Raw genomic sequence first — 144,179 nt, 5'->3', positions numbered from 1 at the left:
AGTGACAGTAAATTAGGGCCATTCCAATCACCAGTGTTGACCATCCTCTACCATAGTCCCCAGCATGCTTCCTATGCCTCTAGCCTTAGTCCCCTGAACTAGTAGTGTAATATTTTTCTCCCCTTCCAGTATTCATATTTGTCATAGCTTATTTATTTTATCTTTGTTCATTAAGTATGTACTTTCTTCCAATGTTTTGTCTCTCATTTCTATATTGACCTCTTTTGTTGGCTTGTATTTTGTCTTCAAGTTCATCCATGCGATTCTTTATGTGTGTAATTCTGCTATTATGGCTTGATTGCATGTTTTTTAGTTCTTTTAGTTACATTTATATGGATTCCCACATCTTTTGATAGAGTTCTTCTTTGAGTTTGTTGGTTGAATTGTTTGTTTACAGATTCCTTAATTTCTTTGGCTAGTGATTCTTTGAATTCCAATGCTAAGACATTAAACACTGATTTCGGGTCCTCATCTATAGGGTTTTTTGTGCTTTGGAGGACTTGGAAATTTGCTAGGATTCCTCTCTATATCCCAGATGCTGGTGTTTTCCTTAGTTTCCCCATTGTTATTTGTATTGGTTGGGTTGGAATGCTGAAGTTTCAGGGTGTTTTAAATAAAGTTGTCTATTTAAATGTATAAGAGATGGTTGGAGGTATATTGCCCTTTTTTTCCTGAGCAGGCATGGGTCATGGTGATGGCAACTGGGAGGTTCAAGTGTGGAAACATGGCAGAGGGGCTGTTTTGTGCATGCCCAAATTAACAGGTGATACAGGAGTCCTTGTGCCCCCACCCCCACCAAGCTAGGGTCTATGAGGATGGGGAGGGGATTGGGCTGTTCTCACCAGTCTTTCTTTCCTGAGCAGGTGTGAGGCTGTTGTGATGGCAGCTGTGAGGTGCTAAGGTAAAAGGATGGGGCCATCAAGTGGTTCTAATCAAAGCTACTTGGCTCTGATCAAAGAATGAGCATGTTGTGTCCTACTAGATTTCAGAATTTTTATGAATCAGAGAATACTATGTTTTCTTTCTGATTTCCAGAGCAGTTATACACTCTTACACCAGAATTGCATGTTTGGGGGAGACATAACTGGAGAGTAGAATTTGTTACAACTCACAATAATTTCTATTAAGAGGCACAATACTGAAGGATCTGAAGCTGTGGAACTTGGCATTCAGCAGAAGGAATAAAACTGTGAAAATCTTGGAATAGGAATACATGCATTTTGCATGTGAGAGTGATATAAAATATTATGGACAAAGGATAGACCATGGAAGATTTTTTGTAGATAAGAATCATCACAATAGTGCCACACAAACTCAAATATCTTGGAATCAACTTGACTAAATATGTGAAGGACCTATACAAAGAAAACTATAAAACTCTGCTCCAAGAAATAAGAGAGGACACACGGAAATGGAAACGCATACCCTGCTCATGGATTGGCAGGATTAACATCATCAAAATGTCAATAATCCCCAAGGCATTATACAGATTTAATGCCATCCCTCTAAAGATACCCATGACATTCTTCAAAGAAGTGGATCAGACACTTTTGAAATTCATTTGGAACAATAAACACCCTTGAATAGCTAAAGCAATCATTGGGAAAAAGAATATGGGAGGAATTACTTTTCCCAACTTTAAACTGTACTACAAAGCAACAGTTATCAAAACAGCATGGTATTGGAATAAGGATAGGTCCTCAGATCAGTGGAATAGGCTTGAATACTCAGAAAATGTTCCCCAGAGATACAACCATCTAATTTTTGATAAAGGAGCAGGAAATCCTAAATGGAGCAGGGAAAGCCTCTTCAACAAGTGGTGTTGGCACAATTGGATAGCCACTTGCAAAAAATTAAACTTAGACCCCCAGCTAACATCATGTACAAAGGTAAAATCCAAATGGATTAAAGACCTCGATATCAGCCCCAAAACCATAAGATATATAGAACAGCACATAGGCAAAACACTCCAGGACATTACAGGCATCTTCAAGGAGGAAACTGCACTCTCCAAGCAAGTGAAAGCAGAGATTAACAGATGGGAATATATTAAGCTGAGAAGCTTCTGCACCTCAAAGGAAATAGTGCCCAGGATACAAGAGCCACCCACTGAATGGGAGAAACTATTCACCCAATACCCATCAGATAAGGGGCTAATCTCCAAAATATACAAGGCACTGACAGAACTCTACAAGAAAAAAACATCTAACCCCATCAAAAAATGGGGAGAAGAAATGAACAGACACTTTGACAAAGAAGAAATACACATGGCCAAAAGACACATGAAAAAATGTTCCACATCACTAATCATCAGGGAGATGCAAATCAAAACAACGATGAGATACCACCTCACACCCCAGAGAATGGCACACATCACAAAGAATGAGAATAAACAGTGTTGGCGGGGATGTGGAGAGAAAGGAACTCTTATCCACTGCTGGTGGGAATGCTGTCTAGTTCAACCTTTATGGAAAGCGATATGGAGATTCCTCCAAAAACTGGAAATCGAGCTCCCATACGATCCAGCTATACCACTCCTAGGAATATACCCTAGGAACACAAAAATACAATACAAAAACCCCTTCCTTACACCTATATTCATTGCAGCTCTATTTACCATAGCAAGACTCTGGAAACAACCAAGATGCCCTTCAACAGATGAATGGCTAAAGAAACTGTGGTACATATACACAATGGAATATTATGCAGCTGTCAGGAGAGATGAAGTCATGAAATTTTCCTATACATGGATGTACATGGAATCTATTATGCTGAGTGAAATAAGTCAGAGAGAGAGAGAAAAACGCAGAATGGTCTCACTCATCTATGGGTTTTAAGAAAAATGAAAGACACCCTTGAAATAATAATTTTCAGACACAAAAGAGAAAAGAGTTGGAAGTTCCAGCTCACCTCAGGAAGCTCACCACAAAGAGTGATGAGTTTAGTTAGAGAAATAACTACATTTTGAACTGTCCTAATATTGAGAATGTACGAGGGAAATGTAGAGCCTGTTTAGGGTACAGGCAGGGGTTGGGTGGGGAGGAGGGAGATTTGGGACTTGGGTGATGGGAATGTTGCACTGGTGATGGGTGGTGTTCCTTTTATGACTGAAACCCAAACACAATCATGTATGTAATCAAGGTGTTTAAATAAAAAAAATATGCAAAAAAAAAAAAAAAGAATCATCAGTATCTCTAATCCCACAGGCCTTCTTATATAGTCTTGTTTTACTTCTTGAGTGTCTTCTTGCATCTCTCCCCTAAGTGTGCAAGTAATTATTTTAACCCATCAAATATGTAACTGACACTATGATTCATAACTAGTTAATAAATAATGTGTTAAGAGAAGTGATGATCTCTCTGTTGGTCACAGAAAAATGGAAAAGAAATTTGATATAATTCCTTCAGCAATGCCTGAAGAAAATGGACACAAAAATCTGACAAACACATTTTTAAACTCAATGCAATGTGGAACCTGTTTTGGACCAGGAAGGGTTCCTAGAGCTTCAGCATATATTAATAAAACCATCTCTCAAAACATTCTATTTCTCTTTCTATAATTTGTTTGTATCAAATAACATTCCATTATCACTTCAACAACCACAGACTTTGCCACGGGAGAGAAATTAACTTGGGTAAAGAATATCCTGGCTGCTAGAAACAAAAATTTCGTATCAATTAATGATGTATTAATTATTAAAACATTGAGTTAATATGAACTAGTCTTTTTGCTCAATGAAGTATAATTACATCAGACATTTAATTTCTAAAGATAAGGAAATATCCCCTGAATAATATAGGGGATGGTAATGAAGGACACATTTGGTAAAAATCAGCCAAAAGGATTACTGTTGCCTTTCCATCTTTCACTGGACATTATTTATTTTTTTAGCTAATGAAATGAATTTATAAGACAAAATTTTTATAGATCAGGTTAAATTGAGATGGCAAGCATGTATTAGAAATAGATCAATTAGTTGATGTCTATGATATCAGAGGATTTACCAGTGTTTAAATATTTTCTAATAAAATTAAGAATGAAATATGAAATTTGATTAATATTAATTTCCCAAAACAGATAATCACTTCAGTCTCCTTTAGGTTAAGTGAAAATTTGAGAAAATTTTGAGAGATAATTGTGTTTGGACATGCTTAAAATAATAATTTCTGTCATATGCTATAAAATCACTAAACAACTTTTTTTATTAGTGTTTGGGCCACACACAGTGACACTCTGTTACTCCTGGCTGTGCTCTCAGAAATTGCTCCTGGCTCGGGGAATCAAATGGGATGCTGAGGATTGAACCCAAGACCTTCCTGGGTCCGTCGTGTACAAGGCAAATGCCCTACTGCTGAGTTATCACTCAGGCCCAAAATCACTGAAGATTTTTTTGTTTTGTTTTGTTTTGGGTCACACCCAGAAGCATTCAGGGGTTCCTCCTGGCTCTGTGCTCAGAAATCACTCCTGGCAGACTCTGGGGGACCATATGGAATGCTGGGATTTGAATCACCATCTTTCTGCATGCAACGCAAACGCTCTACCTCTATGCTATATTTCAGGCCCCCATCACTGAAGATTTTTAAGATACAAATTCATACCTAGACCTAGTCAATATATTTCTGTAAACTTTTCTTACATTTTAAGACACTTCCTTTTCTCTTTGTCTTGCCATCCCTCTTTACATTTTTCACATGGTCATGCCTTAGGAATGACACTAAATAACTATAAAACTTTTGAAATTAGGACCCCCAAATATATCTGCAGTAAGCAAGCTGTTTGTCCAAACTATACACAAAAATTACACATTTAAATATCAGTCTATTGATCTGCAAATCTAAAATTAGAATGATTTCTTGTAGGCTATATTATTCAGGATAAGGTGTTTAGAATATTCATAATATGTTATTATCGATTATTAGTTATTATTTCCTTCTGTCTTCTGCAGACTGGAAGTTCATTGAACATAGGTTCATGTCTTATTCCCTGACTTCACTTATTCTGAAAGAAATTTAAAACTATAAAGTATTTTACTACAGGACAGAAATAAATAGAAGAGAAAACATGAATATAGAAACAAATGGAAATTATTATATGCTATATCTTATAGTGTCACCAAATACAATCCATGCTGGTTGGTAATTACTTAGTTCTAGAGAAAATATATAAAGTTACAATAGCCAGACTCTGGAAACAACCTAGATGCCCTTCAACAGATGAATGGCTAAAGAAACTGGTACATATACACAATAGAATATTATGCAGCCGTCAGGAGAGATGAAGTCATGAAATTTTCCTATACATGGATGTACATGGAATCTATTTTGTTGAGTGAAATAAGTCAGAGGGAGATAGATAGACACAGAATAGTATCACTCATCTATGGGGTTTAAGAAAAATAAGACATTTTTGCAACAATCCTTAGAGACAAAGATAGGAAGGCTGGAAGGACCAGTGTATGATATGAAGCTCTTCACAAAGAGTGGTGAGTGCAGTTAGAGAAATAACTACACTGAGAACTATCATAAACGTGAATAAATGAGGGAAGTGGAAAGCCTGTCTAGAGTACAGGTGGGGTGGGGTGGGGTGGAGAGAGATTCGGGACATTGGTGGTGGGAATGTTGCACCCATGAAAGAGGTGTTCTTTACATGGCTGAAACCCAACTACAATCATATTTGTAATCAAGGTGTTTAAATAAAGATATTATAAATAAAAAGATTATATTTTCAATATAGCAAAAAAAGAGAAAATATATAAAATCAAATAGAATTTGAGACTACCCTAGAGAAAAGGCCAACTTGAATATATAATGATTTCTAGGTCATTCAGCACTGTTGCTTTAGTCTGAGTTTTTTTTTTTTTCAGTTAATTTTCAATCTGGAGTACTTCCTCTGCCAATTTTGAACACCTGCCATGAAAAATTTCCAAAGAAATTTGGATTTAAGCTAGAACCTTAAGTTGAAAATAATTGAGTTAATTCATTTAATAAATAATAACCATGGGCCAGACATATAGTACAGAAAGTAGGACACTTGTCTTGCATGTGACTGACTTAGGTTCAATTCATAGCAGAGCGTGTGATCCCCTGATACCCCTGATGACCTTGGAGCATTGAGCCAAGAGTTCACCTGGAGTTGTTCTGAGTATGACCCCAAATGTCTCTGCCAAAGAATAATAATAATAATTATTATGCACTTACAATGGGAGGAACACTTTGGAATATTTATTTTTATTATTAATACTTTGGAAGAAATAATACAGAAAAAGAGTGAATTAGTTCCAGGTCTTTCCTGTTCTATTCTGTTTTTAATTCAAGCCATGCCAAAATAAACCTGTACTTAAAATGATAATAAGTCATGCATGTTTCTCATCAAATATGATTTCTTCACACTGTTTATAAGAAAGCAAAAAATTCCTCAGATTATCATATCCCACTATAAAAACAACACCTGCTAGTTCACAAAAGCCTTCATAAGATTATATTTATCCTTGGGTAACTACAAATACATAAAGTTTAATCCATTTATTTTCCAACCATTCATTTGGTACAAAATTTTTTGTGTCCTTGTTTGTGAGTTTAAAGAAATGGAAAGCAGATTTACCACCACCACAACAAAATGATATCATAGGAATACTTCTGTGAGACTGCCATGAGCCATTATATACCAAGAAATTAAAACCTATGAGCATATAAATTATTTCAAACATAAAACTAATCAAAACAAAGTCATGAAGAAACAGAAATCAGAACAGAGCAGGTAAGGAGATTGAAGCAACAATGATAAATCTCCCAACAAATAAAAAGACAAGACTAGAGGGCTTCTTAGTATATAGTACCAAAAATTAGTGAATTAACTAACTTTTCTCAAAGATTTTTTTCAAAAGTTTCAATGGAGAAAACAAAGTATAGTGACTATAATTAATACTATATTTTATACACTTACTGACTCCAGACTTAGTGCCTCAAACAAAGGAAACAAACCATCTCTACAAATGGATCTGTGGTTTTAAAATTGATTAAATATGTAGTAATCATCATAGATAAAGTTAATTCCAAATAAGAGAATATCTAAGCAGAACAATCTCCAAAAAATTCAAGATAACGTAAGCAATAAATAACACTTGTGGGACAATACTGCATTATTACTTTAAAAACATGTTCTGCACTATATTGACCATTTTATTATTGTTCATAACATATAAAGGGTAACTTTAGTATTATTTTTATTTATATGGGGGCTTTGGACCACATCAGGCTACGTTCAGGGTTTAATCCTCGTTCTATGCTCAGAGATCACTATGGTGATACATGGGGAAATAAACAGGATGCCAGGATTAAAGCAGGCTAGCTGCATGCAAAGAAGACACCCTACTGAGGGTACTATTGCTCTGTCCCCCAACTATTAGTATCATCTTTATGTGAAAACTGAGAAGAATGAAGTTTATAGGAATTCAGTATTTTTGTCTAATCCCAGATGTTAGCAATCATACACCCTTGATCACTTTACTTCAATTTATAATTACACAGGACATATTTAATTTAATATATCTCTATGCCAGCTAGCTTTGATGCTACTTTCAGAAAGCACACATACTTATACTCTATGTTACGAATTTTGCTCTTATATCTGCACAAATCCCATCAAGTTGAGCCATGTGGATGGAGTAGCCTCCAGCTCCTCCCAGTGGTAAAAGTGGCAACTAACATTTCCAAAAGGGTTTAAGAATTGTGGATCAATACAGACCAGAAAATGCCACCAGCATGTGGGGCCAGGCTTGGTGGGCAGTAAATACCTACAATCAAACCCATTCTGAACCATGGATGTCTCATTAGATGGCTGGCATCTGGTATAGACCAGGTTACTGTAGCAACTGGAGTAGACCACCATGCTGATGAAAATGATAAAATTACACCCCAATTACTTCGGCAGATGTGAAGTGGAGACACCAGGAGTTTTGTTTTTCAGTTTCTTCTTTGCATTCCACTACAATAAATATCCATGCTTGTTATCCCAGCTAATTACATAGCTCTCCAGCACCAAGGAAACTCTATTTTCCTTTCATTTCTGACACTCAGTGTTCAGATGCATTCCCTCTAATGGCCTGCTTCCTTCTCTTCTAAGAGCAGAATGCTACAGCCATCCCACTAGTAATTCAAAATGGAAAGCTACTCCATCCTACAGCTGTTATTCTGTGATTCTTTTAGGATTAATTTCTAAGGCATACCCTAATTACAGGCATTTAGATTCATTAAAAAGTGGCTATTTTCAGACCTGTTTACAAGTCCACAATCTGAAACAGTCAAAAACAGCTTGAACTGATTGCATCCTTCACCGGAACAGAACATCTAGCAGCAGAACATCCATTTGTAACTGCTCCATCTGCCCTGTAATTACAATTGCGCTGCATCTCTGCTCCAAACTTATTTCTGCCGGAGAATAGCTGAGATGCTTGAGATAAGAAATCAAAATATGGGGCCTGAGCGGTGGTGCAGCAGTAGGACATTTGCCTTGCACATGGCTGACCTAGGACAGACTGTGGTTCAATCCCCTGGAGTTTCATATGGTCCCCCAAGCCAGGAGCGATTTCTGAGTACATGGTCAGGAGTAATCCCTGAGCATCACTGGGTGTGGCCCAAAAACCAAAGCAACAACAACAATGAAGTCAAAATATGTGCTCCAGGAATCACATCCAATTGGTTGTTTAACATGATCAAAGCCAATTAAATACTGAATGTTAATCAGCAGAAATACTGGTGATATGAAAACATAAACCTATTTCTATGGTTTTATACTTTTCTAAGGTCAAATAATGGCTGTCTAAATCTCCCAGGTGCTGCTTCAAAATTCTCTTAATAAAACCTTTTAAAAACTCACTGAAGGAAACAGATTGTTGCTAAATTGAAAGGAAAAAAAAAAGCTTGTCATATTCATCTTATGCATGCACTTAAAAGCTATGGAAATAAGCCTTTCCAATTATAGTAAATACTAACTACAGATTCATTTTTGTGCCATTACTCTCATGGAAGCATACTATAAAATGCATATTAAAAACAAGCAAGGACCAAGTGAATCATGCCTGGATAAAAATTGTGTGGCTGAAAGGATTAAAGTTTCCCTCTGATTATTGGAAGCATATTTAGAAATAACTATTTTTTTCCTAAAGCAAGGTCTATGAAGTCCAAATGATCAAATGCTTTTAAAAGGCCTATATATTTATATTATGAGAACCATATATTGCTTATGCACTTGGTATGCCTTTACTTATTTTTTTTGCTACCTAACATGCTTAGGCCAGTTATAGTAGGGCAGGTGGAGCATTTACTTAGCATGCAGCTGACCTGGGTTCTCTACCCTGCCCTCTTTCCTCTCATTCCTTCAGGAGTGATTCTTGAGGGTAGAGCCAGCAGTAACCACTGAGTACAGCCAAACAAGTGTAGCCCAAAGACAAAACAAACAAATAAAACCTGGTTAATAGAATGTCTTTTAAAACAAATAATGTAAAATCTGTGATAAATCTTTGCTGAGAATCTACTGTCAAAAAAGCACTGTCTTGCTCTAAAAATTTTAATCCTATTGAAAATTGGATACTACAACTCTTTCTATTGTTGACTTTTTAGAAAATTCTTTACCTCAATGTGTGGTGTTTTCACTTTTCCCTGGCATCACTGAGCCTTACATTTTTGAGACTCAGGGGCTATTATTGATGGAATATAATTCTGCCGGAGAAGCAGGTAAAAACAAACGGTTTCTGTCCTAGAATGGGGAAGCACATCATGTGCACATAGACCGAAGATTTCCTTTTGAGATTTTTATTGGTTATTTGTTTCTTTGTTTTGGGACCACATCTGGTGGTTCCTGGCAGGCTGAAAGGATCAGATGGGAAACTGGGTGTAGAAACTGGGTCAGCTGCATGAAAGGCAAGTGCCCTGAGCACTGTACTCTGAGCCTTGAGACTCCATATTTGAAGATACCTTCTGAACACTAACACAGGCTCTTTGGTATATTCAGTCTAATTATCCTTTTTATTCAGCTTCTTCTCCAGAAGTATACTTGAATCTTGCCCCATCCAAATGCTTTGTTTTCTCCCCAATTCAGAACTGTCAATGAGCATCCATTCAAGTCAATAGAGACATCCATAATTTATGAGGGAGATGTTTAAATCATGCATTTCCAAACACAGTTGTTAAGGTCACAGCAAGTAATAAAAATGCAGAGAGCATCTTGCAATAGAAACAGGTACTGGGAACTCCCTACTGGCAGAACCAGAGGAAAATAACCCTCCCCACCCCTTGTTCACTAAGAAACAGCTGTGGATCCAGATTACAAATTCTTCCCAAGGCAGTATGAATATGAAGCTGAAATATTCATCTTTCTTCCTTTTACAAATTTGCTGATGCATTGCTGTCTCAATATTTCTACAAACTGAAGTATCCCACCCTCAGAGCAGAACAAGTTGAATTTTAAATGCTCGGGACGAAAGTAAATGAAGTTTAAGAAAGCACATATAATGAATTTTATTCTCAGAATCTCAAAATCAGTTGGCTGTTAGTGGCAATACTTAAAAATATGTAAATCAAACATTCTATCATTACTAATGTAAGTTATTTAATTTAAAGAAGTAAATATTTATGAGATGATTTGGAGAGTTATCTCCAGCAAAACAAAGATATATCATTACTTGATTTAGAAAAATATCTTACATTTAGTTTTGTAAATATTATCACACATTGAGTCCTTAATTCAAACTAAGTTATATAAAATCCAAGTTCTCAATGACTAAAAAATTGCCTAATGCATATAGAAATTAAATTTGAAATATTATCTCTATTTATATCACAATACAGTAAAATATAATTGAAATATATAGTGGACTCCCTTGATATTTATTTCATTCTAGTTCTCAATACTGGGCAAATGCTTATTACCTGATGTACTTAGTGTCAGAAACAAAAGAATATCAGGCATATTTCTTCCCTCAGAAAGTACATTCTGTTTTGTTTGGGGCCACAGCTGTATGTGTTCAAGACTTTTTCCTGACTCTGTCCTAGTAGGGTTTGTAGAGCAATTATGAGATGCCTGGGACCAAAATATGGTAGTCTGCAAAGCAAGACAAATATCCTGCCCACTGTACTATCTCTTTTTTTTATGATGAGCATTTTTTGATGTGTCTGTTGGTCTTCCTGAGAAAAGTCTGTCTGTTTCTTCCCATTTTTGAAGGGATTTTTAGCTTTTGTGGAGTAGATAGCAAGACTTTATCTGATGTGTTGAGTACAAATATGTTTTCCCATTTTATTCTTTTGCCATACAGAAACTTTTTAGTTTGATGTAGTTCCATTTATTTATGTTTGATGCTATAGCTCTTGCCATTGGCATCCTATCATCAAAGACCTCTTTGAGGTTTAAGTTTTCGAGTGTTCTGCCTATGTTTTCCTCAATGAACTTTATGGCATTGGGTCTAATCTCATAGTATTTAATCCGCTTTGCATTGACTTTCTTGTAAGGTGTGAAATATGGATCAATCTTTAATTACTTAAATGTGATTATCCAATTTTTTCAACACCATTTTTTGAAGAGACTGTCTTTATTTTATTTCAAATTTTGGCTCCTTTGTCAAAGATTGGGGGTTTGTCACTGGATATTATGTTCTCACACATTGGTCTGGAAATTTGTCTTTTTTCCAATATCATGCTATTTTGATCACTATTGCTTTGAAGTAGAACTTCAAATTAGTTAATGAGATGGTTCCCATTTTATTGCTTCTTCAATATTGATTTGGCTATCCTAGATCTTTTGTGGTTCCACACAAACGTTCTAATTGTTCTAAGTCCTATTTATTTTTTATTTTTATATATAAAAAACTGGTGAAGGTTTTTTTATTATCTCTTTAGCCCTGATAATTTATTTTAGAAAGTACATAGTCTAAATTGATAAATATATACATATATTCATGTAAATATAAATATTATAAATATATTATATATTAATGTATATATACATTTATATGAGTCTACTTTGGCCTTAACAAAGCAATCTGCCTATAATCAGAACTTTTAGGCTATAGGTAAAGTATAATAAGCACATTCCAAATTTTTCTTATTACAATATTATCATCCTAGTTTCTATTTAATTGAAAAAAAAACTTCAACACTTTATACATGAGCTTTTATATATACCCTTCACAACAGGGCTATCAAAAAGCAAGTGATAAAAAAATTAAACATTAATATATTTCATATTTAAAAGCCATGGAAAGAACTTTCTAATTCATCTGTGACTAAAAATAAACATGATGTTATATCTCGAAGCAGTTGGGCATTTCTCAACTGTTAGTCAAACCTAATTGTAAAGTATTCTAAACTTGATTGGAAATATCTGTCAGGGTACAAAAGGGCAGAAAGCATTAGAGGAATAGTTTTTGTTCTATCATCTCTTCTTATTCCACTTATAACTGTTCTTAAAATTGTATTGTTCTTAGTAGGCCACCAAAACATCAACAGAAACTCAGCTTTTTGTGCTGACCCTCCTGCTACAGTTAACTTTCTGGATGACTTGCTGAGGGCCTTCAGGTATCACAAAACAGTTTCCTAGGAGTGATTGTATAGCAAACAAGGTCCTTGCCCTGCATGTGTCTAGCCCTGGTTTAATTTCCAGTACACCATACAGTTTCTAAGCCCTGATAAGAATGGACTCCCAGTACAGAGCCAGGAGTAAATCCTGAGCACTGCCAGATGTGGCTCAAATACTAAAACAAAAGAGAGGCAAGGAAAAAAGAGAGATTCCATTCTTTTTAGATCCCTCCACTAACTTCTCAGCAACCAACCTCTACATCTCTTTAATTCTGAAGTTGCGAAGGCTGTCTGAGACAACTCATCATGCCTCATGCTATTTACAGTTGTGTTTCCTACCACTGGGTGAAGAAAAGAAAGGAAAGGAAAGAATAACATATAACCTAATTCCTCAGAGTCATAAAGGCACTAACTGCAAGATTAAATGTTTTCTAATTTAAATTTGAACCTACCACTTTAAAAAGAAACAATATATATAAAATGGCACAGTCTATATTGTATCTGGAGCCCTGCCTGGAATGGTCTCTGAGCATAAAGAGAGAAGTAAGTCTAAGATACTCTGGGTGGGGCCTAAAAACTTAAATAAATAAATAATTATTGAATACATAAAATCAATGTTTACTAAAGAACTTATCTTTTATAGCAAGAAAAGCCAGAATACAATTTTATATATATAGCACATAAATATGATTTTTGTAGAAAATATAATGAATCATACTAAACATAATAGTATAATTATGCACTTTATTTCTTAGAAAGTGTTTTGTAGTTTTCTTTGTATAAGTCTTTCACCTCTCTAGTTAAGTTGACTCCACATATCTGAGTTTCTGTGGCACTGTTGTGAACTGGATTTTTAAAAAAATAAAATTTAAATTTTAAATAACATCTTTATTTAAACACCATGATTACAAACATAATGATAGCTTGATTTCACTCATATAAAACACCCCCATTCACCCGTGCTGCATTCCCATCACCAATGCCCCCATCTTTCTTCTCCCCACCCTGCTAGTATTCAAGACAAGGTTTCTATTTCTTTCACTCCTTGACATTCTTATGATAATTCTCAGTGTAGTTAAATGTCTGGGTTTTTTTCTCTATCATTATTTGTATATAAAAAGGCCATGGTTTTTGCCTTTTAATTTTGTAGCCTGCCACTTTGCTCTACAAATCCATCGTTTCTAGAAGCTTTTTGGTAGAGTCTTTAGGGTTTTTTAAATATAGTATTGTCATCTGCAAACAGTGAGAGTTTGACTTTGAGTTTGACTATCTGGATTCTCTTGATATCTTTTTCTTGTATGATTGCTATGGCAAATACTTCCAGTACTGTGTTGAATAGGATGGCCAGATAATATCTATCTTGTGCCAAATTTTAGAGGAAAGGCTTTCAGATTTTCTCTGTTAAGTATAAATTTTGCCATTGGCCTGGAGTAAATGGATTAAAGACCTTGATATCAAACCTGAAACTATAAGGTATAGAGAAAGAAATGTAGGGCCCGGAAAGATAGCACAGTGGCGTTTGCCTTGCAAGCAGCCGATCCAGGACCAAAGATGGTTGGTTCGAATCCCGGTGTCCCATATGGTCCCCCGTGCCTGCCAGGAGCTATTACTGAGCAGACAGCCAGGAGTCACCCCTGAGCACCACCGGGTGTGGCCCAAAAACCAAAAAAAAAAAAAAGAGAGTAAGAAATGTTGGCAAAACACTCCATAACCTTAAGACTAAAGGCATCTTCAAGGAGGAAACATGACTGTCCAGAAAAGAAACAAATATAAACAAATGGGACTACATTAAACTGAGAAGCTTCTGCTTCTGTACTTCAAAGGAAACAGTGACTAGGATACAAAGGCTACCTAAAAAGCTATTACACGGAATGGGAGTAACTATTTAACTATTCAATATCCAAGTGCTAAGTGGCTAATATCTAAAATGATCTAAAATGACAAGTTATGATAGAACTCACCAAAAAAAAAAATCTAACCCAATCAAAAAAATATGGGGATGAGAAATGAACAGAAATTTTCTCAAAGAAGAAGTACAGATGGACAAAGTGCACATAAAAACAATGCTCCATATCACTGATCATTTGGGAGATGCAAATCAAAATAACAATGATATATTATATCACACCACCAGGATTGGCACAATCACAAAGAACAAGAATGACCAGAACTTGGTAGATGCAAGGAAAAAGGAACTCTCACTCACTGCTGGTGAGAATGCCATTTAGTCTCTAATCCAGCCTTTCTGGAAAACAATAAGGATACTCCTCAAAAAATTGAAAATTGAGCACCCAGGATTCATCAATACCACTCCTAGGGATATAACCTAGGAACACAAAAACACAATACAAAGATGGTCTCTGCACATCTGAAAACAATGCAGGTCCCCAACAACAGATGGGCAAAGAACACAAACTAAACAAATGGTGGTACATTTACACAATACAATACTATGAGTCATTGAGAAGAATGAAGTCATGGAATTTGTCTATACATGGATAGATATGGAGGATATCATGCTGAGTAAAATGACTCAAAGGAGAAGGATAAAGAATAGTTTTACTCATGTGTGGTATATAAGAAAAATAAAAGACAGTATGTAATAATATCAGGAGACAATAGAGAGGAGGGCTAGGAAGACCAGCCTATGATATGAAGCTTACCACAAAGACCTCTGAGTACATTTAGAGAACTTAACTGCACTGACAACTACCATGACAATGATAGTGAGAGTGAGGCAAAATGCTTGTCCCAGAGACTAGCAGGGAGTGAAGATAGGGGAGGGAAATGCAGAAATTGGTTGCAGAAACGTTGCACTGGTGCACATTCTATGACTGAAACCCAACTACAAACATTTTTATAATCATAAATAAATAAAGAATAAATTATTTTTTTAAAAAGCTTTCCTACAAAAGTATTAAACTTCCCACATTTCTAGATAATCTCTTTGGTAAGTAACACAAATTAAATCAGAATTTATTAGATTTTATCCACTTAAAACACCTTTATATATGGGAAAATATTACCCCTGGCCATATGAAATAATAACCATACAAATTAAGTGTTTTCTTTAATAAATCATAAATTTATTTTAAGTAAATAGTTCACTAATTTTACTTTCACTTATATGATCCCAGAAGGAATCACAATACACAATTTAAGACACTAGGGATTAAGTAATTCTAATGCTTAAGACTTAGATGTACAATAAAATATCTATTGGTAAGTTAGTACTGAGTGACTTTTCTGAGTGACTCTAATTGAGACCAAAAAGAACCATATGTCTAGTGACAGATAAAACACTTTGAATAGAAACATCTTAAATAGGGTTCTCTGAATAATCAAAATATTTCTATCTTAAATTATTTAGTCAATATTTTGTACTGCAGAATAAAATTATAATTTTAAGGACAAATAATAAGTAATTATTAGTTCTGCTGCTGGGGAACCAAGCAGTTTAAAATAGTACACCCTTAGTTTGAATATTAGTAAGATGGTGAGTGATGGAAAAAACCCTGCATTCCTATCTGTACTTATTTTTTAAACTCCATTACTTATAGATATAAACTAATACAGAAAACACCGAACAAATTAAAAGAACATAGTTTTATGAATTTTAGCATATGTATATACATGAAACCATTAACACAATCAAGGTAGTAAACATTTTCACTACTACCAAGGATATGTTTATATTTTTAATAAGATCTCTCTTATCTCTTCTCATTGAATTCACATACCCTGTTCAAAGATTAGCCTATCATTATAAATGTTAATTTATTTTACACCAAAGATTGATTTATATTTCCACAAACTTTATATGTGGAATTATTATCATTAGAGGGAGTCTCAAAACAGTATTCTAGGGGCAAGGAAGAGCTCCTAGCAATATTCAGACAACAAGGTCAATTTAAGGGCATGAAGATGATGAGCTATTTTAGTCCTGCAATATTGGTGATTACCTGGGCCACACTAGCAATGTATACTAGAAGGCCTCTAGGTTGCACCATAATTGCTCAGGGGACTGTGTTACAGGTGACTAAATCAGGGTCAGCTGCATGCAAGGCATGTTATCAAATGCCTGCATTATCTCTCAGCCCTTACATGGAATTATTTTGAGTATTCTATTTTTGCTTCTTTTATTCATCAGTATAATAAATAGCATGAATATTAATTTATTTTACTAATTGCACCATTCCTTCGGTAGTTTTCTCATACCAAAATACTAATCAAAATCAGAAGAAAAGAGGTTTAGATCTCTGGAATTCTCTTTTCAAGTATTTCTTCATCTATAGCATTTTATGGAATGATACTCTACCAGGGGTCCTCAAACTTTTTAAACAGGGGGCCAGTTCACTGTCCCTCAGACCATTGGAGGGTCTGACTATAGTAAAAACAAAACTTATGAATGAATTCTTATGCACACTGCATATATCTTATTTTGCAATGAAGAAACAAAACAGATACAAATACAATATGTGGCCCGCGGGCCATAGTTTGAGGATCACTGCATCTTTTTGTTCTCAGACATTCAGGTCTGTCTATTCAAATCAGGAAGTTGGTCTGGCTCTCTCCTTGGATTCTACTTTCATTTTGAGGGGGTGTCTGGAGCTTTCTAAAGGCAGTTAGCTAAGAAAATCAAAGGGTATACATAATTTCTCTCCATTTTTGAGGAACTGATGTCTTATAAAATTTGGTGCTGTTACTAACTTTTTATAGTCTTGATATTTTTTAACTTCATTGGTAATTGTATTTTCAGTTATTTCATCTTAGTGAATAATTCTAGTGCATTTATCTGGTCCTCAATAGTAATATTCTGAGTATTGAGTAAGCAACAATATTCATACAATCACAGAATTAGAAAAATATTTTGTGAAATAATTCATACAAAATGAATTGACCAAATTGTTTTTAAGGGTCAGTGCTTTCAATAAACATGTCGCTTTTCTTTTAAAAAATCATTGTTAAAATTGCTGTTTTGCATATATGCATGCTGCACTTTGTTTTAAAAAATGCTAAAATTGCAATTTTTCATAATGCTCTTAAATAATTACAGATGTTAAAATATAACATGTTCATTTTTCATTGCCAACTTAATGTTCTTAATGCTTATAAAAACAAATCTACACTTTATTTGTTTCAATATAGAGACTGTGGTAGAAGGTCCTGGGTGTTTCTTGGGGGTAAAGTATAGTACCTTTAGTATCAATATCAATATCAATATCATAAACATTCATATAGCTATTTTTTTGACTAAGATAGAATTATAGTATCATTCTATCCAATACCTGTTCCTTATTTTTCCATTCATATAGCTATTACCATATTACCTAAACTATAAAAAAAACCTGAAAACAACCCAAGGGTCCGAGAATAGATGACTGAGTAAAGAAACTATGGTGCATATATGCAATGGAATAATATAAGACAAACAAATCATGCTACTTACTGTTACATGGCTAGATCAGGAGAGTATCATGATAAGTGAAGTTATTGAGAAGGAGAGGGACAGACATAGAATGATATCTCATATTTGGGATAAAAAATGTTAAGGAAGACTCCACATGCCAGGACTTCTGGGTGTCTTGTACTGTTATGTTGGGGGCTCTGGGCAGGACAGCTATCCATAGGCCCTCTGGGCTGACCACTTAGTCCAGGGGACTGAGATCCCCCCATGCCAGACTGGTCTTCAGGGCCAAATCTGGTAAATCGGGCTCTGGAGGGAGGGTAGGGGAGATAAATCCCTCCCCTATGCATGCACAAACTACAGAGGCAGGGGCTGCACTCAGAAGACTCCATATGCCAGGACTTCTGGGTGTCTTCTACTGGTATGTCGGGGGCTCTGAGCAGGACAGCTAGCCATAGGCCCCCTGAGCTGACCACTTAGTCCAGGTGACTGAGATCCCCCCACGCCAGATTGGTCTTCAGGGCCAGGTCTGGTAAATCGGGCCCTAGAGGGAGGGTGGGGGGGAGAAATCCCTCCCCTATGCATACACAAACTACAGAGACAGGGGCTGCACTCAGAAGACTCCACATGCCAGGACTTCTGGGTGTCTTCTACTGGTATGTTGGAGGCTCTGGGCAGGTCAGCTAGTCATAGGCCCCCTGGGGTGACCACTTAGTCCAGGGGACTGAGATCCCCCCAAGCCAGACTGGTCTTCAGGGCCAGGTCTGGTAAATCGGGCCCTGGGGGGAGTGTGGGGGAGAGAAACTCCTGTCGTATGCATAAGACCATTCAGGGTCTTTTCTTACTATTAATCATTTTCAAATATATACTTTTTAACTTCACCCAAAAATGTTCTTAATTCTTGATTATTTCCAGGGGAAAAAATGGAATGCCCTAGATTGGAGGATAACATTTAAATAGGTCTCTAAAATCAGTGTATATGTAGACGTGACTTCCTATACAATGGTCCTCTTTGACTGCCAAGCCTAATTCATAAACAATTCATCTATACAATGTATATAGCCCCTTTGATATATTGCCCCTCCCTCACACCAGAGCCTCTTCTACTCCCTCATCTCCCAATCCGGATTTATCTTTCCCTTAATTAACCCTCTTTACCCTCAGTTCTTAACTTGTTAGGCACCAAGACTAATCTCCTGCACCAACAGATTCTGCCCTTTTGCACACCCCTTCAAAGCTCATTATTACTCCTTAAGTCTCTCACTCCCAACCATCAGTACCCCAAATTTACTCTTTTTAACTTCAGTGCTGCACAGTCCTAATCACAGACCAAAGTCCTGCATTGGATTTAACAACCTCCAACTATTTCAAGACATAAAATGAACACATATGTCTTTTGAATATTTTAAGTGTATTTTCTTTGACAGCTATAACTCTTACTAAGTATTCTTTTACAGTGACGATTCTACCCACTTTTTATCTTTTCTTCTCTTTGCGAGCTGTTCAATAAGGAATTTTGGTGAAAGAGTCTTTCAGTTTAAAGCTTATGATTGAACCATGTCATGAGGATTGTTGGACTTGTTCTTACAGCCCCCATATGCACTGATAATGCCACGTGGCATTGTTCCTTGTTTGCATAGGCACATTAAAATGGGAAAATACTATACATACAAATTAGTTCTTATCTAATAGAAATTGGAACACACAAATCTTGTAATGCAATGAGACCTTGCACCCTGAACATTGATATAATGACCTAGCACAAGCCTCAAAAGAATGGGCATCCTCCATTCACCCCTGAACCAGGGAAGCTGTCTACGAAACATCCAAGGTTTTTTATAACAACACCTGGATGCAATCCTTTACCAAGGAAGACCCTACCACTGCTCTAACATTGACCTGCTCAAAAGAGACTTCCCTCAACACTAAGAAGACTTGACAACAACAACGACCTGCTTACAGGACAGGGTTCACTGCATTGACCTTTAATTGTGCAGTAAAACGAGAGGATGCTCCGCACCACCCTAACTGCAATGTAGGATATGCAGATTTCAGGATCTTCAATACAGTAACATGATAACAACAACAGAGACTGTGTGAAAAATAAAAGTGTAATGGCACTACAGAAAATGACTTGGATTGGACAAACTAGTTTGCCTAAAGTTGGTCTTATGCCAGGATACTTCAGGGTTAGGGTCTTCTTGTATATAGGCTGAGGCTTTTCCTTTCCATGTCCCTCATATTTTGGTGGGCCTATGCAAACAATAATTTCCACTATAACACCGTTTTTACTGTGCTCCTTTGACCCTAATCCTTAAGAAAAACAACCCACTTAAACTTTTGAGGTTAACTTAAAGTAATATGCATGTGCATGGAAATGTAAAAAAGTACTTTGCTCTCAATGTTTAAGGAGTTACATAAGTTTTATGGCATTAGATTTCTTTGTGTGCTGCTAAGTAATATTATGTATTACAATCTGGGGACTTGATGGACAAAGTAATTGTACATGGGTTCTATTTTATTTTTCTTAATGTTCTTTGGCTGAAAGTTCAAAGTTCAGATATCAGCAAGAGGCTTTCTGAGAATTCTGTTTATTGGTGATTGTCCTTCCACTGTAACTTTACCTTGTCCTCTTTCTTTGCATCTTTGTTCTCATAATTAAAAATAAAAAATCAAAAATCAAACAATGGAATAACAATTTGCAAAAGGCAATAGAAAATGAAAACTAGTTTTCAGTATAAAGTTTTAATAGAAATCAATTAGCAATTAGAAAATTAATATGGGGGGTTGCACTAGAACAGTGGGGGAGGGAATTAGACTTTCTTGGTGAATTGTATTAAATCCTGCCATTAAAAGTATATAAAGCATGGGGCCTAGAATTGTAGCAAAATAAAATAAATGGAAGTTGACAGCTTCACTTCATTTTTCTATCTTTTTCTAGCTTCATATAAGAACAAAAGGATACATACAGGACAATTGAAATGAATTTTAGAAAAAATCACATAGTTTAAAAGATGAGAACTGAGAAGAGGTAAAACACAATAAGTATGATGCCTCATAGAGTCACATAATTTTAAAGTTGGAATAGAATCAGTGGTAGGGATGAGTCTTACTGATAAAGCTCAAGTTTGGTACTCAAGATATCCAGTTTGATGGACACAGGTGAGAGAGAGAGAGAGAGAGAGAGAGAGAGAGAGAGAGAGAGAGAGAGAGAGAGAGAGAGATCGGTAAGCTCAAAGACACAGAAAATGCAGAGGAAGTATATTTTCTTAGCTAGCTATGGGTCCAAGACTTCCACCTTCCAGGCTTCCAGTCAAGGACCCTGAGACACTATTCCACTCAGGTTACATAGATGTACAGCATCAATCTAGAGCCACCCGGTTACTTTCCTATTGGCACCTGCCACTTTTCAAAGAATACATTTTCTATTTCATTGGGTCCTGTTAAATGCAAAAATTCAGACAGCCTGATTGCATGGTAACAATCATTGAGGTAAAGGACCCTTTTATCTATGTCTCCCATCCTACACTCACAGGGGACATCCCCGTCATCTGGTTCCAACTGGTGGTCTTCCTTCATCTCCAACTTTTATCTGAAGGTCACATTCTTATAGAAATACAAGTTGACAAAGGAAGTACAGAAGCTAATAAGGGAGTACAGAAGCTACTAAGCAGTTTAGCAAAAAAGCAAAACTTTCATGGAAAAAGCAGAATTCTCAAGGTCCCACAGGTTCAATTCCGGGCACTTCAAAACGAAACAAACACAAAAAAAGAATAGAGGAGCTAATGCATTTACTAATTGTGCAGATATTCACAGAAGTAAAGTGAATTCAAGAGAGTTAGAAATAGTATAAAAGTTGACCTATACATGTTTTGGACTAATTTTCAAAATCTTTGGATATCACCAAATTGGTTTACATTAATATCTTCTCTCATATCTACCACTCACCTGGGTTTTTAACTAGTTGAAAAATGGAATGTGGTTTTCAGACCAGCCTTTTACTCCCACTAGTGTATGGTTTACACTTTTTTTCCTTTACCAAAGTAGCTGCTGAAATAAATTGCTCCTAAAAACTGTAAATTTAAGGCATTGGAAATATGCAGAATTGCATCTATTTACCAAAACACATAAAAATCTAAAGTTCTGGGGCCAGAGCAGTGGCGCAAGTAGTAAGGTTCGATCCCCTGATGTCCCATATGGTCCCCCAAGCCAGGAGTTATTTCTGAGCGCATAGCCAGGAGTAACCATGAGTGTCACCGGGTGTGACCCAAAAAACAAACAAACAAAAAAATCTAACGTTTTGACATGAATGAAGGCAGATGAAGAGCACATACTTGGGTGTGGGTCATTCTGTTCATTATCTGACATTATTATAAGCTATTTCATTTATCTAAACTTATCTGAAAAAATTATCATTGTTCATATAAGACTCTATATCATATATCAGATAAGTATATATATATCATATGAGTGTCATATATCATATATATCTTATAAATATCATATAAGATACTATATGAACACTGCATCTCAACATGCATCTAAACTTTATTCTTATTAGGAAATTGCAACTAAAATACACAATGAGATAATGCTTCATATCTTTTAGAATGCTCTATATAAAAAAAAAGGACAAAACAGGGGAAATAGCATGGAGGTAAGGCATTTGCCTTTATGCAAAAGGATGGTGGTTCTAATCCAGGCATCCCATATGATCCCCAGTGCCTGCCAGGAGCAATTTCTGAGCATGGAGCCAGGAGTGACCCATGAGTGCTGCTGGGTGTGACCCAAACCCCGCTTCCCCCCCAAAAAAAAGGACAAAACAAAAATTGGCAAGGGCATAAAGAAAAAGTGTGGCATAATGTTAAAAATATAAATCTAGGCACAATGTTCCCTGTGCTCATGAATGTAATACTTGCAAGTACATGTCACCTATATCTCTTCTCTTGAGATGTGTATTTCCACGTTTTCATACTTTAACTCTGGGATGTGTACTAGAACTCTCTTCACCATTGTAGAAGGTGCACACGTGTGCTCTTTGGGCCCATTGTATTGGTGCTATGCACAAATATGTTGCCGGTTCATGCACATGTTTCCTGCATTTCCCCTCTTGAAATGTGTATTTTCATACTTTAACTCTGGGATGCATATACCAGCATTTTCTCTGCCTTTGGAGAATCCTGAATTCTTTCTTGAATACATTCCTCTCTTTCTCTCCTTCACCTTCTTCCTGAATAAAAGGTGTTTATTACTTTTAAAAAATTCCATGTTGCCTCCATAGAAAACGACATAGAGATTAAAAATAGAAACATATGACTAAATAATTCACACTGCTAAGTATTTAAAAGAATATGAAAACATTAATTAAGAGAAAACACTCCCTATATTGATGGCACCAATATTCAGAAAAGTCAAGGGGATGAAAAAAAAAGCTAAATGTTGGTTGATTAATGACTGTATAAAGAGGTCATGACATTTATACTCTCAATAACATGCTATTTTACTATTAAAAAAGACAAAACATTATCAACTCAGATAAAATGGATAAATTTGAGTTGATATTATTAAGTGACATGTCAGAAATATAGTACCCTTACATTTAGAATGCAGGTCATCTTAGCAAATAAAACAGAGGGAAACAATAACTTTAAGATAGAAAAAAAATTGGTGGTTATCAGAAAGGTTCAAGGATAAGGGGCTAGAGAATGGGATGAAAGGTTAATTTGATAGAGTGAGTAGCACTGAAAATTTGGTGGTGTTATGATGTTAGCTCTGGACTCAAGATCTGACCCACAAAGACTGCTAGAAGATATATCAATAATACAAACGCATGATAGTTTATTACCAGTATGCTGGGTCTGCACCCTACATGGGATTTGCAAGCCCTTTTATAGGGCTACTGGGGCTTCAATCTAGGAGCAAAACTATAGAGGTTCTAGTACAAGTTGTGTCAACCACGTTTAAACTAGTTGGCTGAAGTAGTAGAGGAAGGGCTTGGGTGTCCACTGGGCACCCACAACCTTGGCATGCAGTTATATAAGATTGATTGCCTCAAGGTCCCCTGGTCTTGCTAGTTTATGTCACCCTGGTTTTGACATAGGATTTGTGCAAAAACAAGGATATCTAACTACAGAAACCTGACCAAAACAATTGTGACTGTGAAGCGCCTTTTACTGGGACCACAGAGAAAGACTTCGGGATTAGACAACTTAGTATGCCTGGAGCCTGTATTTGGTCTTATGCCGAGATGCTTCATGAGCAATGTCTCTCTATTTTTAGGCTAAAGGTTTTTCTTTTCTATTTTTTTCTATATTTTGATTTAGTATTTGCAAAAACATACAAACAAATCTGCCAGGCACACACCTTTTTATTATTTATTGTATTATTTAATGTCTTATCTTTTAAATTGAAGTTCCTGTGTTTTTCATAGAACCTTTGGATAGGAATTACTTTATTTTACCACATATTCCCTCATTTTTTTTATAAAACTAAGAGGAGAGGAATTAAGAAAGAATGGGAGTCATGGGCCAAGTGGTCCTAGATGCATTGGTGGGAAAATAAATAAGGACAGAACTAAATATGCAAGCCTAAGTCAATGATAATTGAATGAAGGGACCTAAACTTTAACATTCTAAACTTAAATGGATTCACTATAATGGCAGGCCAGGGGCAAGTTTGGGGGTATAGGATGTACTCTGGTTCCATTGATGGAGAGAGGTTGACACTGGTGATGGGAAGGGCCTTGACTCATTGCATATCTGAAATTCAACTATGAAGGACTCTGTAGATCACAATTGTTTCAATAAAGTAAAATTTATTAAAAAAGACTAATAATATGTAAAATATTTGAATGATACATGTAATGTAAAAAGATACTGTCATATTATTATCATATACTCAAATACAATCCTCCATTCCATTGTTTCTTTTCTCAGGAATAAAATTGTGGTTTAGAGCCCTTTATCTAACTCAAGATAAACGATGGTGAGAAAAGGATATTTTTATACATTACAAATTTTATGAGGCAACCAAAGAGAGTATTCTCATGTGTTAGATGTAAAGAAATAAAAACTCTTTATGTCAGAATCAATAACATATTGTTGCTCAAGTACTATTTCAAATTTAGCTGTGGATTTGGTCTTTGGATTGGAAATATAGCAGCAATAGAGTGTCATGGCAGTAACACATAAATATTACAAATGATTTTATCTACTGCATCAAGCCTCCTCATATCTTACTTTCCTACTGTGAAGCTGTACTCAAAGGACTGAGAGTCATGTGCCCACTTGATAAAAGCTTCTGAAAATCTTGGTGTAACAGTTAAATCAGGGAAAATGAGGTGGTAATAGATAAAAGTTTTAAACTTGTTGAGTCATCTCAAAGTTAAGTAACACTTGGGGTGGTGAGATAGTATAGCATATAAGTCACCTTTCTTGCAAGTGGTGAACCCAGGTTTGATGATTAATGTCCCAAATGGTCCCAAGAGCCATAAGAAACTCCTGAGTACTGCCAGGTATGGCCTAAAACAAACAAAAAAACAACACTAACCTCCTATCCTAGGACTGGAGAAATATTTCTGCATCGAAATAGCCTCATTAATTTTGAAAGCTATTTTAATGAATGAAATTCATCAAATTTCTGAAATTAACACGTGAAGGTGAGTAGGATTGAATGAATGCAATTTTCTCTATAAAATTTGTTTGGACATGCTGCAAAAAGAGTGACTTTCAGGCTTCAGAAGAATGTTTCCCCAGCAAAAAGAGTGCCTCTCTTTTACTGCTGTGCCACTTGTGACACAAAACACAATTAGCTTTTCAGTTGGGCTTTGCATTTTTCTGATCTTCTAACAATTGGTTGTCAGATATCTCAGTGTATAACTACCCACTCACAACAAGATTATATATTAGATGCTTCGTTATCTACTTTTATGAAAAGTTTTTGAAAACTAAAAGGAAACAATTAACTCTGCAAAATCTGTGATAAAATTTATTTCTTTTGCTATTAATAGTATTTTCACAACTGTACAGTTAATATTTATCAAGGACAAGACCAATGGAAACTTACATAACATGCACTGAATTCTTGGGATTCTAGAGCTATGATCTAGATAAAACACAATGCTAGTGCATATGATTAAGATGTTAAATAATAATTAAAATGAGTTTTTCTTTTACTTCTCTATATTTTAGGGGCATAAAAAGCAGCATTTAGGGGTTATTCCAGGATATCTGTTGGGGGGTCACTTTAAGTAGTTCATCGGGGACCATGTAGTGTTGGGGACCAAACCTGGGTCCCTTGCTTGCAAAGGGCTCTCAGCGCATTGGGCTATTTTCCTAGTCCATTGAGCTATCTTCCTGGCCCTAAAGTTAGTGTTTTCTAAATGTTCTATGAACATAAATTAAGAATGAAAATCAAATACAGACATTTTCTTTAAAGTTTTCATGTTTTAATAATAACCACAAGTAATTTTTTTCTAAGTGGTACTTGTTAACATTTTTGTGCAGGTACTTTGTAGAAATGTATGGAAAAGTGAGTCTGTGTGAGCAAAGATGTCTACCTTTTCTACCATCATCTTTGTCACAATAGAGTGACAAGCATAAATAGGAACCCACAATATGCTTATTAAATATAAGCACATAAGCCAGAAATATAATACTGTAACAGGGGCCAGAATGATAGCACAGAGTGTAGAATATTTGTCCTGCACACAGCTAACTCAGTTCAATCCCTTGGACCCCATAGGTTCTCTGAGCCCTACAAGTTGTGATCCCTGAGCATGAAGCCAAATAAGTCAGAGGGAGACAGATGGATGCAGAATAGTTTCACTCATCTATGGGTTTTAAGAAAAATAAAAGACGTTTTTGCAAAAATTCTCAGAGACAAAACAGAGGAGAGCTGGAAAGTCTAGCTCACGACATGAAGCTCACTACAAAGAGTGATGAGTGCAGTTAGAGAAATAATTACATTAAGAACTATTATACCAATGTGAATGAATGAGGGAAGTAGAAAGTCTGTTTTGAGTACAGGCAGGGGTGGGGTGAGAAGGAGGGAGATTTGGGATATTGGTGATGGGAATGTTGCTCTGATGAAGGGGAGTGTTCTTTACATGACTGAAACCCAACTATAATCATATTTGTAATCGAGGTGTTTAAATAAAGATACTAATTAAAAAAGAAAACATCATCTTACTGCTGCAAAATAAATATTAAATAATGTAAAATCCCTCATGTGAAGAAATAAATGTGCCTTCATTCATCAGGATATAAACCTATGTAATGACCTTTACCTTGGTACCAAATCCTCACTGAACATAGAATGGGAAAGAGAAGTTGTACTTTATATACAATTCTCAGTAACTGTGACCCATATCCTCTCCTACTGATCAGGTATTATCCTGTAGAGGACATAGAGTAAGTATCTCAACACTTCTGTAGAAAATAATGGTACTAGGTCAAGACATTCTCAAGTGCATTCTTGTATCTTATATGTTCTGTCATAAATATCTCATTCAATAATTTTTGAATAAATAATTGTCAACTTAGTCAAATAAACTTTTTAAAATGAAAAAAAAAATTAGCCTAGAGTAGCCGGCTGAATTTGGCCCTAAAATAAACAAATAGAAAAAGAACACTGTAATCAAGATATAATTACAATATTTGGTATGATATTCATGTGCCAAGCTGATTCTATATTTCATACCTTTGAAAAACATAAAAAACATGATGGCTAAGAGACTAAGCACTTTAAAAACTTCTCTAATTTAAAATTTTTTAATTAAAAATTATTGCATAAAGGTTGGAAAATACAAATACATTAGCCCTGTGCTATCGCTCCATCCCAGCATTTGTCTATTTTTTTATCCCATAAAATTTCATTAGACTCAAGAAAGAAGACTGTTTTATTTACTATTGTACCCCTAGTGCAACAAAAATGAACGGCATGTGCTAACTTTCAAAAAGCAGTTTTATGAGTCTTAAATAAATTACTCCCTTTGCATATTAAAATGTGTTTGCATTTTAAAGAAGTTATTTTGTTTTTATTTCAGAATTAAAAGTGCAACTCCTATATGATTTTGCTTTAATTTGGCCTTTCTGAAACATTTGAGAATACTTTTTACAAAAAGTGAATTCTCCCAGTGACATTAGTACTATGAAATTGCCTAGAAAAGTGGTGTCTTAAGTTTATTATGTTAATATGATGCCTTAGTTTATTTTATTAATATAACTTGATATTAAGTCTATTATATTAATACAGAACAAGAATACTGAGATATGGAGATCCCTAAGTTTACCTTGTAAATTTCATAGATTAGCTAAATTTAAAGAAGTTATTGGCAAAAGAAAACAAAGCTAATGGTCATATTCCTACTGTCATTGATAGGCATTATCTTAGTATTTGACATAAACTAATTTACTTAATCCTCATTTTAGAAGAACTCTCAGAGCTTTTATTATACTGCTCTATTGCCTTAAAAATTATTGTGATTGGTCTTTCCGGGCCGGAGTTGTGGACAAGACAGACTCTGCTGGGCCCCTTAAGCTTGGCAGACATTTTGGGGCTTCCCCTGGCTTGCTTAAACCTGGGAACATTGATCTTCTCTGGCATTCAACCCCTGACGGCTTGCCTTGGCTGTGGTGTCTTTCTGGACCAGATTTGTGGATAAAGCTGACTGATGGCCCCCTTAAGCCCACCTATAAGGGGTCAAAGCAGAGGAGCGGCTGCTCCACTTAGCTTCATGGCCGCACACTCCACCTAGCCAATGAATACCACCACAACACGTAGAAAAATCCACAGCATAAGCATGACAATGGGGAAAATACACAGACCAACATCAGCCATAGAGAATGAAGATGGAAACTCTGATGACCCAACAATGGCCAACCACCTAAACAGTCTTTCAGAAATGGAGTTTAGAGAAGAAATATGGAGGATGCTCACAGAACTCAAAGAAAGTATAGATCAGAACACTAATAAAAATCAAGAGAATATGAATATAGAAATCAGAAAACTCCAAACTGAAATATCAGGTCAAATAACAGGTCTGAAAAACTCAGTAGATGAATTGAAGAACATAATGAATAAGCTTTCCAGCAGGTTAAAAGCACCTGAGGATAGAATTAGTGCGCTGGAAGATGTGATGCATAACAACTTTACACAGCAGAAGAAATTGGAAAAAAGCCTTAAATCAAAGGATCAGGCAATGGAAAAATAACTCAAAGAATACGAGCAGATGAAAATAGAAGTCTTTGATTAGCTCAACAGACACAACTTTAGAACAACTCATTGGAGTCCCAGACCCAATAAGAAAATCTCCAGAAAGAATCAACAGTCAAGAACATCATCACAGAGAAACTACCAGAGCTAAAGAAAACATGTGACCAAATCCTGCATGCCCAAAGAATATCAGCTAAAAAAAGACCCCAGGAGAAACACCCCAAAACACATCCTAGTCACAATGATGAATCCCACAGATAGAGAGAGAATACTACAAGCAGCAAGATCAAAAAGGGAAATTACATTCCAGGGAGCATCCTTGAAATTTACAGCAGACCTGTCACCAGAAACATTCAAGGCCAGAAGGCAGTGGTGGGATATAGTGACAAAACTCAATGAAATAAATGCTTCACCAAGAATACTGCACCCAGCAAAATTCACTTTCAGGTTTGAAGGAAGTATACATGGCTTCACAGATAAACAACAGCTCAAAAACTTTACAGACTCAAAACCAGCCTTAAAAGAAAAACTTAAAGATCTATTCTAAAGACATGACAGAACAAAAAACACACCAAACTTCTACATAAAGATGGCAATAAATCCCATGACAATTATTTCTCTCAATGTCAATGGACTAGATGCACCCGTTAAGAGGCACAGAGTGGTAAAATGGATAAAAAAACTGAAGCCAACCTTCTGCTGCCTACAAGAAACACACCTGAAGAGTCAGAATAAACATAGACTCAAAATCAAATGCTGGAGGAAAATCATTCAAGGAAACGACACCCTTAAAAAAGCGAGGGTGGCCATACTAATATCAGATGACACAAACTTTATACTTAGAAAAGTTGTAAGGGACAAAAATGAATATTATGTACTAATCAAGGGATATGTACAGCAGGAAGAAATCACTCTCCTAAACATATATGCACCCAATGAGGGACCAGCAAAGTATTTAACACAATTGTTGAGAAATCTGAAAAAGGATATCAATAATAACACAATAATTGTGGGAGACCTCAACACAGGCTTGTCAACACTTGATAGGACAACCAAATTGAAACACAACGAAAATATACTAGACCTAAAAAGAGAAATGGAAGAAAGAGGCCTAGTAGATATATATAGGACACTCCATCCTCAGAAACCAGGATACACATTCTTTTCCAATGTACACGGGTCATTCTCCAGGATAGACCACATGCTGGCACATAAAACATACCTCCATAAAATCAAGAAGATAGAAATTTTGCAGGCTACCTTTGCTGACCACAAGACTCTGAAGTTAGATGTGAAATACAAAGGGACACAGAAGAAAAAATTTAACACCTGGAAATTAAACAGCCTACTACTGAACAACCAGTGGGTCTCAGATGAAATCAAAGAAGAAATGTTTATTTGTTTTTGAAGGGGAGGTATGGTTTTGGGGCATACCTAGTGGTGCTCAGGGTGTGTTCCTGACTCTGTCAGAAGTCATTCCTGTGGCACTTGGGGGACCATATGCGGCACTAGGGATTTGTAGAGCTAGAAAGCAATCATCTTTCCCTTATGAACTAACTTTCCAGCCCTACAACTGTTGTTTTTGTAGAGCTAGAAAGCAATCATCTTTCCCTTCTGAACTAACTTTCCAGCCCTACAACTGTTGTTTTTATTTTTCTAAGTTAGACATCAGTAAGGTTTCTACATCAATATAATACTTGTGATATTACTGGTGCCTAATACTTGTATGCTTTAATTCTATAATATAGCTCACTTGTCACATGGCATAAGATGGATCTCTCCTTTAATCCTTTTTTTTTTTTTTTTTTTGATTTTTAGGCCACACACCGTGATGCTCAGGGGTAACTCCTGGCTATGTGCTCAGAAATCGCTCCTGGCTTGGGAGACCATATAGGGTGCCGGGGGATCTAACCGCTGTCCGTACTAGGCTAGTTTGGGCAAGGCAGATGCCTTACCTCTTGCGCCACTGCTCTGGCTCCTTTAATTCTATTTTTATGTGTATTATTTGTCATTACATTTTACAAACCTGAACATACTATATGCATAATTTTTGATCTGGCATTCACAAAGCATAATTCCCTCTATGCACATATATATTATTACTAGTGGCAGGATTTCATGTATTTTAAAAAGTGTATATGTATGTATGTATGTATATTTATCTATGCACATATATCAATTTATATAATATTTATAATAGGTACCTAGGTTATTTCCAGCTCTTTATTACTGTAATAGTGCTCCAAATAAACATGACAATGCTTATTTCTCTTTGAATTAGTAATTTTGTATTTTTCATTATTTCAGTATTGGAAATAACTAAACATATCTCTTCAGTTTTATTACTCGTTTGTTTTTAGGGTACCATACCAGGAGCTGCTCAGAATTTACTCCAGGCAGTTTTGAGGGACAATATATGATGTCAGGGATGGAACCCAGTTGCATACAAGATAAATACCCTACCTGCTGTGCTATCTCTCCAATCCAACTCTCAGTTTTGTTTTCTTTTTTTTTTTGTTTTTTTTTTTGTTTTTGTTTTTGGGTTATACCTTGCGGTGCTCAGGTGTCACTCCTGGCTCTGAGCTCAGAAATCACTCCTGGCAGGCTGGGGTGACCATATAAGATGCCGTAATTCAAACCCCATCCATCCTGGATAAGCAAGACAAATGTGCAAGACAAATGCCCTACTACTGCGTTATCTCTCCAGCCATCTCTCTTAAGTTTTATAGGGGCCACATAGTGTGCTACTTGAGGGTGTCTGGTAGCTATTACTAGTTACACTCAGCCAAGTAGTATGTTCTTGTCTATTTGTTCAATGCTAAGGCTAGAGTTGCAATGCTCAGGTCCTGGCAGTACCATCAGGGCCATCTCAGTGATACTGGGGGACATTTATTTCCACCCCCAGTGGTGCTCAGGGTCCCATAGGTATCAGGATAAAATTCAAAGCCTCACATGTGCCAAGCATGTGTTGTACTCTCTGAAGTCACATTCCCATGTTTATCACTTCTTAATTTTAGGGGAATGCAATCGAAATAATAGTGAGTTATTAAGTGATTCTTGCCAAAAGAATGGCTAGTATTCATTCAAAAGGAAAGAAAAAAGTGTTAGAGAAATGTTTTTAAGTTAGACATTATTAAGTTAGACATTATAAACTTTGTGTATAGAACAGAAGTGAAACCAGAAAACCATTATTGACTGTTGGTGGGAAAATACTTTGGTGCATCCATTAAAGAAAATATGATGACTTCATAGTAAAATCTGCTGTACTGGTTTGCCTTGCTAATAAAGAAAAGAAACCACAGCCACTCGGTGCATATGAAATTTCTTATTAAAACCGGGTCTTTACAATATATTTAAAATGACGTTCCACAGATAAAATATTAAAAAAAATTTCTAGATGCAATTATTGGCACAAAAATTTAAAAGCATAAGTAAAACTAAACTAGGTTTAGTTTATTTGTAGATATATATGCCAATAATCTGGAATACCTGAGTTTCAAGATACTGGTTTTCCAGATAGTTGTAAATATTTCATCCATTTAATCAAGGACACAGTTCATCCAAAAAGAATTAACTTTGGTTAACAGATGCTTTTCTCCAAAGAAGAACAGTAATCCTTAATGAGATTTTGATTTATCTTCAGAAGTTTCTTCCAGGTGGAGGTTGTTCTGTGATGAAAGAAAGGATTCCCATGTCGCAAGGCACTGAATAAAAGAAATACAGCATGAGATCAGTAAGAGTTCACTTCTAGTGTTAAAATTTTAATACAGTATTACATATCTGTACTTTGATCAATCTGCCCTTGCCCTCTCTCCTACCAGTTTGTTGGAGTCCTTGTCATGTTCTACATATTTTCAATCTTAATGACAAATATAACTGCTAAAAGGGAAACACAAAGGATTCAAAGATGAGTATTGATCAGTATCCATTGTGATGCAGAAGATTTTTAAGAAGACAGCTCAAAGGTAGAAAGAAAAAAACATTTGTATCTAAGAATACTGAGATCAGATGTCAGGCATCTTTTTTTTTTTTTTTTTTTTTTTTTGTGGTTTTTGGGTCACACCCGGCAGTGCTCAGGGGTTACTCCTGGCTCCATGCTCAGAAATTGCTCCTGGCAGGCACGGGGGACCATATGGGACGCTGGGATTCGAACCGATGACCTCTTGCATGAAAGGCAAATGCCTTACCTCCATGCTATCTCTCCAGCCCCAGATGTCAGGCATCTTAATAGAGGAGTTATGAAACAAGGATACCTCATTCATGTCTTTCACAAAGCATTGTGAAAACCAAGTTTACATAATAAATGCAAATCATCATGCAAAATACCTGGCCACAAAGTAAGACTACATATATATGTGATTTTTAAAATAGCAGTAAATAACCATAGTATCTAAAAGAAAAAGAGAGAAGGGGAGAGAAAAAAAGAAAATGTCCTAAAGACAGACAGAGAGGAGAGCAGAAGGGAAAGTGATGACATTGGTGGTGAGAAATAGCGACTGGTGAAGAGATGGGTGTCGAATACTATATGATTGCAACTCAATCACAAACAACTTTGCACAATGATTCAATTAAAGAATTTATTTAACTAAAAATAGCATTCCAGTTCACACCTTGCCTGAATGAGGCCTGGCTTTGATCTCTGGCAACACACACACACACACACACACACACACACACACACACACACACACACACACAAATTAGCAATTATTGAACTATGGTGATCTGTTATATTGAGGTAAAGAGACTTCATTATGAATTTAAGACTGGGAATCACAAGGAATTGGTAGTGGTGGAGGCACATATGCAAAAATGTAACCTATATTATAATCTTCTTTAGAAATAAACCTCTTAACAATTGAGTATTAATTATATGTATAAAATATAACTAACAGATGATAATAGTTTATGTGCTATTGCAGAAAAGAAAGACAGAGATGATAAAATATGTCATTTTAAATGATGTGTAGAAGAGGACAGAGCAACATATTTTTTTGGTGGTAAAAGAATATGATACTTGGTAAGAACATGGGTATATGTATGTTTTTCTAATATTTTAAATTATATAAGATAAAACTGGATACTTACTAAGATGCTCTTGTGGATTTTATGCACATAAAGGTAATTTTGTGTATACATTGCTAACATATAAAGCAAAAATTATATAAGGGCAATAAGGAATGGAAAAATTTTAAGTTCTTAAATGATAAGTATGACTGTGTTACTTGAAGATAGACTATAAGAAAATATACATAAACCACTAAAAATGACCAAAATACATATGAAACAAAGTTATACAAAGATTAATCATGATATAAAAAAATTATCCTCCAAAAGATGGCAACAGGAAAAAATGGGAGCACAAAACAAATGGACAAATTAAAAATATACAGCAAGCTAATAGACTCAAATCTAAGAATATCAACTATTAATATAAATGTTATAATAAACATTGTTCAAGAAAAGATAAATTTAATGAAAGATTCCTTTCATGTTCAATTTTTTAAAAATTATACTTTAAATATCAAGAACAATGGTAGATTAAAAAAAGCATAAGAACATATAGAAATATATGCATTTGAAAAAAAAGCTAGAAAAGAATCTTAATATCAAAGGATACTTCAGAGAAGGCTATTATCAGAGATAAAAGTCATTTCATAATAATGAGGAGGCCAATAATCTTGAGGATATAATTTACAATGTTATTACATTTACTGTTTCAAAATACATGAAACAATTTAAGTTTAAGAAGAAAGTAAAAATCTATTGTTATAATTAATTTCAATACACCTCTAAAAAAAGACAACATTTGGACAGAAAATCTTCAGAGACATTTCTTAATAATCAAGGAATATGTACAGTAGGAAGAAGTCACACTCCTAAACATATGCACTCAATGAGAAACCAGCAAAATATTTAAAACAACTGCTGACAAATTTGAAGGAAGACATCAATAGCAACACAATAATAGTGGAGATTTCAACACTGCCACATCACCCCTTGTAAGTCATTATGCTGGCCCATAAAGCATATCTCGAGAGGTCAGAGAGATAGTACAGTGGCAGGGCATTTGCCTTGTGTTTAGGCAACCCAGGAGGGATCCAGTTTGATTCCCAGCATCCCATAAGGTCCCCCTGCCTACCAGGGGCGATTTCTGAGTGCAGAGCCAGGAGTAACCCCTGAGCACCGCTGGGTGTGGCCCAACCAACCAACCAACCAACCAACCAACCAACCAACCAACCAATCAATAAAGCTTAAAAAATAAAACATATCTCCATAAAATAAAGAGGATAGAAATTGTACAAACTACTTTCTCAGAATGCACTAAATTTAGAAGTGAATAACAACAGACACTAGAGGAAAAACATTAACACCTGAAAACTAAACCGTTCACTACTGAACAACCAGTGGGTCAGAAATAAAATTGAAGAGGAATCAAAGATTCCTGGAAACGAGAACAAAGACACAAATTATCAGAATTTGCTACATACATCTAATATAGTACTTGTTGTGTTAAATAAATAACGATGGGGCTGGATGGTGGAGGATGCCATCCAGCCCACGTGGCTCTGCAACCTCCATGCAGCCGGCGAGTTCCAGGCCCAGGTGAAATCACTCACACGCAGGCTTCAGGAAGAATCACTTTTATTTATGCCCTAGCCACCACAGGTGTGTGGCCTATGTCAACCTTTTAAGCATTCAGCTATATTTTGCTAGCCCTGCATCTTATCTCCTGTTAGCCATCTTCCCTTTGGGCTCCATGCGGCCCAAAGATCCAAAAGCCAGGAAGCCAAGCCGGGCCAAGAGAGAAACGGCAAAAGGGGCCGAATCCCCTGGCTCAGAGGTTTATCTATCCTTTTCCAGACCCCTCCCAGAAATGGGAGGTCTTGCAGGTAGTTACACCTATTATCCGGTTCCCAAGACCCCTCCCAGATATGGGTGGGTCTTAGGGTACACCACATTTCCCCCTTTTTTAAATATTTTCATGCGCCAACGTAATAAAGTGAAAATTAATATACCAGCCCTTTTCAAAAACATATCAATTGTAAAATATACTTTACACCTGTAACCTAAAATTCTATTAATGCTTTTTTACCAAGCACTATTTCGGAACTTTCATGTTCCTATATTTTTAAACTATATTGGGGGAACTTCACTGTTCCTATATTTTTTCTATACACAAGTACTTCAGCATACATGCATAACATACATTTTAAAAACAGGCTAAGTACATTAAAATACACAGTAAAACACTTTGCAATTGAAAATATTAACTTTGAAAGACAACAAAACACATTTAAATTATAAAGAAAATGACTTAAGACAAAGATGCAGGTGGTTAGAAATTAGATGTTTAAATGAGCTAAACTGAATTACTTCCCTTTTATTTTTATTTTTTAACCACTAACTAATTAAAACTTATCCCATTACCAACTATGAGTAAAATATTACTACCCACTAATTTTCTACACCTAAGACCATAGTTCAGATGATTAATTTGTTCCACGCTGATCTCACCACGTGGCTTCTTTAAACTTTTAAAGTTCAGATGTTGGTTTGTTCCACGCTGATCTTACCACGTGGCTTTCTTTCGTAGTTCCAGGCTCCGCTGCCGGTTTGTGATTTGGAGCGAGGATTCCAGGTTTTTCGCTTTTCCAGGCAAAGCTGAGCCCAGCCAAGCCGATCCCAGCCGAGATTCCAGCCGAGCCGAGCCAAGCCGCTTGGAGCTTTTTGCCGCAGGGGCTTCACCGCTGCCTTTTTTCCCCTCTGGGAGCACTTTGGATGTTCAGAGTTCCAAGTGATTTAAACTAAAAGTTCAGTTCGAAATTTCCAAAGTCGAAATTCAAATTCAAGCCAAAGGTCATTTTTAGAAAATCAGTCCACTTTAAATACAGTCTTTTTTCTCCTCCGTTTCCAATTTAGACTTTTAATAAGTTTTTGAAGAGGCCCAGGTTTTTGGTTTTTGTAACAAAGTTTTAGTTCTGGGCCTGGGCTGGAGGTGATGCAAGCTTCCACCTCTTTTGTTTTAATTGCCCTTGTTTCCCTAAAAGGGGTCACGGCCATGTTTGAACATGGCTCCACGTGGCCCAGTGTTTTGGGCTCAGTGCACCCGAAAAGAGCCAAAATGAAACAAAAGAGCAGAAATCTCACCATTTTTGCTGTTTTGTTGGGTTCAGGATTCAGGTCAAAGTTCGGAGCGCCAGATGTTGTGTTAAATAAATAACGATGGGGCTGGATGGTGGAGGATGCCATCCAGCCCACGTGGCTCTGCAACCTCCATGCAGCCGGCGAGTTCCAGGCCCAGGTGAAATCACTCACACGCAGGCTTCAGGAAGAATCATTTTTATTTATGCCCTAGCCACCACAGGTGTGTGGCCTATGTCAACCTTTTAAGCATTCAGCTATATTTTGCTAGCCCTGCATCTTATCTCCTGTTAGCCATCTTCCCTTTGGGCTCCATGCGGCCCAAAGATCCAAAAGCCAGGAAGCCAAGCCGGGCCAAGAGAGAAACGGCAAAAGGGGCCGAATCCCCTGGCTCAGAGGTTTATCTATCCTTTTACAGACCCCTCCCAGAAATGGGAGGTCTTGCAGGTAGTTACACCTATTATCCAGTTCCCAAGACCCCTCCCAGATATGGGTGGGTCTTAGGGTACACCACAGTACTAAGAGAGATATTTATAGTTTTGAAAGTACTAATTGAGAAGAAGAAAGGGCCTACTAAATAACTTAATAGCACAATTTATAAAATTTGAAAATTATCAACTAAATGAACCCAAAATAGGCAGACCGGAGGAAATAATAAAGTGGAGAGCAGAAATTAATGAATTGGGGGCCGGCAAGGTGGCGCTAGAGGTAAGGTATCTGCCTTGCAAGTGCTAGCCAAGGAAGGACCACGGTTCGATCCCCTAGCATCCCATATGGTCCCCCCAAGCCAGGGGTAATTTCTGAGTGCTTAGCCAGGAGTAACCCCTGAGTATCAAACGGGTGTGGCTGAAAAACCAAAAAAAAAAAAAAAAAAAGAAATTGATGAATTGGAAATCCATAAAACAATATGGAAGATTAATGAAAGCAACAGTTGGTTCTTTTAAAATATAAACATGATTTATCAACCACTAGTAACACTCACAAAGAGAGAAAATTAATAAACCAAATTGGAAATGAAAAGAGGGAGATTACTACAGATACTACAAAAATTCAATGAGTAATCAGTAATTACACTGAGAAACTCTATGCTACAAAAGAAGAGAAACTGGAAGAAATGGATAACTTCTTGGACTCTTATTACCTCCCAAGATTGAACCAAGATGATCTAGAATATTTGAACAAAAACATCACTGTTGAGGAAATTAAAATGGTAGTCAAAAGTCTTCCCCAAAATGAAAGCCCAGGCCCAGATGGATTCTCTAATGAATTCTTTCAAACCTTTCAAGAGAAAATACTGCCAATCCTTTACAAGCTCTTCCAGGAAATTGAAAAAATTAGAAACACTTACAAATAGATTTTATGAAGCTATCATCACCCTGATACCAAAATTAGAGATGCCATATAATAAAGAGAACTACAGACCAATATCCTTGATGAATACAGAATCAAAGATATTCAGCAATATACTAGCAAATAGGATCAAACACCTCATCAAGAAGGTCATACACCATGAATAAGTAGGATTCATTCCAGAGAGGCAAAGATGGTTTAACAAATGCAAGTCAATACATGTAATATACTATATTATAAAAAAATAAAAACCATATGATCATATCAATAGATGCAGAAAAAGCATTTGATAAGATCCAACACCCACTCATTATAAAAACTCTCAACATTTTTGTGAATGGAAGAATCTTTTCTCAATATAGTCAAGGCTATTTTCCACAAGCCTATGGCAAATATTCTACTCAACGGAGAAAAGCTGAGAACCTTTCCTCTAAAATCTGTCACAAGCCTTGGTTGCTCCTTCTGACCACTCCAATTCAACAGAATACTGGAAGCACTTGCCATAGCAATTTGATGAGTAAAAGATATCAAGGGTATCCAGATAGAAAAGAAAGCAGTCAAACTCTCACTGTTTGCATATGACATGATACTACATTAAGAACATTATAAAGACTATAAAAAAAGCTCCTAGAAACAATAAATTAATATATCAAAGTGGCAGGCTACAAAATTAACACATAAAAATCAATGATCTTCTTATACACAAATAATGATAGAAAAGAAATAGACATTAAAAACAATCTCATTCACAACAGCACCACAGAAATTCAAATAATTGGGAGTCAACTTAACTGAAGAGGTGAAGGACCTATACAAAGAAAACTACAAAACACTGCTTCCAAAAATAAAAGAGAACACAAGGAAATGGAGATACATACCCAGTTCATGGATTGGGAGGATTAACAACATGAAAATGACAGTACTACCCAAAGCATTATACAGATTTAATGTAATTCCTCTAAGGATACCCATGACATTCTTCAAATAAGTGGACTCCTAAAATTCATTTTGAAGAACAAAAGCCCATCAATAGCTAAAGCAAACCCTTAGAATATTGATTTCTGAGACCACTTGGCTCCTTGCCCCATTATTTAATATTTGTGTTTATCCATTTCCAGTCAATTTCTTTTCTCCCTCTTGTTATATTCTGGGCAACCTTTTCTATTTTCTAACTCTGAGCTTTAACATCTTCACTAATCAATATTTTTATTCTTGAAAATGTTGAAGAATCTGGAACCCTGATCAAACATAGAGACCTGCTATCACGCTTCTGCATAACAATTATAAAACCCTAAAACCTGAGAGGCACAGCACTTAAGGCACACTTAAGTAACTTGCCTTGCAGGAGGCAGTCCAGGGCTTTATGTGGTACCTTATATGGTTACTAGTGATTCTTGAGAGAAGAGAAAGAAATAATCCCAAACAGCACCAGGTTTGGCCTCAAAACAAACAAACAAAATACAAATAAAAAAAGAACATATAGGTTTGATGGTTAATCTGTGTCAAAGGTATGCCTTGATGAGTCTCAGCTCCCCAGTGGAGGTCAGCAGGGTTGTTGGTAGCAGTGGGCATGCTGAAGGTTTATAGAAGGGCTGCCAGGCAGAGTATCATCCCGCATTCCCCTTAGGCAGAGTCAGTCAGAAACAGGTCCGGCAGGAATGGTGGGCTAGCAGGAGGGGTGACAGGCTGTTTTGAAGTGAATGAGGACAGGACTGCGGGAAGCTGCAGGAAGTCTGTAAGAAAACAGCTTGGTAGGAGGTAAAATGGTTTCCACCTCGAACCTCATCCTGCAGATGGTCAACGCCTCCACCATTACTGACCCTGCCTATCTGCTATTCATCTCAACCACCCTTCTGCTTTGGCGACCCCCTGCCTGTCTCTGACCCCTTCGCTCTGCAATCCAGCCCCAAGCCTCACTTCGGCATCACCTTGGAACAGGTGGTGGAACTTGAACTTTGCCTTTTGGTACCCAATATGATTCCCCCTAAAATTGTAATCAAATTCTTGTCGTTGATTTCTCCTTTCAGTTCATGATTGCCCCCAATTTAACGTTTTTTGCCTGTTTCACTAGTTTATCTCCCCCATTGTTTTACATTTGTTTCTTTAGTCCTAGTACCACTGTGTTTTGGTTGTTTTAATGCCTAAATTGACTGTTAGATCAAAAATTGTCTTATTACCTCTTAAATATAATCTTGTGTCTCTCCCCTGCTGCAGTACAAAAATCAAACACTGCCATCACCCTAGCCTTATTAAAAGGCCTAGGTGTTATTGGTGTAAGCACAAATATTTATTCATTGGTTCATACCCTAGAATCTGTTAATGCCTTATAACTGTTGCTAAAAATGTTTACAAACTTAAAGAAGTTTACACTACTGTTGATTTCCTATCAAAGAGTGCAGAATAACCACTGTGGTTCAAAATTAACATTTTTTTGAGGGAGGGGGGAATTTGTGTCATCCTTAGAGTAAAATGTTGCTTTTTAAAATAAATTCGGCTTAGCTAAAGATAGCATTCAACACATAGAGGATAATTTATTAAATAGACAAAAAGATATAGAGCAGAGTGAGAGCTGGTACAAAAATTGGTTTTCTACCACTCCATGGATAACAACAGTGCTCCCAGCCTTTTTGGGGCCCTTCATTGGCTTTATGTTGCTAGTTTCCTTTGGTCCTTGGGCTTTTCACAAACTCACCACCTTCGTAAAGAATCAAGTGGATGAAGCAACCAGAAAGGACTCAAAGTTTTTGTACCAACAACTATGCACCTCAGAAGACCAGCTGACACCTGACATCTCCCCTCCTGCCAACTCTCCGCCACTTAAGTTTGAAGTTATCGAGGAGCTGGCGCATAGACCTCAATCTGTGCGCTCGCGCCTTGCCAAGCTTTGGAAACGACTGAATCAAGGGTAGCAGATGCGGTGACTGGAAGCCCCACACCTCTTCACCCAGTGTGGCCAGTCCACCGAGGCACGTCTGTCCCTTCCATATTGTATACTAAACAGGGGGAAGATGTGGGAGATCGAGCACCCCACATATCAAAGGAACTCTGAATGAATTTTCCACCGCCTGCCTGATTCAAGCCACAAAAGTTTGCATAGCCCCGAACCAACAGAAAACTCTGCAAATAAATTTAGCTCAGCACAAAGAATCTGGCTTAACCAGATGCCTTAACCTTTCCATGGAACCTGTTTTTGTAACTGCTCTTAAGCATGTAGTTATAGATATGCTTTTGTAAAGTTTAAATTATGATCCTTATTGCTTGCACAAAAGATAGATCTAAATGGAAAATAGGCTAAACAAATAATTGTATTTGCGTAAATATCAATTAGCTATTTAAGAATTTGCTTCCCCTCCCCCCATCCTGCCAGGTTCCTCTTTATCCTTCCCGCCATCAAAATGTGTTTATGCTCCCATTGGTTAAAATTGTTGTACTTGTACAAATCTGATTGGTTTATGTTTCAATAAAAATTAAAAAAAATTTTAAAAAAAGAACATATAAATCAATTGTTATGAATGAATCATTCCAGATTCCACTGAGATTGGAAGCAACAGAAAAGTTATGCAAAACTATATACATATGTATTTAACAATTTAAAAAAAAACAATTTTGAACACATGCACTTGCAAAACTCACTCCAGAATAAATAACTCAAATAAATTTGATTGTGAATTACATATCATTCTACAAAAGAAAATCCAGGCTCAACTGTCTTCACTGGAAAATTCTGCAAATACTTAAAGAACAAATCTTAATTCTGCAGTCTTTGAGATAACTAAAGATATAAACATATTTACAAACTGGACAAAAAAAGCAGATACTACAAAAGGAGGAAACTGTAAACAATATTCCTCATAAATATAGATGCGAAATTTTAAACAAATTTTTAGTAAATCGAAACCTGTAATCTAAACAACATGATGGAATAGGTTTACTTCAGGAATAAGATTGGGTTAACATTAGAATATCAATATAAATTACTAAATTAAATGTAATGTCTGATTCAAAATATCACAAAATACAGAAAGAAGGATTTTCAAATTATAATACAGATATCTGATTTCAAGTACTACCATCCAATCTGGAAAGAAAGAGAACCTCTCTAACTTGAGAAACATTATTTATGAAATACCTATAGTTGATACAATTTATTGATGTCCAAATTATTAGTTGATATTAGTATTTTCTTTCATTACTAATAAAAATAAATTATAAAATGTTTCTAAATTAAAATCTTTTGTCAAATAGTGATATGAAAATAAAATATAAAAATCAACTTATAAAACACAAAACTGAGATTGAAAGGCTGATACTAAGGGAGGAGAACAAATCAGTACAAAATCTACTCTCTGGTGACCCTGAAGGGCAGCCCAGAGCAATTATTGACTACAGGAGATAGCCTATCTTTTCTACAACAATGTCAAACTATAACTTAAATAAACTTCTGAACATCCTCAAGGTAAAATTCAAATTGAAATTCTGAGCAGTCTACCCTACTTAGCACTCCTGTCACATAAGCAATCTAAATTACACCTAAGATGGCATGAACTCCTCAAGTGAATAAACTTCCATGGTTTTCAAATTTCTGCTTCTATTTTCTGGCTTAATAAGTATTTGAGGAAGATATTAAGTAGCCATCCCCAATGATTAGTGTTATGAAATAACATTTTCATTTCTGAAATGAAATTTTCATTCTAAAAATCAACAATAGTTTAACTAGCACAAGAGGAAATTATCTGAGCATCTAGCAAATTAGCAGCAGATAAATGTTTTGAATTAGAACAACAGAACATTAGCATAAAATGACTGAAATAACAAGACAACTGACTGATAAAAATATTTGTATAAGAGATTTTTTTTAACTAAAGGTCACACCTAATAGTACAGTTTAGAGAGGGGTACTTGGAGACACCTCAGTAGAATGCAAACCAATGGAGGAAGTGCTCAGGGATCACCTGAGCAAACCAAATTGTAGTAGGGTGGAGAAGATTTGAGGCCCTACAACGGCTTTCAATTTTGACTGCTCGAGAACAAGATCAGAAACATCTGTGCACACTACAATAGTGCTTGGCAGCTATTCCTGGCCATAGGCAAGGGGTTACTCACCATGCTTGGGGAACCAAGTGTTGCTGGAGATTTCAGCCATCTTGCATGCAAAGCCTGCACTCAGCCCACTGAGCTAGTTCCCCAATGGATGAATTGGGTTCTGTTCTGTGACAAGTGGTTTCCCAGGTCACCCATGAGCTGGCAAGGGGAAACCTAGATGTTCTCTTTCTCTTTCTTTCTACTTTATAATTACCGAAGAAAGTTAGTATCTATTGTTGGGACCTGAATTCTGAAAAAGGAAGGACGCCATTTGTAAAGGCCACATGGCAGGCTTCTTCTCAGGTTCTAAGCAGGGAGAGACGCCATTTTGTAAGAACCACATGATGTAAGTAAGCCACATGCTAAGTCTTCACAAGCCTATTTCCAAAGACCCTGCCTCAAGCTACCTGGCCATACAAGGTAGCTTATCAGGGAAGGACAAAGGAGCAGTAGAAAGGTACCCCTAGACAATAGCCAATCATTTTATGGATCATCAGAAAGCTGCAACTTCCCTATATAATCTTCCTCATGACCTTGGGCAAGACTCGTCTCCTTTGGGGGAAGGCCCTGGCTGGCCAGTGTGGGAGGCTTGTTGGCCGATGGATTAAAGAATTAAACTTTATTCCAGTTGTGTGTTCTTGTCCTTCTACTCCAGAGCCTAACACTGTTAGAATTAAAGTAACAACAAAAACTACCCAGCATCACAACTGGAGTGACATTTAAAGTATCTGTTCCTAATTCATCTTAAATTTTAGACTTTAACATGAGAAAATCAACAGGGACTCTAATTTGTCCCCTATATTTATTCATATTATTTGACAGGGTGATAACATCAGGTGTGCATATATAGGAAACTGGTTCACAGAGTCCAGTACTACTTTCTCACGTAATTTCTGCTTTTTACTACAGTATAAAAAATATCCCTTAAATATGCTGGGCATGCTCTAAGGCAGGATGCTGTGTGACTGGAAAACAAGCATATCAATAAACCTTTCATTAAGAATTCAGAGCATGTTTTCCCAGATAGTTCTAGTTTGCAGTCCAAAGCTTCAAAAAAAACTGTAGCTTCTCTTTGAAGGGCGACTGGGAAACAAAGATTTTTTTGGGATAAGAAAGATAAGCAACTCAGCTATAAGGAAAGAATCATGCAATTTGCCACTGTGTAGATAGAACTTGGTATCTTGGTGAAGCTAGCCAGAAGTAGAGGAATAGATATCCAGGTTATATATTGTATAACCTAAACACAGCTAAACACACAGAGCCTAACAAAATACAGATCCTGTTTTCTTTTCCCTAGACAAGGCATACCTACTGTTCCATCCTTAAACAGAGCCCTTGTCTTGTTTGTTTTTTTTTTTCTTTACAGAGCAACTAATCTGTTTTTCTCCTTTTCCTATTTTCCTCCTAACCTGATTGGCTGAAACACATTATAAAACTCCCATCCCCACCTAAAAGGGTTTTTAGAGTTAATCCCTCAACCCCCATGGTTTTTGAATCTGTAAGCTGTCTACTTTCCTGGGGTTGGACTTCACCAGCCTCACTTATAATGTATAAAGTAACAACAAATGTTCCAAGGCAACAGAACTGGAGAATTGATTTATGGAACTAAGCTAACCTTGGGGACAAAAATATCTGAGGGGTGGGGTCCAGACAATGATGAGAGGAAGTGGGCACTCCGATGGTGGGAATGATGTTGGGCCTATCATTAACAGTAACTGTAAATCATGGTGCCACAGTACAGATGGGAGAGGGATTTCAATATTTAAAGTACTGAAAAAAATTTTTTTTATTCTAAGAATTAAAACGGTGGGGCCTAAGTATGCACCCTGCAATGGGTAGGATGTTTGCCTTGCATAGTGCCGACCCATGTTCAATCCCTTGCATCCCTATGATCCCTTGCATCCCACCAAGAGTAATTCTTGAGTGCAAAACCAGAAGTAACCTCTGGGGAGATACCCCTCCCCCCCAAAAAATAAAGGTGCAGAAGAGCTTTGGCAAGCAGACCCAAAGGTAAACAAAATCTCCTTTATCTCTAAACACACAATTAAATCTTTCTCAAATACAAAAAGAATGAACACTTGGCAATTTAAATTTCAGTTCTAACATTTTATTAAAGAAATCCTTGTGAGCAGAGGTGATGTGACACTTTGCCATTAAAAACAACAAGCTTGGGCCTGGAGTTATAGCATAGTGTAGGGCATTTGCCTTGCATGTGGCTGACCCATAAGGAACCTGGTTCTATCCTGGTGTCCCATATGGTCCCTTAAGCGAGGAGCGATTTCTGAGCATATAGCCAGGGGTAACCCCTGAGCATCACACAGTGTGAACCAAAAACAACGAAATAGAAAAGAAATGACAAACTTATTCAGTTTTTATAAGTGGTTAGTTATCCCATAAACAGATGTGAATAAGTGTCATAGAAATGAATGGTATGATGACAGAGTAATTTTTTTTTTTTTTTTTTTTTTTGGTTTTTGGGTCACACCTGGCAGTGCTCAGGGGTTATTCCTGGCTCCAGGCTCAGAAATTGCTCCTGGCAGGCACAGGGGACCATATGGGGCGCCGGGATTCGAACCGATGACCTCCTGCATGAAAGGCAAACGCCTTACCTCCATAGAGTAATATTTTTATAGATATGACATAATCCCCAATGTAAATTACAATATGGAAGAATCACAATTTGTGAGGCCAGAGAGATAGCATGGAGGTAAGACATTTGCTTGGCATGCATAAGGATGATGGTTCAAATCCCGGCATCCCATATGGTCCCCCAAGCCTGCTAGGAGCAATTTCTGAGCATAGAGCCAGGAGTGACCCCTGAGCGCTGCTAGGTGTAATCCCCTCCCCTCAAAAAAAAAAAAAAAAAAAAAAAAGGAATTACAATGTGTTTCAATCTGGTGGGACAAAAAGGTTGAATCTTGCTGTGTGACTTATGGAAAATTTTCTGGACCTCGTCCCCAAGCAGAATAAGGGAGCAAAATGTGTATGTACATCAGGTTTCATCCTAGATCTAACAATTAGAATTTCCAGGAACTAACTGTAACCACAAAAAAATTAACAAGTGAAATTTTATAAGAAGTACATTATTTTTAAATATGATTAGCTAAAAGGTCAAGAAACAATAAAATGCAGTATTTTAAAATTTGCTTTTGTTCAGCATGGCTCAATACAGGGTAAAATTAAGCAAACCTAACATTTTTATTTCTCCCCTCAATATTTGATACTTAAAATATAATTATCAATATACAGAACATTTGATATTTATAAGACAACTACAATTTCCAAAAATAAAATTCATAAGCTAATGATTATTTTCAATCATTATTATTTTTACTACTTAGTCAATTTTTATGAAAACCTTATTATGATCTAGAATACTAAATAACTTTACACAGATTTTATTTACCTGTCCATAATTATCTATTGACCAATCTTGAATTATATTTTCTAAATAGGCCATTTCAGGCTCAAATATAATAAGAAGATCTGCAGTGTAATGGCCTATGGTATAAGCTAATTGAGATTCATGGAAAAATAATTTAAGCATAAAAGTTTCAAAATAACAGAAGTGTATTGGCTTATTAGAATTATTAAATATTCCTTCCAGAAGTTTTATTTCATTACATATATACATATGTAAATATACATTTTAGCTTTAAAATAAAATCTATAAAGATATTATATCATAGATTTAGTACTTTCTTTATAAATAAGGAAACTGAGATTCATTAAAATAAATACATATTTTCAAGTTCCTTCAGTGCCAAGCCACACTACATGTGTAATATGCCAACATCATGCCCAGTATTTACATAGGTATTGTTACTACCCTTAGTTTCATCCCAATTATAATAGTCAAATTAATTAGATATTACTTAACAGGCTCAATGAAAATTAAGTAAATCAATATAAATTTGACTAAAAAAAGAAACAATGATACCTATTATTATAAAATGTGACTAAATAATATTTATCATATTTCCCTTAGACTTGTTTTGTTTTGGACCCACATTCAATGGAGCTCAGGGTTTACTACTGGCTCTAATCTCAGGGATCACATGTGGTTTGGGAATGTGCAAGGGAAATGCCCTACCTGCTATATTATGGCTCTGGCTCTCCTATTTCCTTTAAAAGCAGAATTTCTCATATTGAGTCAAAGGTTCATTAGTTTTCCCTACTAAGCAAAAAGGATATTTCACAAAATACCATGACAGGGGCCAGAGTGATAGTATAGTGGTTAGAATGCTTGTATTGCATGTGACTGACTCAAGTTCCATCCCAAATGGTCCCATGAGCACTACCAAGAACAGAGACAGGGGTAACCCCTGAGTCATCAAATATGGCTCAAAAACAAACAAACAAACAAACAAAAACCAAAAAAATAAAGTACTATAACATGTCCATCTCTTTTAGCAAATCAAAATTGAAAAATAAATGAGTAGGGGGTTCTCTAAATATTATGAGGATGCCTTAAGTGATGCTGGTGACAATTATAACCTGTATTTGAGGTAATTTGCTGAAATGAGGGTAATAGGGGCAAAAGGGTGAGGTACATTTTATGAACTATTTATCAGCTAATCCTAAATAGAAAGCAACAGTGAAAAATTCCAGGAGATATATATTTAAAAATTCTGAAATGTAATCAATTCAAAAAGAAATTAGAAATATAGCTGCTAGTAGTTAAAAGTTACTTTTAAAAAGGTTGGAATTTGGGTTGCAGGAAGGGAACGGGGTTAAAGGGAAGACAAATTTGGTGATAGGTATTTCCCTGATTCACTGTTAATATATACCAAAAATACTACTGTGAAAGATATGTAAGCCAATATGGTCAAAATAAAATTAAAAAAATTCATTTGTTTAAAGTTTAGATTCATCATTAAAAAATAATTGCCCAATTTTAATGCCAGACATATTAATAACATAATAATTTTAATGCCAGATATATTAATAACAAAAATTGATATTGAAGTTTTACATACCTCTTAAGAATATTTGTATGAAGTTTTCATTTTTTCATTTATAAATACTGAAAATACTTGACTATGAGAGTTTATACAAAAGGACTCATTAGCCACAAACGCCATCTTGTGGTCCATTTTTAAATTTTGTGGTACTAACCTGGAAATCTCTATCTTGAGATCTTTTAAGGCTAAGGGGCCAGATATCTTTTACTTCAATTTTTCCTTTTAACACAATGCAAAATTGGGGCTCTTAAAAGGTCTAATACATTTTAAATCTTAATTTTAATTATATGTAATCCAAAATTTGAACTCTCATCTTTTTTTTTGGGGGGGGGTGGTCACACCGGCAGCACTCGGGTTACTTCTAGCTCTATGCTCAGAAATCGCTCCTGGCAGAATTGGGGAACTATATGGGATGCCAGGATTCGAACCACCGTCCTTCTGCATGCAAGGCAAACACCCTTCCTCCATGCTATCTCTCCGGCCCAAACTCTCATCTTTTTAACTCCAGATTTTTCCAAACTGTATCACCCTTATGTTTGACTTATAACAGGCTAATAATATAAATTTTGCCCAGCCTAGTACTAGACAACATCAAGTTTATCTGTGTTTATTTGACTTTATCTTGAAAGTACATAAAAGAGGCCAGAGAGAGAGAGAGAGAGAGAGAGAGAGAGAGAGAGAGAGAGAGAGAGAGAGAGAGAGAATGTATGCTCAAGAGGTTGCAAGCATGCTTTGCATGCAGGAAGCTGGATGTGATATATGAAACCGCGTGCTTCGGTAGTACAATCTGAACACAGAGCCGGGAGGAGTTCTCTGAGCACCCAAAGTGTGGGCCAAAAATCAGAAAAAGAACAGTAAAGATACACATAAATTACACATAAAGATCACTTTACTGATGATTAACATTTTAAAATTTAAGGAAGAAAAAAGTAAAAAAAAAAAAAAGGTAAAAAGCACATGCCTGGCATATATGTGGTTTCAATTCAACTCCTTGGCATGATAGGACCCGACTCCAAGTACCACCAAGTAATAAATTATCAGGTAAGCAACACAAAGTAGAGTATCCCCAGGAATGGCCTTACCCAGCATTAATGCATATAGTTACACATAAAAACAAACAAGCACATGAACACAATCACACACAATTAACTAGAAAAAAATCTATACTCATTAAATTAAAAAATAATAATAATTCAAGATGCAATGCCTAACTCTTTCCTGCAGGTAAAACAATCAAACAAAAACCCTGCTATTAATGATGGAATAACATGCTCCTTTATTGATTACTTAAATATCTAGAGAAGACATGGCCTTATGTTGGGGATTTTTCTGCTCTTTAAGCCTCTGTTCCTTTTCTTACATTGTTTTCTAAAATTTACTAAGTAAAAAAGAAAGAGAAAATAGAAGTCAGATAGAAGGGGCCGGAGAGGTGGCACTAGAGGTAAGGTGTCTGCCTTGCAAGTGCTAGCCGGTTCGATCCCCTGGCATCCCATATGGTCCCCCCAAGCCAGGAGCAATTTCTGAGCGCTTAGCCAGGAGTAACCCCTGAGCATCAGGGATTTTTTTGATGTTTTTTGGGTGTGGCCCAAAACAAACAAACAAACAAACAAAAAAGAAGTCAGAAGAATCATTTGAAGCATTATTAAGTACTTCTTAAAAGTTCAAATCAGATAAGGGGCTAATATCCAAAATATACAGGGCACTGACAGAACTTTATAAGAAAAAAACATCTAATCCCATAAAAAATTGGGGAGAAAAAAATGAAGAGACACTTTGATAAAAAAGAAATATAAATGGCCAAAAGGTACCTGAAAAAATGCTCCTCATCACTAATCATCAGGGAGATGCAAATCAAAACAACTATGAGATACTATCTCACACCACAGAGATTGGCACACATCACAAAGAATGAGAACAATCAGTGCTGAGGGGATGTGGAGAGAAAGGAACTCTTATCCACTGCTGGTGGGAATGCCATCTAGTCCAACCTCTATGGAAAGTGATATGGAGATTCCTCCAAAAATTGGAAACTGAGCTTCCATTCGACCCAGCTATTCCACTCCTAGGGATATACCCTAGGAACACAAGAATACAATACAAAAATCCCTTCCTCATACCCATATTGATTGCAGCACTATTCACAATAGCCAGGCTCTGGAAACAACCAAGATGCCCTTCAACTGATGAATGGCTAAAGAAACTGTGGTACATATACACAATGGAATATTATGCAGCCATCAGGAGAGATGAAGTCATGAAATCTTCCTATATATGGATGTACATGGAATCTATCATGCTAGGTGAAATAAGTCAGAGGGAGAGAGATAGACGCAGAATAGTCTCACTCATCTATGGGTTTTAAGAAAAATAACAGTCACTTTTGCAACAATCCTCAGAGACAATGAGAGGAGGGCTGGAACTTCCAGCTCACTTCAAGAAGGTCATAAAGAGTGGTGAGTGCAGTTACAGAAATAACTACACTGAGAACTACCATAACCACGTGAATGAATGAGGGAACTGGAAAGACTGTCTGGAGTACAGGTGGGGGTGGGGTGGGATGGAGGGAGACTTGGGACACTGGCGGTGGGAATGTTGCACTGGTGAAGGGGGGTGTTCTTTACATGACTGAAACCTAATCACAATCATATTTGTAATCAAGATGTTTAAATAAAGATATTAAAAAAGAAAAAATGTTCAAATCCTGGGTGGAAAATAAAGAAAAATAAAATTTGTCATAATTTTCCCACATGAAGCTCAGATCAAATTAGGCATTTACAGAATCCATAAGAAAAAATGATCCCCCTCATCTATATAATTATGAACATGTGTTTTAGTGGACTAAGTTTAGAATTATTCTGTTAAATAACAACTAGTTTGACACTAAACACTAATGATGATTTTAAATAAGACACTTGGCTCCTTAATAGACCTTTACACAGTATGGCAGAAAGAAAAAGAAAAGAAAACTTCTTAAAAATAATGTTCTTAAAAATAAATAGCTTACGTTTACCTGTTCATAATAATGAATATTCTCCTCAGCCATGTCTGTAAATGCCGACTTGATATCATTTTGCATATTTTGTTTCCATCTTTCCCAATCTGCCTTCAGAGCATTATTAGCACATTCCACTTTATCTTCAAGTTTTCCAATTTCTTCTGTTAGCTGAATTAAATCACAAAGAGAAATAAATTCATTTATGGACTCTTGCCACTAGTTGAGCTTGCAGTATCTAAGCCACACACAGTACTAAAATGTTAAGGAAAAACCTTTATTTAGGGAAAGCTCAACAGTATTTATTATGCTACTAAGTAGTAAAACTTAAAGTATTAAATTCAGTCAAGAGTCCAAGGAAGGTCTGTAATCAATTTGCACTTGACTAATTTTTCAAAGCCTGGGCTTCAGAGTCACTGTTTCTTAAAAGGAAGGAAAGAAAGGAAGGAAAGAAAGAAGGAAGAAAGAAACAAATGAAGGAAGAAAGAAAAAAGAAAGAAAGGAAGGAAGAAAGAAATAGAATGAGAAAGAAATAAAAAGCAAAGAAGTCAAAACACAAATTAATTATTTTTAAAATTCCTTTGTACTAATACTCCATAACCACTACTTTTTGTGATTTTATATTATATTAAAGAATATGGTTATGGTGCTGGAGCTATAGCATGGTGGTAGCCGCCTTGCATGCGGCTGACCCAGGGCAGACCCAGGGCAGACATGGGTTCAATCCCTGGTGTCCCATATGGTCTCCTGAGCCAGGAGCAATTCTGAACACAGAGCCAGGAATAAACCCTGATCATCACCACGTATGGCACAAAACAAATAAAACAAAACAAAAAAACAAAAAATATGGTTAGGTGACGCTGCTTTTACAAAATGCTCAGCTCACTAACATGTTATAACACCATCTATGATTCCAAGGAGTTAACTTGCAAGATTTCTCAAAGCGGGGCTGGGAAGGAGGCGCTAGAGGTAAGGTGTCTGCCTTGCAAGCACTAGCGTAAAATGGACCCCATATGGTCCCCCCTAGCAAGGAGCAATTTCTGAGTTCATAGCCAGGAGTAACCCCTGAGCGTCAAACGGTGTGGCCCAAAAAAAAAAAAGCAAGATTTCTCAAGCATGTGAGACGTAGTCCAATACTTCACATAAGAGATTTAGTGTGACATACTGTATAAAACCCAGTTGAGCTTATATTTTGCCTGCTCAAATAAATATTTATAGTTATATAAATCTTATACTATAAACTGCCTTCTCTGATGCTGTAATTATTTCAAAATTTAGAGATAAGTAAAGAAAACATAAAAATACGTAAAGACAGCAGACAAAAATTTCTGCTTTTATTAGGACTTATAACAAGACAACTCAAATACAAAATATTTATGGGGAAAAATATAAAAGAAAAATGAAGAAAAAATAAATAGGGATGTTAAGAAGGCTGCAATTTCAGGCAATTACTAGACAGAACCTAAAATAATGTCATTTGAGTAAATATTTGAGGTGGTCAAGACATTCAGTCATGGTATTTTTCATAAGAAAAATATTACTGGGATAAGGACTCTAGGTGGAATAACACCTGATGGTCAAAGAATAATAAGGAGACCATATTAGCTATAGCATAGAGATTATTTAAAAGGTTCTGGGAGGGGCCGGGGCAATAGCACAGCAATAGGGCATTTTCCTTGCATGCGGCCAACACAGACGGACCCGGGTTCGGTCTCCAGAATCCCATATGGTCCCTGGAGTCTGCCAGGAGCGATTTCTGAGCACAGAGTCAGGAGAAATCTGAGCACCTCAGGGTGTGGCCCAAAAACCAAAATATAAAATAAAATAAAAGGAAGGTGGGAAATTGAAGGCAAGATGCTTGCCTTGTACACTGCCAACCTGGATTAGATCTTCAACATCTCCATTTATTCCCCTGAGTTCTGCCATGAAAATAACCTGAGCATACAGAACTAGAAGTAAACCCACACCATGGTAGGTGTGACCCCCAATACCAAGAAGATAAATATATATATATATATATATATATATATATATATATATATATAAATTAAAAAATATAATACCATAAGTTATATAGAACAACACGTAGGTAAAACACCCCATAACAAGGAGGAAATTGCACTCTCCAAACTAGTGAAAACAGAGATTAACAGATGGAAATATATTAAGCTGAGAAGCTTCTGCACCACGAAGGAAATAGTGCCCAGAATACAAGAGCCACCCACTGAGTGGGAGAAACTATTCACCCAATACCCATCAGATAAGGAGCTAATCTCCAAAATATACAAGGCACTGACAGAACTTTACAAGAAAAAAAATCTAATCCCATCAAAAAATGGAGAGAAGAAATGGACAGACACTTTGATAAAGAAGAAATACAAATGGCCAAAAGGCACATGAAAAAATGCTCCACATCACTAATCATCAGGGAGATGCAAATCAAAACAACTATGAGGTACCACCTCACACCACAGAGATTGGTACACAGCACAAAGAATGAGAACAAGCAGTTTTGGTGGGGATGTGGAGAGAAAGGAACTCTTATCCACTGCTGGTGGGAATGCCAACTAGTTCAACCTTTCTGGAGATTCCTTTGGAGATTCCTGCAAAAACTGGAAATTGAGCTCCCATACGATCCAGCTATATCACTTTTAGGAATATACCCAAGAAACACAAAAATACAATACAAAAATCCCTTCCTTACACCTATATTTATTGCAGCACTATTTACCACAGCAAGACTCTGGAAACAACCAAGATACCCTTCAACAGATGAATGGCCTTTACATATACACAATGTGTACATATACACAATGGAATATTATGCAGCTTTCAAAAGAGATGAAGTCATGAAATTTTCCTACACATGGATGTACATGGAATCTATTATGCTGAGTGAAATAGTCAGAGAGAGAGACACACAGAATGGTCTCACTCATCTATGGATTTTAAGAAAAATGTAAGACATTCTTGCAATAATTTTCAGAGACAAAAGAGAGGAGGGCTGGAACTTCCAGCCCACTTCCTGAACCTCACCACAAAGAGTGATGAGTTTAGTTAGAGAAATGTCTACATTGCAAACTAGCCTAACAATGAGAATGTTTGAGGGAACTAGAAAGCCTGTCTAGAGTACAGGTGGGGGCGGGTTGGGGAGGAGGGATATTTGGGACATTGGTGGTGGGAATGTTGCACTGGTGATGGGGGGTTGTCCTCTTATATGACTGAAACACAACCACAATCATGTTTGTAACCAAGGTGTTTAAATAAAAAATATTATTAAAATTAAAATAATTAAAAATATAAATTAAAATAGGATGTAGAGGGTGTTGAAATAATACAGGGGTAAGGCACTTACTTGCCTTGCAAACATCCTAGATTGAATCCCTGGCACCAATTATGTCCCCTGAAACTCATCAAAAGTGATTACTGAGCACAGAGTCAGAAGTAAACTATAATAAATTTAAAAGAGAGGGGGGGGAAGGAGGAAGCAAAGAAAGTCTCAGGAAAAATTATTATCTTAGGTTATAGGTTAACCAGGCTATAGGTTAACCACATCTGACTGAATAATGTATTCTATGGCACGGTTCATGAATTTTATTAATGAGATTCTGTGAATGGAAACAATATTAGAAAGAACTAAATAAATAATGGCTATAGAGTCAGTTATTTGCTATGGTTGCTTGCCCTCTCTAGGTTTAAAAAAGTCTATTTATTCCTGATTTTCTAAGAGATTTTATACTTTTTCAAAAATAAGTTAACATTTCATTTCTACTGGATGTTCTGTGTCTTTTCAGGTGATTTATTAAATATCTATCAAAATTGTTATCATAATCTCTTACTTATTAATAGGAGATATATGCATTATCTATGATACAGAATTTTCTAACAATCAATTTTTATTTTTTAGAATAATAAAAACAACTAAAATTATTAAAAAAAAATAACAGTTGGGGTTATTATGCCAGAATGTTAGCTCAAAAAGGACTGGAATGCATGCTTTGAATGTCAGAATTCCTATTTCAATCTCAGGCATTCAGAAAACAACCTTTCATGTTCAAGTACTGAACATGAAATAGTAGACCCTTAGCAACTCTAAGAAATGGCCTGTAATCAAATAATAATATGAATATACAAATATAATTTAAAAGAATCAAATATGTTTTTTGGGGGGGAGTAAATAATACTTGTACCTCCCTCAGCCTTCTGGGTAAGAATTTAAATAGATGATCTTGATAGTTGGCTCAGAGACCACAGCTCAGAAAGAGAACAAAATGGAAACATTAAGTAGAAATGCCTGCTATATCTTTGTGCCCAGTACAAGGTCATTGTGCCCCTGACGAAGAAAGTCCTGGTGTGGTTAAGGGCACAGAACCAGTACAGTTATGGGAACAGAATCACCCTGCCACTCTTGTTTCACTAGATTCACTGATTCAACCAGCTCTCCCACTTCTGCTCTGCCAACCAATCTTGCTTACTGATATCAGAGAAAACAATGTTAAATCCATGTCTGTAACAGTAGGCCTTTGAGTGCTTTCTTTACAACTGGTAATCATTATGCTTATGTTCTCAAAGACCAAAGAGCCATTATGTATCACCACTATTGTGTGACTGAAAAATATATGAATGAGACTGTTATTTCAGAAGTATCCTAATTTGCGATGCCAAAATGCGAAAATCTGTGTCTCGGCTTCAGCTTGCTATCCTTCCTAGAGTTGTTTGAATTATTTTCCTCCACCCTCTTATTTTCACCCTCCCTATTCTTGTTTCATGAGCCATATTTGCTTTGGATTGTTCAATAAAAACTATTCAGCACTATACAATTTTTGTATTTCCAATGGGAAATTTATTTCAGTTGTAACATTAACTTTCTTGCTTTGATTATTTATGTCTTGGTGTTTTATGTTCATATTTTATTTTCAAACTGTTGTAGGGAGAAAGAATTGTGACTTTGGGGGTGGTGGGAAGTGCTGTAATGCATACAGAGAGACAAAATACTACTGTTTAGAAATTAAAACAGCACAATGACATGAGGACCTTGAAACTCAACCCATCAGAGAAGTCACGAAAACCACTAAGATGCAGAAATCAAGGTCAAAAGCATGGCTGGACCCCTGGGAGAAGAAACTCCACCAGAGGAACAAATGATACTCAATAAATAGTAAAGAACATAAGCAGTCCCTTTGGCAAACACCCTTGCAAAAGTCTTTTTTTTTGGAGGGGGCAATTTGGCAAAACTATATATATATATATATATATATATAAACTTGGGAGGGGAATGGTTGTGTAACTCCCTTTGAGATGTGCACTTTCTTACTTTTAGAATAATTTCCACTTTCTAGGAAATTGGCCTGTTTCCGTGAATCTCATGTCTTTTTTTAATATTTTTATTTAAACACCTTGATTACAAATATGATTGTAGTTGGGTTTCAATCATGTAAAGAACACCCGCCTTCACTAGTGCAACATTCCCATCACCACTTTATGACATGTGTTCTCAATCTTGGATATTTGCAGCAGGTTACCTTGTGTTTTCCACTCTGGAAAAGTCTATGTCTCTCTTGAGTACTTTATTTTCTAGCTCTTTCCCTCTCTCATTTCTCAAATAAACTGATTATTCTTTACTATTTATCATTTGGAATTATTTCTCTTAAGGAGGCCAATAAACCTGAAAAGCCTGGGTAGGATATAAGACTGATTTTCCTTTTCTGCAATGACTAAATCCTTAATCTAGCTGAGTTCCATGCAAAAAATCAAGTACAGGGATCATATTTCATCACAGGTAGAACAAGTGGCACCCAGACGCTATTTGATAACTGTCTTGTAGGGCTGGTGAGACGTAATATCTGCAAAAAAATAGTGGCTCATTTGCACTCTCATTGGTCCTAGGTAGGTACTTCTCTGGATGACTGAGGTGAGCAGAAAGAGAAGGAGTAGACAGACATCCTTCCTGAGGCTGCCTCTTCTCTCTTCCCCACTTAACACAGGACCTCTAATCTTCAGCAACAAATGAGCTCAGGTCATTTATTACATTATAATATGTGTACCGTTTCAAGATAAAGATTTTGCAAAACCTCTAAAAATGTGCCTGATATGGTGTTACTTAAACAAATCATCCCAGGCTGGGCTGGGGATGCTGGGAACTATCCAAGAGTAAGAAAGCTTCATAAGCAAATTCAGGCACAATCTGGGCTACTAGAAAAATATCAGGGGCAGAGTGGTGACACAAGTGGTAGGGCTTTTGCCTTGAACATGCTAACCTAGGACTGACAGTGGTTTGATCCCCTGGCATCCCATATCATCCCACAAGCCAGGAGCGATTTCTGAGCACATAGCCAGGAATAACTCCTGAGCATCACAGGTATGGCCCCAAAACAAAAACAAAAAAATCAGGGATTGTTACAAAAGCTCACTGCTTTGGATGGTTAGATGAAAACCATTTTAGATTTTCACAAACAGATGGAGATTTCAAACAAAATGCTTCTCTTAGTTCTAGGATTGAGAGCGAGACAACTTCACTGAATTAACTACACTGTGACTGTCCTTAGAATCTAGGATCTAAAGTTGCTACGTGTTAGAATAGAATCACTAGCTACGATTTCTACTGAAATGGGCTTTAGAAAACTTATGTAAAACAAGTAGTCTTTCATTCTCCCTCTTTCTTCAGATGAAGTTTAGAGTGTGTTACTGCCATTTTGAGTTAACATTAAGTGTTTTCCCCTTGTGAATTTGTAACTCTCCTCATAAATATCTTGGGTGCGGAAAGGATTGGGAACCTATTGGCTAACTTCTGCTCTGACCAAAAGATACTGGATTCCTAGTAAAGAATTTAACTCACTTTGAAATCCCAAAAAATCCATCACTTTACTACCAAAACACATGGACTGGCCATTGGCACCAGGTCACTGACAAAGGCCAGACTGACTTTAGTTCAATGAAATAGACTTGAATAGTCAGAGAATGTTCCCTGGACATATAATCAATATATTTTTGATAAAGGGACAAGAAATGCAAAATGGAGTAAGGAAAGCCCCTTCAACAAGTGGTGTTAAGGCCACATACAAAATATGAACAAGGACCTCCATCTAACACCATGCACAAAGGTCAAATCCAAATGGATTAGAGACATTGATATCAGACTTGGAACCATAAGGTATATAGAATAACACGTTGGTAAAACACTCCATGACATTGAGACTAAAGGCATCTTTAAGGAGGAAACAGCACTCTTTAAACAAGTGGAAGCAGAGATAAACAAATGGGACTCTGTTAAACTGAGAAACAAAGAAAATAATGACTAGAATACTGAGGCTACCCACAAAATTGCAGAAACTATTCACCCGCTACCCATCAGATAATGGTGGTAAAATAAAGATATTATAAAAATAAATAAATAAATACAATTTCAAATTCATGGTGTTGAAATAAAAGTTAACTGGGGATGAACAATGTTAGAAATCAGGCAAGTCCCTTTCCAGCTTCAGTCCACTTCTCAAAGAAAAGATTTAAATGACTAAAAAATAGTAAGTTTTATTCATAGTCTCTAGTACACAACAACAAGAAAAAGACTTCAGTTTAAAAAAGCACATAAGCTTAAAAATTCCTCGCACAAATGCTAGAAGCAATTTGGCCCACTGTTGATAGGAAAAACTGAGAAAGTAAGCAGAACTTTTGCCAGAAACCTGTTGTAATATGAGAATAAGTGTTAGGACCTGAGTTCTGAAAAAGGAGGAACATTATTTGGTAAAGGCCACATGCAGGATTCTCAGATTCTGAGCAGGGAGAGACAGCATTTTGTAAGAGCCGCATGGTGGAAGTCTGCACAAACCTATTTCCATAGACTCCGCCCCAAGCTACCTGGTCATACCAGGTAGCTTATCAGGAAGAACAAGAAAACCGTAAGAAGTTACCCCTAGACAACAGCCAAACATTTTAAGGAAAATCAGAAAGCTGGAACCTCTCTATATCATTTCCCTATATAATCTTCCTCAAGACCCAAGGCAGGGTTGATCTCCTTTGGGAGATAAAATAATATAAAATAAATAATATTTAAAATAAAATAATATTTAACAGTAAAGCGATATATTAAGCTAGAAATTATTCATGCAATTAAATAATAAAAACTATTAATATAAGGAATCAGACAAACAAAACAATATGAGTATTTATATGAGTGATATATGAATATTTATATGAGTTACTGCTACAGTGCCTGTAAAAGCAATAATAGAAAGACAATTTACTGTGTTTAGGTTATGGTCCATAGCCCGAAGCTATTTTCTTTACATATACTGTTGTACCTAATCTACACAATAATATTGCAAATTCAATATTCCTATCCTTCATTTACAAGATGAGAAACTGGGAGAAAGAAAAAAAGTGACACCTTGCAAGCAGCCGATCCAGGAAGTAGGTAAGGTCCTGGTTGGTTCAATCCCAGTGTCCCATATGATCCCCTGTGCCTGCCAGGGGCTATTTCTGAGCAGATAGCCAGGAGTAACCCCTGAGCGCTGCCGGGTGTGCCCCCCCCCAAAAAAAAAAAGAGAGGAGAAAGAAGAAAAAAGTCACATAGCTATTTGCAGTATGGCATAAATGAGAATTAAATCAAGGTCATTTTGAGTGAAACACATGTATTTTTCTGTACTGCCTGAATAGCAGGGAACTAGCCTGTGTCTGTCAAGGTTGCACTGATTCAGGTCTCATTTTTAGGAGTTTAGAAGCCATTTAGAGTACAGATATGCAAATACTCAGCCAAAACAAAGGGCAATAGCACAAAGCAAAATATGATATATTTTCCAAAGTGCGGGGAGAAATTAGAAAGGCATAGATCATAATGCATACAGAACACAGAATGAATTCTACTAAATGGGGAGATATTTGACTTCGAATTCACCAAGGAAGAAAAACTTGGATACTATGTCACAAACAAAATCACAGAGAATCATATACTGTGTAGTGTGATAAGAGAAAAGATCAGAGATTGGTTGGGCAATGCTGGGTGGGCAGGGGAGAATGAGGAAAATGCAGTGGGAGGTCTGGAGATTGACCACTAGATAGACTGACTACTAGAGGACTAAATGAAACAGTGAAGTAGTTCCTACAGGAAGAGGGAAGTTACAGATTGTTGATTTGGTAAGGGATAGGGGAGTGGCAGTGTTTGGCCAGGTAATGCTGTGCTTTTTAACATAGATTACTGAGTCATAAACACAGAGAGAAAGTTAATAGAGAAAGGAGGAACCCAATTAGTTTTCCTGGAACTAAGGAGGCAGCAGTGAAAAACCTGATGAGGACTGGTTTCATTCCCATTCACACATCTAGTGGAAATTAACTTGGCATTCATCTATGTCAGAGGTTTCTAAAATTTGTGGTCTTCCAATCCTTGCAGAAAAATAAAAAAATTACTCAGTCCCTAGAAGTTGGCCTTCTTTAAGCAAACAGAGAAATGTTTCCCTTCCTGTACTCCTTTTTTCCTTCTCTACACACACACACACACACACGCATACACACAAACACACACATACACACACACACACATACACACACAGAAAAAAAAACAACCATACACACTTTTAGACAAGGCACTAACAGAACATGAGACATAGTGATCTAGTCTGTGTTTGAAACTGAGTAAAGAAAGAAATCAACTTTGCCCTCAAGGGTTCATCACTAAGGGAAGCATTCAAATATATATATATATATATATAATAAAAATAATAAATTATTTATAATATATATACATATATATATATATATATATATATATATATATATATATATATATATTACTTCTGGCTTTATGCTCAGAAATCACTCCTGGCTTGGGGGACCATATGGGACGACAAGGGATTGAACCTGGGTCCATCCTAGGTCAACCACATGCAAGGCAAATGCCCTACCATTGTTCCACTGTTCTGGGTCCTGCATTCAAATATTTTTAAAGGTGACTAGATGATCAAAATGTCAAGAGCATTTCAGGCTAAGCAAATCACAGCTATCTGGTTGTAGAAGCTTATTGACAGACACTAATATTTCTGACACAGTGCATCTTTAGGGATGGTACTTTGACTATAAGTTGGGAGTTCAGCAGAGGATGAGGAGAGGCACGTAGCTGCTAGGTCAAAAAGAGAATTTCCATAAAGTTATAAATGTAAAAAGGAGAAAAATAGAACCATGTTGAAAAAGGCTTAGTGGCACATATAACAATGGAATATTATGCAGCTGTTAGGAGAGATGAAGTCATGAAATTTTCCTATATGTGGATGGACATGGAATCTATTATGCTGAGTGAAATAAGTCAGAGGAAGAGAGATAGATACAGAGTAGTCATACTTATCTATGAGTTTTAAGAAAAAATAAGGACATTATTGTAATAATGCCCAGAGACAATGGAGATGAGGTTTGGAAGGACCTGCTCATAATATGAAGCTCACCACAAATAGTGGTGAGTGCAGTTAGGGAAATAACTACACTAACAACTATCATGACAATCTTAATGAGTGAGAGAAGTATAATGCCTGTCTTGGATACAGGCAGGGGTGGGGGAGGTTGAAGGTAGGGCATTGGTGGTGGGAATGTTGCGCTGGTGAAGGGTGGATGTTATGTTTATGACTGAAATCCAACTATAATCAAGTTTGTAATCATGGTGCTTAAATAAAGATTTTATACAAAAAAAAAGAAAGAGGAAAAGGAAGTAGTGACATTTGGATTCTAATACCAGGCCATTCTTAAAAATACTAATTTTTAGAAGGCTGAGTGAAATAAGTCAGAGAAAGAGAGATAGACACAGAATAGTCTCACTCATCTATGGGTTTTAAGAAAAATAAAAGACATTTTTGCAATAACTCACAAAAACAAAAGAGAGGAGGGCTGGAAGGTCAGCTCAGGACATGAAGCTCACCACAAAGAATGATGAGTACAGTTAGAGAAATAACTACATTGAGAACTATCATAACAATGTGAATGAATGAGGGAAGTAGAAAGCCTGTCTTGAGTACAGGCGAGGGTGTGGGGGAGAGGAGAGAGATTTGGAACATTGGAGACGGGAATGTTGCACTGGTGAAGGGGGGTGTTCTTTACATGACTGAAACCCAACCACAATCATATTTTTAATCAAGGTATTTAAATAAAGATATTAATAAAAATAAATTTTAGAAGGCAAAAAAAGGAAATACCAGAGTGTAGGATACAGGAAATGAAGGCAAGAATAATAGTATACAAATCACAATTGTCCCACACAATTTTGATTGAGGGGATGTATATAAATATTCAGTCATTCAAGTGCATACAAAATCTTAAACACTTCTAGAGATTCAAGTCCCCAAAGTGTTAAAACTTCTAGAATTAAATGTTCTGATTTAAAAATTAGAGCCAACTGTCTTAGAAAGTAAAACAAAACTTCTAATAAAGATGTCCTGGGAAGTCTTGGTTTCTCAAGGCAGTTCTGAGACTTGGGAGGACTCTCTTATTTATAATATATTTTAATTTGCTGCTGTGTAGTATGCTGAAAGTGTGAAAATGAAAGTGGAATGTCTGAGGAGGAACTGACATGGAGAGTTTCCTCCTGGCTGACTCAACATGATGTTATCAGTGGGGTGGCATGCCAGGGGAGATCAGGACTAATTAAAGTCTGCCCCAAACGCCAAATGGCATGGACATTCAGGTTATGCTAGACAGTGTAAGGCAGCTGGCAGGTTACACCAGGGACTTTACTCAGCATAAAGCAGAAATTTATCCCAGATTTTAGGAGAAACAATTTCTCAGGATGACATGAAGTTAAGCTCTGTCCAGTCTTTTTTCTTTTGTTGCAGAAAGAAATTTGTAGGCAATAAAAGGAAAAGTGATGTAAAAGAAATTTTTTGAGGGAAGTTACAAGTTCAAAGAACTTGGTTTCTCCAAAGAAAGAAAGAGTGCTGCAAAGTAAAAGAGAGAGACTACACACCCAAAGATAAGTGCTGACATTCTCTAAAATGAAGTATTCCAACTTGCTTCAGGAAGTTGATCACACAGGGTCTTTCCCAAGCTGCATTGAGCTTGGAATCACTGTGAAAGTAGGAGCTACTGCTATAGCACTAACAAGGAAAAAGCATTTAAACTTAGATGGCCTCTTGATCTCTTTCGTCCTTCGGTATTAATTATCTCTAGATACTGTCTGACCTAATAGTTGATGGCAGAATGACTTCCCACATATCTTTGTCTTTCCAAAAATAAATAAATAAATAAATAAGCCCTCCTTCCCTCCCTCCCTCCCTCCCTCCCTCCCTCCCTCCCTCCCTCCCTCCCTCCCTCCTTCCTTCCTTCCTTCCTTCCTTCCTTCCTTCCTTCCTTCCTTCCTTCCTTCCTTCCTTCCTTCCTTCCTTCCTTCCTTCCTTCCTTCTCTTACTACTACCCCTCTCTTGGCCCTCCCTTCCTTCCTTTTCTCCTTTTCTTTCTTAGGCTCTAACCTTCCCCCTTCCCTATTTCTTGGACACACACCTCACTACTAGCCCTGTGCTCAGAGATCACTGCTGATACTTCTTGGAGGGCCTGAGGTTGAACCAAAGCTTCAGTAGCAATTGAAGTTCAATTGCAATGCAATCAATTGCAAACCAAAGTTTTGATTGCGGCAAAATCTGTCTACTTCTCCAGCCTTTCCAAAGTTTCTTAATTATATGACTTGCTGAAATTTATTGCCAAAGGGCTTCATGGTTGATCACCTACCCCACTTTAATAGTTTAGTAATACCTGTCTTGGAGTTTCTAGGGGAAAACTAATAATGTGGCTCATTTGAAAGCTTGTTTCTATAAATGAGTATATAATCTAACTCACTAAAATAAATAAGTATATAAATATAATTATATTCATTGCCTGTGACCTCTTTAGTTAAAAATCACTTGCACTGTTTTTGTAGTTCTCTGAAAACTCTGAAACATTTTTCTAAATCTGAGTAATTCAAATGCCATTCAAATTTAATTAAATAGAACCATTTTAGGTGTGCTTTGTATCAAAGCAAAGTAAGAAATGCAAACATGTTCAAAAAACTTTATATGTGCAATGACTTATGCGTAATGGATTATAAGAAAATTCGATAGGAAAACTAACATTTTTCCATGAGAAACTCAAAGAATAGGACATCAATATTAAATAATTCCGAATCAGTCTATACTTATCAAGCTAACCTTATCACCTTCGAGTGTTACTTTATAAAAACATGACAGACTTCATCCACTTGGTTAATAAGAAGTTACCTAATGCCTACCATTAGCAAGGCACAGTGTACATATTTTTATGAGATTCAAAGCATCCCAAGAGTATGTAATTTCTTAAGGTGCTTCAGGCTAAGTTAATTAAACAGTAAGTCAATCTTCATTTCAGAGTTTTTCTTTGCTTTAGAAAGAAGTTAGAATATATTTGTAACCATGCTCAAACTCAAGTCAACCATCTCAAGTGTTTTGACATCTATATTATCTTTCTAGCCTTACAGAGGCAAATCTTTAACATTGGAAAATAATCCTACTAACTCTGATAAACTTTCATGAGTGTAATGCTTCAGTGTATTTTTTAAACTGCAATTCTTGGGGTCAGAGCCGTAGTATTGCCTGTAGAGTGTTTGCTTTGCACATGGCTGATCAAGCTTTAATCTCTAGCAGCACATATGTTCCCCTGAGAACCACCAAACGTAATCCCCAAGAGCAGACCCAGGAGTCAGCCCCGAACACCACCAGGCTCTCTGGCTCTCTTTCTCTACACGAGATTCTAATACCCAATGTTAGCCTAGAAGACCGCCAAAGTCATGAATAAATATGGCATAATCTTGTTATACATACTATATGAAGATCAGAGAAAAAAAAATATAATGTAGGCTTTGTAGTCATACCCAGTAGTATTCTGGAGCTATTAACTCTGTTCCAATAAATGACTATTGGTGGTGGTACTCAAGGAACAATAACTTGTACCAGGAAAAGAAGCAGGGTTGGGCATACACAAAACCTTAACCACTGATCTATCTCTCAAGTCCAGAGTAGGGAAAATTAACACAAACATGAATGCATTATGAAGTAGAGCGTTTCATATGCAACTTTGAAACTGAAGAACTTAAAAAATCTTGAACTTAGCCACTGAAAGTTTCCCAAAGACTGATGTGTTTGTTCTGACTGTTCTTTTTCAAAGACAGTTAAACAATCTGAAAGAAATGTTTGAATTAAACACTACATTAAAATATGCATTGGAAACAAATCTACTTGATTGCTGAACTACATATTTAATAAATAATTAATACACTTTGGCATGATAATTCTAGGGAGTTAATTGCAGTGATTACCAACAGTTTTGTCAAACTATCATTTATAAAATTAAGAATCAAGAATATCAGCTTCTCATAATCCAACTCTCCAGAGTGAGAGGAAAACAAACTTTTCAAGCACTATGATCACCACTAAATAGTGGTATTTTAGGTCTGTTTCCTTTTTTCCTAATTTTTAATTATAGCACTGTGATTTACCAAGTTCATAAACAGTCATTTCAGGCATTAAATGTTCAAACATCTATCCCACCACAGCCTGATGATCTTTTCATCAGTATCCCCAGTCACCCACCTACCACCACAGCCCACCTTCATGCATGCCTAAACTAATTTATTTCATATTATTTATTACAACACAAAGGCAACTGGAATTATCAGATCTTAGATCAACACAGGTCAGTCAGAAATGATTTCTATTTCTCTCCATGGCATTACTAAAGACAGTATCTAAGGATATACTGGGCAGTGGTTTGGTGCTACTAGAACTTTCTTTGCTACTGAGGTTGGTTGAAGCCTCATCCCCTCCATTCTTCCTAGGTAACTTGACCTTACCTGCAAGACCCCGCCCATTTCATGGGAGGGGTCTTGGAAAAGGTAGATAAAGCTTTAACCAGAGAGGATTACGCGCTTTTTTGGTCTTTTGCCAGCATGGAGGTCAAAGGGAAGATGGCTGAAAGGCGTTAAGATGCAGGGCTAGCTAAGAATGGCTGAATGCTTAAAAGGTTATGATATAAGCCACACATGTGGTGGATAGGGCATGAATAAAGTTGATGCTTCCTGAAGCCTGCCTGTGAGTGAGTTCAATACCCGTCGCTTTCCTGGACCCCAGACCCACTGGTTGATGGGGAATGAAGCCACGTGGCCATGGCCTAAGAATAAAGCCTCCATCCTTCACCATCCACCACCATCACTAATTATTTAATCCTACAGTTGGTAAAATAATATGTAACTTTATCAACAGACTTATTGTGATACAATTGGGCTGACACCACAAATATTGAGGTGTCCACATTTCTACATCTAAAATAGGTAACTTGAAAGTTTGATAAGGTTAAGTATCGGTGACCATTATTTTCCTCCACAATATGGTGGCAGAGAAATGCTTTTTTTTTTTTTTTCTGGCCAACCATATGGTGGCAGTGGGCAAGAGCTGCCTGGATTTCCAGAGTGTGGGTCAAGAGGGCTCAACTTCACCCCATTTCTGAAGAAAATGCCTAGAGATTTCATCCCTGTAGTCCAATCACACCTGAGAAAACTTAGCTTCTCATATATGTTGCAGTTTCAGAGCTGGGCCCTTTCTGTCAAAGGGTATAAGGGGTGGCATTGGGCTACTGTAGTTCATGCAGGAAAGGGAATTTGCCCCATTTCTTTCTGAGAGGGTCACAGAGAATCAGACTACCTGAGAAGTAGAGGCTGTCTTTTATTTACTTATTTATTTTGGCACCTTAGCTTTAACTAAAATACTTGCAACCACATTAATAGTACAATGGTAGCATGCTCGTCTTGTTAATATCTGTCTGGGGTTCAACCCTGGTATCCTAAATGGTTCCCTGAACCCCTCCAGGAATAATCATTGAGTGCAAAGACATGAGTACAGTTGAATATGAGCCAGAATCCAAATACTTAAAAAACAAAAATTAAAATGAAGCCTCTTTGCTGACTATTTACTCTTCCATCATTACCACTTATCCCTGATACTATTAACTGGATCTCAGGGTAAGAACTCAGCTCCATCTATACAACTGTCTACTGACAAGCACAGCAACAATATCCTATAGGAAGCACATTTAAAACTCAGTCGTTCAAAATCTTATATGAACCTCTATAAAATGTGAGAGTTTATAAGTGTCTGCTTTAAAACATTACTCAAATTTGTTCTCTTTAATAACAGATAATGGGCCGGAGCAGTGGCGCAAGCAGTAGGGTGTTTGTCTTGCATGTGGCAAATCCAGGATGGACCACAGTTGGATCCCCCCAGTGTTCCATATGGTCCCCCAAGCCAGGAGTGATTTCCAAGTGCATAGCCAGAAGTAATCCCTGAGCATCACTGGGTATGGCCCAAGAAAAACAAAAAAAAAAAAAAAAAAAAAAAAACAAACGAAAACAAAAAAACAAATAAAAGTATTCTAACAAATTAATCTTCTATATAGATATTTATAAAACTAGTATGACCTTGATACAAACACTAATATTTCTGGTATATTGCAAAGATAATTTAAATCATTCAATTTTACTCTCTCCCACCCCAGTTTACTGATGAAAAATTGATAAATAATATTATGTATAAAATATACAGCATAATAAAAATATTATTCAGAAATAGATATAACTATCCTAAAAAATTGAGAAAGTCAAATTTAGCAATGGCCATGCTGAGTCTACCCCAGGGATAAAAGAATTGATAAAATGAGAAAAAACTTAAATATAAATTTTAACATGCAATGAATAAAGGGGGGAAAATTATGAGTATAAACAGAAAACTATTCAATAAAATTCAGCACCCACTTACAAATCAATCTCATCACATCAAGTAGATAAAAATTGCCTTAAATTGATTAAAAATTTATAGAAATAAAAAGCCTGTAGCAAATACCATTACAATGGAAATTTTTAAAAGCTTTTGCTTTAAAAGCAGGAATACAAGGATCCCCTGCCATTAATAACATAATAATGCAATTTTTAGCCAACCCAATAAAAAATAAAAAATTAACATAAGGTATAATAGTTAAAATAAAATTATTACCCCTAAATATTTGTCTATAGAAAGATACAGAGACTACAAAATATTAAAGAATATTGTGGAGAATGATGGATATAAGATTAATATGCAGAAGTGAATTACTTTTATAGTCTGGCCAAAAAACTAAAATAATAAGATACTCTATAATAAATTAATCAAAAATATAAAAGACCTTTAAAGAAAAGACTAGAAGAATAGTTTTGAACTTTGAAAGATACCAAAAGGAAAAATAAATGGGGGGATGTTTCTAAAAGATTATTCTATTCTTAACCTATGGCTTCTATTCTCCTTTCCTGTAATTCTGAACCAAATACTACTTCCTGGGCCTTTTGGTAAAGGAAAGAACTGGAATTTTAATGGTGGAAGTGGAGAAATAGGCAAATAGAGGAGTGAAACCCAAGGTATTTTAGTACTATGACAATAAGATATGTTAAGACAATGAAAAAATAATTTTAATGAATAAATTCAGTAATTCCTACTCATTTTATTACTATCCTAGTCCACTATTTCTTTGACACTCATAATCCTAAAAATAAATTTATTTTCCTGTAAAATTAGAATGTAAGTCTACTATTAGGTGTCATGTACCTGTCTATCTTCCAACCATTACATCTCTATATTCATGCTGTGTGGAAAATCAATCAGTATTGTAAAATGAATAAATGTTTTTAGAAAAGTAAATGACTAGTGATGAATCTAGGCTTCTCTCTCCTGCTATTCCAAGGGTTATTTCATTATACTTTTAAACATTACAGAAAAAACTTAACTGTATCTAACCAAAATTCTATTGCCAAAGTTTTTGAGCAAAACAGTATGAGGACAATAGCTATTCTTACTTAAAAATATCTTCTTTGTTTTCTTCTTAATATGGCTTCTCTACTATTTCCTTTTATGGAAAAAAATCAGTCATCCAATCTATTTATTCAAATGCTAAAAATTTCTTTTCATAATCAGAAAAGCTGGGAAATTATCATTTTGCAAAGTTCTTGAAAATAATATACCTAAATAAAAAAGATCTAGATTGCCACTCCATCAAAACACAATAGAAAATTCAAAAATTCAATTCTAATCTGACAGCTACCTCTTCTTAACAAGTATTAATTAAATTGCTGGGAGAGATAAGAGGGCTTTTAACAATAAAATTATATTATTTTCTGATTTGTGAAAGAGGCAAAATGTGTCTGAAGAAATTAGATGCTTGATTATACAATGCTGCTCAGGCATATGTGTGATTACTAAAAAGTACCTTTTTATATACTTTACAATACACACTTTTCTTAAAAAGTAGAAACTCACTCCCTGAAACTGATTGCCAATTTTGTTATCCAAATGTAACTTGTTCGTTCAAGTAAAACACAATCCAGTTGCTAAAAATGAAAAATTGAGTCACAGAACACCCACAAATGAGGTTGATGCATCACCTTTCAAGTCAGCACTTTTAGTACCATTAACATCCCTCAAGTAAAGAAAGAATAATTATAATTTCCTGTGACACTGGAAGCAATAAAAAGTCAACAATTTAAATGGTCCATTTTAAAAAAATGTGATTTTTTTAATACATCAAAGGCAGAATATATATAGTGAAATGAAAATGATGCCTTGATTTTAGGTAGGTCCAATTCATTGGAGCCATCTAAAAAATGATGTGGTTCTTTAAAATTAAAATTTTAAAAATTCAAGCTTTAAAAAAAACTCTTTTAGAGTGCAAATTTTATTTTTCAATAAACAATATGTTATTGAAGAATAAAAAACTTAGAAAAGCAATGTGCTATATTATCATTAATATTTATTAAGATTAAAAATTGTTTCAGGGTTGGAAAAATACCAGAGGATTTATTAAAGCTTAAATGTGGCCAAACCTTCCTCTGCATGCCAAGGTTCCCCAAATACTGCCAGGAGAGCCAACCAAATGTCTAGTGTAGCCCCAAGCACAGCTGGGTGTGGTTCAAACCTAACCCACTGGCCTCAATAATTACTTCAAAGCAAATTCTAAACTTTGGTTATTTTTCTGATTTCTCAGGTGACACAATTTTATATCATAAAATATTTCATAGGATTTTCTGCTTAAACAATATCTCAGGTTGTACTGTCTCCGATGAATGCTCATTATAAAAATATTTATTCTACTTTTCCTATTCAAGGAAAAAAAAAAGGCTTATTACTAAAATTTAAGTGACCTTTTTTAAATAACTTTCTTCGTAGCCCAATTTTCACACAACCATAGTACAAAAGTCCATGGCGTACACAAACTTCAGAATAATAATAATAATAATAATAATAATAATAATATCTCACAGGTTGCACAAAAAATTTTCCACTTTATGTCCAACTGAATACTGAAATCAAAACATTCTTAACTTCTATGCACCAATTATAATACAGATAAAATATGAGCATTAAGAGTATGAGTATACTATGTCTAAATTAAAAAAACACCAATAGGTGATATAGTATACTTATCTTGCATCTAGATGGATTCCTAACACCAATGGAAATCTAAGCATTATCAGGTATTATTATCTAAGCCTTAGCAGTCTCCAAGCACTTCTAAATATGGCCCAGTAGGGCTCAAACAGCACATTTTGTGGTCCTTATACCCAACCACCACACTAAATGGCTGAGCATTGCTAGGTGGGTCTCCTAGTCTTTTTGGAGATTCCTCCTCAACCCAGTATGTGAATATATTGGGACTGAGATAGGTCAAATGACAGAACACAGGTCTAGCATACAACCAGGCCCTGAATTTAATCCACAACAAAATATGGCTTCACAAGAATACCCCCTAACCATCACTCCCCACCAAGCACCTCCATGCCCAAATAGTGAACTGACAAACAGGCATTGAACCCTCAGACCTCATTGCTTGGCTGAGCAATGCCAGGAGTTTTTGTTTTTTGAAGAAAGAATTAAAAAATTACTGAGTTTTAAACAAAACTCTTTTTTTGTAAAGAGAGAAAACACATACATTAAGCATTGTGTTAAACCACATAACTTGAACCAACTTGTTCTCCCTCAAAAATTGAGGGGGAAATAATGGAGAGCACCAAAACCAAACAGTTGTATGAATATTGAGTAGAAATAAAAAATGATCAGACTTAAACACCAAATCCAAAGCCAACTACAACAGAATCGATACACAATCTACAACAAGCTAGACACAGAGGGGACCATTTATACTAGCAGCCTGGGGGTGGGGAGGAGGGATAATATGGAATGCATGCTGGGAACAGGGATGGAGAGAGGACAACATTGGTGGTGAGAATGGCCTTGATTCAATGTCACTATGTACCTAAAATACTACTGTGAATAATTTGTAATCCTCTTTGGTCAAAATAAAAATTATTAATAAAAAATAAAGAAAAAACATGTAGCTGGTAAAGTATCAATAAATATGTCTGGCTATACCACATTATTTTTCTCAAGTACTATGTACACTGTACTTTTTATATGTTCAATCAAATGGATTCTCTTAATAATTCTTTATATATTCACCTTTTTCCAATTGAATCCCTGGTAAAGCAAAAATTCTTTACTAATCAAGACTGTTTTTGATTCAATGGATCCTACCACAATATATAAATGCAGCTCTTAAACATAACAACATATTGAAAATTGAGTCAGTCAACATAATTATAGTAGCATTTGCTATACTTGACACTGAGGAATTAAATTTTTTATCTTTTTTATATTAATTCTAATTTAAATGGAAACAGCCCATGTGACTATAAATGCCACATTGAAAAGCATAGTTCTGAGGCAAGAGCGACAGTACAGAGGGTAGAACTTTTGCCTGGCACACAGCCATCTGGGTTCTGTCCCTGGCATCCCAGATGGTCCCCGAGCTTGCCAGGAATGATCCTGAACATAGATCCAGGAGTAACCCCCCCTGAGCACCACTGAGAATGGCCCAAAAACAAAAGCAAAAACAATTAAAAAAGAGAACAGAGCTTTATTATAAAGTTAAGGTCAAAAGAACTAGACTAACCATGTTCAGTATTCAATATGAATTATGGATGACCCTCCATATCAGGAAAAAACAATTCTTAAAACAGAAGCTGCTTCTGTTTTTCTAGAAAACACTAAAACATTTTAAATATTCTCCTAAATCCCTTGATTTTGAAAACAAAGCTTTTAGGAAAAAATTACTATAAAATATAGTTAACTGTTTTTTGTAATTCTTTGAATACATTTTAAAAGGTAGATAGCATTTATACAGTAATATATAATTTTCTTTTAAGTTATAAACAATTGAAAAAATTTTAAAGTACTGAAATTAAAACAAGAGCAATAAATAGGAATAGACAAATCTACCACATACAAAATTTATTTTAAAATCTTATTAAACATGATTAATCTAAGGGCAGATAAAGGGATCTACCTTATAGAAGGTATTAAAATAATAGCAACAAAAATTAAAATTAAGTATATTTGAAAGACACTGGTTAACTGGGATAATATTTATATATAGCTAAATCTAGTCATATTTATAACAGGCTGGAGAGCTAATACAAAGGGTTGACTGCATTCAATGCCTGCTAGAAACTTAGGTTTGATCCCCAGAATTGCATAGTTCCCAGAGCATAGAGCTGGGAATGACACCAGCACAAAGCACTTGAACATCTGAAGCATATTAGGTGTGGCCTTAATTCCAAAAACAGGCGTTCATAACTAAAACTCATTTCAAGTGACTCAATTAGTATAGAGGAGTCAGAGTTCACAGAATAAACATGAAACAATTCTGTTATCACTTTTTTTTTTTTTTTTGGTTTTTGGGCCACACCCGTTTGAAACTCAGGGGTTACTCCTGGCTATGCGCTCAGAAATCGCCCCTGGGTTGGGAGGACCATATGAGACACCGGGGAATCAAACTGTGGTCCTTCCTTGGCTAGCGCTTGCAAGACAGACACCTTACCTTTAGTGCCACCTTCCCAGCCCCCTGTTATCACTCTTAAGTGGGGGAAGTCTGTATATGGTCCCCCCACATTGCCTGGAATGATTCCTGAACAAAAAGCCAGGAGTAACTCCTAAGTAACCTTACAAATAAGTAAAATAAAAACCACTAAGGGGAAATAGACAAAAATGGTTTTATTAAAAATATAAATTTCTGCAAAGCAAATTAATAAAATAAAATGATAAATCAAAGACTAATTTCCTTAATAACACAAATAAAAATCAGAAAAACCCAAGAGTAGGGGGAAAATAATCATTATAAAATAAATACAAACTTTAATAAACATATTAAAAACATTAAATCCCACTATGGAAGTCAAAAGCAAATTAAGATATCATTAAGATATCACTGTTCACTTATCAGAAGACAATACATTTCTTGGTTTGTGAAAATGAGAAAGATTGAGGTGAAAAGAACAAAAGTATAATAAATGAGGAACTTGAGCAATAACACAGTGGTAGGTCATTTGCCTTAACTGAGGCCAACCAGGTTCCATCCCGGCATCCCACATGGTCTCCTGATCCTACCAGTAGGGGTGTTTTCTGAGTGCAGAGGCAGGAGTGAACCCTGAACGCCACCAGTGTAGCCAAAAAAAAAAAAAAGTACAACAAAAGCAAGCAAAAAATAACAACATAAAGCCTTCTAGAAAGAATAAAATAGCTTTCCCAATAGAAAGCCATTTGTTGGGGCGAGAGTCATGGTGCAGCAGTGGGACATTGGCCTTGCATGTGGCTGCCCAGGATAGACCTGGATTCAATCCCCGTGTCCCATATAGTCCCTCAAGCCAGGAGCGATTTCTGAGTGCATAGCCAGGAGTAACCCCTGAGCATCACAGGGTGTGGCCCAAAAAACAAAAAATAAATAAATAAAAGAATAAAAACTATTTGTTGGTCATAAATGATAACAGCTAATTTTTTATATATTCGACAAGACAATTAGCTACTATTATTTCCTCTGTTTTACAAAATAAGAAACTACAGTTAGAATTTACAATTTGCCCACAATGACACATGTAGTAATAAGTGTTAACTGTGCTTCAGAATTTTTACTTCTAGGTATTAATTCTAAAGATATGGTACATTTACCAAATAATACATGTACAATATTATCAATGAAGGCTGTTTAAAGGAACAGAAAATTAGAAGCACATTCGCCAGTAAGAGATTAAGTAAACTTTGGAACATCCAAACAATGTAATGCTGTTGAAATAACTGCTAACAATGTAGTTATTAAAAGTCAATAAATACAATAAATGTGCTCTAAGTAATGTTATTATAACAATAAAGCAGAGTATAAAAATCTTTATTCTTTATTTATTTGAAAGTATCAATGTCTACTTGCTTTTTGTTCATTTTGTTTTGTTTAGGGGCCACACCCAGCAGCTCTTAGAAGTTACTCTTGGCTCTGAGCTTAAAATTCACTCTTGGCAGGCTTCGATGATCATTAGGGATGCTGGAGATTGAACCTAGGTGGGCCGGTGCAAGGCAAATGACCTCCTTGCTATGCTATTGTTTCTGCCCCATGAAATTCTACTTTTATTTGTTGTACATATAAGAAGAAAGGTTTTAAAAGTGAGTGACAACTGTGTGTTGGATGTTTGGATGTTGGTGATAAAAATTGATAGCATAGGATATAGGGATGGGAGGAATTTTTAAACTGTTTCTGAATTTATGAATTTTGACCCATTACTTTAATGTATGTATGTGTGTGTGTGTACAGACCATTGTTGGTCATCAAGTATAGAAAGGTTAAAAATCAAAAAAAAAATCAAAAAAAAAAAAAAATAAAGAAGGGGCCGGGCGGTGGCACAAGAGGTAAGGTGCCTGCCTTGCCTGCGCTAGCCTTGGACGGACCGCGGTTCGATCCCCCGGTGTCCCATATGGTCCCCCCAAGCCAGGAGCGACTTCTGAGCGCATAGCCAGGAGTAACCCCTGAGCAGCAAACGGGTGTGGCCCAAAAACAAAAAAAAAAAAAAAAAAAAAAAAAAAAAAAAAAAAAGAAAGGTTAAAAATCACTTGTCTACTGCTTTGGTTACAACTGCTAGATGATGGAGCAGTTTGAGAAGGTTGAAGAACATAGTTTTAAAACTTCCTATTAGCTGCAGTGATACCATAGCATGTAGGGTGCTCTGGACATGTACTAAGACCTGAGGATTGGCAGCAATATGGAACAAAAAAACAAACATACAATAATATCAATACGTTAATTACCTATGTCAGAAATCAAACATCCTTTATTTTGAGGGGAGAACAAATACAATATTGAACAACTTCTACTATGTAAATATATAACCTAATCCAATAAGAAGAGATGGCCAAAGTAGCACAGACAGCTTAATAGGCTGTTTGTGTACAGGAGGACTGAATTCAATTCCTGGCACTGCATGGACCCCAAGCACTGAGTAAAATCAGACCTTGAGATCTATGTGGTGTGGCCCAAATTGAAAATCTATTAAAAAACAATATTTTAAAGGCTTTGCATTTTTAAAAATAATAAAATTTAAAAACACCTAGAAAAAATTGTATTCTAAAGAAAATTAAGCCCTTGTTAAAAAGACATAATTATAACAAAAATTATTGTTTGATATATATAAGACTTACTAAAAAATATGGATTTATGTCAGATTCACTGTCAATCAACAAGTCTTCACCAAAATAAATATGAATAAAAATTTATCTTAAAAAAAGATGTTTTAGTTAAAAAGGGAAGTAGTATTAAAATCAAATGCTAGAATGGAAAAGGTGATGTTCTTTATCAATAGTATATATACTTATAAAAGAATAATTTGCGTGCATATAAAATCTAATATGTGCCATGATTAGAGATGATATACATATTACATGTAAAAATTTGACATCAAAAAAAAGCTTATGCTCTAGTCCAGGATGCTTTTTGAACAATGGGGTCAGAGAAACTTTATATTTGCATTTCTATATGTAACAATGATGATCACATCTAACCTATATGCATACTCCAATGTATTCTTGATTATGAAGTAAACATGATGCCAGGCTCTATCATAGTGGCTTTTAATAAATTCAAGTGTTATTATAAATTATTTCTTCATCTTCTTTCATGCTCATTTTAAATAAAATAATTCTTGAGCTGAATATCTCAATAATAGCAGATGATGCCTCTTGAGAGATCTTCTGGATATTTGCAATTTTTAATGTATATACTATTGCTGAATTTAATTTTCTTTCTTCTCCAACTATAATGCTTTTTAAAATCTATTGACATGTACTAAGTAAGAAATTCCTTTCATAACTCATATCACACTTTTTTCATTGGCTGATAAGACAGGTCAATTTACTCTATTTAACACAGGAAAAATTGACAGGGCATCTTATTAAAGTATTTTAAATAAGCAATAATGTTCTACAGCAGGGCTGGTAAATAGAATTAATCACATTGGTAGGGGCTGGAGAGATAGCATGGAGGTAAGGCATTTGCCTTGCATGTAGAAAGATGGTGGTTCGAATCCCAGCATCCCATATGGCCCCCCGAGCCTGCCAGGAACGATTTCTGAGCATAGAACCAGGAGTAACCCCTGAGTGCTGCTGGGTGTGACCCAAAAACAAACAAAAAAATCACATTGGTAAACTTTAATTGACTTGTACTGATTATTAAAAGTATGGTAATAAGTTTATTCTTCTGTTGCCTTGAAATATAGTTAAAAACATAATTTCTAGAATTCTGTTTCTACTAAGTTTTACCATATAAAGTTAGTCACCCCCTGTTTCGCAAATTTTATATTTTTTAGTGAGGAAAAAAATAGTAAATATCACACTTTATTATCTGAGATCCAAATAAAGTAATACATAAGCTGAATTCTTATTGCTATCCTCATCTTACATTAGTTTTTGCATGACTAACCTGGGTAAAATAATATATTTTTTATAATTCCTTTAAAGAAGGGGAAAAAAACTCTACTGAAAAGTCATCAGAACTCTGCATACTTCAAGAATTTTCAAGTTGAAATCTCCAACATTTTACGAATGCAATTTATTTCATAATTCATTGTGAATTTCAATATTTAGATATATATGTATATGTATATATATATGGATATATCATTGAGAAATTCTGCTGGTATTGGAGTAATATAGATATGATAATCAAACCCTGGTTAGCCCTTTGCAAGTCACAAATGCTACCCACTGTACTATCACTCTGGACCCTCTGTAATATATTTTTGAAAGGAATAAAGGAAGATGAACTAAACCTTAAAAATATATACATTTATTTCTATTTTAGTAGATGACTGCTTTTTATCTCCAAAGTTTCTTGCACTTCTAGACTCCAGTGGGGAGCAAAGAAAGAATATAATTGTTTTGTATCCTCCTGTCCAAATGCATACCACTGTTAATCAAATGTTTTAGCTCTGGCTTATCCAAGAGCCACTCTAATGGTGGATAAATCATTTAAAATTTTTATTTTTTTGCCACTATCTTCACTATCACCAGCTCTGTTTGTGCCATTATGATCCCCTTCCTAATGATAAAGTTTCAGCAAGTCTTTTTTGTTTGTTTATTTTTGGGTAACAGCAGCAGCGCTCAGGGGTTACTCCTAGCTCTATGCTCAGAAATTGCTCCTGGCAGGCTCCGGGGACCACATGGGATGCCACGATTTGAACCACCGTCCTTTTGCATGCAAGGAAAATACCTTACCTCCATGCTATCTCTCCAGCCCGTCAGCGAGTCTTTTTATTTATCTTGCAGAATAAGATTTTGCAAGCACCCATCTTCCTGTTTCATTTTTATCTTCCTACACAACTCAGATTATTTGGTAGAGTAGAGCAGGGCTGGAGTTTATGTTGGTGAAGTAAGGGAGGCAAAGTCATAGAGGACCAAGTAGAATGTCAGTATTTCAGCAGGATGACAAGATTATACCTGCAAATAGTGTTCTGGAATGAGGAGACATCGCTTAACCTGGTGAGGAAGGTGCCATATATTTTGTAGTAGAGGTGGCTGGTTATAGACTACTCTGAAAAATAAAGCACATGAATGATACAGAAAATCTTGCTAAATGGCCCACAGTGGGCTCTGATAGGCCACATAGAATAAAAGTAAAGCAAGATTGGCTATATATATGGAACCTGGTGAAATAAGCAGCTACATGAAAGATAATGGTGCCTATTATTCAGGATCAGTAAACAATCTATAAATAATAGAAAATCAGAAAGTTATCATGAACTCTAATAAGAATTTGAAATGGAATTTCTGAATTTGAAATGGAAGCACTAGTCTGAAAAACTCTTTTACAAACTGTCTTACCTATTCTACAGGTACAAATGTGTGTAGGAGGGTGTTATACATCCCTTAATTCTGTCAAATGCAGTCTATATAATGATACTACCATAGTTATGCAGTACCTAGAACCATTACTATATACTGTATTCAAAACACATTCTTTCACACTAAAAATTAGCTAGTGTCCATGTGAAATGGTTTATCACAGAACAGGGTTAAGCAAAGTACAAGAGCAGCCTAGAGTTACAGATCAGAGAAAATAACTATAAGAACATGTCAAAAGATAAAATCCCTAGCTTAAAGATGTTCTTACTAGCCCAACTGAGGGTCATCCATATATCGAAATATAGAGTGAAACTCAGAGATATGTCTTACAGCACTGAAATACATACCTGGTTTGCATAGGACTGGGGTTTTATCCCTGGCACTACATGGACATCTTAGAGCCCACCAAACCCTAGGCTCTGGAGGCTTCTAGCACTACTGGAGATACCACTCCCCACAAAACCAAAAAATATACAATGATTAGTAATGGACTAAAACATATTGACTAAAATAGAAAACCTCCACTGCTGGTGGGAATGCCGTCTAGTTCAACCTTTATGGAAAGCGATATAGAGATTCCTCCAAAAACTGGAAATCAAAGCTCCCATACAATCCAGCTATACCACTCCTAGGATATACACTAGGAACATAAAAATACAATACAAAAAAAAATCCCTTCTTTACACCTATATTCATTGCAGCACTATTTACCATAGCAAGATACCCTTCAACAGATGAGTGGCTAAAGAAACTGTGGTACATAACACAATGGAATATTATGTAGCTGTCAGGAGAGATGAAGTCATGAAATTTTCCTATACATGGATGTACATGGAATCTATTATGCTGAGTGAAATAAGTCAGAGAGAGAGAAAAACACAGAATGGTCTCACTCATCTATGGGTTTCAAGAAAAATGAAAGACATTCTTGCAATAATACTTTTCAGACACAAAAGGGAGAAGGACTGGAAGATACAGCTCACCTCATGAAGCTCACCTCAAACAGGGATGTGTTTAGTTAGGGAAATAACTACATTTTGAACTTTCCTAATAATGAGAATGTATGAGGGAAATAGAAAGCCTGTCTAGAGTACAGGCGGGGGTTGGGTGGGGAGGAGGGAGATTTGGGGCACTGGTGATGGGAATGTTGCTCTGGAGATGGGTGGTGACTGAATCCCAAACACAATCATGTATGTAATCAAGGTGTTTAGATGAAATATATATATATATAAATATAATATATATATATATATATAAAACCAGGGTCAGCATATTAGTAAAGAGTATAAGAAGCTTGCCCTACAAATGGCTGACCCAGTTTTTGATTCTTTGGCATCACAGATGGTCCCCAGAGCACCAGTAGGGCTAATCTCTGATCATAGAGCAGAAAGAAATCCTAAGTATTGATAGATGAGAATTAGTTAACTAACAGGAAATCAGAAGAACACACACAACATACATTGTACTCATGAATAAAAGGAAAGTTTAAAAATGATAAGGATTGGCGTTGGATCCATAGTACAGTGGATAGAGTATTTGCCATGCATGTAGCAGACCCGCTTTCAATCCCCAGCTCACAATATGTTTCCTGAGTACTGTCAGGAGTATAATTCCTGAGAGCAGAGTCAAGAGTAAGCCCTCAACATCACCAGGTGTGGCCCAAAATTGATACATGTGTATATGTGTAGATATATGCATGTACATATGTGTGTATATTTATACATATGTGTATGTATATATATGTAATAATGAGATATAGTTTCAAAATAGCTCCCCACAAAATGAGTATCAATTACAAATAAAACATAATGATTTTAAAATGGAGAGTTGGGAAGACATCACCACCAGTGCTTATACCTAAAGAGAGCTAACAAGAATACTAGCAGACTAACTCCTAGACTTCAACTTTACTCCCATGCCATATTTAGAATTACACAGTGAATAATCTATGAAAATGTCTAGTACAGAGCTGGTATGCAACATGTACTGAGATTAAATATTAAAATTTAAAATTAAAACATTATTATTATTATTATTATTATTATTATTATCATTATTATTATTTAGTTTTTCGGCCATACCCAGTGACGCTCAAGGGTTACTCCTGGCTTTGCACTCAGAAATCTCTCCTGGCTACAAGAGCCACCCACTGAGTGGGAGAAACTATTCACCCAATACCCATCAGATAAGGGGCTAATCTCCAAAATATACAAGGCACTGACAGAACTTTACAAGAAAAAAACATCTAACCCCATCAAAAAATGGGGAGAAGAAATGAACAGACACTTTGACAAAGAAGAAATACACACGGCCAAAAGACACATGAAAAAATGTTCCACATCACTAATCATCAGGGAGATGCAAATCAAAACAACGATGAGATACCACCTCACACCACAGAGAATGGCACACATCACAAAGAATGAGAATAAACAGTGTTGGCGGGGATGTGGAGAGAAAGGAACTCTTATCCACTGCTGGTGGGAATGCTGTCTAGTTCAACCTTTATGGAAAGCGATATGGAGATTCCTCCAAAAACTGGAAATCGAGCTCCCATACGATCCAGCTATACCACTCCTAGGAATATACCCTAAGAACACAAAAATACAATACAAAAACCCCTTCCTTACACCTATATTCATTGCAGCACTATTTACCATAGCAAGACTCTGGAAACAACCAAGATGCCCTTCAACAGACGAATGGCTAAAGAAACTGTGGTACATATACACAATGGAATATTATGCAGCTGTCAGGAGAGATGAAGTCATGAAATTTTCCTATACATGGATGTACACGGAATCTATTATGCTGAGTGAAATAAGTCAGAGGGAGAGAGAAAAACGCAGAATGGTCTCACTCATCTATGGGTTTTAAGAAAAATGAAAGACACCCTTGTAATAATAATTTTCAGACACAAAAGAGAAAAGAGTTGGAAGTTCCAGCTCACCTCAGGAAGCTCACCACAAAGAGTGATGAGTTTAGTTAGGGAAATAACTACATTTTGAACTGTCCTAATATTGAGAATGTATGAGGAAAATGGAGAGCCTGTCTAGAGTACAGGCGGGGGTCGGGTGGGGCGAAGGGAGACTTGGGACATTGGTGATGGGAATGTTGCACTGGTGATGGGTGGTGTTCTTTACATGACTGAAACCCAAACACAATCATGTATGTAATTAAGGTGTTTAAATAAATTAAAAAAAAAAGAAATCTCTCCTGGCTTGGGGGACCATATGGGCCACCAGGGATTGAAACATGGTTCATTCTAGGCTAGTGCCAGCAGGGCAGATGCCTTATGGCTTCCGCCACAGCTCTGGCCCGGAAAACATTCAGTTTAGGTATAGAACATCTTTAGAAGTTCAATAGGGTTTTAATTTGAGACAATTTCTTCCTAACATTTTTTCCTTTCCTCCCCTCCTTACTATAAAGAAATATTTTTTAACTTGATGTGAGCTCAGGGATTACTTTTGATTCTGTGCTCAGGGATCATTTTCTTGGAGCTTGGGGCATAATCTATAGTCAAGGATCAAATCCAGGTTAGGTATGTATAAGCTATACTATTCTCCAGCAGAGAATTATTTCTTTTTTGACTAAGATGCAATGGAGAGGAGAAACCTTATGTCTCTAAAACCTAGAAAACTAATAAATAAAAATAAACTTAATTTAACAACATCGTGCAGTAACAACTATGAAATTACTAATACAAATTTTATGCAAAGGATTTTATTTTTATTTCATAAGAACTAAAATTTAAAATAATAATTTATGATACTTTTTGTATATATTCTACTACATTACCTGTGCCTTCTGTTGTAATACTAAAATCTTTATTAACACAAGCTTTGGATTTATAAAATTATTTCATCTTCAAATTTAGCAATATTTTTACATGTTCATGAATAAAAAATAAGAATGTGTGATTAAGGTCACAAGATAAGTATAAGTAAATCAAAGTCTTCTCTGGTCTTCAGACTCCTAGTGTGCTATTGCTCTAAGCATAATCAAATATTTATTGAGTTCCCAGGCAGTACTGGGAGTGAAAAAAGATAGGTCAGAAAGACCCTTAGGACATATGCCTTATTAACAAAAACTGTCAATTAAAATAAAATTAAATCTATTTTGAATTTCGAGATAGGACATCTGCTTAAACTATTATGTCTAAGGTGGGCAGAATGCCATAAAGCAACCTGTTTCCACAAGGACACAGTTAAGTAGAATGTCTTAAATACTGAGAAGAAATGACTGGAATTTTAAAACTATCCCATTCACTTTACCCATCTGTTATGTCTTCTGTTACAGTTAAAAACCAAAAGGGAAAATATTTTTAGAGAAAGACAGCATACAGTCTCTTTCAGAAAATCATCATAAACAGCATTATATTGAGCCTAGATTTTTAGTCTTCCATTGTCTGTCCCCACCTTATACCCTAACCAACCACCAACATAAACAGAACTAATTCATCAAGACTGTGTTTATGAGTCTTCCCTCACTGCCATTCCAATCAGTAAACACTAACATACAATGATTTCCCTCAGTATATATTTGAAAATTGAGTTATTGTGTTAATCTCACCCACGTATTTTCTAATTTCCTGTATGATATTAGCATTAGTCAGTGTCAAGGTGTGTTCATAAGACATGTGGATGGTTGTTGAATCCAAAAGAAATCCAAAAGAATAAAATTAAAATAACTTTTTTTCACAAATATTGACCAAAAATTGTTGATCTTTGAGATGATTTTCAAAATTCACCTCCAATTATTATGTACTATTTATTTCATATAGTGGCTTTCAAAGTTCTACTCTACAAGTAGTTGAATGCTATTAAATAGAAAAACACAAAGAGAAAATAAAGAAGGGGAAAAGAAGGTACTATTTATGGATAAGACTGACACACGAAACACAAGCCAGATAAAGTGGATCCAAATTTGGATCTTAATATTCTATTAACTAGTTGAAAGCATAGAATAAAAAGATGTCATAGATCAGATATAAAATTCAAGGTGAGTTCAGAGTAAAATAATTAAATAAATCAACTCTTCAAGAGGAATTAAATCCCATTTCTGTAGATAAGATATAAATGAAAATTATCCTCAAGAGTTTTAATATAAAAATTATAAAATTTATTAAAGACTGACTCAGTGCTGTTGATGCTTATCATAAAGTTTTATTATTATTATTATGTTAATTTTTATAAATCAGTGATACAATACTAAATGTACCTTAAACTGTTCTATAACATTTAAAATATAATATTTTATAATACACATAAATTGGATAAAATTTAAAGTTTTCAATTGACTATAATGAATACTAGGTAAAGTAAGTGGTTTGCATATTTGAGCTAAGTGCTACCTAAATCTTTTTAATGTGAAAGTCTAACAAGAAGGACTAGTCATTATTTTAAAAACTTTATGAGAATAAAATGCCAATATCTATGTCAAAATTCTTCTGATATTATCAATAGAAATGTTGATTTTCTACAATGGGAAGGCACTAGATGTTTAAAAACTTTGCCCTATGATAATGAAATGCCCAACATTTATGAAAAAAGACCCTCTAATACTGTCCAATAAAATGTTGGGTTTCTATAACTACTAACCACTAAGAGTTTCTACAATGGTAGGGGCTAAGAGTTTTCACATGCCAATATAATTATACACTAAGAAAGATTAATACCCACATCTTTTAATATAAATAACTAGGCCCCAAACTATCAACACACATAAAACTGTAGAAGTTGCACACAATTCTGCAATTAAGTTTAAGACCTTACAGGAAATAATATTAGAGATTACTATAGATTGGAATGTCAGGGACATAAAAATAAATGAAAGGAGAAAAAAATTACATGGTAAAATATCAAAGAGAAATTTGAGAATCCACAGAAACCCCAAGTGGTATATTTGCCCTTCTAATCAATGATTAACTTTAGCCTTTAAAATATTATATAGATTAATGTAAGATTTAAAATTATATATTATAACATATTATATATTATATATTATATAATATATAGTTATCTATCATGTTTATAATTTATATATGATTATGTAAGATTTAAAATCTAATATAAATAAGAGCATATAGATTTTCCCCCTCCCACATAAACCAATGTTGCCCTGAATGAGAATCTGACAGACAAAGCAATATAGGCAAGAATTAATATTCTGAGAAAGAAAGGCTGCTGAGCATTCTTGAATGATAGCATAATGCATTCTTCCATCCACCATTCTTCCACAGCTATATATAAAACAAGTCTGTAATTTATCCAGAACTCTACTTCTGATCACCAAAAGTTCCCCAATTTTTCAGTATCTGTGATAAGTCATATGGTGGCAAGTCTATGTCAGTTCTGATGAGTTCACTCTGTATTATTATTTAATCATAGATTTTCCACCAATTATGACAAATGAGATGTGAGTAAAAATCTGGAATAAACCAGTAAAAGAAAATACAAGAAAATAATTCCCTCACCACCCTGTGGATAGGCATATACTCTCTGTGAATCTAAAAGCATACACAGGTAGATGCAAATAAAAAAAGGAGAGGGAAATTAACATCTTAGGTGGTCAGACAAAAAGACTAAATAAGAAGGTAAATAATAACCAGGAAAAGGGATTAGTCAGCAAATATCTGAGAAAAGCAAGAAGAAATTCTGTTCCCAACACATACCCCTAAAATGCTATTTCCATATGCTCATTTACTCTAAACTAGGAGAAAACACAATCTTGTTTTGTACAGCATTTAGTGCATTACAAAGAACATTTGAAGAGTAATAACCACTATTTAAGGGTGAAAGAAAAACACTGGTTCAAAAATAGCAAATCATACAGAGCAAAGACCAGCTTGAATAAATTTGGTGTCTGTTTACATCTACTGAAAATGGCTGTATGCAAATCAACACTATAATGATCCTATGAAAATGCATTTTTCTCACATAAATATACTGCTAAGGAGCAATGGCATTGTAACTTGATTCAGCTCTCAGATTCTGTGCACATATTGCCAAGTGTCAAATATATTCATGTGCATTTATATTTGAGTGTTGCTTTGAGTGGAAAATTATAAAACATCCATTCAAAAATAAAAATAAAATGGATTTATAGAATTATTTAGCACCATAGATGAATGTTATTTATCTTACAGTTAATAAGCATTTTCAAAAGGAAGTTCTGACTGAAAACTTAAAATTAAATCACACCCACAGGTTCCTCCAAAAATGAATATTCCTCATAACCTCAACTATTGTTAGACTTTTATTTCCAGTCAAAAATAACTGAATAATATATATTTTACTGAATTGTCTTCTTTTTTGGAGCAATTCAGTAGTTCAATTTCTCATTCAAGTATTAACTGAACTTATTTCAATTATTCTATATAAAAATGTTCTTGCAAATGCCTCATTAATGAAGAAGTAGTTTAGAAAGTTGAAAAGCTCTCTAAACATCGATTAATTCATCTTATAGGTTTAACAGTCCAGCAACCATCTTTTTCTCATGCTTAATGGCCTCAACCAATCTCCAACTTTATACGCTATTCAAAGGTTAACAACTGTAAATATTTTTCCACTTGGATTTTTATGCTTAACTCTGCAGAGCACTTCTAATTAGATATCTCTTAGATATAAAATATTACATGTTAAGATGTGAATTCATTATATCCCCCATTAATCCCCCCATGTCTTTTCAATTTCACTTAAAACCTACACTCATCTTCCAAATGCTTAGAAAATTTTAGTCACCATGATTCCCCCTTTTCCTCTCACAGTTCATAGTCCACCAAATAGCAATTGACGCTCCCTTCAAAATATACTGAATAGCGATGGTGGTACAGTGGTGATCATAGCTGCCTTCCAAAATATACTGAATATGTTAACACTGCACAGTATTCTTACTCTACCTCAAGCATTTGTTGCCCTATACAGATGAGAAAACTTCTCCCAGTTCTGATATTCTCCCATACCATGCACAAAAAATATATACAGTTATCTTTTCCCTTTGCCACAAAACTATTTCAAAACCATGGGGCTGGAGCAATGGTGCAGTGGTAGGTATTTGCCTTACACACAGCTGACCCAGGATGGACCGTGGTTCAATCCCCCAGAATCCCATATAGTTCCCCTAAGCCAGGAGAGATTTCTGAGCACAGCCAGAAGTAACCCCTGAGCATCACCAAATGTGCCACTCCCCCCTCAAAAAAAAAAAAACTATTTCATAAACAAAATCTGATTATGTTAATTATACTTTCAATCCTTCTCTGCTCATTTTTACCAAAATTAAACTTCCTAATCTGGATATTTTACTAATCCTGTTTACCAATACTAAATTTCTTAAACTGGATAACTATTCCCATTTATCACAATTGTACTGTCACTTATTCCATCTCGGAAACACTAGCCTCCTTGCATTTCCTCGTTTGTTTGGGTTTTTATCCATTTTGCATTTACTGTCCCCTTAAATGGTTTTCTCCCAACTATTTTTTGGGGGGGCCACACCCGGCAGTGCTCAGGGGTTACTCCTGACTGTCTGCTCAGAAATAGCTCCTGGCAGGCACGGGGGACCATATGGGACACCAGGATTTGAACCAGCCACCTTTGGTCCTGGATCGGCTGCTTGCAAGGCAAACACCACTGTGCTATCTCATTGGGCCCTTCTCCCAACTATTTTTATAGTTTAAGACCTCACCTTCATATTTTTACTTAATAATTTCCTGACCCATAATATCAAATTGTGCTCTTCTCTAATATTCCCTTTCTTCCACTCTTACTGTTATGTGATAATAAACTATAAATTATAACTATTCCTTATATGAAACAGTCAAAATGACTGTTTTCTTCATGGTTTCCTTCACAGTAAATCAAGTCATAACTCTCAGATAGTGGGTGCACAGTAACTTGTCCAATACCTCTACTTATTTTCTTACCAAGACACAAATTTGCATATCTCTGATTTCCTTCTTTCTTTTATATGTATAACTCAGTTTATAGACCCACTATCTGCCCTTCTTATGGATAAGACATATTAAGTGTCACTGACATGTTTGAAGAGTGGCTGTGTGAGAATGTGGTTTTAATAAAAAATATGTATATTTTATATTATATATTTATATATTTTATATATATTAATATTTTATATATATAAATGTAATGATGTTCTAGTGTTGGGTGAGGCCTTTTTTGGCAAGGCACAGCCCAGCATGGCCTAGCACCTCTAGCCCCTTTAGTGAAGCGGTCTGAAGATTACAGGGTAAAGGCGGAGAGATTAATTCACAAATATCAGTTAAAGATTCATTAGAGCTAGCTTGGTTTATTCTATGGTCCTATCCGCCATGTGCATTTCCTCACATGGCTTCTATGCTCAGCTTATTCCAAGTAGCTTCTCCTAAACTGCTTCTCCTCTGGTTCTCTGCCTCTTTCTCTCAGGAGCTCTCCATGCTTCCTTGCTCTCCTCTTCCTTCTCCCAGCCAGCATCTTTTTTCTTTATTCCAAATTGCAGAAGCCTCCCAGGTTTGGGTGGACCTGACCATCCAGGTGAGATTAACAAAGGGCAAAGGGAGAAAGGTAGCTCACATGATAGGTTCTATTGTTTCCCTGTATTCTCTCTCAAATGTTTCCCTGTATTATCTCTCAAAGGTATTCTCCTTTGCAACTCTAATGGGATTCAGACTTCCAAAAGAAAGTATACCTTGCTCAACCTCAAAAAATTTCTTCAATCTGTTGGAAGCTGCTTTGATGAATACATGCCCTCATTTTTTCATCTCCCCTGTGCTCAATGCACAAACTTCTCTTCCTCTGCTCTCTCCTGCGTTTTCATTATTTTTTTAATATCCTCTGTACATGAGAACATTCTCTCTCTCCTTGCCAATGTACAGTTTCTTAGTGATTTCACATGAGTTATTTACCTCAAACATTACTTGTAAAAAGTCATTACAAATAAAAGCAGCTAAGAACTATCAGTGCTTAATTTGATACAAAGCTACTATGGTGTATCAATTAATCATTAAATGAACTTATTAGAATAGTACTACTTGGTTCCCCAAATCACACATGCTAAAATATTATCAGGAGACATAGTATAAATGATTTATTAAATAAGCAAATGAACTAGAATTTGATCCTTGTTCTATCAAACTGCTACAGGAGCAGCAAAAATGGCCTTCAAACAAGTACTATGAATGTCTTTTTATCAAGTTTAGGCTGTTTTAAAACCATTATTTCTATTTCTATGAGATAAACTCTACAAATTGCAAAAAAAAAAAAACTGTAAGAAGTATCTACTTCATAGCTCCAAGGTAATAAATCAAAGAATTCCCTCTAAAGTATTATGTAATGTGTAGAAAAACACATTGATTTAATGAGTATTTATGTATTAGGATCAACAGTCACAATATTACAATTATTGCTTTCAATTTGCATACATATACAAAGCTAAGGGCAAAGTAAAAAGACTGATATTTGCAAGCCATGAAGGCCAGATGAAGGTCAATGATCTCTGGAACGGTAAATCACTGCCATATTCCAATCCACCAATTACAATCAATCCCCCTAGTCTCTGCCTACTTGACAGAGCTTCATTTTTAAATACCTTTTCACCCCAAGTTGCTTTGCTGGGTTCACATATAAACATCCCACCCAAAGGTGAGTTTGAAGGAGTTTCTGAAAGCCACCTCAGTCAGTCACCTTTGAAATGGCCCTAGATTTGTCTCCACAGTGGCTCTGTGCTAGGTTGCTATGGTAAACAACCAGGCCAGATTGCTGTATTCAATTCTTTGCCAGGGTCGTCATAGTGACTGCAAAGGACAGCTTCTTAGAAGGACCTCACAAGGGCATGTTTCCATGGTGACCCTATCTTGCATTTTTCCAAAGAACTTCCCTGCAGTTGTTCAGTGACCAAACACCATATTCATTTTGAGAATAACTCTGGAAGGTATTTCCCAATGATTCCATCACAATGTATAAGGAATCAAAAGAGGTAGATAAATGAGCACACTGAATACCTAAATGATAGAAACTAGTCCCTAATCACTTCAAAAAGAACTTGCTTTGGAGAATAATGAAAAATATTTGCAAAATGTTTGTTAGAGGTGTCTGTAATGAATTTTTATCAATTAAAAGGTCTGAAAAATAAGTCTGGTGAAAGGTAATTCAAATTATTAAAAGTTCAGATTTCTTAAATTTTATGACATAATAGCTAACTAGGCAGAAATACTCTATAATGAGCATCAGACAAAAATATAAATATAAATGGATCATTCAGTTACAATGAGTTATGAAGAACCCTTTATATAGCAAAATACAAAATAGTTTTAAGTCAAAGTTTCAAAATGTATTTTAATTAAGTGAGAACATTCCAACTTCTTTTCAATTTTAAATATGAATATAGATCATTTTTGAACAGATGCATGGTTTTATGTCAATTTACTAGTCTCCTTGTAAAAAATAATTTGTAATTCATTAATTACTGTGCACTTTTTAGCATTCAATCAAGAGCAAAACCATCTAATTACTAATTTATATCAAAATTCATTTAATAACTATTCAATTTTGAAGTTCAAATGCTATAATTGTATTTTTGTACAAGTGCCCTCCTTTTATGTTCACTCTAATTGATTACAAAATAAATAAGTATTTACAGGACATTTACTATATGGAAGAGGTCAATCCAAATTCCAACCAAAAACATAAATGTGAAATTATACATATTTATACAAAAAAGAAGTGTAATTCATATTTAGTGTACAATAAAGTTTTGTGTAAATTCATACTTTTTTCAATGGTCCAGCATTTTATACTAAATTTACCTCCACTTCATAGTGTTTAGAGTTTTCTGCTCAGAGGCTTCTATATATTTTTATGAATCAAAGAACTCCTTGAAATTTTTATTCACTATGTACGTATTAGCTACCATGCAGAAAACACTGATCTAAGGTCAAAGAACAAACAAAAACATTCTACTTTAAGCTGCTTAGCTTATAGACTATGAAAGAGAAAAATCACACAAAGTAATGGCAGGGTAATTAATTATATATCTGTAAAAAGAGATTAAAGGAAAGGAGAAAATGAAGCAGAGAGGAGAGGAGTCCCAAACAATAGTTCATCTAATGACTATGGATGAATAGGGAGTATTAGAATCCCCCACTATATGACATAGTATGTTAAATATTATATTCAATATTAACTAAAATTGTCACAAGACAATTAAGAAAAATCTTCCACAGAGCACTGGAACAGAGAATAATCAAAATAATTGTCAATGTCCCCATTTTGATACTTTACGAAAGACAGCATGCTCAGAGAAAATTGATACCATCAGATCTAATCCTATTTTATTTCAAGAGCAATATAAACATAGGCAAGTTATACTTGTTTTCAAACTTCCTCTCAACTTTAAAATGAAAATAGTGGTGCAGATCTCTAAATTAAACAACTGAGGAAAATCATCTCAATACTGAAATATCATGGATGATAATATAATGTCTGGCATTTGCTTTAGAATTCATTAGAGTAAAAAATAAGGAGAATGATGAAAAATGAACGAAATGCTGGAAATTAAATAAAGATAGCAAGGTAAGTTAAGAGTTATAATTGAATTTTTGTATGATTTGAAATTTTCTGTAATGAAGTACTTAATAAAAGAATTATGCTAGTAACAGAATTTCCTTTGTCTGGACTTTTTCAAAAACACAAACAGAAAAGAGTGTATAAGAGAACAATGCAATTTATACAACTAGCCTATAATACTAATGAAAACTAATAAAAAACTAATAAAAAATCAGTGAATAAATTCACTGATTACATATATTCTGAAAAGTGTAAGCACTTTACATAACTTTCTAATACAAGTTTTCATAATTAATTCATACTCAATGCTAAAAAATCTTGTCAGAAAGCTTGGAGTGAGGGATATGACTCACTAGAATCACACAAGTCTCATTTGCATGAAACCTGGACTCAATATTCAGCACTAAAAAGTAAATTAATTAAACAATAACACTGGAGGAAAAAATAAGGCAGAAACCTTATCACTGTTACATTTTGCAAAATAACCAGGCACTCAATAATGTAAAGACTTTTGGGAAAAATTGCTAGTTGGTTTTTACTTTGTGGCCATGCCCAGCGATGCTCAGGATTTAAGGTTCACTCATGGCAGCACTCAGGATTCCAAATGGGATGCCAGGGATGGAACCCGAATCATATGCATGCAAGGCAAGAGCTTTCAGTGCTATCTCTCTGAGCCCCAGGAATGTAAAATTTTAGACTCACTTGATGATGTGAAAATATTTTTATAAGAGAGCTTAATATTTTCAACAAAAATTCTCAACAATAATTTATATATATAAATACAAATTATATAAAAATATAATAATACTTACCAGATCAGTATCTGCCTTTTTATAGACCAATGCTTCAATTTTGGAATCTAGTTCTCCTTGTATTTGGTCTCTTCTTTTCATGACACCCTTTATTTAAACACAAAGATAAAATAAGCTGAACTGCAATGATGTTTTCCAGATAACAATTTCAATAATAGGATCTATCATTTTGATATAATATCTTATAAAAATGCTTTATTTGGGGGCCGAAGTGATGGCACAAGGGGTAAGGTGTCTGCCTTTCCCGAGCAAGCCTAGGACAGACCTCGGTTTGATCCCTCAGCGTCCCATTTGGCCTCCCAAGCCGGGGACAATTTCTGAGCTCATAGTCAGCCTGAAAGTCACCAGGTGTGGCCCAAAAACAAACAGAAAAAAACCCAAAATGTTTTATTATAAAGTATCATTAATAATTAGGAAGATAGTTTCCATAAACCTTTTACCAGTTTTCATAATTCACTTCTTACTGATTAAACCATTTTATGTGCAACTTTCAACAAAGCACTCTAGGCATATAGGATTCTTTCTAACTCGCAAAGAACAAAATAGTCAGCAACAATAACAAATTAGTGAGAGCACTTGAAATGCATGATAAAATGTGCCTCTGCATTTGGAAGGCCACTTAGTGACTCACCTACAAATATCTACCATAAGGATCAGTCATTTTATCTGAATCCAAAGGGAGGATGGTTCAGCAAAAAGTAAACAGTGGTGATTAAGATAACTAAAGTGAAGTATGCGTCAACATATTTAGCATTTTACTTAGCTTTTTTCCTTTTGTTTTGTTTTGTTTTATTTGTTGGGGGGCCACACCCGGTGATGCTCAGGAGTTACTCCTGGCTCCATAGCCCAGAAATTGCTCCTGGCTTGGGGGACCATATAGTACATCGGGGAATCAAACTGCGGTCTATCCTATGTCATTGCATGCAGGGCAAACACCCTACTTCTTGTGCTACTGCTCCGACCCCATTGTATTTAAAACATAAATATTAATCAGTCAAGCTTCTAATGAGAAAGTATGGGAACATGGGAGTTCTATCTTATTTTCCTGAATAACACTGATTTCATGTTTCAGTACCTTTAATTTAAAACACAGTTGAAAAGCAAGTTAAGTATAAAAATACATCTACATCTTTTATAATGTCTTTCCCTCTGCAACTCATTTTAGAAGACATTCTTCTTAGGCTTTACAGACATAAAGATGCTTTGTTTTTGTACTCCTCTTCTACTTAGCTTCACTATATGTAATAGGATTTAGGGAATTGTAATAATGAACACAAGAGGTCTGAAGAGGTTGAAGTAAAAAACAAAACCAACTCTCAGTAAGCAACTAATTCAACAAGGGAGAGTGGAAGGAAAGACACACAGAAAATGGATAAAGAGGTAGAGGAAGGTACAGATCTGGGAAGAAACTAGATACAAATCCATTACCTGGAGGTCAGAAAACAAGCTCTAGAGTATTTGAGTGAGACTAAAAGAAAAATGGCAAAAGTAAAGGTTAAAAAGAATCCTAAAAACCACCCAGTCTAGGCTGTGCCACAAGGCAACTGCCTTAAAATCGTGAAAGACAGTTACTATTTCTCTTATTTTCAAGAATGGCATTACAAATTTCAAGTTATTATTATAAAATCTTTTATGCTTACTTCAATGTGTGTTATAACACTAGTAACTCTTTTTTCTAAACCCAAGTGAGTACTACTTCTTTACTTAAGTACTTTATTAAATATGAAACAATGTACTTCATATAGGTAGAAATATATAAAGAGGTTGCTCCAATAAGATAAGTAGTAAAAGCCATTTTGTGAAGTCATATTTTGTTTCACATTGAAGAAAACAATCTATCATAAAACAAAATCAAAACTGCAATATAAATACTGCTTATAAAAACCCGAGTCTATATAATATAATAATCAAATTAAAATATGTAATTTTTCTGACTGCTATTATAAACTTTCCACATCTTTAGTGTTACATAACTTTAACTGCTTCATTTTCATCTTGACATAAAAAAGAGAAAAACACATTAATTCATAGAAAAAATATACTATTTCTAATGAAATCAGAAATCAGATCCTATTGGGGAGATTAAAAAAAAAAGGAAAAGATCAATAATGAAAAAAAAAAAACAACAACAGTAACATCTAGCCAAGGAAACTGATGAAGACAAAGAAGTGACAGTTCAACAGTAAAAAATATTGGAGGCATATGGGAAGCATGAAAGGCTTATGGTAGAACCCCAATAAAGTGAAGAAAAAAACAATAGGATTCTGAAATGGCACAAAATACATAATGCCACTGTCAAAGGAAAATCTAAACAAGAGACAGATCTCATACAAAAGACTAAGCATGAGCATCTCACCAAGACAAAGACAAAAGTTTGTGTAAGTCAATAAAAATGTAGACTACATAAAAATAGAAGCCAGACATGGCTCCAATTACAAATGCAGAAGAAACAAGCTACAACTGAACATAAACCAACCAAAAAGATAATAAATCACTGGAAATCTTAGAGGTTCAATTTATGCAAGATATTATGATTAGAAGATAGTGCTAAATAGATAACATTCAATTTTGCAGAAAGGATCACTAACTTAAAACTATCTGGTGTTTATTATAAAGTAGGGAAGTTAAATGCAAAATTCTGACATAAAAAAATGTAAGTGGGGCTGGAGCAATAGCACAGTGGGTAGGGCATTTGCCTTGAACACGGCTGACTAAAGGTTGATCCCCAGCATTGCATATGGTCCCCCTAGTCTGTCAGGAGCAATTTCTGAGCACTGAGTCAGGAGAAACCCCTGAGCACCACCAGGTGTAGTCCAAAAAACAAAAATTAATGATAAAAATAAAAATAAAAGCTTTTTCAAATAATAAAGGAAAATATTTTCTTTAAAGGATTTCTTTTAAGACATAATCAAACCCCGGCATCCCATATGGTCCCATATGGTCCCCCCAAGCCAGGGGCAATTTCTGAGCCCTTAGCCAGGAGTAACCCCTGAGCATCAAATGGGTGTGGCCAAAAAATAAAAAAGAAAGAAAGATAATGATGAAAGCATGAAACTGCCTTTCTAAAGGTTATAGGTAAGAGATGATGGTGAAGATATAATTAGGTATTCTTACCATTAACATTTCACTAAAAAGCACATACTCATGTACTACAGGAAGCAGAGCCTCTGATAGTCCAGACATTCGCTTTTCAGTGGCCTTACAGCATTGGTCAAGAGAACTGGCAATACCTTTTAGAATATCAACCAGATCTTCTTCTGATGCTGACCACAGAATATGAATTGGTCCATACTCTCTCATTTCATCAAAATATTCTGTAAAAATATATATTTATATCAGTTTCTCAATTTACAGTTCTCCAAATCTCTAAATTACAGAACCTAAAAATAAAAAAGAAGTAACTTATTTCTATCTTTTACACATATTCTTGAATATAAATATTATCCTTTACAAGACAATCTTCATATGTTCAAGTCAATCTGTGATATTTATTGTCTAGGTAATAGCCTTCCCTTTCCACCTAAAGAAATAAACAGTTTGATGGCCTTTAAAATACTTCTAAACTGTACCCATATAATCTAGATTTATTTAAAGAATTTCCATACTACTTTAATATTTCCATAAAAGAATGGCTCCCTTTATGCTTATTCTCAAAATGCATGTTCCTATTGTGTATCATTTGACCTACAACCTATTTTTATAAAAATCATCTTAAAAATCTAAAATGCAGTTCAAATTCTATTTATATTTAAATAATAACATGCTAACTTATTTATTAATATGTTTATTAATGTAGACTATGAGTTCAAGGGCAGATACCTTCTTATTTCTTTTTGAATCTGTAGCACAGAAAAGCAGATAACATGCATTCAATTTAAAAAAAATTCTGCCAAATAAAATACAAACTTAAATTGAAGCAACAATTGAAATGAAAGAAACCACTAGTTATTATTATAGATTATTCATGAACTGAACATGAATCAATCATCTTATATATTTAACTTAAATTCCCAAACAACAAAAGAAAATAGTTAATTCTTTTATTTGTTTGAGGGTTTTTTTGTTTGGTTTGGTTTTTGGGCCACACCAGTGGCACTCAAGGATTACTCCTGGCTCTGCCCTCAGAAATTGCCCCTGGCTCAGGAAACCATATGGAATGCCGAGTATGGAACCCATGTCCGTCCTGGGTCAGCCACATGCAAGGCAACTGTACTACCACTGTGCTACCACTCTGGCCTGGAGATGATTACTTAATGGAAAAATTGCTGAAGTCTCAATGTGAACAGTTCAAAGATTCTAGTCCCAGGGGAATAAAAAAAAATAAAACTTGAAAATTTGATTCATAGGGAGTCCCCATAATATTGTAAAATAAATTTACCCCAGGACCTTGATCTAGATTTGCACAATAATTATCAAGAGGGAAATGCCACTCTTCTCTAATAGGGTGGGAATAATCAGTTGTGAAACAGGCAGAGTATTCTATCTTCTTAGCATGATCTGACTTCTTGACTTTAGGAGAAAAAATTTTCCAGTAGTTAACCTGCTAGTTAGGAAAAGGGCAATCCCAGTGCCTAAAAGACATGGCTGAATTGGGTGAGTGGGGTAGAGGCGGTAACACTAAACTCCAGTTTCCTCAAGCAATTTAGTCTTACCTAAAGGAACAGGAAAAATCAGATCTAGCAAAATTCACAGCAGAAAAGTCTATACTCACCAAAAGATAGAGGACAGTCTAGGACTAAAGAACTCTCACCTCCTTCACAACTGATAACATTAATAATGCTATATTATGGAAATCAGTTTTATCCAGTACATCATATCTGGCTATCAAGGAAAAAATACAAGGCATGCTAAAAGACAAAACCCAAAAATCCAACAACAAAACATTATTTTAAGAGCCAAAGCAAGCGTCTGAAGCAAACGTGATAAAGATGTTAAAATGATTGGGTCAGAAATTTAAAACCATCATGATTGTGTTAGGAGCTCTCTCTAAAGAATAATCAGCAAGAACAAAACAATGGTCACTGTAAATAAAAAGGCAGAAATCCTGAGAAAAAGAAAAAATGAAGTGTTAACTTAATATTGCCCTTTAACACTGACACATGTGAAGATGCACTTCAAAACAATCACTTAGAAATTCACCAACTTTGAAATCACGTCTTAGTGGCTTATGTACCTCTTTCTTCTTTATAAATTCTCTGAGATATCTTATCTAGCAAATTTATTTTCTGGCTAAATACTTCAATAAAATTATTCATTTCCATGAACTCCTCTGGGCGGCCTTTAACTCCTTTCATTGATGATGCGACAGCTCTGACTGTCTGCCCCATTCTGCTCAGGAATCCAGGCCCTTGTTTCTTATGAGAAGAGAGTTCCTAGAGGAAAAAGAAAAGAATAAAATTAATATGCTGAGAAAAAATGTTCATATATGCCTTATTTTGTTAATTTTGATGATTGGCAATTAGGGCATTGTGCTTCTTCTAAGTTTAGTCTTCTTAATAATATTCTTTTCCAAGTATTTGTATGACGGTGGAAGTGATAATAGAAGAAGCAAGGTTCATGCCTTGTATGTGGCTAATAGGTACAAATCCCCATCACCATATATGTGGCCTGATTTGAATCTCTGAACACCACCTGAAGTGATATCTGAGCACAAAACCGGAAGTAATCCCTGAACCACACTGGAACGTTCCAAAAATCAAATAAATAGTATGAAAAGGTAGACATGCTTCCTCAGAGCAAGCATAAAAAATGTTCTTTAAAAGAAAAAGGATCAACAGGGACTCATACTTAAGTACACATTACAGAAGGTAAAATAGAAACAAAATACCATAAAAGGATTTACTACACAAAAGTATGGTGTGGTATAAAACAATAGCAAAAAGAAGACTGGATTCATTTATGATAAGAGCACATGTTGAAACAAAATCTATAAATGATACTAAAACCACAAGTTAAAATATTTATTACACATTATTTACCAAACTTTAAGGTCCTCTTTTTCCAGTTTTTCTAATTGTCTTGCAGAAAATTCTATATGAGGTAATTTTTTTTATTTCCAAGTTGGCAAGATTTCTGTGTACAAATAACAAATGCCAACTTTGACTGGGCAATGCTGTGACTGGAAGTGCTACTACAGCATTTAATAGTGTAAACATTAGCAGAGAAAACACAAGTCACAACATACAAGCTGTTACAACAACTGAGGACTATAGGAAATATTTCCCATAGCTTCTAGGATCCTGGAGTCAAGCCACAAAGCATTTCCTAATGTCACAAAGGACTTTTTGACATCGAGAGTATCTGGCAAGATTGAGACAAATCACTTAGAGCTTCTACCACTTTGGCAATAAAACTAACATTGGTCAGTAAATTTTAGTAGACTATTTGTCTCACTCATTGTCTTTCTTGGAGACTTACATACTCGTTTGTAAAAAATGGGGAAAACAAGACAATGTTATGACTTCTATAACTGAAATTAGATTGTCCTCTTCATTGGGCAATTGAAGAACAAGTCAGGGTATTTTAGAACCTATCCATTCCTTCACTAGTATCTTAAATATCCCCAATTATTACACAAAACTGTGCAAGAGAATTATATTGAGCATGCCCAATACTTAATATATCATCGAGAAGCAGTTTGATATTAAAAACATTACACCTAAAATACATCTGTGTGAGGAAGACACAATACTTACACAATGTTTGTTTCCAATTTGGAATGGGATTCTTTCTGAAATAACTCTCTCCATAGCTTTAAAAAATTATTTTGATTTAATTCAAGGACACAACTGGCTTATTTATAAAATACACAAAAAGTAGCATATAAACTTGTTTGTACACAAACAGAGATATTAAACAATTATACTGAGTAATGATGAGAATTCTTTACCCATGCTTGTGCAGTAAGAAAAATTTTGAAGTCTTCATTAAATGTTAAAGTTGGGTGATCAGCAATTCGGTTCAAAAATTTATGTAATGCCTTCCTGCGTGTCTCAATGAAGTCATCATTAAAACGTTCCACCATTCCTTTGACTATAAACTTCTCAGGCAATGGCTGAGGCAAGAAAAAAAATATTTATTTAAGTCACTGAGCATTATATAGCAAAAGATTATAAAAACCTTCTTAAACACATAAGCACTTTTTTAATAAAACTTGTTTTTTTAATTCACAATGCTAAAATCATTAACATCTTGGAAAAAATCAAAGAGGTCTTATATAAATTAGGAGAATTTTAAACAAGCATTTATATGATTATAACTTATTCTGCATTAAAATATCTGAAACTAGGCTCCTGGAATTCTGATGTTTCCCAGTCCAAAGGGCTGCTATTCTACTGGGAGAGAAAAAGGTAAAAAAAAAAAAAAAAAAAAAGGATGAGGAGGGAAGTATAACCTTACTGGAATAATAAGAGTAGGATGTGCTTCTTCAAGTTTTCCTTTCAACCAAATAAAATCTTGATAACGTCTCCTAACTTCAAATTCACTGGAGTCAAATTCTCCACGAGAAGTCTGAAGAAAGAGAAAAATAACACATTCACAAAGACAGAAAACATTTGCCTAATGCTATTTTAGTTTAGAAATAAATGGGTCTCTAAGAAAAATTAACAAATTCTAATTATTCAGTGTTTGTCAGCCTATACTTTTTTTTCTGTAATCATCAATTCACAGAGCAGATGAAATAAAGCAAACTTTTTAGTATTTCAAGAAAGAAAGCAAACATCAAGCTTAAATTTAAAACCCAAACTGAAAAATCTGTCTTATAGCAACCATCTGCCGCCCACAAGATTTTAACTACTATTATCTTTGGCATGACTTTCTTGCTAACAAGAAAGTGTGTTGTGAATTTATATTCCAAATACATTTCCTTTCTCAACTTGATTAGAATACAGAATTTGAGGGAAAACAATCCAATTTTTATGATTTTGAAAAATAACCTGAATATAACTGAAGGAAAAAGAAAATGCTTTCCTGGAATCTGCTCAAATGTATTACTTTGCTAAAATTTTCTTTTAGTATATGAAACTTCTAACATTTTAGAGAGTGATTTTATCACTGTTTTAAGATGTTATTAATAGGTAGTTGAGGTAAAAAGAAAATGTTCCTGTCATTTCATAAGGAATTTTATTTTGAGCTCTATGCCTAGACTTCTAAAAGTCAATACATCAAAATATCTGTTCTCAACAAACTAAATTTATGCATATGAAAAGAACATAGGCTCAATATTAAACTCACTTATCTGGCAAATTGAATATAAAACTAGGTTATCTAAAAAACACTCGCCTTCACCAAAAAAGTCACTCCAATCAATATCTTATTTCAATGATGTCTATATATGTAGTGATATTAATGTTAAGAGTTTCCTGGAGGAGTAAAGATAGAATAACACCGCATATATTTCACACTCACCAGAAACATCAATCAATCATTCACACAGACACAAACTATAAAATTAAATTCATTCAAAGATGCAATTTGCTGATAAATTTAGCATTCAAATTACAAACTTTTTTCAAAGTTTATTCTAAAATCAGAGTTTAGAGTATTATATAATGTATCTTAGTGAAAACATTACTTCATTAGAGAAGAAAAGGTGGAGAGATAAATGAAATGTTCAAGTCCAAACAATAAGATCTTCATAAAATACTAAAATATCTTTTTTTTTATAGATGTTTTTATCTACAACCAGCAGTGCTAAGGGACTACTCCCAATTCAGTGCTCCTGAGCTGTTCCCAGTGGTGTCTCAAAGGACTATGTGGCACTGGGAACCTAACTAGGACATGCTGCTTACAAAGTATGTGCTCCAGCCCCCCAAAATATCTTAAACAAAATGATTCAAGTTAAATAAATGGCGAAAATAAATCATAAAAATAAATCATAAAATAAAAAAATAAATGGCAAAAAACACTAATCAATAACACATGTATATGAATATGTGCATACAAATGTGTGTTAATGTATATGCACTTACAAGCAAACACACACTTGTATACATCTCCATGCACAAAAATATGATTTTTGAGTCACTCATTAAAAACTAGCTCTTGGGCCTGGAGAGATAGCACAGCGGCGTTTGCCTTGCAAGCAGCTGATCCAGGACCAAAGGTGGTTGGTTCGAATCCGGGTGTCCCGTATGGTCCCCCGTGCCTGCCAGGAGCTATTTCTGAGCAGACAGCCAGGAGTAACCCCTGAGCAACGCCGGGTGTGACTCCAAAACCAAAAAAAAAAAAAATCTAGCTCTTGAACAGCTCGTTGTGCCAAGCACATATGCAGAGATTCACTACCAATTTCCAACAAATTGCCTGGCAAAAATTTATTAAAAACACTAAAAAACTGGGCAGTTAAAATAAGACTGAGCTGCATATGTGCTTAAGAATTTCCACATAAAACAATCTGGTATTAATCATAACATGAGAAAGATAAAAAATGCAAGTCAAATAACTGATCGATTCTGTACTTATCCTGCTGTCACTGATTAAAAGAGTTCTCCAAAATAATGAAATAATAAGAACAAAATAGAGGTTGCAAACAAATCTCAAGGACTGTGTTCTTTTGTTCTGCTATAAAATGGTCTTCTAGGGGCCAGAGTGATAGCACAGCAGTAGGGCATTTGCTTTGCACACAGCCGATCCAGGATGAACAATGGTTTGATTCCCAGCATCCCATATGGTCTCCCAAGCCAGAAGTGATTTCTGAGCACAGAGCCAGAAGTAACTCCTCAGTGTCACCGAGTGTGGCCCAAAAGCTGAAAAAAAATTATCTTCTAGCCTGAACTTATGTAAGCATATGAAATTACATATAAATAAGGAAAACAAATATCTGCCATGTTTAGATCACAGCTAACTTCTCTAAAGAAGTCAGAATTAATATAACCTAAAGTAACAAAAATCTGTGATCTATCTTACTTACGTCATCCCAATACAGAAGAGCAGCATTTGGGACTGAACTGTTACTAAACAAAACCATATGAAATAAATGAGTAAATGAACAGATGAAAGTGAGTAATAAAAAATTATATTTGATCCAACATAGCTACTACTTAGATGTATCAACCATGTATAAATATATAGGCATAGTCTATATTGTATGTACATATATATTTGTATAATTATATTTATGTGGGCCGGAGCACAGCAATGTTTGCCTTGCAAGCAGCCGATCCAGGACCTAAGGTGATTGGTTTGAATCCTGGTGTCCCATATGGTCCCCAATGCCTGCCAGGAACTATTTCTGAGCAGATAGTCAAGAGTAACTCCTGAGCACAGCCGGATGTGGCCCCCCCAAAAAACAAAAAAATTATATTTATGTTATATGCATATTTATTTATATGTAAATAAAATATTTTCAACATGTACAAAAATATAAAAAATAAGTATAATGTAAATTATAAAAAACTTCCTGGGTTTAGAATCCTGTTTAGCCCATCACTATGCTGTGTAAACTCTATCAAGTTACTGACCTTGAGTGTCCTCACTTATGAAAATGGGATTAAGTCATGTTTCTAGGCCATAGAAGTGATATGGTATATAAATTTAAAGGAACTGTATGTACAAAGAGTTTAGAATGCTGTTAGACACGAAATTGTCAATAGATGTCATTTAGCACACTATAATATTATTTCTTGTACAGTGATTAAGTACAGTTATAAGAGCTGTACATCAAAAACTTGATGTAGGGACCACAGAGATAGCTCAATGAGCTGAGCAAATGCTCTGCATATAGGAGGCTAGGGTCTGGTTCCTGAGTACCACAAGGACAATAATCACTCAGTACAGAGAAAGAGCATTTGCCAAGCACCAATCGTGCTAACAAAATAAAAAATTAATAACATAGAAATGCTAACTTGTAATTAAACATCTATGATCAGGATGAACCCATTGCATGTCCCATTTTCTCTAGGGCAAGCATATATCAAGAAAAAAAAATCATTCAATTAACAAACTCTCTAATAGATGTTGGGGCTGTGGCTAAGCAGCACAGCACTTGCCTTGCAAGTTTGAATCCCTGACTTCAATCCCCAGCACTGTGACACAATCCAAGATAAAATGTGCATGTACAAATTCTTTGCTACAGAGAATAACAACAAAGGGGATTAAGTCAGCAGTAACAGTTGAGAAACCCGGCTCTGTTCTTTCTTAGTGGTGATAACACATTCTTTCTTAAACTACATTAACAATATACAATTCAGTATTCACTAACTTCAAAGCTATGTGCACCCTTATGTTCATTGCAACATTTTTGAAAAGAAACGATTTAGAAATAGTTTGTATTCAACAGTGGATGAATAAAGGTGATATGTATGTCTATACAATGCCATACTCCTGAACTATAAAAAATATAAATTCTTGCCATTTGAAACAATATGAATGGACTTAGTGGATATCTATGGCAAGTGAAATAAGTCAGACAGAAAAACAAATGCATATGATATCACACATATATCTAAGATAAAGAAATACAGCAATTAAAAAGTTTGTTAGAAAACATACACACACACACACACACACACACACACACACACACACACCCAAAACAAAGAAAACATGTTAGACATGGGGGAAAAATGGTAGTTACCAAAGGAGAAGGGGTCAGAATGATAAACTTATTTAAGGTCACTTGGGTGGCAATGAATTAAACTAACTTCAATGAGTGGAGGAGACTAGACTCAATGACAATTACAAATAGTATACATAGGAGACAAATTGCAGCACCCAAAATATGTATTTTTAAGCTAATGGTACTTTAACTAAAAGAAATTAGCAATTGGATTAGAGAGAGAGTACAATGGGGAAGATTTCCCATATGGTCCCCTAAGCACCTCCAGGAATCATTTCTGAGTGCAAAGCCCTCCAATTATTTTTTTAGTAATAAAGGTTAAGTGATTTTTAACTATGCTGCTTAAACTATAACATTTTTGTTCTAAATATAAAGCAACAAAAAAAGAAAGTTTTGTTAACTATCATTAACAAATGAAGAGAATGTTTGTTTGTGTGTTTATTTAGACTTGGGGCAAAACCAAATAAGTTTATTTTACTTTATTTTGGCCACACCCAGTAGTGCTCACTGGTTATACCTGGCTCTGTACTCTTTGAACTGAAGAGTCACTCATGGTAGTTTGGGGGTACCATCTGGGTTGCTGGGCATTGAATCTGTATTAATAAGGCTAGTGTGCTATCCACTGAGCTACTGCTCAGCCCCTGAAGAGAATAAGTTTAAAACAGTTAAAAATTATATATATAAAGAAAGGATTCAGGATTCCCAAATTTTTGCTGTGCATATGCAAAACAAAAACAGCCCCCTCTTTTTTCATCTTTTAGATAGTGGTTCCTACCTTTTTCATAGAACTTTGGGACATGGATAACTTTGTTTTACCTCATATTTTGCATTTTTCTATAAAATTAAGAAAAAGAAAAGTTTGGGGGCTAGGGGCCAAGTGGCATCAGGTACATTGGTAGAGAAAAACAAAGGACAGAACTAAATATCCAAGCCAAAGTCAACAATAATAGAACCAAGAGACCCAAATTATTACAATCTAAACTTAAAATGGGCCTGCTATACTGGCAGGCCAGGGGGTAAAGGGTGGCAGTATAGAATGCATTCTTGGGAACATTGGTAGAGGAAAGGTCAACACAGTGGTGGGAATGGCCCTAATTCACTATCTATCTGAAATCCAACAATGAAGGACTTTGAAAACCACAATGATTTCAATAAAATAAAAAATAATAATAATAAAAATGTTTACATCCTATGACACAGGGCTTATATATGAATTTACAAAACAAAAAAAATCTAAGATACAATTCCCCCATCCTTGAGAAGCCAGAGGCTCATCTGGAATAAACTAAAATGAACATAAAGTTCCCTATTCATATACAAGTGGGTGACAATCACTGATTTTGCTATGTGTTTACATGGACTCAAGGAAAGCAGGTAGATAGGAAATTCACTTCATCCTACCCCAGTGACAATAAATTATTAGAAAAAATAAAAACTGTTAGTCTAAAAAATGAGTGAGAAAGGCCTGATAAGAACTTAAACTGAAGACAGAAAAAATCCAACGAAGACTGGATTCCCCTGCAGGAAAAAATATAAGCAGAAATGAAAGCTAGGAAAGGAATGTCAAGAAATAAGATCATCCTTTTGTTTTTAAATTTGGTTCCAACCCTTCCCCTTGGCAAAAATTCTAGCAATCGATTCTTAGCTAAGTAGAAAGCCTCACATGGGTCAGAAGGGGAGAAAGCCTATAGAAACCAACTTGAAACAAAGGAGGTGCACATATTTGATCCTTGGGTCCATACACGTGGTACTCACAAAGAATTGCCAACATCTCCTTTCTTGACATGTGTACTTTCCTATTCTCATGTTGGGTGTATACCAGAACTCTCCTTTGGAGAGATGCATTCTCTCTTGAGTACATTATTATCTCCCTTTCTTCTCAGTTCTATTCCTTAACCTTGGACAAAATTTGATTTTACTTCCCTCCTCAGCTCCTCCTGAAATTATGAGAGAGAAGGCAATGGACCTAAAAGCCTTTCCTGGTGAAGCTGGAGTGAGAAAGCAGCAAATTCCCTTGTTCAGGAAACTCTCCCCTCATATAAGTCACCCAAGAACCTTCATAAGCATTATACTAATTCACCTAAATCAAATAAATGCACGGGGGGGGGGGGGGGGCTTTTTATGTTTTTTGTTTTCTGGCCAAACCTACAAGTGCTTGAGATCACTCAGAGATCACATCTTAATTATTGGAACCAGATGGGCTAAGGATGAAACCCAGATAAGCTGCCGGCAATGTATCTTATTCACAGTACTGTTTATCTTTCAAAACCCCTCCCTAAATCAATTCTTATCACTACCACATAGAACAGATTACATTATCACTTCTAAGTTATGAGTTTAAAAACAAAAGGAGGCCTATAAAGATTAAATAAATGCTTTGAATGTCTTTGCTACACTGATTTCAATGTTTTATCTTCTTTTTGTTTGGAGGGGGTCACACCCTAAAGTGCTCAGGGGTTACTCCTGGCTCTGTGCTCAGAAATCACTCCTGGCAGGCTCAGGGACTATAGGAGATGCTGGGATTCTCCAACCACCATCCATCCTGGATCAACTGCCTACAAGAAAAATGCCCTATGGTTGTGTTATCTCTCTGGCCCCTATGTTTTATATTCTTTGAATTCAGCTAGAGGGGCCAGAGAGATAGCATGGAGGTAGAGAGTTTGCCTTTCATGCAGAAGGTCATTGGTTCGAATCTGGGCATCTCATATGGTCCCCCAAGCCTGCCAGGAGCGATTTTTGAGCCTGGAGCCAGGAGTAACCCCTGAGCTCCCCCCAAAAGAAACAAAAGAAACAAAACAAACAACAACAACAACAAAGAGTTCAGCTAGAACAATATGAGAAAACAAAAGAGGGTTGTTTATCATGTTGGGGAGGCAGTTAAGGATCAAGAATCTTTCACAGCATCACTTTGAACTGTGTCCAGAAAATAAACAGTAGTTCTTCTACAAAAGAGAAGGAAAGATCTATAGGACCAAAAATAAATAAATAAATTTAAAAATGTAAAGTCATCAGAAAAAGAAATATCCTAAGGGGTTGGGTATGTAGTTCAGTGATAGAAGAACTTCCCTTGCATATATGAGGCCCTCAATTCAATCCTAGCACCAAATGAAATCAGGATATTTACAGAACAGCAGAAGGATATTTACAGAACTGAAGAGCAGAAGTATAATAACAGGCAGTAGAGACAGGCAGTAGAGATATTCTTTACTCATATTCTTAGCTGCAAAAGAGACCCAATTGGCACCAGAGATGATTCAATGATCTGAGCAAGGGTACTGCATGTAGGATTACATCCAGCATTACCACATGGCTCCCTGAGCATAGCAGATAGCAATCCCCCATACATAGAAGTAACCCCAGAGCATCCAGTATAGAAGGAAGGAAGTGGGGGAGGAATGGAGGAAAGGAGCATACAGTATAGAAGGAAGGAAGGAAGGAAGGAAGGAAGGAAGGAAGGAAGGAAGGAAGGAAGGAAGGAAGGAAGGAAGGAAGGAAGGAAGGAAGGAAGGAAGAGGAGGGAGGGAGAGAGAGAGGGAGGGAGGGAGGGAGGGGGGGAAGGAAGGGAGGGAGGGAGGGAGGGGGGAGGGAAGAAGGAAGGGAGGGAGGGAGGGAGGGGGGAGGGAGGAAGGAAAGGAGGGAGGGAGGGAGGGAGGGGGGAGGGAGGAAGGAAAGGAGGGAGGGAGAGAGGGAGGGAGGGAGGCAGGGGGGAGGGAGGAAGGAAAGGAGGGAGGGAGGGAGGGGGGAGGGAGGAAGGAAAGGAAGGAGGGAGGGAGGGAGGCAGGGGGGAGGGAGGAAGGAAAGGAGGGAGGGAGGGAGGTAGGAAAGGAGGGAGGGAGGGAGGGAGGGAGGAAGGGAGGAAGGAAGGAAGGGAGGGAGGGAGGGAGGGAGGGAGGGAGGGAGGGAGGGAGGAAGCGAGGGAGGGAAGGAGGGAGGAAGGAAGGGAGGGAGGGAGGGAGGAAGGGAGGAAGGAAGGAAGGAGGAAGGGAGATGGGTGAGAGTAATATGAACTTAAAGAGATATATTATAAAATATGTAGGGTCTTTATAAACAAAATAGCTTATTATCAATCTTTTGAAAGTTTCTATTATATAATGATCATAAAAGAAAGAATTGTATTTCTTGGTTGTGTTTTCAACAACAAAAAAAAACATTTTTAAAGAGTCTTGCCAAGGTTAAAGAGACTTGACTTTTTGCTGAACTTTATCCTTGAATTGTTGCACACACTTACAATATAAAAAATAAAAAAATTAAATGTCCACTTGCTTCTATTTGGAAAATAAATAAAATAAAGTACTTTTGAAAACTTCAGAAGAAATATGAAAATAAAATATTGTCATGTAAATGAGACTCTTCTCTAAAAGCTTAAAATATTCCTAAAAGACACAACTGCTTTCAAACAAGTAATTACTAGTGCCAGAGAGACAATACAATTGACCTGCACACAGCAGACCCTTGCCTGATACCTGGCACCATATTTGTTCTCCAGAGTACAGACTGAAGTGATTCCTGAGTACAGAGCTATGGATAAGCCTGAACACCACTGAATGTGGCTTCCATAAAACTATTAAAAAAGGATAAATTCTGAGGGCGGAGTGGTGGCGCAAGTGGTAAGGCATTGCCCATGCTTGCCTAGCCTAGGATGGTACTTGGTTCGATTCACGCCCCCCCCCCCATAACCCATATGGTCCCCAAACCAGGAGCAATTTCTGAGCACATGGCCAGGAATAACTCTGAGTGTCACTGGGTGTGGCCCAAAAACAAACAAACAAAAAAGGATCAGTTCTTACGTGTGATTTATGTGGTTTCATAAAAATGAGTAAAGGGTAGATAAGACTCAATGTCTCAAATTAAGTGGTTGAAAACATGGCAATTCAGTTAATATTCTCTAATGCTGACAAGTGAATGAGGCACACATCTTATGGCTCAAAGCAAACAGCTTCACTCAAGAAAATGGTTACTGGGGTCTGGAGCGATAGCACAGCGGTAGGGGTTTGCCTTGCCTGTGGCAGATCGACCCAGACTGAGCCAGGTTCGATCTCCAGCATTCCATGTGTTCCCCAGAGCCTGCCAGGAGTGATTTCTGAGCACAGAGCCAGGAGTGACCTCTGAGTGGCATCAGATGTGGCCCCAAGAAAACAAACAAACAAAAAATGGTTAATAGGGCAATGAGACACATGCCTGGAATATATGCCTTGCCTGTTCTGGACCCCAAGTTTCATATGTGGTCCTGTGTAGCTTCCCAAGGGATCTAGTGATTCTAAGAACCACTGGGTCTAAGAAGCACCAGACTACTGGGCCTGAGCAAAGAACCATCAGGCCCACATATCCAGGCTGAGTATTTCTAGAAGGGCACACCCCCCCCCCCCGGTCAGAACTGCAGGTGAAAAAAAAAATGAAGAAAGAAAAAGTAAATATTTACCTTAGTAATAATTCTATAAGTAATGAAAGTTTCAATTGTAGTAACGTGGCTTTCAGGTTCATCAACTGTAATGAAGAGATCTTTCGAATCTGGTTCATCTTCAAATTTGACTTGGTTGATCATTGATAATGGAGATGTTGGCATCATAGGGCTTAAGGAATTTATGTCCATCAAGGAGGCATCCTAGGGAATGACATTAAAAAAAACAACATCAATAGATTATAAATTATGTGTGACTAATGGAGAGAGAGACCAAATGATGGGAGAACAAAGCAGATGTGCAAATGATGGTGCTGTAGGGAAGGGGAGAAATGGAGACAGACAATGAGGGAGGGAGAGGTAAACATGCATTAAAAAAAAAGACTTGGGGAGCCTGAGTAGTGGGAAAAGTGGTAGGGAGTTTGCCATGCAAGTACTAACCTAGGACGACCATGGTTTGAGCCCCAGGCGTCCCATATGGTCCTCCAAGCCAGGAGCAATTTCTGAGTGCATAGCCAGGAGTAACCCCTGACCGTCACTAGGTGTGGCCCAAAAAGAAAAAAAGACTTGAGAGGAGAGGTGTTGGATTGGAACACATATTGGGTCACATCCTATATTGCATGGCTGTTACTTCTGGCTTTGTGCTTTGCTTTGAGGGTTTCTCCTACTCGTGCTAAGGAGACCATGTATAGTGCCAAGGATCAATCCTGGGATAGTCATACACAAGGCAAGCATTAAAGCTCTGTTCATCTCTGTAGCTCCCAATTCCCTAAAAAAAAAATTAGGGGGAGGCATACTCAGCTGTTTAAAAGAGTCACTCCTAGTTCTATGCCCAGATATCGCTCTTGGAGTTCAGGAAACTATATCTACAGCTAGTCAGAAAATCAGGCTAAGTTGCATGAAAAGAAAGGACTTTATTTATACTTGTTCAATATCTCTATTGTTTTTCTATCTCTGATCCTAAGGGGGAGAAAAATCTTATCAGAAATTTCCAGATGGTGGAATTGCTGCTGAACTCAATAGCAGTCTTATATGAATTTTTGCACTTCCAAATATTCTACAAGAATATATTATTTTTTAAAATTTCTGTGTGTGTTTATTTATTTTATTATTATTATTATTATTATTATTTTGGTTTTTGGGTCACACCCGGCGGTGCTCAGGGGTTACTCCTGGCTGTCTGCTCAGAAATAGCTCCTGGCAGGCACGGGGGACCATATGGGACACCAGGATTCGAACCAACCACCTTTGGTCCTGGATCGGCAGCTTGCAAGGCAAACGCCGCTGTGCTATCTCTCCGGGCCCAAGAATATATTATTTTGAAAGAAATTTTCTAGTTAATATTGTAAAGTTTATTCAGAAAGAGTAAGAACTATTATAAGAAGTCAAGATCACTAATAATCAGGGAGATGCAAACAAAAGAACAATGAGGTACCATTTCACACCACAGAGATTGGCATACATCACAAAGAAAAAGAATAGTCAGTGGGGGGTCCGGAGAGAAAGCACAGCAGTAAGGCATTTGCCTTAGATGCAGAAGGACAGTGGTTTGAATCCTAGCATCCCATATGGTCCCCTGAGCCTGCCAGGAGCGATTTCTGAGCATAGAGCCAGGAGTAACTCCTGAGTGCTGCCGGGTGTGACCCAAAAAACCAAAAAAAAAAAAAAAAAAAAAATAGTCAGTGCTAGCAGGGATGTGGGAGAAAAGAACTGCTGGCGGGAATGCTGTCTACTCCAGCCCTTATAGAAAACAATATGGATATGACTCAAAAAACTGGACATTGAGCTCCCATGTGATCCAGCTATACCACTCCTAGGGATATACCCTAGGAACACAATACAAAAATCCCTTCCTCACACCTATATTCATTGCAGCGCTACTTACAATAGCCAGATCTGGAAACAACCAAGATGTCCTTCAACAGATGAATGCTAAAAAAACTGGTACATATACACAATGGAATATTATGCAGCCATCAGGAAAGATGAAATCACTAAATATCCTATATGTGGATGTACATGCAATCTATTATGCTGAGTGAAATAAGTCAGAGGGAGATAGACATAGAATAGTCTCACTCATCTTTAGGTTTTAAGAAAAATAAAAGACATTATTGAAATAATTCCCAGAGATGAGGGCTGGAAGGACCAGCTTGCCATATGAAGCTCATCACAAAGAGTGGTGAGTGCAGTTAGAGAAATAACTGTACTGAGAACTATCATAACTATGTCAATATGTGAGGGAAGTAGAAAGTCTGTCTGGAATACAGGTGAGGTGGGGAGGGAGATAGAGGCATTGGTGATGGGAGTGTTGCACTGGTGAGGGGGGTGAGGGGGGGTGTTCTTTTTATGACTAGAACCCATCTACAATCGTGTTTGTAAACAATGCTTAAATAAAAATATTTAAAAAATAAAGAGAAGTAAAGAGAGCTACCCAGAACAGGGTTTTGTGATCTTTTTCCACTCACAGAATCATTTCATGTGAAAAATTTTCATTTGACCTGAAATATATAAAATAAACTTCAGAGGACTGGAATGAGACAATGAGAAGTGAGAAGGCTTTTGCCTTTCACTTGGTGATTCAAATTTGATCCTTGGTATCATATAAGGTTCCCCAAACCCCACTAAAAGTGATCCCTGAGCACAAAGCCAGGAATAAATCTCAGACCATTGGGATGCCCCTTCCCCCCAAGAAATATATAAATGAGTAAAAAATAAAATAGGTATAAAGGATCAGAAAGCCCATTTGGCTCAAGTAAATTCTCTGTATATCAGAGGCCCAGAGCACAGAGCTGGAAGGAGTCAACCTGGCACTACCAGGTCCTGAAACAACTAAAGTAGAATATAACAAACAAAAGTGGAATATAAATCTTAACATCTAATAAATTGCATATTGGAACTTTTTATACAACAACTATATTTAGTTATATAAGCCACACCTATAATTTGGAGGGAGGGGAATAACCAATAGTATGCAATAATACTCAGGGCTTACTACTGGCTCTGCATTCAGGGATCACCTCTCTTTCTACTCCATACAAGGCATATGACGCCAACCCTTTATTATGTCTCCCTTTCTCATGAGCAACACTTTAAGAAAACAGGGCATAAAGCAATTCAGCAGAAGACCTGCTCCTTCTTTCTTTACTCATTAAACTTACAAATGAAGAGAATCTACAATATATATGGAATCACATGAAAATAAACTTTTCAAAACAAGGGGCCAAAAAAAAAAAAGAAAAGAAAAAAGAAAAGAAAACAAGGGGCCAAAGCAGTGGCATAGCAGTAAGGCATTTGTTTGCACATGGTTGACCCAGGAAGCACCTCAGTTCAATCCCGACATCCCATATAGTCCCCCAAGCCAGGAGTGATTTCTTAGTACATAGCCAGGAGTTACCCCTGATTGTCACTGGGTGTGACCAAGAACCAAAACCAAAACAAACAGACAAACAAAAACCTTTTCAAAACAAAAAGAGACACTAATATAATAAAATACAGTCATTAATAACAGAATTTAAAGGGTCCCAATAAATATGTAATTACTATGCGCAAAAGTCTCTCAGTAACATTTGATAAATTCAGTAGATTTTTTTTAAACTGACAAACTTTCACTGGCAAATGCATTTTCAATTTCACTGACACTGCATACAACTATGTGCACTGACAACCTTGCAGTCAACCTCAACTCACCACAACCCTTTTTTTTTTTTTACCTACTACATAATTTAGCTTTCTATTTCTTCAGCTTTAAATGCATCCTTTCGTAAACTAGAAAAAATCTGCATGGATTTCCAAAGACTCACAATTTCAATGAGAATCATGTGGTGTCAGAAAATATGCTTCAATATGTAGCACGGAAGAAAATTACAGGCTGGAATTTAGCAACAACCTAGATTTTAGAGAAGGATTTAAATTACTAAGAATCACTCAAAGGCATTCTTGAAACCTCAATAAAACTGACGATGCAAAGTGTTTTAGATTCACTTCAAAAAAGGGAAAAGAAAATATATTGATAATACTTTAAATTTGCATTTGGACATAAATAACAGAAGAAAATAAATGTTTGAGAAGATCCAAAGGAACAATTAACCAGAAAGAACTCCATTTAACCTTTTGTGACTGGTACTTTGGGGAAGTAATGACTTAATGAAATGTGTTCTTTTCAAACAAATGTGTCACCTTCACAGTAACTCTATGTCTTTCTCTCATTAGTTCTTTCTAGTATCCTCTTGTCCTTTTTCTTTTGTCTCATTTATATATTCAGTTCTTAGCATTAGAATATATTGTGATCGTTTAGATCATGAGATACATCTTTTTAATTTTTTTCTTTGAAATAAAGCAATTATCTGTGTCATAAATTTCTAAAAACAAAGCCTTCAATTCCTTTCATACTATCACAGTGACACACACACACACAGAGAATATTTCAAGACTTAAATTTGTGTTAACAGAAGAGCAAGCCAAATTGTTGCAAGAAAATTTCTGTATTTTATACTTTCTCTAAGCCAACACAATCATAAGAGAAGCCTAAAGTAACCTTACTAAAATGAATTTAAATTGAGAATTGCTTAAGATGATAATGAAGTTTACTAATAGTCATTACAAATTAACTGTAAAATTTTCTAATTGTAAAATTTTGTTTTGTTTTGTTTTGTTTTGGGGCCACACCCAGTGATGCTCAGGGGTTACTCTGGCTAAGGGCTCAGAAATTGTTCCTGGCTTGGTGGACCATATAAGATGCCAGAGGATCAAACCTTAGCAAGGCAGACTCCTTACCACTTGTGCCACCGCTTCGGACCCATAACTGTTAATTTTGGTCTAATGTTAACAATTTTGGTGATTGAACTGCATTCTTCAAAAGTTCATATGTTCAAGTTTCATGGCACAGGAATTTAGTATGTCATCTTAGGTAGTGTCTTAAAAACAATCGACTTAAAATTAGGTCACTGGAAGAAGCCCACATGCAAAATCATTAGTTAGTCCATATAGAAAAAAGAAATGTGGACACACAGACATGTTTGGAGACACATGTAGTAGAGATGCAATGTGAGAAGAAAACAAGGAAAGCTCAACATCTACAATATGTGTTGAAAGGTCTCGAACCGGTGTCTCCTGCAAACCACATAGAAAGACCTACCCAACTGCCATCCTGATTTATAGATTTATAGCTTCTAGAAATATTAGATGACATGTTTCTCTTCTAAATGCCTAGTCTCTGGTGTTTTACATATTATGAAAGCCCTCACAAACCCGGGGTATTTTTTAGGGAGTTGTACACCATTAAAAACTTAGGAGGGAAATTACAACATAAAGGAAGGAATTATATTTAAAATATTCTACTCTGTTCCATTCTTTCATTTTTATTTCAAGTTAATAATCAACAATGAACTTCAATAATTTCTAACAAACAATTTTGCACTTGGGCTGGATAGATATAGTACAGTACTTTAAGGAGTGTGCCTCACATGTGGCTGACCTTCATTTAATCTCTAACTTTGTATCTGGTTCCCTGACACAACCAAGGGTGGTCCCTGAGCACAAAGTCGAGAGTAAGTCCTTAGCACTGCCATATGTGGCCACAAAATCTATCATCCATCCATCCATCCATCCATCCATCCATCCATCCATCCATCCATCCATCCATCCATCTATCCATCCATCCATCATCCATCCATCCATCCATCCATCCATCCATCCATCATCTATCTCTATCAATCTGTCAATAAATCTATCTATATGTCTCTCTATCCATCTACCTACCTATCTAATTTAAACTCTTTCCTTTAATTCTACCAGATGACTTCAAAATTTCATTATCAAAATAAAATATACTAACCAAAAATGAACCAAACAATGGCTTGATTATATTTCAGTACTGAAGAGAGAAAACACAGGAGAAAAAGGTTAAATGATGAGATGTGACCTCTTTAAGCATTTCCTTTCTTAACATCACTCACTAAAATGCTACTTAGGAATATCTCATAAATATAACATGAATTACTCTGATAATACTAAATCGTATCCACCATCTGTGCACAAACAGCTATTTTCATTTTTTACAAGTAGAGGGGAAAAATCAGTGTGATAAGTGTGATAAATCAGAATACTGGCATGAAAAGGCTATGCAAATAAAATTGCTGATACACAAGAACAAGAAACATGCTCACCAAGAGACATCTGGTAAAAAAAAAAAAAAAGCAACTGAAAGTGGAAAGAGTTTGAGAAACCATGTTGTGATGAAGGACATTCATTTTGATGGGCCTAAATTTAGACTCACCAGCTGTGTTTTGGTTTACAACTTCTTCCAATCTGCCTGCTCATAATAATAATGAAAAATTAGAAAGGCCTTCCATGGAACTGTTGAAAATCTGATGGGGAAAAAAGCAGGCCTGTGTCAGACCCTATAAATGGGCATTCAACACTCTAATCCTATTTAACATAATTTCTAAGACTATGTAGTATGTAAACCCTGGTATGTCATAACTTATTTTCTATTTCTAGCATTTCTATTTTCTAATAGCATTGCTTTAAATATCTCTGAATATCTTTCAGTTGCATGCACTATTTACCTGTATAATGGTCACATAAACTTTTCCAAGACTTTGACATAATTTTTCCCTCTAGTTAAAAAAATAAGTGTGGACCATTAAAAGAAAAATTTCTCTGCAGCCAGAGAATTAAACTCGATTCTTGTTTAGATATAAACCATTTGTGTGAACTTGGTCAAGTCACTAACCTTTACAGAGAACATTTTTCACCCAAGATAATATGTCACCTTGGGTAAGATCCAAAAACATCGGGTAAAAATAAAAAGACTGATAAATATAATATGCACATTGGCTGCCAGAAAACTAATCATATTATATAAAACTAGCCAATACACTGTAGTCTGTGTTATTTCCCTACTCTGCCACACACAAAGTTGTTGTTTCTTTGGGGGTTGGGGTTTGGTTTTTTTTTTTTTGGTTTTGGTTTTCTGAGTTACACCTGATGGTGCTCAAGAATTACTCCTGGCTCTGCGCTCAGAACTCTCTCCTGTCTTGGGGACCATATGGGATGCCAGGAATCAAACCCACATCTGTCCTGAGTTATCCAAGTGCAAGGCAAACGCCATACACCTGTGCTACCACTCCAGCCCCACACACAGAGTTTTTACCTAAATGGCAACACTATTGAGTAGGTGCTCTTTATACCTTATATTTAAATGAAGAAATTAGTAAGATAACTGCTCAAACTGCTAATAAGAAATCAGAATTTGACTTCCTGATGGTTGATTAATTAACATCAAGATATATTCCTGACCTTTGGAAGTTGTGTCACCAAATTTATTATTAAAATTTACTAGAAATTTAAGTAGAAATCAAAACAAATATAAAGCAATTCCTATGATTAACATAAAGCTACAAGGTATACAAATTCAAAGAAGCACTAGTATATTCAAGGCACTACTGTTGGAAAATAAATAAAAAAATCTAGAAAGAGAAGAAAAGAAAAACTGGCATGTGTATCAGCATTCTATACATTACAGTTATGAAAATCAACTATAACATGATAAATCTCAAAATTTAATATCAGTAGAAAATGAAACCAGAATTCTCACAGGACATTTATAAAAATTCTAAAGTACATGGTTCAAATACTTAGAAATCCTTAAAAATTATATTACACTTCAAGATACTTATATGAAAGAAATGTCTATGAAAAAAATAAGTGTTAAAAACATAATTTTTGCTATTCATTTACTTTATGGAGGAGAGAGAAAGATTTGGGGAGGGAATGATAGAGAATGTCACAATTTTATTGCTTGAGTGGTAGATACACGGATACAACTATATTACTCTATTACCAGGGTTCTGCAAACTTTTCCTATAAAACACCAACCACATTGTAAATTTTGGATTCAGGGGTAATCTAGTTTCTGTCACTATTTCTCACCCAGATCATTGTAGTGTGAAAGCAGCTATAGACAACACATAAATGAATGTCTGAAGGCTGGTGCCAGCAACGAACTATTTATAAAAACAAGGCCAACAAGATCTGTGGCCCAGGCTAGTACTGATATGTGTGCCTTCGTACTGACATGCTACTGTACCTCTAAAGAATTTAAAGCCACAAATTTAAATCACAAAAGATAAATAAAATGTACTTAAAATAAGTCTGAGGTAATGGCTACATATATGAACCATTCAAATATGTCTACTTGGAAAAATACCCATGAAAAATCATTATTCTCATTAGAATGACTGAAGAGATGAAGCCTTTCCCACAGTCAGCTAATATTGCAGATCCAACTCAAGGGTGTAATAAAAAATGGCTTCTAAGGAGTACAACTGCTGACTGTATACTTCATAAGTACAGGGTAAAAAGAAACAATTTAACCAACATCCACTAGATAAAGGGCTAGGATCTAAGATATGCAAGATACTGACAGAACTTAACAAGAAAAAAATATCTAACCCCATCAAAAATGGGGAGAAGAAATGAACAGACACTTTCTCAAAGAAGAAATACAAATGGCCAAAAGGTCTATGAAAAAATTCTCTACATTTCTAATCATCAGGGAAATGAAAAATCAAAACAACAATGAGGTATCACCCCATGCTACAGAGACTGCACACATCAGAAAGAATAAGAACAATCAGTGCTGGCAGAGATTGGGGAATCTCATTCATTGCTGGTGGGAATGCTCTCTAGCCTATCCTTTATAAGAAACACTCAATAAAACTGGAAATTGAGCTCCCATATGATCGAGCTATACTATTCTTAGGGATATAAAAAACACAACACAAAAATTCCTTCTACACACCTATATTCATTGCAGGACTATTTATAATAGTCAGAATCTAGAAACTACCTAGATGCCCAACAACAAATGAGTGGCTAAAGAAAATGTGGTACATATACACAATTGAATACTATGTAGCTGTCAGGAAAAATGAAGTCATAAAATTTCCTATACATGGATGGACATGGAAATTATTATGATGAGTAAAGTAAGTCGCGGGGGGAGAACGAGAGAGAGAGAGAGAGGAGAGAGAGTGTGTGGGTGTGTGTGTGTGTGTGAGAGAGAGAGAGAGAGAGAGAGAGAGAGAGAGAGAGAGAGAGAGAGAGAGAGAGAATAATCACACTCAACTCTGGGATTTAAAAAAAATAAAAGATAATATGGTAATAATACCAAGAGACCATAGAGATGAGGTTTGAAAGGACTAGTCCAGGATATGAAGCTTACCACAGAGTGTTGATTCAATTAGAAAAATAACAATTAATATAGTTATGCCATGAATAAAGTTTTGCAAGTCTATAATGATTCACTTGGAGGAAAACTATAGAAATAATAAAAAAATTTTTAATATTTTTTATTTAAACACCTTGGTTACAAACATGATTGTGGTTGGGTTTCAGTCATATCATATGACACCCCCCATCACTAGTGCAACATTCCCATCACCAATGACCCAAATATCCCTCCTCCCCTCTCCACCCCTACCTGGACTCTAGACAGGCTTTCCACTGCCCTCATATATTCTCATTGTTAGGATAGTTCGCAGTGTGGTTATTTCTCTAACTAAACTCATCATTCTTTGTGGTGAGATTCATGAGGTCGGCTGTAAAGTCCAGCCCTCCTCTCTTTTGTCTCTGAAAATTGTTGAGAAATGTCTCTCATTTTTCTTAAAACCCATAGATGAGTGAGACCATTCTCCGTCTTTCTCTTTCTAACTTATTTCACTCAGCATAATAGTTCCATGTACATCCATGTATAGGAAAATTTCATGACTTCATCTCTCCTGATGGCTGCATAATATTCCATTGTGTTTATGTACCACAGTTTCTTTAGCCATTCATCTGTTGAAGGACATCTTGGTTGTTTCCAGAGTCTTGCTATGGTAAATAGTGATGCAATAAATATAGGTGTAAGGAAGGGGTTTTTGTATGTATTTTTGTGTTCCTAGGGTATATTCCTAGGAATGATATAGCTGGATCATATGGGAGCTCAATTTCCAGTTTTTGGAGGAATCTCCATATCGCTTTCCAGAAAGGTTGAACTAGTCGGCATTCCACCAGCAGTGGATAAGAGTTCCTGTCTCACCACATCCCCACCAACACTGCTTGTTCTCATTCTTTGTGATGTGTGCCAGTCCCTGTGGTGTGAAGTGGTACCTCATAGTTGTTTTGATTTGCATCTCCCTGATGATTAGTGATGTGGAACATTTTTTCATGTGCCTTTTGGCCATTTGTATTTCTTCTTTATCAAAGTGCTTGTCCATTTCTTCTCCCCATTTTTTGATGGGATTAGATGTTTTTTTCTTGTAGAGTTCTGTCAGTGCCCTGTATATTTTGGATATTAGCCCCTTCATGGATTGGCAGAATTAACATTATTAAAATGGCAATACTTCCCAAAGCATTGTACAGATTTAATGCTATCCCTCTAAAGGTACCCATGACATTCTTCAAAGAAGTGGATCAGGCACTTTTGAAATTCATTTGGAACAATAAACACCCTCTAATAGCCAAAGCAATTATTGGGAAAAAGAATACGGGAGACTTTACGTTCCCCAACTTTAAGCTGTATTACAAAACAATAGTTATCAAAACAGCTTGGTATTGGAATAAAGACAGACCCTCAGATAGACTTGAGTACTCAAAAAATGCTCCCCAGACGTACAATCATCTAATCTTTGATAAAGGAGCAAGAAGTCCTAGATGGAGCAAAGAAAGCCTCTTCAACAAGTGGTGTTGGCACAATTGGCTAGCCACTTGCAAAAAAGCGAACTTAGACCCCCAGCTAACATCATGTACAAAGGTAAAATCCAAATGGATTAAAGACCTTGATATCAGACCTGAAACCATAAGATATATAGAACAACACGTAGGTATAACACTCCATGACATTGAGACTAAAGGCATCTTCAAAGAGGAAACTGCACTCTCCAAGCAAGTGAAAGCAGAGATTAACAGTTGGGAATATATTAAGCTGAAAAGCTTCTGCACCTCGAAGGAAATAGTGTCCAGGATACAAGAGCCACTCACTGATTGGGAGAAACTATTCACCCAATACCCATCAAAAATAATAAAAATTTTAAAAAACAATATCAGACTTTTATTTGTTGTTTTTTTCTTGTTGGTGCTGGGGATCAAACCCAGGATCTCTCACATACAAGACACATGGTCTACCACTGAGCTACCTCCCTGGTTCAGTATCAGAATGTTGGCAATATCTCAATTGTAGTAGAAAAAAATTTGTCTTCAGTATTTAATTCCTTTGGAAAAGATTTGCCAGGTATTGGTCACCAAGTGGAAGGGCCATTTCCCAGGACACTCAGGGCAGTATTTTTAAGGTACATCCTCCTGTCCCTGGGGGGACTATGCAATGCTACAAAATGGACCTAAAACCTTCACATGCCCTTGGGTCCCTGCCTTAATTACCTTAAAAGTATTCTATCTCCTAAAGTTTATTACCATCATGCCTTTGAGTACACAGAATTGTTCTCATACTTTTAATCTCAGTAGCTGTACATATAGTCCCATCTAGAATCTAGCTTCTTAAACTAAGGGTTACAACTCATATGGCGTGTAGTGGGGGGTTACAAAAAAATATTTAAATATTTTAATATATTTTTCTTAATGTATTATTTATAATAGTTTGATTTGTATACCTATTTTATATATCTATATACCCATAGTCATGTAAAAAATTTTCAGGCAATAAATGTTCACAATAGAAAACGTTTATGAAGTCCTGATCTACATATTACCAAAATATCCTTCCTTAAATACGCTCCTAAAAATAGGAAAAATATATTTTGGCTATCTCATTGCAAAGATACAATTTTCCGTGTCATAAAGACAAATACTGAGAGTTTTCTGATTGCCTTAGCATTCTGCAATATTGCACTTAATTCTCTCAATAAAGTGAAAGGAAATATGGGCAATTATCATCATTTTGATGCTACAGAGAAATAAATGTGTGATATTAGCATGATAATAAATGTCCCTGAATCACTTCTCTCCTACTTGAGAGTTAAGACACAACTATCACTACCACCATACATATTTTATGTATTTGTATTTATGTATTATTTTTATGTATTTTATGCACACATAAAATATAAAGTGTAACAGTTGTATCTCATTTAATAAGCATTCATTGTACGCAGGTACTGAACTAGGGTTACAACAGTGGCAAAGGCTTATGGTTCTTGCTCTTACAAAGCTTACACTCTAAGAGGGTATTAAATAATAATCAAATAACATAAATAAACCAGGTAATTCCAGGTATGAATAAGTATTGACCAGCGAATTGTAAGCCTGAAACTTTATTATTAGCGTGATTGTGAATCACAATGCCTAGATAAAAATAACTAAGTAAATAGGGTGAATATAAGGGGAATATTAAAAAAGTAGAGTTTAAGGATTAAAGCAAAGGGCACTCAGAAGGAATTTTATGTTGATAAAGTAGAAGGAGGGAGTCATAAAATACGCAAAAGGATGATAATTCTAGCCAAAGGAAACAAGATGTACTAAAGCAGGAAAGCTCTTTGAAAGGAAATGAATAATGGGCTTTAATGAAGGTAAAACCAACATAGGTCATTTTATGTTGGTTTCTTTTTTATTTAAAATCCATATAACAGAGCTCAGTGCCACACCTAACTGTGCTCAGGGACCATAAAGATGACTGAGATTCAAACCAGTGTCTCACTACTTAACCTTTGCATTATTTCTGCAGCCCAATAAAGTCCATTTTAGCACTTAATGTATCAGAAGAGCAACTACCCTCATTTCAGTTTTAAAAGTCTTGCAAAAGGGAAGGTGATAAGTCCATGATAAATGAAGCTTACAAAGTAAAATTCAAAAGAAAGATATTTGTTACATAAAGATTTAATCAGACAAAAAATTTCTGTTAGCCAATTGTAGGTTATTAGTTATGACTAATGCCTTTCTATTTATCTCACTTATGCTTAGGTAATTTTTTTACCTAATAAAAAATTCTTTTTTTTATTATCATATTCTTTAGAAACTCTAAAGCTACTTTCTTTGTGGGAGAGTAAACTCAATAAGCTGACCAGCATGCAGAAGGACACACACACACACACACACACACACACACACACACACACACACACATATATATATATGTATATTGATATATACATATATATGTATATTAATATATACATATATATATGACTCCTTATTCAGAAAGCTGAAAGATGCCATTTGCCTATAACTGTCAACAAACCACTTCCAGGCATAACTATGAGAAAATTAAACCTCTTGGAAACTACCAAATACCATTCAGTGACTCCTTACGGAAGAAAAATTGTTTACACACACCATGGACTAGCCTGGTGGACTAATTTTGGACAATAAGATATGTCTGACCATATCTTTCAACGATTATTTTCTATTCCTCTGCCACAGAAATGACATATTCCGAGTAGGCATTGGTCCTTTAGTCTTTCTCTCAAAATAAAGAATATGAAGCAAACTTCTGGGCCAGACATTTAAAAAAATAAATAAATACATGAGTCATTGTTAAATACACAGATGAAAGTTGTTCATTACTGAGTTTCAGTCATACAATGTCCAACACCCTTCACCAATGCACACTTTCCACCACCTATGACCCCAGTTTCCCTCCTGTCCTTCCCCTGCTCGCCTCCATGGCAAACATTTTTCTTCCTCTTTTATTCCTTTTAGACACTGTGGCTTGCAATATTGTTACTGAAGGGGTATCATGCATATATATATATATATTATATATTATATATATATTACTTTATCTCCTTTCACTTCCCAGTTCTTGTTCAGTGTTAGGTTGCAACTGAAATAGTGGTTCCTTCTCTACCCTACCTGCACTCCCCCTTTGCTATATGGGAAAGGTTCTTAATTCAGCCAACTTAACAGATGTATGAGAAAGTGATCTAAGTAAGACTGAGGCTATTTGCACTATATCAAAAATTAAAACCAAACAAAAACAGCACTCAATTTTCAATTGGACTGAATATGTACATATACAAACATGAAATTTTCTGAATTAACTTTTAAAGCTTAAGGATTTGGGGTCTGAGCAATAACATAAAGGTAAAGTGTTTATCTTGTATGCAGCCAAACCGGGACCAACCAGGTTTGATTGCTGGCATCCTACACAGTCCCCAGAGCTTGCCAAGAGTAACAGCAAGCACAGAGCCAGGAGTAATACCTGAGTACTGTGAGATGTGGCCCAAAAACCAAAAACCAAACCACTCCCCCCAAAAAATTAAGGATTTTTCTGACTGTAAAGAACTTTTATATATCAACTGGTTCTAATTTTGATTTTGTTTGTATATAAGATACAAAAGCATCTTTTAAATTACATTTTAAAGATTACATTTATATATAAATGTCCCAAGAAGAAATGTCTACAGACCAAAATAAAATGCAGACTAAAAGTTGCCTATGGCTCGAAGTAAAAGGGTTATAAATTATACATGACATAATAGATTTTTAGGAGGAGATGCAAAAGTTTCAAAATGCATTTACAGTGATGGCTTTGCAACTCAGCAACTTTTTTTGTCCAAAGTAGCTAAATTTTATTGCACATAATTGAAATCTCAGTAGTTAAAAGCAACAGAAAAGTATATCAAAGCATTCTCAAAGTCAAAAAATAAAATTATTTTCATCTAAAATGACTGTTTAAACCTGCTGTTTTATAATGTTTCATTATTTTGATCAATATTTAATAATTTCATTATATATATATTTTTTCTTTTTTTTTTTTTTTTTTTTTAGTTTTTGGGTCACACCCATCAGCGCTCAGGGGTTCCTCCTGGCTCTAAGCTCAGAAATCGCTCCTGGCAGGCTCGTGAGACCATATGGGATGCTGGGACTTGAACCACCGTCCTTCTGCATGCAAGGTAAATGCCTTACCTCCATGCTATCTCTCCGGCTCCTTTATTACATATCTAACACTAAAAACAATACCATATTATTTGGCATAATTGATAAGATTAAAGAGCCAACGTTAATTGAATATTGCATATAAAACTGGCTAAATCTTATGATCTGTAATTTTTCACTTGCTTATCGGGAACACTGTTTTTGTCACTGTTTTTGGCCCACACTTGGTGGAGCTCTGCTACTATATGCAGTATAGTGAATCAAATCCTTTTTGGGAAAGTTTCTTTAAAAGGGCAAAGCAATCGGCCAATATGATGTACTACGGCTTGAGAAAACTTTATCATGTATTCTTTTTTTTTTTTTTTTGGTTTTTTGGTTTTTTGGGCCACACCCGTTTGATGCTCAGAGGTTACTCCTGGCTATGTGCTCAGAAATCGCCCCTGGCTTGGGGGACCATATGGGATGCTGGGGGATGGAACTGCAGTCCTTCCTTGGCTAGCGCTTGCAAGGCAGACACCTTACCTCTAGTGCCACCTCACCGGCCCATATCATGTATTCTTAAGTGAGAAACAATATGGTTAATCTTACTTTTTTTCTTCGGGACATAAGCAAATAAATAATATGTAAAGAAAATTAATATGAAATGCTACAATTGAATAATTACTGAATCACTATTTCTTTTCAAACATGATAGTTTCATTAAGCTGTAGCAGGTTATTAAGTATGTATTATATTAAATTGTAGCAGGCTACCAGGTATTTATTACAGAATCCTCTTAAAAGAATGAAACAAACATCCACCTACAAAGTTCAAAAGAGTAACGTATATGCTTTAACGTATATTAAGTTAAAATTATAGTCTTATGACTTCATCACTTTCCAAAAATATCTCTAATGATTTTCTCCACTGACAATGATCAATAATACTGTTACTTGAAAAAAAGAACTGAAGTTATCTTTCCTACAAATCCCAAACTTTATTTTAATATAATTGTACATACAATATCAAATCTATTTCCTTTCCAAATAGAATACTGCCTACTGGCCACAGCTTCAACCAGTAACTATTTCGGCATCTATGTTTATGATACAGAAACAAGCTACCTAGAATTCCTTATTCCTTTTCTGCCACAATTGGTTTCTACTACTGTCAGCCAAACTCCTTTACTGAACCAGGTGCTACTAGCTTAGAAGGATTTATTTTGCTAAGTAAATAAAGGTTCCTGATGATTCCCACAGGAATTTCTTTATGCTATGTTTATTTCTTCTATTACAATCTAAATAAGAAATGTTGTCCAGAACAGATGCTTAATCTAGCTGCTCTGTCTCCCAACAATAACATTGAGTCATCGCTTACCAGGACCAATTTGTTTTAATTCTATTTGACTTGGTATCTGTTTGGTTTAGAATAGACTAGTACAATGCAAACTGAATTTACTGAAAAAACATCATTGGCAAATTAGTGTAATAAGTGGATCTGACACAGGAAAGCAATTACAGGCCATGTCATCTAATGTATTTATCCTGTAAATATTTAGAGTTCCTAATCCCAAAAGATCACCCATGGAACTGCAAAAAATAAAAAAAGATAAAAACGAGCAGGGGCTGGAGAAATAGCACAGCAGTAGGGCGTTTGCCTTGCAGGCAGCAAATTCAGAACAGACGGTGGTTCAAATCCTGCCATCCATATGTTCTCCTATGCCTGCCAGGAGCGATTTCTGAGCACAGAGACTGGAATAACCCCTGAGTGTCACCGGGTGTGGCCCAAAAACAAAACATATATGTATGTGTATATATATATATATATACATATTTTTGTTTTGTTTTTGGACCATAAAAACATTTTTGTGTATATATATATACACAATATAAAAATATATATATTTTATATATAAAATATATATATATATTTATATATATATATAAAAGAAGGATGATAAGAGAAATAAAACTGAGAACAGTGAAATAACAGTTTCATTTGAGAATTAAATTGAAGGGATGAGTAGACCATTTAATTAAGGCTTTCACCTCTCAGAGTTAAGCCAAAATTTCTTTTGTAGCAGGCTCTGGGGTGGAAAGGAAGAGTTCAACTGTTGCACCCCCTTCTCTGGGAATTAGTCACCCGGTTATGCTAGAACATTTCTATACGGAATCCATGACTGTGCTGAATAATCTCTTTCACTTTGAGCCTTCCATTGGGAAAAGCTGTAAAACGATCTAGAATTTGTTTCCACAACATTTCCTAGTTTTGTCCTTTACAAGAACAAATTATAAGCACACTATATCATAATGATTCTTCTAAAGAGATATTAAAAAGATTAGCTCAGGTTTTTTCAGATCTAAATTACTTTCTATTCTTCTTCAATCTTCTTTATAAGCTTTAGTTAGTAGAACAGAATGCCTGGAGAAACTCCATTGTTTACTTCGTGGAGTATTAGTTTTGGATTTTTATTTTATTGTATTTGTCTTTGTATAGCAGATGTATTGTGAAACTATTGGTACATGGGCACTCCTCATTTCATATGACAATGAAAGAGAGAGCTGAGACCCAAGTCCTCTCTCTTGCTAAAACCTTGACAAGATCTCAAGTCCCATGTCAACACAGTATTCCAAAATCAATCACAGAATCCACAGATGGGATACTCCACTTGTACCATTTTTGAAATAAATTATCATGGAATGGGATCTCAGAAGCACATGGACAGTTAACAATACAATTAGTGATCTGTATAAACTTGAAAATAGGTGTTGATATTCAATATTGATATTCAATATCCTATTATTTGTGTGTGCTGATCTCATTAGTCACTGAATGTAAATATTAGAATATAATATGTTCTTTTTTTATATAACTAAAACCCAACTACAAACATGCTTGTAATCATGGTGCTTAAAAAATAAAAATAAAATAAAAAGTTCCATAAAAAATATGATACATAAAAAGGTCTCATACAAAGTCTTACGAAGTTATGAGGATCTGGCATCTTTATTCTACTGCTTATCTTATGTGTTCACTATAAGATTGTAACTTAATTTTTTAAATCCTTTATATACTCACAAAGCAGATTAACATACAAAGAGGCTGTGATGGTAGTGAGTGGACCATCTAGTGAGATTAACAAAATTTTCCCAATTTCCCTTTACTTTGCTGATTCAGTATTTTTGCTGTTGTTGTTTTGTTTTGTTTTTTAATAGGATCAGAACAAAGACTTAAAATGGCAGGATTCATAAAATAGCATATTGATTTCATCTGCCATCCTGTATTTTCATTTCTGTGAGTTTAACAGTTGAGAATACACACATATGTCATATATATATATGTACACAATACATTTGCACATGATTACATAGTCATTCTCTATATACACACCCAACATATATATTCACATGTGTGCACTCTATACACATGAATATATATAACAGTGAAGTTTGAGAGAAAACCACTCATTTAACTCACTGGTATTTCTAAATTAACTATAACCCAAGCTACTAAAAATAATGAATTATCTAAACCTGCGTTCCTCAAACACACTGCCACAAAATATAAACTGATTGATACAATTAAAAATCACTTCCTCAGATAAAAATAACCATATTTACAAGTGTTCAAAACTTTATAGGAACTGTCTCATCAAATCAGCAGATACAGAAGATGTCCTTCATAACATATTTTTGGACAACCAGATCTCATAGGGGCTCTGTACATCTGACCAACATTCAAAAGATTTACTTACCAAGATCCAGATATCATTTACATGCTACTTACAGATAGGCTATTTAATTATCATACTCATCTTTTTTTTTAATTTTTATTTTGATCATAGTGGTTTACATAGTGTTGACAATAATATTTTAGGTACATATTTACATAAAATCAGGGGGGATTCCCATCACCAAATTGTCCTCCCTACACCTCCGTTTCTGTCCTACCTCCCATTTCCTCTTCCCTCACCCCAGGTCGGCTAGAATATGTGGTCCCCTCTGTATCTAACCCACAACTTAGTAGTCTTGCACCTGTTTGGTCTTGATGCCTCCCTTAGTTCCCCCTCTAACTGGAGGCAGGACTAGCTAGTTCAAGTTGCGTGGTTTTGTTTGAAAAAGAGAAAAGTAATAAACTGGGGTAAGGGTCTAATACACCGAAACTGGGCGGAATCCTTCTAGAGGCTCTCATCATCGATTTGAGAGATGGAGAAAAAGAAGGTGAAACACTCCACCAGTACCAAAAGAAGTGTCAAATATCCAGTGAGGGCTCCAGCTATATCGATAAGCACCCCAAAAAAAACAGGCAAACAAGCAAACAAAAGAAGCAAAACAAACAAAAAACAAACAAAAACAAACAAACAAACAAAAAAGCACGCCATGGTCTTGAAATGAGAAACATGGCATAGCACATAACGAAAGAAAAGAAAGGAAGAGAAAATGTAAGTATGATTGGGGACAATTTCAATACTCACTCCCAAACAGAGAAATTGACCAAAATAGATAGGTAAATAAAAATAATAATACTCATCTTTTTTATCTTATTTTACAGGTGAACAACTTGAGGCAGGGATCAGAAAGACAGAGCAATAATTAAAACACTTGCGGGGCCGGAGAGATAGCATGGAGGTAAGGCGTTTGCCTCTCATGCAGGAGGTCATCGGTTCGAATCCCGGCGTCCCATATATGGTCCTCCCGTGCCTGCCAGGAGCAATTTCTGAGCCTGGAGCCAGGAATAACCCCTGAGCACTGCCGGGTGTGACCCAAAAACCACAAAAAAAAAAAAAAAAAAAAAAAAAAAAAACACTTGCCTTGATCATGGCCAAACTGGGTTCAATCCCTGGCACTATGGGACTGGAGTAACAGTACAGAGGGCAAGGTGTTTGCTTTGCACATGGCTGACTGACACAGATTTGATGCAAGGCATCCCATACAGTCCCCCAAGAACGTTGTCAAGGTTAATTCTTAAATTCATAGCCAGGAGTAAGCACTGAGCTGCAACTTCCAAACAAAAGAAACAATCCCTGGTACTACATAGAGTTCACCAGGACCCTACCAAGTATCTTCCCAAAGCTTAGTAGTATAAAAAGATTCCATTATTTTTTATTTAACTATATTCACTGATTTATTGGTTGAAGAATTCAGACAATACTTAGAAGAAAATATTTCTCTCTCTACACATGGGGGCTCTCCTCAGATTTGATGGCAGGACTACCTTGATGTTTAGAAATGAAATCATGTACAAATTTTCCATCTATCTGAAAGTAAAATATTCCTGTTATGTGCTTTTGGTGGTTACTTGGGAAAATGACGGAATACTGTTAACCATAAATGTATATGAATAATTATTTTAGCTTACCCAGACTCAACAAATAAACTACAAAATCACACTAAATAGGACTTCTATTTTCAGATAGCAGGAAACAATGCACATCTTTTTGCTCACAATCCATCCTGTTGGTTCTGGATAGGGTTGGGGCTCAGCTAGGGCAGTAAACAGGAACATGTACATCTCCTCAAGTAATCTGGGCATTCTTGCAATTTGGAGGCCCTTTGATTTATTGCCACTTAATCCTTATTGTTGCCCATTAAACAAAGAAGTATGTTCATTTTCTTTTATGATCTAGACCTAGAAATTGCACCACATCACTTCCACCATGACATACAGTCAAAGCAGTCTCCATCCCATCAAATTCTAGAAGAAAAACAGAGCTTCTACCTTCTGATGGGTAGGTGACAGGTCCCAGGTTGGGAGTAAGCTAGTGATGAGGCTATTTTATCTAAAGCTCTTGGTACAATTTTACTATGAATTATGCCAGCTAGTCTTTATAAATCAATTCCTCCTCCAAAGACCTAGTTTTTACCCATTTATTCTCAAGCCCTTAGGGGTGATAATACCCAGAGATGACAATACCCTAGTAGTTTGCTCACTGAGGCAATAGACAAGAGGAAATGAACTCAGTGAATGTACTCCTTGCTCCTTCCTTGCTCTGTCCCCTCATTTCCAGGCAGAGCACATTTCCAGGGACATATCTTTATAAATACAGATGACTTATAACTTCTCAAAAGTTCTAACTCTCCTTGCATTCCAGCAACAATATTCTCATTCCTTGTTTCTTTACAAGGAAGATCAAGGGTATTATTAAAGGGTATTATTAAGCCAGTATTATTTGGCTACTGCTGGTCTCTAAGTAGCCCCAAGTCTTGCTAAACCTTTGAACTCTGATACAATTTCTTTAAACAGTTCTTTCATTAAGTTCTTCATTTCAATTGTGCACAAAACTGATTTCATTCAGGGCTGAGACTGATATGGAAATGCAGTAAGAATTGAAATGATTCAGAGAACAAATTTAATACCTAAATTTCCAATGCCTTCCTAAATACTGATAGAATTATTGAACAGTTATAAAAGAAAAGAATTATTGAATAGTAAAATTAAGTCCATCCATGGCGATGCTGAATTTCTGTATTAACAGAGACCTAATAGCTATCAGCACTGGATGTCTCAATAATCACTTAATCTATGAAAATTAATCTTTTCCACATTGAAAGTCTCGTTTAAATAAAAATGCTCATTATATATCTACATTATCATTGAAATGTTCTCCTTTATTTCTTCATATACAGTAAAATCATGTAGCTCAAAGAGGGAAGATAGCTGCCTGAGGGGAGGGCCAGGTTCAATAAGTGACACCAGGAGCTAGATAGGGCATTTGCCTTGCACACAACCAACACCAGAAGGAGCCTGGTTTGATTCCTAACATCCCATATAGTCCCCTGAGCCTGCCAGGAACAATTTCTGAGTGCAGAGCCAGGAGTAGCCCCTGAGCCTGTGGGGTGTAACCCCCAGCCCCAAAACAGTGACACCAAATGGCCTCCCCAGAATACAAATGGAAATGACACCACTAGCAACACAGAACTAGAGTAGCCCCTGGGCACTGTAGTGTGACCTAAAACCAAAGGAAAAAAATCAATTATCATCACAGTGTCTATAAACCAGAGCATGAATAGCTCTGTAGATCTGATAACTTGAATGGAAATTCAAACTACTCACCTCTACTTTTCAGAACTTCCCTTTTTTATTTTTGAAAGGATTGTTTCATACTCATGTGAGAGTACCATGCCTGAATTCTCTGATTTCACAAAAAAAAGTGGTAATGAAGAGAATCTGAAAAACTTACTGCCTTTTCTGAGCTGCTATAGGCACAGAGGCCTTTGGTGTGTGTCCTTTGGTGTATGGATATATACAGTGATGGAAATCAAGGGAGGGCTGAAGTAGCTCATGGCATCTGCCAGGTCTGTGCTATAGCACTCTGAGCCAGACCTGAATACTTTTCAAAAGGTCAAAAATAAGAACTACCACCATTTACCAACTGCCTAATAAGTATCTTACTGTTTCAACTGTTCCTTCAACTGCTGTTTCTTCTACACAATCCTTAATTTTTCTCAAAAGGATAATTAATCTATGGCATTTTAATACATTTCTGCCAAAAGGAGACACTTCTCTAAAATGCATTTAAAATGGTTCATTTTACTAAAGTTATATCTTTTAAAATCCCCAATTCAAACACTATTTTTAAGCTACTGTTTTTCTGTCCTTTCTTCTTTTTCCTTTTTCAAATCATTGGTTATATTTGCCTACCTTCCCATATGCATAGTTTTTCTTTTTTTTTTTTTGTTTTTGTTTTTGTTTTTGGGCCACACCCGGCGGTGCTCAGGGGTTACTCCTGGCTGTCAGCTCAGAAATAGCTCCTGGCAGGCACGGGGGGGGGGGGGGGGGGGGGGGCCATATGGGACACCGAGATTTGAACCAACCACCTTTGGTCCTGGATCAGCTGCTTGCAAGGCAAATGCCACTGTGCTATCTGTCCGGACCCACATAGTTTTTCTTTTAAGCCAATAGCCTCTATAGTCCCTATGATCTCTTCATATCTGACAGTGTTTTCTCCTCTCTGAATTATTTGAGGACTCAGAACAATATTTTGTTTAAGTTCCCATCTCTCTTGCCATTTAGAGCTTCCATCAAATTTTCCAAGATTGTGGTAGTGGGAACTAAAATTTATATCCTCTTCCGCTCCCAAGATGTAATTAACACAGCATCTAACACAAAAAGTAGTCCACATGTATTCATCATGTTCTTATAATATATTGAGGAAGAAAGAAATAATAATGAGCCAGATCCTACCTTAGATCTTGATATACAATTAATTTAAGAAGAAAGAGACTAAAAAAAAAAAGGGACTACAAATATAAATGTTAACTGAATAAAAAGGCAGTTGATTTCAAAATACTAAAAGGTAACTCTGGACATAGAAGCAAATGCTATTTGGGCTGGAGTGATAGTACAGTGGGTAAGGCATTTGCCTTAAATGTGCCTGACCTGGGTTCGAATACATATATCCTGTAGTCTTCCAGTAGTGATCCCTGAGCTCAGAGGCAGGAGTAAAGACTTAAAGCACCACTAGGTGTGGCCCCAAAACAGCTAGCAAACAAGCAAAAAAAACAAAGAGACTTAACTGCAACCACTCAAGGCTAGATAGAGCCTAGGTGGAGTTCTATAAAGAAGCAGAAGGCTTGTCTACTAAATACTACTGTGAATGGTCGAATTTTTCTAATTGTGGGAAAATACAGGCTATTTATTTTAAATGTTCATGCACTCTTTTCTAACCTAAGCCAACATTGTTTTGTACCTTAACCTATGTGGCCAGTTTCCATAGATACCATCTCTCACTTTTTCAAATCTCACTAAGAACCACTCAGAGTTCTATCAAGGTAGACCCAGAGACCAAAGTCTATCCTTTTTAAAGGAATACAAAATTACAAAGATTAAAAATATGTGAAATACTAAACTTTTATTTAGATGATAAAAAAGTAACCTCAACAAATGACTGGAGCTCTGGAAATCTAGATTCCTTTTTTTTTTTTTTAATAATATAGGCAATTTACCAAAAATACTTACCGGTAAATAGAAATGTCTCCCGTAACCACATGCCAGTCCCTTCCCACCTAGAATTTCTACAGACCCCAGTTAAGTCCCAACATGTACAGCAGCCTAAACAAACAAAGTGCTGTAAATCTTAAATGTCCTTTAACTTTACTTTCAATGAGCCTTTAACCATCATTAAAACTGTAATTCTAGAATCTGGGAGAAAAGAAACCAGTGACAAGTTTAAAGCAATCTCAGATAATTCTGGCTCACAATTACCATTCCTAAGGAAACTCTGCTCCCTGCCCCACCCAAAACAGCCACTAGCAGGAACTAATAGTAGCTTAGAAGAAGGAACTAATAGTAGCTTAGAAGACTCTATGAAGAAACAGCCAAGAGTTGTTCATCTGAACATTAAATTTGTGCATCACAGAAAAAGTTAGTGCTAACCGTTTTACCGGGAGTATAAGGTAAATCCATTGTTTTTGTTTTTGATTTAAACTCTACAAAAGGCCAAATAATTTGGCAAGAGGGTCAGAGTGATCTGGACACATCTAAAATACAAAGGCTGTCCACTACCATTTTCTTCTCATTAAAAACAAACAAACAAACAAAAATGGGGATTATTGGCCACAGATAGTATTGGCCTTAGATGAGCTGAGCCCAGTTAGAACCCTGGCACCTTAAATAGGTCTGAAGCCCCTGTTAAAGTGAGCCCTGAGCACATAAGTAGGTGTAAACCATAAACTCTATGGAGTGTGACCCAAAAAGTGACCTCTCCCAATGAAGAAGGGGGGAAGGAAGAAGGAAGGAAGGAAGGAAGGAAGGAAGGAAGGAAGGAAGGAAGGAAGGAAGGAAGGAAGGAAGGAAGGAAGGAAGGAAGGAAGGAAGGAAGGCAGGAAGGAAAGAAGGAAGGAAGGAAGGAAGGAAGGAAGGAAGGAAGGAAGGAAGGAAGGAAGGAAGGAAGGAAGAAGGAAGGAAGGAAGGAGAGGGAGGGAGGGAGGGAGGAGGAAGGAAGGAAGGAGGAAGGAAGGAAGGAAGGAAGGAAGAGGAAGGAAGGAAGGAAGGAAGGGGAAAGAAAGAAAGAAAGAAAGAAAGAAAGAAAGAAAGAAGAAAGGAAAGAAAGAAAGAAAGAAAGAAAGAAAGAAAGAAAGAAAGAAAAGAAAGAAAAGGAAGGAGGAAGGAAGGAAGGAAGGGAAAGAAAGAGAAAGAAAGAAGAAGAAAGAAAGAAAGGAAAGAAAGAAAGAAGAGAAAAGAAAGAAAGAAAGAAAGAAAGAAAGAAAGAAAGAAAGAAAAGAAAGAAAGAAAGAAAGAAAGAAAGAAAGAAAGAAAGAAAGAAAGAAAGAAAGAAAGAAAGAAAGAAAGAAAGAAAGAAAGAAAAGAAGAAAAGAGAAAAAGAAAGAAAAGAAAAGAAGAAAGAAAGAAAGAAGAAGAAAGAAAGAAAAAGAAAGAAAGAAAAGAGAAAGAAGAAAGGAAGGAAGGAAGGAAGGAAGGAAAGAAAGGAAGGAAGGAAGGAAGGAAGGGGAAAGAAAGAAAGAAAGAAAGAAGAAAGAAAGAAAAGAAAGAAAAAGAAAGAAAGAAAGAAAGAAAGAAAAGAAAGAAAGAAAGAAAAGAAGAAAGAAAGAAAGAAAGAAAGAAAGAAAGAAAGAAGAAAGGAAGGGAAGAAAGAAAGAAAGAAAGAAAGAAAGAAAAGAAAGAAAGAAAGAAAGGAAGGAAGGAAGGAAGGAAGGAAGGAAGGAAGGAAGGAAGGAAGGAAGGAAGGAAGGAAGGAAGGAGGAAGGAAGGAAGGAAGGAAGGAAGGAAGGAAGAAAGAAAGAGACGCAGTAGTCATGCATGTAGTTTGACCTGCATTCTCACTGTGACATTTACCTAAGTCAGAGAACTTAATGACTAGCAAGTCTCTTATCACGGTTTTACTAGCAGCAGCCACGTGAGAAACTGGGTTGTCACTGCCCTAGAAAAAGCTATTTTTCTTTGCAAAACTCTTAAAGCAACCCAACCTCCAACAGTCCTGGGGCCCCCAAATCTTCCTGCCCCATGAACCTGGTTCAACTTCCCGCCTCCTGCATTGCAAGTCAAGAGGGTCCCAGATTTCGCCCGGGACCAGAAGCACAGGGAAGCAGTGGGTTGGGCTGGTGGCCGGCTGCAAAGTGTTCAGCTAGCCACCGGGGAGCTTCCAGGGACACACACCCCTTCCTCCAGAAAAGGGGGGAACTCTGCTCTGCAGTGGACAAGGAGACTGCAAGTGTCACTCCATCTCAAACCCCAAAAGCAATCACTCTAGTCCCGAATCATTTCTCCAGACTCGCTTGATCCTGCACCCAGAATTTGGGGCTGGCCTAATGGTCCCCTAAAGCAAAAGCTCGGGGTGGCGCGTACTTGGGGAGCCACCCGCCTTCGGGGGGACGGCGGCTGAGAGAGAGACAGAGACAGAGAGAGACAAACAGAGACAGAGACAGAAAGGGAGTGGGAAATCCAGCTTTTGCAAACTCTTGCAGACACGAGAGAGATCCCAGTTTTTGCAAACTCTTGCAGAGACACGAGAAAGAGAGAAAGAGGAGGAGAGAGAGAAGAGTGGGGGAGGAGAGAAAGAAAAAGAGAGAAACAGAAAGGGAGTGGAAAAGCCAGCTTTTGCCAACTTGCAAAGACACGGAAGAGAGGAGACGAGAGATTCTAGTTTCTGCAAACTATTGCAAAGACACAAGAGAGAGAGAGAAGAGAGAGAGAGAGAGAGAGAGAGAGACAGAGACAGAGACAGAGACAGAGACAGAGACAGAGAGACAGAGAGAGAGAGAGAGAGGAGGGTGGAGAGAAAGAGAAAGAGAGAAACAGAAAGGGAGTGAGAAATCCCAGCTTTTGCAAACTTGCAAAGACAGGAGAGAGAGATCCCAGTTTTTGTAAACTCTTGCAAAGACGAGAGAGAGGGGAGAGAGAGTAAGGAGAGAGGGGGAGAGAGGAAGAGAGGAAGAGAGGGTACAGGAGGGAGAGGAGAGATGGGAGAGAGAGACAGAGAGAGAGAAATCCCAACTTTCTTTTTGCAAACTCTTGCAAAAAGACACAACTGGCTCAGCTGCCAGATCCAAAACTACAGAGGAGGAATAAGCCCAGGATGGGGTGCAGCAGAATGGTAGAATAGGGGAGCCCCTGGGATGCACCCCACCCTGCAAAGTCCCACCTGGAGCTGACTTGGAGCTCACCTTACTGAACACCTCCAGATCTTCCTCATCTTCCACCAGATCCAGCTCCGAATGGGCGGCGGGTCCCTGCCAAGAAGAGCCCCCACTGTTGCCCCAAAGGGGGTCAATACTTTGGGGACTCTCCCCTATAGCGCCCCCCACTGGTTGCCCCGAGGAATGCAACTGCACGGCCGGGCGCTCGCTCTCCATCCCTAAGAGTGCACCACGCCAGCCTGGCTCCTCCCGCGCATGCGCATTGGCTCCCGCAGCCGCCGGAGCTGCCCCGGCCGGTCCAGGTCCAGCCCCGCGCCCGGCGCGCTGCGCTGCTCTGCGCAGGCGCGAAACTCCCCGGGGCGGGCGCACCTGGCTGGAGGCCCGCGGGAGGGGCCGGAGCGCGACTCTCTGGCCCCGCCCAGGCGGGGGATGAAAGTGGCTCAAGCGGTAGGGCGTCTGTCTTGCAAGCGCTAGCCTAGGACGGATGGCGGTTCGAATCCCCCCAGCGTCCCATATAGTCCCCCAAGCCAGGAGTGATTTCTGAACACAGAGCCAGGAGTAACTTTCCCTGAGGTCACCGGGTGTTGCCCCAAAGCCAAAAATAAATAAGTAAATAAATAAATAAATAAATAAATAAAGTTTCATGTGTGTATGTCTGTGTATTGCTAGGATTCTTATTTAGTTCTCTAGCATGCAGGGCATGGACTTTGCTTTTTTAAACCCCTCCCAGATCAAGTAACAAATACTGAATTGCAAATAACAAACCTATCTCTGGTATTACTTTTGGGGGATGGACTTTTAGCCTTATTTTATTTGATTAGGACCAATGTCTGGCCTAAGGATAAAGTTTTCTTACAGAAGAGATAATGTGTCTCATTGTTTATTCTAATTAAAACAAAACAAAACAAAGAGAATTCATGTGCATATGTCTGTGTGTGAATTGCTGGGATTCTTACTTAGTTCTCAACCTATGAAGGGCATGGATTTTGCTTTTTTTAGTACCCTCCCAGATCAAAAAACAAATACTGAATTGCAAATAACAAACCTTTATCTAGTATTATTTTTGGTTAGCCTTATTTTACCTGATTAGGACAAATGTCTGTCCAAAGGATAAAGTTTCCTTACTGAAGATTTATGTGTCTCATTGTTATTCTAATTATTTTATTCAAAAAAAAAAAAAAAGAGTGACAGAACCCAGAAATCTTTGGGGAGCCCTTTTGTCTCCCTCCTTCCAAGACTGGAACATTGCTGACCCATTTGCTTCCAGCCCAGAAAAGTGCTCACTGTATTTGCTTTGCTGCAGCTGAACTGGGTGGGAGTGGCCTTCCTTCCCCAGGGTTGCTTTGCTAGACTCATCCTGCTTAAGAGTAATTTTTAGTGCAAAAAGAACTGAAACGAGTTGTGATTTTGTTTTTTGGTTTTTGTCGTTGCTTTTTTTGGTTTTATATTTTTCTTTCTTCCTTTACATTTATGATTATAGCTTCTAGAAGGGCTCCTCCCAGCTTTCTTTCTTTCTTTCTTTCTTTCTTTCTTTCTTTCTTTCTTTCTTTCTTTCTTTCTTTCTTTCTTTCTTTCTTTCTTTCTTTCTTTCTTTCTTTCTTTCTTTCTTTCTTTCTTTCTTTCTTTCTTTCTTCTTTCTTTCTTTTTTTTTTTTTTTTTTTTTTTTTGGGTCTCAGTCGGCAGTGCTCAGGAGTTACTCCTGGCTCCATGCTCAGAAGTCGCTCCTGGCGAGCACGGGGGACCATATGGGACGCCGGGATTCGAACCGATGACCTTTTGCATGAGAGGCCAACGCCTTACCTCCATGCTATCTCTCCGGCCCCCTCTTCTTTCTTTCTTTCTTTCTTTCTTTCTTTCTTTCTTTCTTTCTTTCTTTCTTTCTTTCTTTCTTTCTTTCTTTCTTTCTTTCTTTCTTTCTTTCTTTCTTTCTTTCTTTCTTTCTTTCTTTCTTTCTTTCTTTCTTTCTTTCTTTCTTTCTTTCTTTCTTTCTTTCTTTCTTTCTTTCTTTCTTTCTTTCTTTCTTTCTTTCTTTCTTTCTCCAAAAGAACCACAGAACTTGAATTATTTTGTTCTGCCTCATAAATTGAGGGGAAAATAAAAAAAGTGGATGGTACCAGGAGCAGACAGTCGCGGGAACATTGAGTGGAAATAAAAAAAAAAAAATCAGATCTAAATACCAAACCCAAAGTTAATGACAATAGAATCAAGAGACCCAAACTACAACAAGCTATGCATAAAAGGGGCCTGTCACACTAGCGATCCAGGGGGCAAAGTGGGGAGATATGGGATGCATGCTGGGAACAGGGGTGGTGGGAGGACAACCCTGGTGTGAGAATGGCCTTAATTCACTGACACTATATACCTAAAATATAACTATGAAAGATTGTAAAAATAAATAAATTGTCACAATTTGACAAAAAAAAAAACTGAAAAAGACAGGAGAAAGAGTCTCAGTATGGGAATTTTGTGGTCATTTCACTCTCAAGCTAGAGAAATTCTAGTTAGAAACTGCATTGAGCCTATTTCCAAGGCACCTACTTTTTCTCCTGGAACAAACTCTTCCTGAAGTTCTGAGCAAGAATTTTATTGAGAGCTGAGTTCGAAGAAGACTTAACAGTACCGACAAAAAGTTGCCTTTTTGCTTTGGCCTCTGTGTTGCCCATCCAAAGCTGTGATGAGTTGTCCCTGTTTTGTTTGTTTTGATTAAAAACAATCCCATGCTCACAAAATAATGGTAAAATCCATGCAAAATACATTCTGGAACTTTCTCCACCTTTAACTTGTTCCCTTCATTCGGGATTCTTTCTTCCATAGGCCCTGAAAAGAATATTAAAGGCAGTTTATTTTCATTGAAGTAACATTGATTTGAAAGAGTTGGTGTTTATATGTTTTCGGGATACCCTAAGCCCATCACCAAGTACTAATATCTCTTCCCAGAATCCTTTGAATTCTTTTAACTAAAAAAACAACTGCACATAGTTGGAAGGAGCTAAGAAGGACTGAATTTCTTTAACCTCTGGACAAAATAGTTAGCATGATGGAAATAAGATACTTGAGAAAGTAGATTGTTTTTTCTATTCACTATTAGAAAACAAGTTCTTAATAATCCATTTCCCATTTGGGGGATCAGAACCATTGTACAAACAGTGGGCAACTGCATTTCACAGGTCTGGTTCCCTGCACCCTGGGCTCTGCTAAGAGTGATTCAGGAGCAAGCCCTTAGCATCACCAGTCTTAGCCCAAAAAATAAAAAAAGAAAATGTGTGCGGACACACACAGAGACACATCCACACACCACACACTACATTCCTTTTCAATGACACAAGTGAATGTTCTATGGATTCCCTTGTATATACTGCTATTTCAATCTAGTCTCTACTTAATTACTCTCTAGTATTCCTCCTATACTCTAAAGTTTTCAACCCAAAATATCATCTTTGGTCCATCCTCTAACAATTATGATTCCTGAAGCACTAGTTGCACGTGTGTGTGTGTGTGTGTGTGTGTGTGTGTGTGCGCGCGCGCCACAACAGGCAGTGTCCTAAGCTTTTCTTGAGGAAAACTTCCCAAATGCCTGCGTCTATTGCCAACTGACTTATTTTTTTTTTACTTATATATCTTAATTATCTTATGTAAATTCCTAAAGTTCCTTAGTAAACTATGACCTTTTAAGTTAAGTAATCACATGATTACTAAGCTACAGAGTCAATTGTGCTCACTATAAAATATATTTTTAAAGAATTTGTGGGCCACATCCTGTTATTTTCGGGGTTTACACCAGATACTGTGCTCAGGAATCACTCCTATCATTGTGCAGGGACCATACCAAAGTAGCCATATGCAAGACATATACCCTTACCTTTTGTACTCCTACTCAAATATACTCACTTTTAAATATTATATTCTGTAAAAAAGTTAATTATTGAGCCAAAGCTGTGGTGCTAGAGGGAAGGCGTATGCCTTGCCTGTGCTAGCCTAGGACGGACAGCAGTTAGATCCCCTGGCATTCCATATGGTCCCCCCAAGCCAGGAGTAATTTCTGAGTGAATAGCCAGGAGTAACCCCCGAGTATCAAAGGGTGTAGCCCAAAAACAAACAAACAAAAATACATAGTTATTATAAGACTTTACTTTTTCTTCTATGTGTTAATTGAGATTCTAGTAGAAATCTGGCTCATGAATTTTAAAAATAATGTGACTCACAGAAATACCAGAAAACATAGAAAACAGGTTTATAAAATGAGAACAGATTGAGTACATCACTTGGCTCAAAACTCAAGTCTACTCATTGTTGGTATAGCTACAAACTTACTTTTCTTATATTTTTGCTGCAATTCTTTTAATATTCTGTTATCAATCTGGTAACTCTCTGGTAGAAAAACTTCTACATCCCCAGGCAGTAGTCTCAGCTTTCTAGTCAATGAGTTCATCACTGAGTTCTTTAATGTAATGATTTTTGTTTTGTTTGGGAACCACATCTGCCACATCTCACTCAGGAAGGACACACACCAATAAGTGTAGTGTTCTCCTAAAAAGGAATTATTTGCCAAAAAGGCCCGCTTAGAGCAGTCAAAATCACTTGACCCTTTGCGTGGATTGTTTGGACATAATTCCATATAGTGGCTATAACTATCTCTCTCTTTATTTTAAACCAATATTAGAAATCAGGCCTTAGTAAATTTCTTTCTACAACAAAGGACAGCAATCAATCCAGCCAAAACTCTCCCACTTAACAGCTCCCTGTAATTTTTGCTACCTTGGCGCCTAAATCAGGTTTATCCATAACTTAGCTCAAAACAAAGTAATTTTCAGTTTCCCCCCCCCCCAAACTCTGAAACATTCCTCACATTCCAACTTCCCCGATAATTACCTTTTCCTTCTGTAACCCAAAACAAGCTGCCTTTTCACCTTCAGTATCAGCTCTTTAATATGCTAATTTAAGCCAGGGTCTTTTCTTTCTTTCCCCAGTCTCTTTGATGCCTAGAATTTGCATCTGCCTTCCAAGCCTCTAACCTTTAAAAGTCAGCCAGCTCAAAAAATAAATTTGTCTTTGTTCTTTGAACGTAAGTCCCCATGCAATCTGCGTGGTTTCATTCATTTCTACAATATATTTCCGTCATTCGCCATTCCGCGTGCCCACCTTTTCCCCGTGGAATTTTTCCCGAACTCCACGAAGAACCTGTTTGCAGGTGCTGAAGACTGCAAACAAAATTTGGCTCACAGCACACATCCAACTGTGTTCAGGGTTTACTCCTGGCTCTACATTCAGGGATCACTCCCTGAGTGACTCAAGAAATCATATGTGATATCAGGAATCACACCTGAATCTGCTATGTGCAAGACAAGTGTCATACTATCTCTCCAGCCCCAATGAGAGAACTTTTAACTGAATTCTAAAACTTTAAGCCAGCATAGCCTAAATTTATAAGTACAATGAAAACATTAAATGAAATCCAACACCTTTGTTTCGGACTTTTATTCTGATTAATGAAAAAAAAAGTATCATTTTATTTTTTGATTGTTCTCAGAATTAATATTGTCATAAGACCTAGCCAAAAAACAGTCCCTATTCACACGAAACACTTCACAGTTGGAACCATAACATTCTTTAATATACCAATCTACCATCCATCAGTTTTTTCTGTAGGAAAAACTTTGTGCTAGAAGTCACCCATGGACATTACCTAATAGTTTTGCTTCTTTACTGGAAATGTATTAAATTGGGTAAAAATATATGATATGCAGCATTTGATAAATAACAAACTAGTTAGTTAATTCATGGATTATCTTGTTTGGATAAACAAACCAGTAAGTAATTTCCACAAGTGACAAACCATGGCATCCTCAGATTAAGTGGCAGAGAAAAAGACTATGAAAAGTATCTTTGAGGCATAATTAGCTGTGGAAAAGAGCTGTTTGCCTTTATTAAATATATATTTATGTTGTAGAACCAGTGTATAAATCCCTCCTACCATAGCTAATTAATGTGTGAAACCATAAAACAAATAGTTAAAAAAAAAAGTAGGAAATGTATGCAATTCACTGCAACCTGAATGGAACTGAAGTATAACATGTTGAAAAAAGTCAGAGGGAAGAGAAATACCAGATGATCTCATTCATTTACAGACTTTAGTGATACGAAATGGAAAATACAATATCAAACAATGAGAAACCCTTGACCTGGAACTATAAACATAATTATATTCTAGAACCATGTGGGAGAAGTTTAGGAGATCATTGGTGGAGAAGAGTGGTATGATGGTGGGTGTGATGTTGAAACAATGTGCACATGAAACTATAATTAACAGCATTATAAATTACTATAACACAATGAAAATGAGAGAGGTAAAAATTAAAATAGTTCTGGGATTCAAAGAATAGAAAACATTCCTTACATCTGTAAAGCTTGGGCTTGATCCCAGCACTGTAAATTGTGTAATCCCTACCACAACTAAGACAGAGAGAGAGAGAGAGAGAGAGAGAGAGAGAGAGAGAGAGAGAGAGAGAGAGAGAGAGAGAGAGAGAGATAGTATTTTATAATAGACAGGTAAAACCTAAAAGTATATCTGCAGCAATGTAGTCCCATTCAAGAGAATATACATAAAGGACTATGAAAAAAAAAACCCCTTCCTAGCAGTCACTAAAATAAGTGTATTGTCACTGCTTCTGGAGTGAGAAATAAAGATCCATAATAATTCACAAATAGTTCAAAATTGATTGGATGGCCAAGGACTTGGAAGAAACTAGTGAAAAACAGGTAAAATATAAGCTTAGAATGAAAAAAACACCTTGAAAACTTTTTCAGAATGTGCAGACTGGGAAGATATTATAAATGAGAAATGTCCACCAAAGATTCGTACTATGGAAACACTGATGAGGTAGACAAAATTATATAGAGAGCCTAGGATTATCTCTCCCTAGCCATCACATTCCTTGCTTAATGGACCAAAAACTAAGTGGCCGTGGTAACAAGATAAAATCTAATAAGAAAAGATTAAGCTGGACATTGTATGACTGAAACTCAGTGATGAACAACTCCATAATTACATATTTTATGATGATTTGATTTTAAAATTATTAATTAAAATGTTTAATAATTTCAAAAAGAAAGGTAGAAATATTACTCAAGGAGCCATTTTGTGTGTTTTTGAAAGAGTCAGAGAGAGAGAAAGAGGAACATTATATATCCATTAATTCATTCAACAAACATGTTTTAGACAAACATGGGAATAGAAATGACCAGAGAGGGGATGGTGCAAACTATCTTTTTTAAGTACTATTAAGTGTTCGGAGAGACCCTCAGTATTTGCAGTGACTAATAGAAAACATACAACTAAAGTAATTTTTAATACTCAATAGTGAGAAAACATCTTCATAAAAACAAATATATACAACAAAAAAAACTAATCTTCTGCACTTAAATTACAAGAACTGGTAAAATGTATAATATGTCAATCACCATATTCTAAGGGTAGAATATGAAACTAATAATGACAACTAACATTACATATAAAGGAGCAACCCATTAATTAATAATTATGAAGTGATAAGATCCTGAGTTGTAAGTAGGAGTTTGGGGGTAGCTCTCATTATAGTTTTTGACTATTGTGATTCATTGTTTCTTATGCCTTTTATAAAGTTTGATTATCTGTGTTCTAAATTACAATTTTTATACAACTTCTCAGCCTATATGTTATGTATATAAATTATAAACAAGTATATATAAATATGTAAACAAAACCATTTTTTCCTTCTTGGGTTTTTGACATCTTGTGGATACTCTTCCTGATTTTCTTTAGCTTTCTGTTTCTCTCTATAAAGTTATTCTTAATCACGTTATTGTTAAAAATGGGTAAAATTCAGAATTTTTGTCTTATCAAAATATTGTCTCTTCTGCACTCCTTTTTTATGCATTCTTCCTG

The 144,179-nt window shown here is 36.1% G+C and overlaps 1 protein-coding gene across 1 annotated transcript; it reads right to left on the bottom strand.

The window, feature by feature from the left end:
- Positions 1 to 32,682: 32,682 nt before the first annotated feature.
- Positions 32,683 to 109,507, bottom strand: SNX7 (sorting nexin 7). Its single transcript, XM_049765754.1, has 8 exons — positions 109,329 to 109,507; positions 99,754 to 99,864; positions 99,245 to 99,409; positions 97,529 to 97,727; positions 95,470 to 95,669; positions 92,356 to 92,442; positions 51,739 to 51,891; positions 32,683 to 32,891 (listed from the first exon to the last, which is right to left on the bottom strand). Exons 1-8 carry the CDS (start codon positions 109,497 to 109,499, stop codon positions 32,805 to 32,807), a joined length of 1,173 nt encoding a protein of 390 aa, XP_049621711.1. The 5' UTR covers positions 109,500 to 109,507; the 3' UTR covers positions 32,683 to 32,804.
- Between the last annotated feature and the right edge of the window lie 34,672 nt (positions 109,508 to 144,179).

This window comes from Suncus etruscus, chromosome 19, assembly GCF_024139225.1.
Source record: "Suncus etruscus isolate mSunEtr1 chromosome 19, mSunEtr1.pri.cur, whole genome shotgun sequence".
Classification (NCBI taxonomy): Eukaryota; Metazoa; Chordata; class Mammalia; order Eulipotyphla; family Soricidae; genus Suncus; species Suncus etruscus.
Note: the sequence above shows the minus strand (reverse complement) of the source record. Positions and strands in the feature narration are given on the sequence as shown.

What these genes read in the sequence shown, in the direction of transcription:
- SNX7 (XM_049765754.1), bottom strand. Translation starts at nt 109,499, where the DNA reads ATGGACATAAATTCCTTAAGCCCTATGATGCCAACATCTCCATTATCA. An exon ending in CTTATAGAATTATTACTAAG is followed by an intron (nt 99,865 to 109,328) that starts GTAAATATTTAC and finishes CTCTTTCTTCAG; the next exon opens with ACTTCTCGTGGAGAATTTGA. An exon ending in TTTTTAGTGAAATGTTAATG is followed by an intron (nt 92,443 to 95,469) that starts GTAAGAATACCT and finishes GTTTAAATAAAG; the next exon opens with GGTGTCATGAAAAGAAGAGA.